The sequence below is a fragment of the Taudactylus pleione genome, unplaced genomic scaffold (genome assembly GCF_031769625.1).
Source record: "Taudactylus pleione unplaced genomic scaffold, aTauple2 ptg000230l, whole genome shotgun sequence".
NCBI lineage: Eukaryota > Metazoa > Chordata > Amphibia > Anura > Myobatrachidae > Taudactylus > Taudactylus pleione.
In genome coordinates, this window is record NW_028284632.1 from 7,436,253 (window position 1) to 7,580,431 (window position 144,179).

The 144,179-nt window shown below is 46.4% G+C and overlaps 1 protein-coding gene across 1 annotated transcript; it reads right to left on the bottom strand.

The window, feature by feature from the left end:
• Window positions 1–22,729: 22,729 nt before the first annotated feature.
• Window positions 22,730–78,013, bottom strand: LOC148516952 (cytochrome P450 4B1-like). Its single transcript, XM_088479354.1, has 12 exons — window positions 76,055–78,013; window positions 75,807–75,951; window positions 64,860–64,904; window positions 58,502–58,629; window positions 57,309–57,433; window positions 50,107–50,261; window positions 45,281–45,387; window positions 41,392–41,582; window positions 38,688–38,821; window positions 36,748–36,812; window positions 33,574–33,656; window positions 22,730–24,621 (listed from the first exon to the last, which is right to left on the bottom strand). The coding sequence occupies exons 1-12, from the start codon at window positions 76,250–76,252 to the stop codon at window positions 24,447–24,449; spliced, it is 1,551 nt and encodes a 516-aa protein (XP_088335480.1). The 5' UTR covers window positions 76,253–78,013; the 3' UTR covers window positions 22,730–24,446.
• Window positions 78,014–144,179: the final 66,166 nt, after the last annotated feature.

Genomic DNA, 144,179 nt, shown 5'->3' on the forward strand with positions numbered 1-144,179 from the left:
TACTGCTGCTGTGATTGTGTATACAGATACTATGCAAAAATATGCAAATGTTGCAGACGCCAGGGAGATGTATTGAGGGGACCACTCATGACTCTGCAAAGCCAAGCAAACGTGTAGAAAGATGCATAATCGGTCGCAGATCATGTTATCACAGTCCTCAATGAGCCTATGGTCCTGCAGAATGGCTGCGGGAACTGAGGCACCGGAGGCATGTTTCTTACACACAGAATCATGCGATATGCCCCCGAAAAAATTACACGGCACACCTACATTTTTTGGCGCCACTTACCATTACTTCCCCCAAACGCTGACTGTGAGTAAATAGTCACTGCAAGTGACTACAGTAATGACCCTTGACGTATGCGCAGTGCAAGTTGGGTACGGGATGCCGGACAGGGGCAGCTGGATCCAAAAGGATCCCTCTACATGACCCGGGACTCCTTCCCATAAGGAAGAAGCTGAGTGTGCTGCCAGTGTGGGAGCAAACGCCATCTGAAGATGGCGAATGCTCCCACTGTCAAGCTCAGAAAATATTGTATCTTCGGAGCTTGATGAATTCTGTCCCCATAGCGGGCCATGTCAGGAGAGCAAGGTAGATATCTCCTGCTTTACCTTCTTGATGAATGGCCCAGACACTAAATTTTGTAGAAATAAAGTGATGAATAGACGCCTGAGCAACAAAAACTTGACAAGACTGAAGATAATGGTAAAACATGGAGTTAGGGGTCCCAAACTCTAATCTCAGATGTTCAAAACTCCATATCACATGCTCCTTCTACAGTAACACAACACCATAACACTGCGAAGACTCCCTGTCATCTAACACGAGTTCCCTAAAGTTCATTTTATTCAACAGGGGATAGCCATGGTCACACACATGAGTAGCAGGTAATGCTTGTGAGGTAGCCCATACCCTCCTAGCCTGTACCAAAGTCAGCCAGAGACCAACATAAATTACAAGGGGCTCACCAGAGCGACATGTCTCCTGAAGTGTCCCATGTCAAGTAGAGAAACTTACTCCTTTAGATGAGCTAATTGAGCCATTAAATAATAAAGCCTCAAATCAGGTAAAGCCATAACTCTCTATCCCCTAGTCCAACACAGGGGTGTAGCTATAATTAGTGCAGGGTGTGCGGTTTATATTGTAATCGCGGGGAGAGCTGATGGGTCGCCGGGGGCCGGGAGGCTTGCCTGCCTTTCTGACTACTTACCATACAGACATGCCAGTCAGAGAATGTGCTACTGACTTACCATCTGGGGGGCCGGGAGTGGCACCCGATTTTATGGAGGCTCCCGGCCTAATCGGGACGGTAGGCAAGTATGAGTTAATGAGAAGTTCAGGAACTGAGTTCCCGTTTGTTCCTGCTGAAAATTAGCACTAGATAAAGTAGATATACATCTATTCATTTTAGTGGAAAGACAGGGTGACAAATAAACTAGGAACTGCTGAACCCAGTAAATTGGGCTGTATGACCAATTTACTGGGTTCTGACAATGCCAATTTATGCCACGCAGGTGACTGTGCCCTAAATGAAAAACAGACTGGGGTTGTACATTTAATGTCACATAATCCATGGAGTTGCACAAAATTTGGAATTCTTAGAAGTGGAATTGTATGGTTCATTTGAATGAAATAGTGAAAAAGGGATTGTTCATTTGTACCCTGTGCCTGCTGTCATAGACCCCCTGGGTGCAGTTCCACAAGAAGTCACAGAGTATAGTAATATATTCAGGATGATATTTATTCAGGGCAGAAACAGTGGCAGGAGAAAACAGGTGCACATGGAGATGCAGGTATACTTAGAAAAGCATGCACTTTGCACACTTTGGAAATGCAAACAGGTAATGAGCAGGTAATATGATGAAGCCGTCCATAAACAGAGGAACACGAACTGTAAACAATCCACAGATGTAAATGTGAGGTAAATGAAAAAACTGTTATACAGACATGAGGAAAACAATGAGGGGGCGATTCAATTGTTTTTTACGACGTGATAATTAATGAGCGCCCAGTGTCAATTGTTCTGGGCGCTCATTAATTATCACCCTCTTCGCCCACTATGAGACCGGGTTTATCCATGTAAAAATGGCTAAACCCGTCTAAAGTTCTGGTTAGGGCGCGCTAACTGCGGTTAGCGCTGCCTAACCAGGGGGTTTCTCACACATTTCTGCACACTTCTCGGACCTCTGTCAAAGCAGCAGGCATCTCTCAGACCTCTGTCGAAGCAGCAGGCATCTCTCAGACCTCTGTCAAAGTAGCAGGCATCTCTCAGACCTCTATCAAAGCAGCAGGCACCTCTCAGACCTCTGGCAAGGCAGCAGGCACATCTCAGACCTCTGGCAAGGCGGTTGGCACTTCTCTGATCTCTGGCAAGGTGGCAGGCACATCTCGGACTTCTGGCAAGGTGGCTGACACTTCTCTGATCTTTGGCAAGATGATGAACATCCTTGGTCCTCTGGCAAGGTGGTGGTGACACATCAGACCTCTGCCAAGGTAGCGGGCACCCCTTGGATCTCTGGGAAGGTGGCACCCAGATTAGCAGGCTGCACTCGCTTGGCAGCCGGCTGGGCGGCACTCAGCTTGGTGGTCAGTTGGATGTCACACAGCATGTCGGTCGGCTGAGCGGCACTCTGCTCATCCGGTGGCACTCAGCTTGGCGGCCAGCTGGAAGGATGGCACCCTCTCAGGAACTGACAGGCTAGGGGTCACTCTAACTAGCAGACAGGGGTCCCTCACTGGGACTGGCAGACAGGAGTCCCCCACTGGAACTGGCAGACAGGGGTCCACCACTGGGACTGGCAGACAGGAATCCCTTCTTGGGCTGTGGCACTAGAGACCCCTCCTGGGGCTGTGGCACTAGAGGCCCCTGGCGCTTTGACACTAGAGGCCCCTCCTGGGATGAAAAAGCTGGGTTGAGACAAAGCCCTAGGTGACCTTGGCTGTAATGACACTGGAATGGAGCTCATTGGATTGGAGCTGCAAATTGCTTCAGATGCAAGTTATTTATTTTACAGGTGACAACTTCAACCTGGCATTGCTCTATATCAAAGTTGTGTCTGCGGAGTGGGCAGGAGAGCAAAAAGTGATAAGGACTGGCATAGTATAGACACAACTGATTATGAGGTCTATGTACTAAGCCTTGAATGGAGATAAAGTGGACAGAGATAAAGTACCAACCAATCAGCTCCTAACTATCATTTTTCAAACAGCCTGTAAAATGACAGCCAGGTGCTACACGATAATGTCACAGTGCAGAACCCGGCTCCCTATCATTGCAGAGGAGCCAGCATTTTGTTGTCACCCTCTGAATGGGTGACACCCGGGCGCGGTGGACCCCCCTCCGCTTCCCCCCAAACACACATACACACACACCTTGTGACACCTCTGATACATCTCTCTCTAGTTTGCATCCCCAACAATAAAACAATTTACTGTATTCACAAAAATAGTTATCAAGTTTACACTTATGGTGGTCATGCTTAAGGCTGGGATGTATTAAAGGAAAAATGCAGTAAACACAGTTTTCGGGGTTTTTACCGCATTTTCATATGTACTAAGGGCCTGATTCAGAGCCAGACACTATTTGCGGACGGTCGTTCCAAAAAAGGGGCCGGCTATTTAAATTGAGCGCTTGCTCTTTGCGGTTTGTTGACGCCTCTATGTCTGAGCGAGCGAACGAAAAATGCGCTCGCTATTTTGTAAAGATGCCCCTTTGCCGTTCGCAACACACATCATCTCCGGTATTTATTAGATTAATCAGGTACATCGAAAGGCATCTGAACTGCTCGCAGTGCTTGTGGTAGGTTTTTCTTACCGCAATCACTGCAAGCAGTTCAGGCTAAAAGACAACCACGTGACGTGGTCGATGATGCTCCTTTACTAATTATGCACTCCCATTAAACGCCCTTTTGACCGTTAGGCACACCTGCGTTCGGATCTCCACTCCCCCGTTTTCAAGCACCTTCCCCTGTTACCACCCACAAACGGTACATTCTGTCAATCAAATTAGCAGCCCCTCGCTGTTTTGCGAGCGCACGATTTCCGACCGCAATGACTGGTTTGTGCATGCGCGTTACGACCCATACGCATGCGCAGTTGTGCGAACATTGCTCAGAGCGAACGAGCGGCCGCTTACGAGCGGCTCTGAATCAGGCCCTAAGCCCCGGCCGCCCAATTTTTGATGCAGAGGGTAACGCCAGGTTTTTCTGCTGTTACCCTATAGTGGCCTATGGGCTTCTTACCGTATGCCGCTCCCCGCAGTCGCCCAGCACCTCTCACTACCTCAGCCTCCTACGTGCTCCTCCTGTATCCCCCACCTCCTACTCCTCTTCTTCTAATTCCGGGTGCAGGGAAGAGGAGGAGCCCGGGACTTCCTGCAGAGGTCACCATCAGGAAGCTCACGGGGCTAGGAGGGGGAGGAGACCCGGCGGCGGCTGCTTCGCAAAGGGCAGCTCTTATCGCAAGAGCTGTCCTTTGCGATACTAATCGCATATGTTAGTACATATGCGACTAGTATCTGGGCGGTGACTGGCGGGACGTACACTGCATGTTTAGTACATCCTGCCCTAAGACATAAGTGACACAATGCTGACGATAATTTCCCTGTATATGGATGCTAGGATTATAAAAATGTGGAGTTAGCCAGTTGAAGTCTATGTAAGGTATAGACAAATTGATCAGCTACTTAGGGGCCTATTCATGATGTTAATTATCGAGGTCCGATAATTAACACATGACTCGCCGTGGACGCCGGAGCAATGATGAGACAGCTGATCCGAAAATCAGCTGTCCCAGCGAGCGGCTTCACTACTCCTTTCCGAGCAGTGAATTTTTACAGGTCACACATGCGCACAAGAGCCCTGACATCCGGCGGAAGGAGCCGGACAGGGGCAGAGTGATCTCAGAGGATCCCTCTTCGTGATTTGGGACTCCTTCCCATAATTGTAGCAGTAGCAAACGATGGCGAATGCTACCGCAATCGAGCTCCGAAAGAATAATATTTTCGGAGCTTGATGAATTCCGTCCCCATACTAGAGTATGGAGACAGTGGGCCATTCCGCAAGAGGAAGGTAAGCAGGAGAGATCTGTGATATCTCCTGCTTTACCTTCTTGATGAATGGCCCCGGACACTTAATTTTTACAATTGCAGGTGAAAATGTTCATTTACACCTGCACTTGCAAAAATTAAGTGATGGTGAATAGGCCCCTTATTGATATTGCATCACCAGCAAGAAGTGACATCTGACTGAGACAGATTGTGCGAGATAACAGCAGCAGCTCTGTCATGTATGGACATTTATTCCAAGACGAGACGTAAATAGCATTCTCCATTTATATAGATAGCAAAATAGGTTTTGTTGTGGAATTATGCGTTTCAGCATCCAGTAAGCAGACAGCAACTTATGCTCTGGAACACCAAGTGCGCTGACGCAGCCACAGCCCGGCAATGAAATCCTGCTGCTAGGAGGAGCCAGCAATATCATAAATACATTTATCATGGGTTCTATTGTTCAGGATCCCGAACAGGACAGCATCCCTGGAGCTGCCGTTATCTGCTTATTACACCTGCTACAGTTGAAATATCAGCATGAATTTTTTTCTGTAGAATACTGGGTTTTGGGACTGTTAATTATTCTCGGAGGGTTAGTGGGGCCCTAATCTATAACTGGCAAGCAGCATCCCTAACTGTCTGCAACCTCCTCCTGTATCTGCTGATAATACGCCATCTGCATGAATGAACTCAATTATCAGACCCAGTGCAGTGGCGATGACATGACTGGAGGAGCAGATAATAAATGTGGACTGTGTAGTAATGACACGCCGCTCATGATTATCTCTCTGATATATATCCGTTTACTTCAATTGTTTGGCTATCTAGAAATGACTCGTGATAAACGTGGGTAGCAGCAAGCACTGTGATAAAATGCCAGCTCATCACAGTGCCCCCTCTACCCAGCTGAAATCATTTAACCCCTAAATCTATGGATTGATGTTTATTTTTGTTTTGTACGAGACAGAAGGCATCGGTATTGAAGGTGGCGGTGAAGACTTTACCAAAGGTTTAATATCTCTGCAACCAGAAATTACTAATGACCATTGCAGGCCCCAACATTTGGATGGACTCTCTGCCATCACTGAGACGGTTCGTATATTATCGACCCATAAACGAATGCTTATAATAAATAACCTTGGTGATTGGATGTGCAGCTGCAACACAAAGGCCGGGAAGTACTAAAGAATAAATGTGGTAAAAACCCTGTTTTCGGGGGTTTTTACCGCATTTTCATATGTACTAAGCTCCGGCCGCCTGATGTGGAGGGTAACGCCAGGTTTTTCTGCCGTTACCCTATAGAAGCCTTATGGGCTTCTTACCGCATCCTGCTCCTGATGCTTCGCCACCACCTCACCGCCCTGCAGTCGCCCAGCACTGCCCCCCCTCACTTCAGCCTCCTGCCTGCCGGTAGGGATTGCCATTGATGGAATAGCCATTGATGGTCCCATGATCTCACACGCACACATCACACTCGTGCATACACAGTCAATGGATGCAGTACCACCCCCACGGCCGATGTTCACTATTAGTGAACATATATCAATGGTAAAAGTACAGTAATTACCATCGGTGACCATTGATGATTACTAGCCACCGATGGTCGATGGAAATCCTTACTTACAGGCATGAGACTCCAGCATGGGATGTAGTCAGCATCCCGGCGTGCAGGATGCCGACGGTCGAAATGCCGATGCGGAAATCCCAACATGTCAGGATCCCGGCAAGAGAATCCCGTCAAACAGTATTCAGAGTTAGGGGAGGGTTAGGTTTAGGGGTAGGGTTAGATTTAGGCACTAGAGGGGGTGGTTAGGTCTCGGCAATGGGGAGTGAGGGTTAGGGTAGGGGTTAGAGTTAGTGCTACTATACTTATGTATTGGGTGTCAGGATTCTGACTGACGGGATGCCACTGTCGGTATTCTGACCAGCGGCATCCGACCACCCAGATCTCATACCCAACCAGGGGCGTCTTAAGAGAGGAGGGGGCCCGTCTGCACTCCCCGTGTGGGGCCCCCTCCTCTCTCCCAGGTGGCCGGCAAGCCACCGGAGCATTAGTAATCTCCGGGCACTAGAGTGTGCCTGGAGTCTACTGCACATGCACAGAACGCCATAAAAATGGCCACGGCGGCCATTGTCCGGAGTTCTGCGCATGCACAAAAGACTCCGGGCACACTCTAGTGCCCGGAGTCAACTGCCCATGCACAGAACACCGGAAAAATGGCCACGGCGGCCATTTTCCGGTGTTCTGAGCATCGCTGACACCCGACGCGGGACCAAGAACAGGTAAATTTAAAACAATATGGTGTGCGGTGCAGGGCCCCCCTGGACCTGGGGGCCAGTGTGCCTCGCACACACTGCACCTATTATAGATACGCCACTGTGCCCAGCTGCTCCAGCAGAGATGTAGGAGAAATCACTCTTAGCAGGAAATTCAATTAGATTAAAATTTTGTGCTGTAACCTCACACATTATGTTCAGCTCTTAATCTTAACCTCTCTGGCAACTCAACTTGAAAGCTCACCTGCCTTTTGCAAGATGTGTGATGTACATGGGTTGGAGTAATTTGAGGTGCAAAATGACCCCCCCCCCACCCACCCAAACAAATGTTTATTTGCTTTAATAGTAAGATGTCCTCTGAAACCTAGAGCAGCATGTCAGAGAACTGCCTTGGTGCCTGTGGCTTGTCTTGACACCTGGGGCTTTATTTACGAAGCAGCAGCTTTTGTAAGTCAAAGCTTCCCGGCAGGTTGTAGGTAAAAATTTACCCACAGTCAGTGTAAAGCACGCCGGGCTTTACACAGACTGCAGGTGCCGTTTTTAAATGGTTGGGGACACATGAAGATGGGTCTAAGTGCTGGGAGCCTGTCTCACCCCCTACTCACTGTAATTCTCCCCTCACTACACTAAGCTTCAGTGTCCATTTACTCTCCTACCTGCATCACTGTGTCTTCTCTTGCTTCTGCTGAGCTCCAATCTCTAAACACTGCAGGGCACTTCCTGGTCACATGACACATCCAAGGTGTCTATCAGTGCTCAAGGCATGCCACCATACTCAGAGGCATGCCTCTATTAGCTCTCTTTCTGTGCAGATTACTGCCTGTGGTGTGGCTCCGCCCCAGCTTTGTAAGCAGTGTCTGACAATACAGAAGCGAGGCTGAGCTGTTGCTGCCTCATCTCTCGTCTCCCTGCAGTCTCAGGGAGCTCCACAAAGCTGGTGAGTGCTAACTATAAAAAATGATTACAATAAAAAAAGATGTTTATGTTATAAATATCTTCTTTGTATTATTCTAATAATTTTTATATCAATTTTCAGGAGTATGACAGAGGAGGCTCTGCCTCCCCTGCCTACCATGACTCCACGTCCTTGGTGTGCAGTCCTGCCCCAGATACTGTTGTATGTAGTTTATACGGGAATAATTTAAAAAACCCTCCAAATCATAGCAGCCAGTGCAGTGGGTGTTTGAGCACCCCAGCTATTTGTGCTGCTGCTGTGCATGGGATGTTGGGGGAGTTCGGTACTTGTGCACCGAAATCACTTGCAAAAATTTACTCCTATGCTTCAAGTTTACTCCTATGCTTCAAACTTCTAAAAACTTATGCAAACATCCAAAACACCATCCAAATCACTACAGTAATAAAAAAGCCACAACAAAATGAATTGTGCTGTATTTTGAAAAATGCTCTTTCCCTAACTGTACCTAGCACAGGCCAGACGTCACTAGTTGAGTCTGCTGCTCTCTGCCATGGTCTGGGAAAATAGGAGGAGTTTCCCATTCTTGGTTGCTCTGCAAAGCGCACTAGCCACTTATGTTCATGGTAATGATTGAGTATTTGAACTTTGAAGGGGTATGGGGATGGGGTTAAAAAGCACTTAGCACTTCAATATTGCTGGGCACAGCCAGGGGGTGTGGCCACATCCCCTGTCCCGAAACAAAGGAGCCGCGAAGTTGGAAGGTATGCACATGTAGGGAGCTAATGGTCTCATTGGTACTGCTTGGTTTTAGACGCCATCCATGTTTTTACCATATGAAGTATAAAACTTTAGACTAAGATGAAAAAACGCTGACAAGACCCATAATATTAAATAAATAATATTACTTTCTTAAAAAAATAAAAAAATAATTGCCCCCCCCCCCAATCTATACTAATATAATAAGAATGCTGTGTCTGTATGATTGTTCCTAGTTGGTGCAAAACCTACTGAACCGATTTTCATGAAAACTGCATCATTGTGTAGTGGAAACTCCCAGAAATAACCTGAACATTGTATCATCTCCACCTGTAAAGTTAAAGCTGAGCAATAACAAAAACAAAATGTAGTGACCTCATCCATGCAAGAGATATATGTGTGGTACCAGGGCCGTAGCTAGGGTAGTGCGGCCAGTGCCATTGCACAGGGCACCACAGGTCAGGGGGCGCTGTTTGGGCCTGTCAAATTTCTGTTTATTATTATTCTTGCTTGTAGCTTCCTCTTATTTCATCCCCAGCATCTCCTGTCCTCTCCTATCTCTTCCCTGGCCCTTCCCCATGAAGCCATGGCCCTTTTTTGGGTGCATTATGTCCCTTTAGAAAAATGAGGGGGGCGCCAATGCTCTTTCTGGCACAGGGCACCAAAAAGTCTAGTTACGGCTCTGTGTGGTACCATGCGTGCTGCCGGTAAGGGGTGGTGGGAGAGGCCCTTTGAGCCCGTGTTCACTTTGGATAGGATCAGCTACATAGCAGTCTGAGCACAGGGCACACAGTGACATTGGTATGAGTGGTGGGTGAATATGATCAGCTACATAGCAGTCTGAGCACAGGGCACACAGTGACATTGGTATGAGTGGTGGGTGAATATGATCAGCTACATAGCAGTCTGAGCACAGGGCACACAGTGACATTGGTATGAGTGGTGGGTGAATATGATCAGCTACATAGCAGTCTGTGCACAGGGCACACAGTGACATTGGTGTGAGTGGTGGGTGAATAGGATAGGCTACATAGCAGTCTGTGCACAGGGCACACAGTGACATTGGTATGAGTGGTGGGTGAATAGGCTACATAGCAGTCTGTGCACAGGGCACACAGTGACATTGGTGTGAGTGGTGGGTGAATAGGATAGGCTACATGGCAGTCTGTGCACAGGGCACATAGTGACATTGGTGTGAGTGGTGGGTGAATAGGATAGGCTACATGGCAGACTGTGCACAGGGCACACAGTGACATTGGTGTGAGTGGTGGCTGAATAGGATAGGTTACATAGCAGTCTGTGCACAGGGCACACAGTGACATTGGTGTGAGTGGTGGGTGAATAGGATAGGCTACATAGCAGTCTGTGCACAGGGCACACAGTGACAATGGTGTGAGTGGTGGGTGAATAGAATAGGCTACATAGCAGTCTGTGCACAGGGCACACAGTGACATTGGTGTGAGTGGTGGGTGAATAGGATAGGTTACATAGCAGTCTGTGCACAGGGCACACAGTGACATTGGTATGAGTGGTGGGTGAATATGATAGGCTACATAGCAGTCTGTGCACAGGGCACACAGTGACATTGGTGTGAGTGGTGGGTGAATAGAATAGGCTACATAGCAGTCTGTGCACAGGGCACACAGTGACATTGGTGTGAGTGGTGGGTGAATATGATCAGCTACATAGCAATCTGAGCACAGGGCACACACTGACATTGGTGTGATTGGTGGGTGAATATGATCAGCTACATAGCAGTCTGAGCACAGGGCACACAGTGACATTGGTGTGAGTGGTGGGTGAATATGATCAGCTACATAGCAGGCTGTGCACAGGGCACACAGTGACATTGGTGTGAGTGGTGGGTGAATATGATCAGCTACATAGCAGTCTGAGCACAGGGCACACAGTGACATTGGTGTGAGTGGTGGGTGAAGGCTCTGCTGCCACCAGTCTGTATAGCGCTGCTGGTCAAGTGGGCCACTCCCATGACAGGGCCTCTATGCAAAGCAATACAACTAGAAAAACCTCAAATAAGAAAAAATGTTGGCAGAAGTGATTTTAACGTGAGTGAAGCCACATAAGAGAATTATCACTGTTATCTGCCATTCAATACATAATGATTGCCCTCATTATAAGCATATAGTGATTCCTCTTCTTCTGATTGGCCAGATAGATGTGGCGGTTTTATGGCAGTTTTGGTCAAAATTTAATTAAAAAAACACCACAAAACCTCTGTCGAATTCATGGACATTGACAATGGTTCACAAAATCTTATCAAAACTGCTGAATACTAAATTCAGTGGCTTGGAGCAGCAATGTGCAAGGTTTCAAAACGACAACAAAACTGCCACTTAGTAAATTTACCCCTGTGTTTGAATTTGGCTGCGTTTTAGACATGACGTCGGGAATTGGGCGCCGGTGTTCTGTCCCAGTTCGGGATTTCATAAGCCGGCTTCCCATATGTAGGCATTATAACTACATCCCTGGTAGCCCAACTGGCTGCGTGTGTACTTGTGATAGGGAATATACAGTAGAATGTAAGCTCCACGGACGGATGTTATATTTAGCAACTGTTCGAAATAAAAATATAGAAGTGGCAGAATGGAAATTGTAAATTGATGTATATTTGTAACATTGCAATTGTAACAGTAGGAGTTGTGGTGTTATGGCATACCGCCGAGTACGGGCCCATTTTCCAATGAGTATAACAATACACTAGCCATTAGTAGCTGTGAATATTTTTGGATTAGTTGCACAGTGTTTAGCATTGCTGACTAGCAGCGCTGTGGCTTTGGGTTTTGATTCTGACCAGGGGGGTTTATTGGATGGATTTTGCACTTCCCAAATTCATGTGGAATTCCTACATGTGTGAGTTTCCTCCCATTCCCTACAGACATTTAGCATATTGGCTGGTGTGTTTGTGTGTGTGTGTTTGTGACTGTAGGAGGTGAAGTATACACTGGCCTTGATCAGCACTGCGGAATGCACACATCAGCTAGAACATTAATACCACTTGACAGGTAAAGTTTGATTTTTTTCGCTACAGTGGCACCTGTCAAGGGGTGGGATATACTAGGCAACAAGTGAACTCTCAGTTCTTGAAGTTAATTTAAAATGGGCGAGTGTAAATATCTGAGCGACTTTCACAAGGGCAACATTGTGATGACTAGACAGTTGGTTCAGAACATCTCCAAACTGGCAGATCTGGTGGGGGTGTTCCCGGTATGCATTGGTTAGTCCCTACCAAAAGTGGTCCAAGGAAGGACAACTGATGAACCAGTGACAGGGTCATGGGCGCCCAAGGGGACTTACACAATATTAGGCAGGTGGTTTTAATGTTATGACTGATCAGTGTATGGGGCATATCCAATTGGGTGCAAGGTTTAGTGAGATAGAAAACATTGCGCCCAATTTTGGATCACCATGCGTATGCACGCTCCCGATACCTGCAGTATCCAATAAAAAAAAGTGGCTGCGACGCGTGAACATTTAAAAAAAAAATATTATACTTACATGTTCAGGGGTCTCCGATGGTCTCTGCAGCTCCCAGTGGTCTCCCCTCCATCTTGTCACTGGAGAGGGGCCTGCTGGGAGGCTCCGTGTCACGACCAGAGGTGTTGTAACGGGCGGTTCGCGGTCTCTGCCTGTGCGGGTGCTTTGGCGCGGTCCTACTGGTGGGGGTGCTGGTGTCTGGCACGAAGTGTGCGTGGTTGTTCCAAGGGTACATGCCATCTGGTGACTGGTGAGACTGGCAGTGCTGCCGCGCTGGGGACTGCTGGGCGCCGCCATCTTGGTTTTGGGTATGTGACCTGAATAGGCCAATCAGGTTGGAGATTCTGGCATGTGACTCTCAGCAGCCTATCATGCACTTTCCCATGGTATTTAAGGGTGTTCAGCACAAGCTCTAGGTGCCAGTGCAATGTGTACACAGCGCAAGCTGTGTGAGAGTTCTCTGTGCTCTTCAGCTCAGTGTGATTATTGCAGTGCTCCATTTCCTGCTCTGTCTCCATCTCAGGCTGACCCCGGATACCCGCATCTACCCTGCTATACCCTATTACTCACCCCACGGTTTGTGATCCCTTCAGTTTTCCGGACTCAGAGCCCACTCCAGCACTTCAGACCTCTGTTCCTCAGTCACATCTCCATTGGACTTTGTTTTCTCTGCCTAAACTCTTGTTTGCAGCTTCATTAATTGGACTTTGTTTTCCTGCCAGTCACTTGTAATTCAACCACACATTTGTCTTCTGCCAGTTATGTATTTATCACCGTTTCACAGGCTTGCCTACCCTCCCGATTTTTGGGTGCCACTCCCGGCCCCCCGGAAAGGCAGGCAAGCCTCCCGACATTCCCCAACCCTCCCAACCTCCCCCCAGAATACACTGGAAATCCCCACAGCGGGGGGGGGGGCGGTAACGCGATTCACGCTGAATCGCGTCATCGTGGCCCTGCCCCCTGCTTCACAGCGCCAAAAATAACGGAATTGTGAAGAGGGGACGGGGCCACAATGATGCGATTGTGCGGCCCCACCCCTGACTCCACCCCCAGCGTGTCACAGATATTTGGGCACGCCCTCCGCTGTTAGCTGACAATCAGCCCCCTCCAGGAAGGAGGGAGCTGATTGTCGGCAAGTATGGAGTTTCATGAATCATAATACTCCTATTAAACCTGCTGCATTTCAATACTGCAAACCCGTTCCACTTTTCTCTCCTGCACCGACCCCAGGTTCAAAAAATAATCCAAACCTGACACTCCGGGGGTGCTGGGAGATATAGTTCTACCAGCGCCGGCTACAGGGGGAGTATACACTTACAGGGGGGGTCACTCATGCCCACACACACTCACTTATACACACTTACTCACCGCTGCTGCAGAAGAGCCAGCTCCCAATGCTGGATGCAGAAGACCCTGCTTCGGAAGGTGAGTAATTAAGGACTAATTAAGCTAATTGGAAACTTCCAATTGCTTAATTAGTTTCAGGGGGGTGCAAGACCCAGAGCCAGTCCCGCTGATTTTTTCTAAAATCTGAAAAACCCTGCACCTAATTAAATGGCAAAAATTCAGCACCTGCAGGAAAAACCCAGCAGGTGCGGGATTTCTGCTGTTCTCACACCTACTTGAATATGCCCCTATGTGTCCTCTATATAAACAAAGGATGATAACAATAAATGTAAAATTAATTTGCAATTTTAGGGTGATTAGAAACCCAATAAAACAATTATCCTAAAACTCCCCCGATCAGTCACTCAAATAGGGTCTATGTGAAACAAATGGGGAAAAAAATCCTGGTGGTTGATTTTAAAAGGGAAAACAATTTGTTATAAAGGCAGAGGTCTCTGAGAGACCACAAACACATTACAACAAGACCCAACAATGTTATTGGCCATGGGCCTTTATCAGGCCTAGGAGAGTTCAGTTGTATGCTGACTAGTTCCACCCTTGATGCGACCATTTTGTACCAACAATTAAACTTGCTCTATAGAGTGAATAGGGTCAAATGGTTAATTTGAATCTCTTTGAAATGTATGTATTCCAATCATGCTGCAAAAGTCTGACAATGTTATAATGTGTGAAATAACAGCTATTAATCAGATTATTTTCATAAAGTGCAATCTCAACAGGTGCGCCATAATTGATAATATATATAAAGCTAAGGCACACCTTTGCGATCACTCTTTCGATGTGATGGTTCGATCGAGTTCTCTCCCATTCAGAAGTCCCGACCACATTACCGATATGCGCGTACACACCTATATAAACATACTACCAGGTTCAATCCCGACTGCCAAGCTATCGAAAGAAAATTATTGTACCACCCGTAGAGTTGGCGCTGCTGCTGGTGTAGAATCGCAAGACTGGTGGAAGGTGTGTACACACTGCACTTTTTGGTACGATTTTACCCGGTCATATAGGATGAATATTAAACTGCACGTAAGATGTGATCCTTTGATTCGACCAGTTTTCTTATGACCAAACAAGATCGAAGGTGTGTAAACACTCTTGCGATATAGCATGAATGGGTGAAAAAAATCAAACATATGGTCAGACGATTGTAAAGGTGTGTACCCAGCTTAATTCTCTACAGCAGTGGTTCTCAAACTCGGTCCTTGGGACCCTGCACAGGTCATGTTTTCGAGGACACCTAGCAGGTGCACAGGTGTAGTCATTACTCACTGACACATTTAATTCTTCACTTGCAATTCTGTGAAGACCTGGAAAACATGCACTGTTTGGGGTCCTGAGGACTGAGTTTGAGAACATGACAAGTTGCATTTATGGCGGCCATACAGAAATAGACTTCTGTTGTAGTGTAAAGTATTTGCTGCCACCTACAGGTGGAATTCAGTAACAGCTTCTTTACATAGAGCCTTTTTGCAGAGATGCGCACAATAGTGGTCTCTGGGCCTGATTCACTACCGTACGCAACTTCGATTACGCACACAATCGGCCAATTGTTTTGTACTGCGCATGCTGACTGCACATGTGTGGAGGGCATTGCCGGGGGGATGCTTCGCCGCCTTATTATGTGGTGTGTAGGCCATAGGTTACAGCGGCTAACGCCATCTTCAGATGGCGTTAGCTGCAGGGCCAATATTGGTACCAACATCGCTTTCCCAATAAAAATCTGGCAACATTGCATCCCCCATAGAAACCTATAGAGGATGCGGCTGCCTGCAGGAATGGAGGGATCGCAGCAGGTATTGGGGACATAGCCTCAAATATAGGATGATAACTGGGCCCCATTGTATGTGTGGAAGTTAGCAATTTCTGAGTAAGGTCAGGGCTTGTGCCAGTGTGCGTGAGGCTGCGATGGTACTCGATTGTACCAATAGTTTTGCAGTCTTGCTAAACATTACGGATGTGTGCTAAGTAAAGTGGGCGTCCTTGTGTAATGCTGCGACGGGATAGCGATCGCAATGGATTAGCATACTATCGCAGTTGAACTGCGTGCATAATCGCAATTGCATAAGCAGTTGCGATCCATTGTGAATCAGGTTCACGGAGCAGAGTGATTTTTTTGCTACTGAGCATGAGTGTAAAGGCCCGATTCCAAGATGTACGCTAATGCAATTGCAACTGCAACTTCTTACAGATCGCAATTGCTAAAATATGCTAATGTCTTCCATAGCTTCCCGGAACATAGGAACGCCCATGCCTTCTAATATCCGTCCGACAACGTGCAACTGCATAAACATCGGGAACATCAACACAGATCGGACAGCCATGCAGCTTCTGAGCCTGGAATCTTACCTGTGTCAAACACCGCGTGTCTCCTCATATGTAAAGCGATCTCATCCTCTCATCCTGCGAATGAGCAGTGGCTAATTTATGCATGTCCATGAAACGGCATTTAAATGATCCCGATACCCCTGAATTTGCCTAGCCCCCCCCACCCCTCCGTTAACTCCTTCACATGCTGTCAACCTCTCACTCAGTTTGCAAATTAATCCCCTGTGCAAGTGTAATCGCAAGTCGATCGCTGCCCTGCACAGTGCGGCTTTCACACAAGCATAATGGATAAAAATTACTCCATCTGCATAAATATAGAAAATGCGTAAATCTCTAAAAAAGGGCCTAAGCCGTACAGCTCACATGTCATACGGTGTGTATGTACAAAGGCGCAGTTGCGATCGAGATGCATGGTATCATATATGTATGGGAAATGTGCTGAGCGTTCCTGGGTGGCAGGTTCAAATTGACCCAGCGGGGGAACCGGGGATATACATAGTGGGCCCCACTGCTTCAGAGCTCCCCCCTCTATCATGGGGGGTGGGCGGGGCCCAGATGATCCACAAACCCCGATGGGCTCCTGGCAGGGTGACAGCTTACAGTGCATGACCGCTGACTGATTACAGACTCTGCGAAACTTAGGACTCCGCATGCGCAAGTCCGATGACAGTCATGATGGATGTGCGCGCATGATTGGTGTTCAGTCATGTAAGCTGGTCATCGGGCAGCATGTTGAGGGGACTCTGGCCCTGATTCAAAGCCGGACGTTCTGACAGAGCGCTCGCTCTGAATCAGGGCCGTCCTTCTTGATTCGTATAGCTGTGGGTGACCACCCACAGTTATAGCTAGCGGCCAGGAAGATGGTCGCGATGGTCAAGACCATCGGGCTTGCGACGAGACCCTTGTGGTAGGGTCTCGTTGCCGCAAGCCCTGGAGTGCTTTTGGCTCAAACAGAGCCGAAAGCACTCCCACTGACTTCACTTGTGATGTCAGTGGGGACGGCCCCAGACAGTAGGCGTTCCCATGGGAACACCTCCGTCTGGGCAGCCACGCCCCTGGCACGCCCACCAAAGGGGGCGTGCTGTCACTCAACATCGACAGCACGCCCCCTTTGGTACGAGACCCGGAGCGACGGTTTGCCCATCGCTATCCGGGTCTCGCGCATGCGCACGATGGAGCCGGCTCCGTCGTGCACATGCGCACTGGGCCACCATCGACCCGCTTGCGAGCGGGTCTAAATCAGGCCCTCTGCTCCTTTACTATCCCACAAGTAAGTTCAAGCCTGTCTCCACATCATGCAGACCACAGGTACACCTAAGTGTTTCTAACACTTGTTTGTAGAGCTAATTGCAATTGTCTGCTGTGTAATGATGTAAATCTTACTTCAAATTTTGCAGTGTTGTAACAAAACACAGGAAAAAAAAAGGATTCCCTTCAGCACACTGCAGCAATATCAACAAAAAATACTTAAATCCTACATGATAATAGAGATTCAGAGGTATTAGTTACATACAATTGCAAATATATGAATAAGCGAGAGGCCATCGGCAAGGCTCCTCTATACTGGCGTCCCTAACATTAAGGGGTTCACGTCCGAGAAGCAAGGTATCCCAAAAAATTTCAGCCAAGGACCATCCCCAGGGCATCACATGAAAAGGGGAAAAAAGGTGATAGTGAAGTGTAGGGGAGCCAGCATTGGGGGGATGTGCTGGTCCTTATAGTGCCATGTGGAGGTTCTTGGGGTACCTCCAAGGTGAATCAGCTCTAAGCTTATACATGTGCTGTTATTATGCAGTACACTAATTTGTAATTATATAACCCAGAGTGGGTGCTACTGTTATGTAGTAAATAATTATTTTGGGGTGAGCATTTGGGAGATGGGCCCCTGGAGCTGTTCTGGCTGGACCTTTTTCAGGGAATCACCACTTAATTCACATAGATATTTTTATCACTTTTCTAATTGTTTGTTTATTATTTATGTCATTTTAATTCTTTCACATTTCATTAACACTTATTGATTTATCTTTACACTTCACTATCACTTTTTTTCCCCTTTTCGTGTGATGCCCTGGGGATGGTCCTTGGCTGGAATTTTTTGGGGTACCTTGCTTCTCGGACGTGAACCCCATAATGTTAGGGACGCCAGTATAGAGGAGCCTTGATGATGGCCTAGCGCTTATTCATATATTTGCAAATGTATGTAACTAATACCTCTGAATCTCTATTATCATGTAGGATTTAAGTATTTTTGTTGATATTGCTGCAGTGAACCAAAGGGAATCCTCTATTTCTGTGGTTCAGTGTAAGCCCCGCCCTTTACAAGCACCTGTGCAAAGTCATTAAGCTGATATGAGCGACCACCATACTTTTTGTTTGTAACAAAACAGTTTGCACATGTGATTGATGCAATTACCCCTCGTATTTACTGCATTCCATTTAGGTACGGCTGCGTCTGGTTTATTGTGATTTTTACTTTTTTTATTTCGAAAACACACATGGCTTTTTTTTTAGCCACAAGATGTATAATTATACTATGTGGACTGACCTATTACCTGCTGTATGGTAAAGTAATGTGAAAGTGAAGAGTATTCATGACTGACGTATGCATGTCAGTGGTATGATGAGGTGAACCCTAGCTGCATCTTTCAAGATACAGTAGTGGGACAGATGGTATCATATTAGCTGCCATGCCACTCCCTGCCCTGCATTTTCCAAGTATCTGCATCTTCTATATACTTCCATATCCTGTGTCTGCCTGTCCTGTCTGTGTTCCATATCCTGTGTCTGCCTGTCCTGTCTGTGTTCCATATCCTGTGTCTGCCTGTCCTGTCTTGTGTTCCATATCCTGTGTCTGCCTGTCCTGTCTGTGGGCCTGATTCAGAGCCGGACGCTCTGACCAGAGCGCTCGCTCTGAATCAGGGCCCTCCTCCATTAAAATGGAGCGTCCTCCTGGATGCTCGTATAGCTGTGGGTGACCACCCACAGCATATACGAGCGTCCAAAAAGATGGTCGCGATGGTCTTGACCATCGCGACCATCGGACTTGCGACGGAAACCCTGCGGTAGGGTTTCCCAGCCACAAGCCCTGGAGTGATTTTGGCTCTATCAGAGCCAAAATCACTCCCACTGACATCACTAGTGATGTCAGTGGGGCCGGCTTCAGACGGTAGGCGTTCCCATGGAAACGCCTCCATCTAGCAGGCACGCCCCCGGCACGCCCACCAAAGGGGGCATGCTGTCAGTCACCATCAACAGCACGCCCCCTTTGGTGCGAGACCCGGAGCGACAGCTTGGCTGTCGCAGTCCGGGTCTCGCGCATGCACACGACGGAGCTCCCTCCGTCGTGCGCATGCGCAGTGGGGAACATCGACCCACTTGCGAGCGTACTGCCGCTTGCGAGTGGGTCTGAATGACCCCCTGTGTTCCATATTCTGTGTCTGCCTGTCCTGTCTGTGTTCCATATCCTGTGTCTGCCTGTCCTGTCTGTGTTCCATATCCTGTGTCTGCCTGTCCTGTCTGTGTTCCATATCCTGTGTCTGCCTGTCCTGTCTGTGTTCCATATCCTGTGTCTGCCTGTCCTGTCTGTGTTCCATATCCTGTGTCTGCCTGTCCTGTCTGTGTTCCATATCCTGTGTCTGCCTGTCCTGTCTGTTTTCCATATCCTGTGTCTGCCTGTCCTGTCTGTGTTCCATATCCTGTGTCTGCCTGTCCTGTCTGTGTTCCATATCCTGTGTCTGCCTGTCCTGTCTGTTTTCCATATCCTGTGTCTGCCTGTCCTGTCTGTTCCATATTCTGTGTCTGCCTGTCCTGTCTGAGTTCCATATCCTATGTGTCTGTCTGTCCTATCTGTGTTCCATATCCTGTGTCTGCCTGTCCTGTCTGTGTTCCATATCCTGTGTCTGCCTGTCCTGTCTGTGTTCCATATCCTGTGTCTGCCTGTCCTGTCTGTGTTCCATATCCTGTGTCTGCCTGTTCTGTCTGTGTTCCATATCCTAAGTGTCTGCCTGTCCTGTCTGTGTTCCATATCCTATGTGCCTGCCTGTCCTTGTTCCATATTCTAGATGTCTGCTGTTCCTGTCTATGGCCCTCATTCAGAGCCGTACGCTCTGAGCAGAGCGCACGCTCTGAATGAGGGCCGGGCTCCATTTTCATGGAGCGTCCTCCTGGACGCTCGTATAGCTGTGGGTCACCACCCACAGGCTATACGAGCGTGCTTTTTGATGGCCGCGATGGTCGAGACCATCGCAACCATCGAAATTGCGAGCCGGAGCCTGCGGTTGAGGTTTTCAACCGCAAGCTCCGGAGTGATTTTGGCTCTATCAGAGCCAAAATCACTCCCACTGACATCACTAGTGATGTCAGTGGGCCGGCTTCTGACGGGAGGCGTTCCCGTGGGAACGCCCCCGTCAGGGAGGCACGCCCCCGGCACGCCCACCAAAGGGGGCGTGCTGTCAATCAACATTGACAGCACGCCCCCTTTGATCGGACACAACGAGCGAAGGAAAGTCCTTCGCTCGTCGTGTCTGGCGCATGCGCAAGACGGAGCTCCCTCCGTCGTGCGCATGCTCAGTGCAGACCATCGACCCACTTGCGAGCGGACAGCCGCTCGCGAGTGGGTCTGAATCAGGCCCTATGTTCCATATCCTAAGTGTATGCCTGTTCTGCCTGTGTTTCACATCCTATGTGCCTGTCTATGTTCCATATCCTGTGTCTGCCTGTCCTGTCTGTGTTCCATATCCTATCTCTGCCTGTCCTGTCTGTGTTCCATATCCTGTGTCTGCCTGTCCTGTCTGTGTTCCATATCCTACGTGTCTGCCTGTCCTGTCTGTGTTCCATATCCTATGTCTGCCTGTCCTGTCTGTGTTCCATGTCTTGTGTCTGCCTGTCCTGTCTGTGTTCCATATCCTATCTCTGCCTGTCCTGTCTGTGTTCCATGTCTTGTGTCTGCCTGTCCTGTCTATGTTCCATATCCTATGTGAACAGACAGAGGTTACAGGAGAGGCGTTGGGTATATTTATTAAGAATCGCGTCTGTCTGTAATCATTCCTGCCTACTTTTGAAAAAGCATATCAGGGAGATTGTGAAAGCATCACCTATGAGCGCGATAGTAAAGTGGACGTGTACTGCTACATCTTAGAAGTGTGTCATAAAACTCAAAGTACTTTTCATAGGCAGGAATACAACACAGGGATTTACAAAGAATCAGGTTTTCAAACACGGTCGAACATAGAGCAAACTCAAGGGAAAATAGAAGTAATAAATAAACCAGTCCTCAGTGGTGTGTTCTGCAGAAGTACTGCACAGATCTGTGTCATGTTTGCAGTGCATCTGGGCTGTAGGTATAATAAAAGGTTAACCATTAAAAAACATGCCCCCCCCCAAAAAAAAAAAAAAAAAAAAGCATAACCGGCTTGGAACATCTGAGCCTGTTATGGTACAGGAACGCCCCAGTTTCCGGGAAAGCTGTCCGGCCCCGCACCACCACTTAAATGCCTCTGCCTGTCAGCGAGAAAGAAGCATACAAGGGTCTGCGTGCGATCACGCAGGACCCGTTCTGCACATTCGCATAAAGGGTCCTGAGCACGTGCCAATTCCCAATAATCGTGTATCAGCATTGCGTGCAATGCTGAATTAGCCCCTGAGTTCCAATGTCAGTGCAATGGCTTATTTCTCTGTGAAAAAGGTATCCTTCAGTAATTTTTGATGTTGTTTCAAATTTGGTGGTGGACATGCCCCTTTTGGCAGCAATAGATATGTCCCATGGGAGGAGATAGACACTGCCACTGGACAGAGCACGCAGTTTATCAGCGGGCCCCTACCATTGCATTCCCTTGGTGGGCCCTTCATGACCCAGTCTGACACTGCTGAGCAGTGCCTGGGAGGTGGCTATTTAGACAAACGACAATCGGGGCTTGTTATGGGAGTATTACAGGCGTGTCACTGAAGTGGTTGCCAATTCAGGTGCATAATCAATCACACTGGAAGCCATACAGAGTATCTGCCCTAGCATGGGGCTGGTGAAAATTTCAATGCTGCAACTGATGGTTGCATCTACAGATGGAGCAAGCGGTATCTCAGTGTTTAAAGACACTCACAGTGGGTGTCTCAGTCCTTGCACATGCAGGCGCATGGATGTACACCAGGGAAGGGCTGGTAGCAGTATTTGCATAAAATCGCAATGGCAAAATTAGCAAAGATGTGGACATTTCAGCGTCCCACTGGGGTAGATGTATGAAGCAGTGAAAACAGTGGAGAAGTTGCCTATAGCAACCTATCAGCTTTGGCCTATAATGTTATAGAATGTACTTGATAAATGCAACCTCGAAGCTGATTAGTTGCTATGGGCAACTTCTCCACTGGTCCACTTCTCCTCTTTTTTCACTGCTTCATACATTTACCCTAGAATCTGGCCCATAGAATTAAGCAAACATTAAAACAGAACACCACATCATAAAGTTACATTGTTTATTGCACTAACAGGTAGTAACAAACACTCACCTCCATCATATTTGCAGTTTAAAATGTTATAATGATGCATTTTATTACATTTTTTTCATCTCAACTGAATTGGGGCTATGAGGCCCATTACATAGACTGTGGCATCGAAGAGCATTGGAGTTGTGGCTTTCTACGTAGTCAGTGGTAGCTGGGAATCACCTTGGATCATATTTTCCAAAATGTTAATTGTTTAAAAAAAAAGATTCTCCACTCAAGAAAATATTTTATTTTACTGTAAAAAGTTCAAACGAATTGACAACTGTTGACTGGCTGAATCCTGCCGTTCGGAAGCTGAGAAGCACTATCATTATCCAATTTGGGCACTCAGGTAAGTGGACAATCTGAGCAATTTTGACCATTTATGGGCAGTAACTTCCAGCTTGGCTCGGGTTCTCTATGGGGTTGGAAGAATATTGCACACCCGGGCCGAAAGTGGTCATCTTAAGTCATCTAACTACTGTACATTTACCAACATGCCTAAATGATTTGATTAAATTAAAATAAATCAGAAGGGATTGAATATGACCCGATGTAGGTGTTCTCTTATGCCAGTTCCCTAAGGTCATCTGCAATTCGATTCTAAGGGATGGCTGTGAAAGGCCTGCTAGAACGCTAAGGGTGAAGGCACTTTGCAACCAGTAACAACGCATTTTTTCTCCATACAGTAGGTGTGAACTGGAAATCTACCGTATCCTACCATGATGTGTGCAGGCAAACATTGCGGTGGTACATTGTGGAGAATTAAATCTCCCTCATGAATTGTTCCATATTGCTTAAATTGGGGCATGGGGAAGATAGTTTGTATAAAATGTCTGCTAGGTCCATAAAAAGTAATCTGGATACCATGGGGTATATTTACTAAGCGTCGGATTTGCTGTCTAATTGAAACCAACAGACATTGAGAGCGGATTGCAGTCTAAATAAAAACAGTACTTCCTATGCATCAGTTTTGTCTGTCATTTGTCATCCACTGCCATTACCCATCAGATTTCAATCCCTTTTGCACAGCAAATCCAACGTTAGTCGGCCATCAATCTGCGGCAGTTTTAAAGCAGAGCACAGATCACTATGATCTGTGCAGGCTTCCTTTTATTATTTTAAAAGTGTTCAAGCCACCCAAATCATAAATCAGCCTAGTGCTGGTTATTGAAAAATAAAGGGGACCCCACAGCGTTTTCCCACCTGTTTTCCAATACCAGCCTAGGCTCAGAGGCTCGGTGATGAAGGGGGGCACACGTTTTGTTTTTTAATTATTATTGTTTTACACCTTCTAACAATATTAAAAAAGGAAGCTTGCACAGATCATAGTGATCTGTGCAGTGCTTCACATACACTCGCCTGCCAGAGGCAGGTCTATTATTTGGATGGGTTTGCCACCGACTTTGCGGCGGGTTCTAAACCTGACGCATAATAAATCCGGGGTTTCTATTCTTGCAAAAAAACATTGATAGTGAGCGATGTGATCTATTGTGTCCTGAAGTCGGTCATTTGGATAGTTTCTCATCGGTTGGCCTTAAGTAAATGAGCGGATAGCAAAACGGACGGACACCTAAAAAAGCAATACCGACCTTTAGTAAATATACCCCCATGATTTTAGAAGGTATGGTATATCAGAGAACTGCTACATTTCCATTCTCTTTCCTTGTTTCGTTTAGTAATTGTATGAGGACCGTCATCTTTACAATGTACTCTAAGCTGTAAATGCCTCATTCATGCATTCACAGTTCCCCACGCTTCTTCAGGTTCACATAAATCCCATTCTGGGAGCTGAGAACTATTTGAGAAATTTTTTGTGGTACATGTTCAGGGGCCGGAAGTATCTGAAATCTCTGTAATGTCTGAGCCACAGCAACTTTCAACTCATTCATGGCAAAGTTCTGCCCAATGCAATTTCTGCAAAACAAAATATAAGTTGATAGGGAATGGCGGCAGTTCAGTCTCAAATCTCACATTTTCTATTAAAAATCATCAATATAACATGTTTTGCAAATGTAATTACATATTAAATATTAGGGCATTTCAGGCTTCTGATTAATTGGTCCAAGTCCTGTATTTTGACCCTTCACAGCTCCCTTCCTGACCACCCGCTTCCCTCCAGTCTCCTGCAGTGGACTATGAAGTTTGGATATTTGGGGATTTGGATAACTTCCTCTTATTCGGACTACGTACCCCTGAACGTTGTCCCTGTTACCTCTCACTGTAAGAAGCATGGAAGAAGCTCCCTTTGACTTGTATTAATCTGTTTGGCCATCCAACCCAAATACTTGTACGTATTTCAGCATTCCCCAAGTTTTTTCTGCTATAGATAGTATTATTTCATTGTTTATTTGGCACGAGGGACATGCTAGAATGGACCTACGGACACTATGTCGATCCAAGTCTGCTGGGGGTCTGGCCTTGCCCTACCTCCATCTATATTATATGCCCTCCCAGCTGGTTCACTTGGTGGGTTGGGTGAGGGCAGGAGAAATCTCCACACTTGACGGTTTCCTAACTGAACAGACTGAGTCCCCACTAACGGGTGTTGCTTTCCGAGCATCATTTCAACAGGGTTGCTCCTCTACTGCGCCAGGCACGTTGAGTGTGGAGCTTTGTGCATGATTTGTTTGACTGGTCAGACACTAACCCTGATACCCTGATACGGTTTAATGACTCCTTCCCTGAGCTGGGCATGCTTAGCTTGGATAACATTTGGCCAGAATGGAGTCTCTGCCTTGGGACGGATTTTCCATGATGGCTGCCTTAAGTTGTTTGAGCACTTACGAGTGGAATTTACTCTCCCTTGTATGTTATTTTATAGATATTTACAGTTCCACCACATAGTGCATTACCACTTCGGTTCGAGTGCTCTTCCTATAGCCACTTCATGATTAAATTCATGTTGCTCCAGTTGGGACCTAGGAAACTAATTTCAAGCCTTTATAGTGATCTCCAATGCCATTTCATGCCAGAATCACTTCTTCCTCTGAAATTTAAATGGGGGTCTGACCTGGGTGAGATGACACCGAGGAATAGAGGCAAGTTGTACAGTAGGCTGTATTATATACATTTCACCTTGTGTTAGATACCAACAAGTGTGTTGGGTATGGGGTCCTCTTCTGGAACAGGGATTCTGGCTGCTGTCGGGATTCCAGCACCGGTATTCTAGGTGCCAGCACCCTGCCAGGATGGTAACTACATCTCCAACAAGTCCATTTTTACGTGTTAAATAGTTTATCAAACTCCTGTTTGTCTTCTTAAGATGGGCCTCTGCACTACGGCTGACTGCCCTAAAGGTGGAGCTGCTAATAGTCTTTTTGGAGCTTGTTATGGGCCTGTCCTAGTGTATATGCTTTTTGGTTGCGAGTCTGGGATGGCATTAGGTTCACTGCCCCTATGCTTCCTCCCTTGGGGCCCAAGACATGTCTATTCGTCCTTGAGGAAAAAGTCAATAAAATTATTTGCAAATATGTTTTCTGTTTGAGTGCCCTAACTAAGGTTGGTATCGCTAGGGCCTAGTTTGCTACTGAACCGCCTGACATCCATAAATATCCAGCACTGGTGAATGACACTGCAGACCAGGAATGTTTTCTATATGCTGGAAGGAAAACTACCCCTAAAATATCATAATATATGGGACCACTGGTGTCTCTTCCGGTATATTATATTTATATTGAATTGTATACATATTAGCTTTATAACCTTGATTCGGTATAATTTTATTACCAAATCTGCGTATTTGTTAAAGAAAATATAATGAATCAGGTTTAAATAACTATTATTTCCATAATTTGATTTAAAAAAAAAAAAAAAAACTAAAATTTTGGGGACATTTTTGGAAAAAAATATTAACCAGGTAAATAGTTAAAGATTGTACTGAACCATTGTGACATGTCAAAGTTCCCAAGATTATTTTTTTTTATCAGTTTACACACTTATCCAATCATCAACACCTATAATATAAACCTGTGTTTCCCAAACGTGGTCCTCAAGGCCCTACCAGTCCAGGTTTTAAGGATATTCATGCTTGAGCACGGATAGTTAAATAAACATGACTGAGGTACTAATTAAGTCACCTGTGCTCATGCATAGATAGCTATCCTTAAAATCATGACTGTTAGGGGAATTTTCATGCTGTCTAATTCAAATATGCTGAATCGCCATGTTGGCGCCCTGGTGGGAGTAGGCGCTATACCTTTATATTCCAGACAGTGGCAACACCCTGGGATAGATAGAATTTAGGACCTGATTCAGACTTGGGTGCTAAAAAGCGTTCGCTCGTAGCAGGCCAATGTTCGCAATCTGCGCATGGATCGCATTGCGTGTGCACGAACCAGTGCAAAAGATTAATAAGTATTCGCTCGTTGCGCATAGACTTCCCAGCAGAGTGAGTGGCAGGAGAAGCTGTTTGTGGGTGGTAACAGGGGCAGGCCACTAGAAACGGGGGAGTGGAGGTGCGAATGCAGGCGTGCCTGAGCGTCCCATTGCCGTTTTCAGAGGCGAGCTTAATTAAAAGGAAGCGTCATAGTACACGTCACCTGGCTGTTTTTTACACTCATGTGATCGCAGTGCTTGAGGTAGGGTATCGTCAACCTCAAGCGCTGCGTTCGCTTTCGATGGTACCCGATGTACCGATGGTTGCATACACTTCCTGGAGATGCTGTGCGATATTGGGCGTCTTAATACAGGCTGGTGGAGGTCTGTATACACTAAGCGATCGCATGCCAAGACATAGTGGGCGTGCTTATGCCTTGCTGTGCGATCGCCTGCCGTGCCGTCACTTAGCCAGATTAGCATACGCTGGGTGCGAAAGAACGCATCTAGCGAGCGGGTCTGAATGAGCTCCTTAGTTTTTGGCTCATTCAGCAATTTTACTGTACTAAATAGTATATGTACTATACATGATGGTAAATAGGTAGAGATAGAGAAATTGCATTTAGAAGCGAATACATTGCATTTAAAAGCAGAGCAAGAAATGCGACTAAAAAGAGAGAAATCAGATTTAGAAGCAGATATATCACATCTATAGGTATTAAAAGATATGGAGTTAGCCTGCTTAAATACAATTATGGAGAAGCTCGCTGCAGAGAAGGAAGCTGCAGAGCCGTAGCTAGGGTAGTGCGGCCGATGCCATCGCACAGGGCACCACAGGGCAGGGGGCGCTGTTTGGGCCTGTCAAATTTCTGTTTATTATCATTCTCACTTGTAGCTTCCTCTTATTTCATCCCCAGCATCTCCTGGCCTCTCCTATCTCTTCCTTGGCCCTTCCCCATGAAGCCATGGCCCTTTTTTGGGTGCATTATGTCCCTTTGAAAAATGAGGGGGGCGCCAACGCTCTTTCTGGCACAGGGTACTAAAAAGTCTAGTTACGGCTCTGGGAAGCTGCAGCTGCTATAGCTGAAGCAGAGTACTTGGAGGCTGCAGAATACCCTGATATTAAAGGAACCATCAATGAACTTGACTCAGAGCTTGGATCCCAGGATTCACTGCAACGCACATCAGAATATGTCTATCAAGGCTCCAAAACAAGCTTCAACCCTCCACCAGTGCAAGATAGGTAACCAGACTTCATCAGTAACACAAGTCAAACATGCTGTGCAGTGCAACCACAAGTCAGCAGCAAACTACACACTTACAGGAGAACACTACATAAGGTGAACCCACCCCTCAACAGGTGTTTCAGTCTGCAAACTACAACAAAATCAGCTTCTTGCCCACAGCAGTGGTATGATACAAGCCGGTTTGAACCAGACCATTCTATCAGGTATAACCATACACCACTTATCATGTAAATACCCCTTCAACATATCCTAGAGTCAACCAAGGCACATTAGACTTTGCGAAGTTCAGGAATAGGTGCTAACTTACCAGATCTAAGTCTCCCTAGTCCCTAAAGACACTTTGGCCCTCATTCAGAGCCGTACGCTCTGAGCAGAGCGCACGCTCTGAATGAGGGCCGGCCTCCATGAAATGGAGTGTCCTCCTGGACGCTCGTATAGCTGTGGGTCACCACCCACAGGCTATACGAGCGTGCAGTTTGATGGCCGCGATGGTCGTGACCATCGCGACCATCGAAACTGCGAGCCGGAGCCTGCGGTTGAGGTTTTCAACCGCAAGCTCCGGAGTGATTTTGGCTCTATCAGAGCCAAAATCACTCCCACTGACATCACTAGTGATGTCAGTGGGCCGGCTTCTGACGGGAGGCGTTCCCGTGGGAACGCCCCCGTCAGGGAGGCACGCCTACCAAAGGGGGCATGCTGTCAATCAACATCGACAGCACGCCCCCTTTGATCAGACACAACGAGCGAAGGACTTTCCTTCGCTCGTCGCGTCTGGCGCATGCGCACGACGGAGCTCCCTCCGTCGTGCGCATGCTCAGTCCAGAACATCGACCCACTTGCGAGCGGACAGCCGCTCGCGAGTAGGTCTGAATCAGGCCCTTTATTTTCAGAGAGCCTATTGACACATTTGAACTACACGGTGAGTCTCCCATATCCAAATATTCCGAAATACGGAATATTTTTAGCATGACTGAGAAAGTGAAACCTTTGCTTTCTGATGGTTCAATGTACACAAACTGTGTTTAAAACACAAAATTATTAAAATACAGTAAAAAATAACCTTCAGGCTGTGTGCATAAGGTGTATATGAAACATAAATGAATTTCATGTATGTGCACAAACTTTTTTTGATGCACAAAATTATGAAAAAATATTGTATAAAATGACCTGCAGACTGTGTGTATAAGGTGTATATAGAACATAAATGCATTGTGTTAGATACCAACGAGTGTGTTTAGAGCAGAAATTGCTAGTGTCTATCAGCAATCAGGATGTTGAGACAGTTGGGTCTTTTAAATTTTTGGGTATCCAGGTTGCGTCAAATTTGACATGGTCTTTAAACACACTGGGCTTAATTCAGAGGCGGCCGTATGCTCTACGACCGCACGGCCGCCTCGATGTTTGTCAAGTGCGCATGCCGGCTCCCTCGTGCGTATGCGTGAGACCCGCTACGACCGACAGCGCCGGTCGTAGCGGGTCTCTTTCCAAAGGGGGCGAGCTGTCGATGTTGATTGACAGCTCGCCCCGTTTGGAAGGCGGGCCGGGGGGGGGGTGGCAGCCCAAACGGAGGCGTTCCCATGGGAACGCCTACCGTTTGGGGGAGGCCCCACTGACATCACTAGTGATGTCAGTGGAGAGCTTCCGGCTCTGACAGAGCCAGAAGCTCTCCGGGGCTTACGACAAGTGAGACCCTACCCTAAGGTCTCGTCGTAAGCCCCGATGGTCGCGATGGTCTCTGACCATCGCGACCATCACCCTAGCGGTCATTAGAGCTGTGGGTGTAAACCCACAGCCTAACGACCGAAACAGAGGCGGCCGGTCAGGATGCAAGCGGCCGCCCAGTTTCTGTGCGACCGCTTGCATCCTCCGACCGCCTCTGAATGAGGCCCTCTGACCCTAATTAGAAAAGCGCAACAGCTAAACTTTTACAGATGCTCAATTGAGAGCATTTTGACATTTGGTATTATTGTCTGGTTTGGCAACTGCACAGCAAGTGAAAGGAGTGCACTGGAACGGGTTGCTAGGACCGCTAGTAAAATTATTGGCGTGCAGTTGCAACTATTCATGATGTTTATGGGCTTAGGGTTCTAAAGAGAACCAAGAGTATCATATTGGATCCAAGCCATCCATTTTATGAATCTTTTGATAAGCTTCCGTCTTTAAAGCGGTTCAGAGTACTACGGGCACGTACGAGTAGCTTGAGGGTTAGTTTTCTTCCATCTGCTGTGCGCATGCTGAATGCTATGAATGTATCTCTTTAGTTAAATCATTATCATTATTTTATGTAACTGTCTATAACAACCTCTACCATGGATTGCTATTTCACTGTTTTTTAGCGTGTTTTGTGTAACGTAATTTTGTCTGTCAAACTTGTTTTGCTGATGATAACAAATAAATAAATTCAATTCAATTCATTGTGTTTAGATTTGGGTCCCATTCCCAAGACATTTCATTGTGGTATGCATATATTCCAAAATATGGAATATTCCGATATCCAAAATACATCTGGTCCCAAGCTTTTTGGATATGGGAGACTCAACCTGTAATAGATTCAGACTTAGATGCTGAAATCCATCCACAAGCGTCTACATTCCAAACCACAATCTCAGCTGTCAATTCCACACCCTTGACTTCAGTTTCTAATGACCCAGAAGATCCACCTCTACTTACATCTGCCACTCTTCTTACTCAGAAGGCACAAAAAAATTATTCCAACATAAATGGAGACAAGTACAAAGCCTTGCAAACACCTGCTGGGACAGGTGGAAAATACAGAATATCTCTAGTTTACAAAGAAACAAATGGCAAGTTACCACACCCAACTTAAAACCTGGTGACATTGTGCTTTTCAGAGATTGCCAAACACAATGCAATGAGTAGCTTTTAAGTTGGGTCATCAAAACGTTCCCAAGCAGTGATGGTGAAGGTACCTAAGGTTGAGGTCAAGATCCGCAAGCAGTGAGAGACTAGATTGTTTCTTAGACCAATATCTGAACTGATCTTGTTGTTACCTTCTTAAAATTTAAATTGTGGTCTCAGTTGATACCAGATGGGGAGTGTTATACTGTGCATCCGGAAAGTATTCACAGCGCGTCACTTTTTCCACATTTTGTTATGTTACAGCCTTATTCCAAAATGGAATAAATTAATTTTTCTCCTCAAAATTCTACACACAATACCCCATAATGACAACGTGTAAAAAGTTTTTTTGAGATTTTTACAATTTTAATAATAAAAAAAAACTAAGAAATCACATGTACATTAGTATTCACAGCCTTTGCTCAATACTTTGTTGACACACCTTTGACAGCAATTACAGCCTCAAGTATTTTTGAATATGATGCCACAAGCTTGGCACACCTATCTTTGGGCAGTTTCGCCCATTCCTCTTTGCAGCACCTTTCAAGCTCCATCAGGTTGGATGGGAAGCGTCTGTGCACAGCCATGTTCAATCGGATTCAAGTCTGGGCTCTGGTTGGGCCACTCAAGGACATTCACAGAGTTGTCCCGAAGCCACTCCTTTGATATCTCGGGTGTGTGCTTAGGGTGGTTGTCCTGCTGAAAGATTAGCCATCGCCCCAGTCTGAGGTCAGGAGCGCTTTGGAGCAGGTTTTCATCCAGGATGTCTCTGTACATTGCTGCATTCATCTTTCCCTCTATCCTGGCTAGTCTCCCAGTTCCAGCTGCTGAAAAACATACCCACAGCATGATGCTGCAACCACCATGCTTCATTGGCCTGGTGATGAGCGGTGCCTGGTTTCCTCCAAACAGAACGCCTGGCATTCACGCCAAAGAGTGAATGTCATGGTCTGAGAGTCCTTCAGGTGCATTTTGGCAAACTCCAGGCGGGCTGCCATGTGCTTTTTACTAAGGAGTGGCTTCTGTCTGGCCATTCTACAATATAGGCCTGATTGGTGGATTGCTGCAGAGATGGTTGTCCATCTGGAAGGTTCTCGTCTCTCCACAGAGGAATGCTGTAGCTCTGACAGAGTGACCATCGGGTTCTTGGTCACCTCCCTGACTAGGGCCCTTCTCCCCCGATCGCTCAGTTTAGACGGATGGCCAACTCTAGGAAGAGTCCTGGTGGTTCCGAACTTCTTCCATTTTCGGATGATGGAGGCCACTGTGTTCATTGGGACCTTCAAAGCAGCAGATATTTTTCTGTACCCTTCCCCAGATTTGTGCCTTGAGACAATCCTGTCTCGGAGGTCTACAGACAATTCCTTGGACTTCATGCTTGGTCTGTGCTCTGACATGCACTGTCAAGTGTGGGACCTTATTTAGACAGGTGTATGCCTTTCAAAATCATGTCCAATCAACTGAATTTACCACAGGTGGACTCCAAGTAAGCTGTAGGAACATCTCAAGGATGATCAGGATGCACCTGAGCTCAATTTTGAGCAAAGGCCGTGAATACTTATGTACATGTGATTTCTTAGTGTTTTTTTTTTAATAAAATTTGCAAAACTCTCAAAAAAACTTTTTACACGTTGTCATTATGGGGTATTGGGTGTAGAATTTTGAGGACAAAACTGAATTTATTCCATTTTGAGATAAGGCTGTAACATAACAGTATTGTTTTCTTCATATGCATTTATTTCTCTGTAAGCTCCACCTAATGGCCAGAATAATATCAGCTAATTCTGAACTTTTCAGGCTTCCTTAGTAAGCTTCCGATGCACCCTGGGGAGGGTATAGTGGAGGACTCCATCTTAGTTTTTACATGGTCAGCAGAGGTGCATGTATTAATCCTCTTAGCACAGCATTGATGATGAGATCTACTGACAGGTTATGGTTTCATGTTATTTGCATTACATCAGTTCATATAGTAATTACATTTATTTTGTTTTCTTACACTTTTACCATAAAAATCATTATTTGGAGCCACGTAGAACATCACCGGAGCATCGATCACTGCTGGTAAGTGTAATTAAGGGAGGGGGGGTCAGCGGGGCTTAGCGACGGGGGTGGGGCTCAGCGACGATCGGTCGGCACATGCGCCAGCACTTATCACTGTATTTTTTGCGAAAATACCGTGCTAAGTGTGCGGAGGGGATTCACAGGGACAGAGCTTTATTGCAAGGGATTTTTAGTAAATCCCTGTGATATTGCCTCAGTAATATCACACTACAATCTGCATTCAACATGTGGATTGTAGTAAATAGAGCCAATAGTGAGGACAGAACATTAAGATATATTGTACCACTGTGTGGAATAAAAGCCTATACACCTAGCTTGTTTATAAAGTACTATAAAGCATTGATTTTAAGAATATATTGTGATTGCTGTACTGTTATAGTCCTACCTGGGCCCGGCTGAGAAAGGAATAAAGGCGTGAGGGTGTCTATTAGCTGCATTGTCCACGGAAAACCGAGCTGGGTCAAACACCTAAAATAATATATAAAGAACAATTAGAGAGTGAGAGTACCTTTACTGGTCACCCCCCCCACAATACCACGTTTACCAGATGATTACACCCACCCAGCGTTCACCATAAAAATGTACACTTGGACTAGGGTGAAGTCTCAGTGGCCCTAATGATCCCCGTAATGTACAACATTACATAATATGTCATCACTTTATTAATAAAGAGTATTTGATAATTAAAATGAGTAAATATTTCTGTTTGCCCAGTCAAGGTAAATTATTTATTGCTCTCTTTTCAATTACATATTATACATATAACTATGTAACTTATTATGACAAGCTAATAAGTTTAAAAAGAGCACACCATAGATTCCAATGCAAAATTGCCCCATTTACCAAATTATTATGGAAAATTGCAGGGTACTTATTTGGAAGTACAATCCTTTTAAAACTGCCAATTCTCAGATAAATAAACCCTTAGGCCTCATTTACGGGCATACAGTATTTATCAATATTATTTTTACTAAAATAATGTGAAAACGGGGGTTTTCACAGCCTTTTCACATTATTTTAGTATCACTTCAATGCATTAAAGGGCTTTTGGAGCAGCTTTCATAAAAACTACTCCAAGCCCTTAAATACACATTATTTTAGTAGCAGATCGCATTCCCTATACTTGTTATGGGAAATGTGATCGGTCTCAGATTTTCTCAAGTAAAATTGTGAAAAAATAACGGGGGAAGCCTTGTGATAATAACACCACCTGGAGATGACATTATTAGGGATTTTCCCCATTACACCGAACCTCCTCTGCTCTGACAGGCAGAGCAGAGCTGGGAGCCGACACCTGTGATCAGCCTTGTGTGTCTAAATAGACCACAAGCCGATTACAGTAAAAAAACAAACAAAAAGTGTAAGAAAAAAAAAACAACAGCACCCAGGGGACCGGTAATAGGTGATCTGGTGAGCTCTTCTGTGATCCGGACAGCTGTTCGCCGGGCTCCTGCTCTTTCTATTAACCAGAATCTCAGTTTACAACACAAGTCATATGCCAGGGTCACAGAGCAGACGTTCGGCGATCAGCTGACCAGAGTCACAGAGGAGCTGATCGTAATCGCATCACCGTACAGGGACGTGTCAGCTTATTGGAAGGTGTGGGTTGGAATAGTTGGGGAGTCGCGCGGGAGAGGGGGTTAGCAGGCAGCACATGCACGGTCACACTCTCAGGGTATTTTTTGTGAAGTATACCCTGAGAAGTGCAGGGGAGAGGATTCACGGGGAGAGGACATAGGTTTCTCAGCAGCTCTGTCCCTGCATGTGATATATCCCTGAAATGTGGGCCTGATTCAGATATGTAGGCCGTAAACCCGATGGCTTACGTACATATCCGATGGTGAAGCATCTGCACATGTGCAGAACGGGTCCTGCGATCACAGTGCCTCCTGAGACGCAGGTTGATTGACAGGTTGCGGCCGTTTGGGGGTGGGGAGGGGATGGCGCCGGGCTACGTTCCTGGAAACGGAATGCCCTTGTTTTCTGGAAATGTAGAGGCCAGGGTCTGCGTCATAGGATGCAGATATCCTGGCCTCGCAAGCTTTAGCTTAAGCAGCCTGGCCAAAGCAGCAAACATCATGACCAATGGTCGTGATGGTGATCTCAGGCAGCGTTTACAGATGCAGCACTCGGATCGCAGATGCATGCAGGAGGTGTCTATTTCCTACAGACGCCTCCTGCTGCATTAGCGTATTAGTTGTACGCTTCCTTGTAGCTGTGCAATACCATCAACATCTGCATATCTCCCAACTTTTGAGCACGGTGGAGAGGGACACTTTGCACGCAGCAGGCGCGCAAGCCTGCAAAGGGGGTGGGGGCGGGCCTCATGAAAATGGGGTGGGGCTGTGCGGCAACTCCCGTTTATGTCACTATAGGGGGCGTGCCCAGCACTCTCCGAGAGAGAGAGATTGGCATGATGGTATATTAGTAACTATAACGACTGATCGACGCAAGGAGCAAAGGGCCCTGATTCAGAGCCGGACGCTCTGACAGAGCGCTCACTCTGAATCAGGGCGTCTTTTTTTTTTTTTTTTATGGAATGGCCTCCTGGCCGCTCGCATTGCTGTGGGTTGCCACCCACAGCCAATGTGAGCGGCCAGGATGATGGTCGCGATGGTCAAGACCATCGCGACCATCGGGCTTGCGACGAGACCGTTGTGGTAGGGTCTCTTGGCCGCAAGCCCCAGAGAGCTTTCGCCTTAAACAGAGCCGAAAGCTCTCCCACTGACATCACTTGTGATGTCAGTGGGGCCGCCCCCAAATGGTAGGCATTCCCATGGGAACGCCTCCGTCTGGGCAGCCACCCCCCCGACCCGCCCCCCAAAGGGTGCGTGCTGTCACTCAACATCGACAGCACGCCCCCTTTGGTGCGAGACCCGGAGTGACGGATTGCCCGTCGCTATCTGGGTCTCGCGCATGCGCACGACGGAGCCGGCTCCGTCGTGCCCATGCACTCTGGGCCACCAACGACCTGGTTGCGAGTGCTCAGAACTTGCGACCGGGTCTGAATCAGGCCCAAAGATCTGTGCTGGTGATAGGGCTTGTCATCACGGACCTTTGTGGTGTTCAAATAAATACCAAAATGATTAAATAAATTATTCTTTTTAAAAGCATCGCTCCTATCTAACTGGGAGCGTGATAGTTTTAGGTAATTTTTTTCTGCTTTTGTTTATGACTTTGTGGTTTTACTTGGGACCATGTATTGCATTTATGGGAATGGTAGGAGTCTGGTCAGGCTTAAGCTGTCCCATTTAGCAGCTAATTTCTGAATACATCTAACCAAACAAGGGCAACACTTAAACTGCATCGGCCTCTGGGCTAATGCCATCCATGCTCTGCCCATAGACCGGCGCTGAAACACCTTACATAAATCTGAGAAGAAATGAGATTTGTGTGGCTATTGGAAATGCTATAATCATGCACCCCTGCTCTATCCCTCCTGCCTCTCTCCAGCTTACAAAGCCTTTGTGCAATTGTAGTCCCATGATCACCCTTGACCAGGTCCCCATGTATGGTCAGGATCGGTGCCCTACACAATGATTATTGCACAGTACATCACCTCTGGATCTTCCCAGAAAATGGGGCTTCTGTTTACACAGTAGAGGCTCAGGATAACCAAGGAACCTGCCGGAAATAAGCAGACAATTCAAGTTTTCTTCATAACAAATAAAGATAAAAAAAACAATAAAACAGTGGTTTCACTTTTAACAAGTTATTGCTGTCTAGCTGCTGATCCATACACTGTTCCTTTTAGGCCTTAGGGCATCAATCCTAGTTTTCTGGAGTGTTCGGAAGACTCCTGTATTTGGGGAAATTGTTCCTGGGGATTCATATAAGAACGGACAACAGTACTAGTCTAACCCACTCCTCCAGTAAAGTGAGTGAGGTGGGGCCTTGATGACGCGGATCTCTGTCAGTCATGTCATCATAGCCTTGCTCCGCATGGTGCAATGCTGAAGACCACCGTGCGGGGGCAGTGCGCAACCATGCAATTAATGGAGCCACATTTTGCATGCGATGCATCCCGCCACTCTTCGCATGCATGCCGGTGTTAATTAAGCCGTTTTGCATGAAGAGAAATGCAAAGGACAGCTCTCTCAGTAAGAGCTATCCTTTGCGAATGAGGGACTACTGGGTCTATGACCCAGAAGCTCCTCTGGCATCCTTCTGCGCATGCACAGAAGGAGGTGTTCGCTGCGGGGGTGCTGAGAGGGATCTGAGCGGCGAATTGAAGCCCATAGGCTTCTATTGGCTTCTATTGGGCAATACCATCTAAAGATAGTACTGCCCACTGCATCCAAGTTGCGGAAAGTGTCGTATTCTGGAGCATGGTGCATATGAGAACTGTGGTCAAACCGTATTTCTGACATTGCTGCATCCCGTGCTAGAACTAACACCTGCAGAGAAGGTAACACAAAATTTACTGGGGAGATGCATCAAACCTTCTGAAGAGGACATGTGGACACGTTGATTATAGCAACCAATCAGATTTTACCTATCATTTTAAAGAACGTACTTGATAAATGATAATTAAAAGCCGATTGGTTGCTATGGGTAATTTCTGAACTTTAGAAAGTTTGATATAGCTCTCCCTGAGCACAATGGCGGCCAGGCTGTATATCGTCCACATCATCCAGTGTGTACGGACTATTGAGCGCTCCCCTGCATCGTTAATCGCATCTTCAGATCTGCCTGCAGATCTGGTGGCTGACACCATGCTTCTGGATACGGCGAGGGAACAATCAGGGGTGTTTCTAGAGAGGAGGGGGCCCGTGTGCAGTCTCCGACACGAGCCCCCTCCTCTCCACCCGGCCCCCTCCTCCGACACGGGCCCCCTCCTCTCTGGCCGCGCACTGAGCTGTGCGCGGCCAGCGCCGGGGTTATAGACTCTGGGCACTAGAGTGTGCCCAGAGTCTATAGTGTATGCACAGGTCACCGGGAAAATAGCCATTTTCCCTGTACTGCGCATGTGCAAACGACGGGAAAATGGACGCCACGGCCATTTTCCAGTCGTTTTACAGCGCCGGACCCGCGCGCCGACGTGGGACTCCAGAGAGGTAAGTAATATTATGGGTGCAGGGTGTGCGGTGCGGGGACCCCCTGGACCCAGGGGCCCGTGTTCCCCGCACACCCTGCACCCATTATAGATACGCCCCTGGGAACAATATATCAGGCAGTCGTACAACAGATCGTGCAGTGTGTACGGACCACCGAATTTATTTTGCCGTGGTAAGGTACACACATTGTCTGGTGTAATAAAACTTACAGGTACCATATGTGATTGGGCAATGTGTTTGGTCTGAAATATTTAATATAAGTCATCTGTTCAAAGTGGACATCTCCTCTAATTCTTGAATATCTGCATTTTTTAAGGCAACAATGTTCCTGCCCTTCACCACCACAGGAACAATATACAAACACATCTTTACACTTGCAATAGTGTGCTTGTACCAAGTGCTTCTACTAGCACGGCTTAGAAGAAATTACATGTGCGCTAACCTGCAGGAAGACTCCGCCCATCACAGAAAGTGATTGGTTTGCTGAGCTTTCTGGAAACTCCAGGAACCGGAGGATAAAGCCGCAAGGTCTCTTTTATGAACATTGCAGTGTATGACATTTTTCCAAGGTCATCCCTAGTAACATATATAGAGCAAATTATTTATGAGACTTGTTACTAATGCAAAATAATCACCTACTTAGAACTGCTAAACGTGTTGAGTTTCACAATATAATATTACAATGAACAGGGGGGGGGAATTTATGGGAACTTATGCATTTAAAAATACTATGTAACCCATAGCACCCCATAGTAATCATTCCAGCCCAGTTTGAAGGCAGATGCATTGTGGGTATCTGTTTTCAGCCTTATGTACAGTGGGCCTGATTCAGAGATGGACAAAATGGCGGTGATTGTGCAGTTGAGCAACTATCAGTAGTCTGCGCATGTGTCTGAGTTGCACTGTGCATCGGCCAATTTCCATTACCGTCATCTGTGAGGATTTATTTGGAAACCATTTGTTAGGTGGGAATGGGGAAAAGGGGGGACGGGCCGCAACTGTTTTTGGGGCTTTTCAGACTGACTGTGATGTGATCCCATTTGCAGTGAAAACGGCGTCTCAGCCCAGTCGGCCATTCTGTACGACCATAGGGTTACTCAGCAGTCTGACAATCAACGATCTGCGTCTGAGCTGCGGCTTTGAACGCCGTCGTTTGGATTTGCGAAGCCGCCGGTGGGTGTCTCAATACAAATCCCGGCAGCTGCAGCATTTGTATATTTCCACACAGCTGCTGCGTACAAATTCGCGGCTGCGGCGGCGACATTAGCAGGCACCTCTGAATCAGCCCTGTGTACTATTTTTCATAAATACCTAACTAATTCTACATTCTAAATGAATTGCATATAGTCTAATTAAAAGAACCGGCCAGTAATCTATGATACATAACAAATAGGTGATCCTGATTCCTGTATGTCACAACACTAGAACATACAGTACTTACTTGTGCTGTGTTGGGGTATTGTGTAAGCAGGTGGAGGGGGGTTTGTGGGGGGGGAGGGGGTGGTGCAGGTGGTGGCAGGGCTGGTTTAAAAGGGGGGGGCAACACAGGTGGTTGCCCCGGGGTCCCGACGCACAGGAGGACCCCCACATACAGGCCCAGCGACGGGAGGGACTAGGGGCACAGGCCTGTCGCTGTCTGCGCTGCTGCATGATCAGCAGGGCGCAGGCAGGTACCGGTACGGGGACAGTCCGGGGAGCCGATGTAACTTTATTGCCCCAGCGGTGGGAGTTGCAATAAAGTTTCTTTTGTTTAATTGGCACAGAGGCCCTGATTCAGAGCCGGACGCTCTGACAGAGCGTCCGGCTCTGAATCAGGGCTGTCCTTCTTAATTTTTAGAGCGGCCTCCTGTGAGACCACCCACAGCTATAGCGAGCGGCCAGGAAGATGGTCGCGATGGTCAAGACCATCGCGACCATCGGGCTTGCGACGAGACCCTTGTGGTAGGGTCTCGTTGCCACAAGCCCTGGAGGCACTCCCACTGACATCACTTGTGATGTCAGTGGGGCCGGCCCCTGACGGTAGGCGTTCCCATGGGAACGCCTCCGTCTGGGCAGCCACGCCCCCAGCACGCCCACCAAAGGGGGCGTGCTGTCACTCAACATCGACAGCACGCCCCCTTTGTAGCGAGGCCCGGAGCAAAGGCTTGGCCGTCGCTCTCCAGGTCTCGCACATGCGCACGACAGAGTCGCCTCCGTCGTGCACATGCGCACTGGGCCAGCACTCGCGAGCGGGTCTGAATCAGGCCCAGAGTCCTTGACTTTATGATGTCACGCAGCTCTGCACCTATTGTAAGATAGACAGAGAAGGCAGCAGAGAAGAAAAGGCGGGCAAAAAGTAAATGTGGGGGCTGGGCACTGGGGAGACACTGTGGTTGGGGAACACTGGGCTGGAGAGACATTAGGGGTCTCTGATGGGGCCTCCAAGGGGGGCACTGTGGCCATGTTTGAGGGGGACAAGGTAAGGGACCAATTTATTGGTAGGGACCCCACAACTTAGTTGCCCAAGGACCCCCACAAGTTGAATAGAGCCCTTGGAATATATATGCCATGCCTGTATATACTCTGCACATTATTACTTGCATTGTGTGAACTGAGGGCCTGATTCATAGATGGATGCTAAGGCAATTTTCACGCAGATCGAGCGATAGTTCGCCATTGCGCATGTATCGCAGTGCGCATGCGCGAAGGTAGCTCTGTGATCATTCTGCGATTATGCAGGCCACGGAGACCCAGCGCAGAGTGAATGACAGGAAGTGAGCGTTTGGGGTTGTTGACAGGGGGTGGTCGGCAAAACACAGGCGTGCCTGTCCGTTTAAACGCCATTACATAGGCGTGCATAAATTAGCCACTGCTATTGCATACGCAGCTCTGCGTGCCAGAAAAGCCCCCAACGCTGCGTCTGGTCAGAACTGCCACAAGGGAAAGATGGCAGTCAAAGTGCTTTGATGTTACCGATATTTACGCAGGTATGTGTCGTCGCACGCAGGTAAAACGGCAGCAGGGGGCGTCTTTATGCTCAGGTGATCTTTTCTAACATTACCATATTTTGGCTGCTGCGTTCCGTATGAAATCGCAGCTGCAATCGCATTAGCGCCCATGTCTGAATCAGACCCAGAATAAAGATATCTGTTAGAGCTCATTCCTACCATTCCACTTTGTCCCGATCTCCCAGGACCTCCCTGATCTCCTCGTAACACTTCTCCTGGAACTCAGGGTACTTGGCCATGCAGTATAGTATCCAGGAGGTTCCAGAGGCCGTTGTATGGTGTCCCGCAAACATGAATGAGTCCACCTCTGAACGCAAGACTTCATGACTCAGAGCCTGGCCGTTTTCATCCTAACGAGACATATTATACATCATATATATACTTAGAGTTTTCTGACTCCCGCTTGTGAGACCATAAACATCGGAGGACTTGTTACTCCAGCAGAGGTGGTGAACCATGTGGTCCCTACTGTATGCATAGGACTCCCTCAGCTACAGTAGCTATTTGGGAGAGATGAGTTTAACTTTATTTTAAGCAGAAGTGGGTAGAATTCTTCATTAACACCATCAGAACATAAGGTGTGGCTGCTCAGAAATCTCTGGAGCGTAAAATGCAATGTGATATTCATAATGTGGTCCATATAAAGGTATTTAAAAAAAAAAATATATATATATATATATATATATATATACACACGCCAACAGTGCAACAACTCGGCACTCCTCAGATAGGGACACACGATGCTTGCTAAGGTGCCATTCCAAACTGGTTCAGTCTCTCCATATCAAGCATACACAGGATGGCACTCAGTAGACTCCTTTATGTCATATTAAAACGGTCCTTTATTGGTCAACGTTTCGTGGTCTCCCCCTTCGTCAGGGACAACCTGTTGGCCAATAAAGAACCATTTTGATATGACATAAAGGAGTCTACTGATATGGTGCGAGGTAAAGTCCGACTGCGGGGACTCCCGCATGAGGAATTCCCGCTAATGGAATAGGTCCAGCGCGGCAATTAGCCGCGGGGAAAATCCCCCGGCTAAATGAATCTGCCCCATAAACTCCAAAATGGTTGCACTCCTGGGGTGGGATGTAATAGAGTTCAAGTTTTTAGATTGTGCAAATTTCCCGGAAAACTCGCACATTCTGTAATCTCGACCAATGTAATAGCGTGCGCGATCCTGCAAACTCGCATTTTTCAAAATACACATTTTTCAAACTCGCATCCAGATGTTTCCCCAGGTTGAACATACAACTCGTGCAATGTAATAGGGTGCGAGTTCGAAACTCGCACATAAAACATTAACATAATCTCGCCAAAAAATAGACCAAAGTGACAATGGAGAGTTGCATGTTAAAAAAAAAAAGATTTTTTTAAAAAAGGTTACAAACGAATCTTTCAATCCATAAACATATATAAATATGCATATAAGTGTAAAATCACCTTTTTAAGGTGGTAAATACTCATAATTCTTAATTCTTTAAAAAGTGTCTAAATCGAACCCATATTCGATTAGGAGCCAAAATTCCTGGCTTTTTTTCAAACCCTATTGTGTGCTGACAAATGATCCACGTTTTTTTGCATAGAAAGTCTAAAGGTGCATACACACACAACGATTTTTTGAACGATTATCGTTAAACGATAATCGTTTGTAAAAATCGTTCACTTTCTGAGTCAAACGATGAACGATTTTCGTTCATGCACGTTCACGTCTGTAGTTTGTAGTTTAGTCAGACTTGTCAACTCAACGATTTTCAGTAAGGGAATATGCAAAAATCGTTTGTAGTTCTAAAAAAATCGTTCATTACATTTAAATGAACATAGTAAATGAACAACTTTAGTAAACGATTTTAGTTCATTTTTTCAAGGTAGAAAATCGTTTACTAAAATCGTTCATTAACTAAATCGTTGTGTGTGTATGCACCTTTAGGGATAAGTTTGCTCCCCGGGGAAAAGTCTTAGGGATAAGTTTGCTCCCCGGTGAAAAGTCTTGGGGATAAGTTTGCTCCCCGGTGAAAAGTTTTGGGGATAAGTTTTCGCCACGGCAAAAAGTCACAATCAGTGTTTTTTTTCCCCGGAATCCAATTTTTTGCGCCTAATTAAATACAAACATCTGTTCCATCTAAATATAGTTCAAAATAAACGAAACAATCTAAGTTCAAATTATAAAGAAAAAGACAGACACAAATTTGATTCAACTTACTTTACTAAACTACTAAGGAATCAGGAAAAAACCCACAAATTATAAAAAAAAACAAAATTACTGTGAGGCAGATGAGCCTCTATCCCTCCTGACCCTGTAGTTGCACCAACGTCCCCCCACGCCCCACGCCCGTGTACGAGCACCTCGCCTTGGGGGACTCATTGGTGAGGCCGTTTGGGGTCTGGTGGCTTGTGAGCTGGGTCTAGATGCTGATGGCACTTCCCTAAGGGCCCTTTGTGCCACCAGCCCCCTTTGTAATGCCACAAAGGCCTGTGTTTGCTCCCGTATGGCAGCATTTTGGTCTCTGGCGGCCTGTGTTTGCTCCCGTATGGCAGCATTTTGGTCTCTGGCGGCCTGTGTTTGCTCCCGTATGGCAGCATTTTGGTCTCTGGCGGCCTGTGTTTGCTCCCGTATTGCAGCATTTTGGTCTCTGGCGGCCTGTGTTAGCTCCACCAGATGCCTACTGAAGTCACTAGCCATCACTATAAGCCGTATTCAATTTGATTCGCACCCGCGATACTTTTCCACCAGCAAAACAGGCGAAAAAGGCGGAAAGTCCGGGAGGCGGAAAAGTTCCTGCGCCTCCTGACTTTCTGCCTACTTCACCTGTTTTGCTGGCGGAAAAGTATCGCGGGGACGCGCGATACTTTTTCGCCTCCCGGACTTTCCGCCTACTTCGCCTGTTTGGCAGGTGGAAAAGTATCGCAGGGACCTAGAGTGAACACTATGTGCACTTGTATGTTCTAATATTAATTATAGTTGTAATGGCATAAGCTAAGTGGGAGGAGTCAGGAGTAGTAAGGGGAGGAGTCTGTCAGGAGCCAGATGCTGACGTGAGGTGGGCCTGTGTGATTTAAATGCCAGGGCCTAGTTTTAGTCCTAGTCCGGCCCTGTGTATGTTTGTGTGTGTGTGATAGGGAATATAGATTGTAAGCTGCACTCGGGGCAGGGACTGATGTGAATGGCCAAATATTCTCTGTAAAGCGCTGCGGAATATGTGTGCGCTATATAAATAAATAAACACTACCCTCAGCCTCAGATTCCAGCTCTTGCGCTTCTTGCTCCACTCTCTCCTGCTCCACACTCCCCTGCTTCTCCACCTCCTCACTGCTCACCTCCTCACCAATATCAGGGTGCAGTACAACCTCCTCTTCCACCATCCTGGCCACCCTCCTTGCTTTTCTGGAAGCCATGCTGCAGCACAATAACAAACAATTGTCGGCTTTTTTTTTACTCTCTCTCACCATTCCTTCACAAAACTCCTCACTACCTTTCAAAGGACAAAATGGAGGATAGGGGTTTATATAGGGTGTGTGAGGTAGGCATCAGGAGACTTTGGAGGGCCAATGAGTGACTTTGTTTAAACTCGACAGAACAGTAAATGAAACTCGCATTCCGGTAGGTCCCAAAAAAATGCATACTTCCGGATCTGTATTCTCGTGAAAACACGCACGCGAAATCGCAATTTGGCGAAAAACTGCACCCCATTACATCGCACGAGTTGTATGGGAATCACGATCAAAACAAATGTGCGAGAATGTGCCAGTTTAGAAATGACTAAAAACTCGAACTCTATTACATCCCGCCCCTGGTCTCAGAACACTGTGTACTGGTTGTAAGGGGTCATGAGGTAAGATCTGAATATAAATTGTCAGTCACTTTGAGGATGGTGCCCCTTTCATTGTGTGTTTCTTTTTTTATTACATTATATAATTAATCTAAAGCAAGTTACTGGCCATGAAGTAAGGAGACCAGAATCAGACATTGGCACATGTCGGAATACACAAGTTTACAGGAAACAGCGGTATACAATGTAGTAGCTTAAAAAAAGCACATGCCTCGTACCTTTGCACATAACAGAATGTCAAGAAAATCCAAATGTCTCTTTTGACTGATTTTGTCCAACTCTCTCTCATTTTTCAGTGATTCTTTTCTTAGTCGTATTACTCTGTCTAGGTCAGCAAAGAAAACACAAATGTTGTGTTAATTTTTGGGCTGAACCAGTATTCATAATAATGCAGGAAGTTAGGGCCTGATTCAGAGCCGCTCGTAAGCGGCCGCTCGTTCGCTCTGAGCGATGTTCGCACAACGGCGCATGCGTATGGGTCGTAATGCGCATGCGCAAACCAGTTATTGTGGTCGGAAATCGTGCGCTCGCAAAACAGCGAGGGGCTGCTAATTTGATTGACAGAATGTACCGTTTGTGGGTGGTAACAGGGGAAGGTGCTTGAAAACGGGGAGTGGAGATCAGAACGCAGGCGTGCCAAATGGTCAAAAGGGCGTTTAATGGGAGTGCATAATTAGTAAAGGAGCGTTATCGACCACGTCACTTGGTTGTCTTTTAGCCTGAACTGCTCGCAGTGATTGCGGTAAGAAAAAGCTACCACAAGCACTGCGAGCAGTTCAGATGCCTTTCGATGTACCCGATTAATCTAATAAACACAGGAGATGACGTGTGATGCGAACGGCAAAGGGGCGTCTTTACAAAATAGCGAGCGCATTTTTCGTTCGCTCGCTCAGACATAGAGGCGTCAACAAACCGCAAAGAGCGAGCGCTCAATTTAAATAGCTGGCCCCTTTTTTGGAACGACCGTCCGCAAATAGCGTCCGGGTCTGAATCAGGCCCTTAGTCCACAGATTAATTAATTATTTAATATGTAGTATACAGTCTTTCAATTCACTTGAGCTGCCTCACTTATGGACGTTTATTCAGGCATACACCTTAACTGTGTCGGTTTCAGTAGGAAAACCCCAATTTGTTCACTTTGAAAAGGGCGCGGCCCATAGCTATGGTGAGTACAGGGGATAACATTACTATGAAGCCCAGAGGCTTAGGGGACCAGAATATTGTGTGGTGCTCCTGGTCACCTGGAAGAGTAAGCAAGTCTCCGGGCCAGACTCCACCCCCCTTACCGGCTTCCACTTTCTCCACAGCCACCCACTTATACAATACAACGCTGAATCAAGTCATCGTGGCCCCGCCCACTGCTACACAATGCCGGTAATCTTTGCATTGTGTCGTAAGGGAGCAGCTATGATGACGCAATCGCGCATTCACGCCCCCTGCTGCACCCCCAACCGTGCATCACGCCCCCCGGCAACCTGATTGCCTTTCTTTCGGTGGGGGCAGCTAATCTGTCGGCAGCTATGGCCCCAGACCTAAGTCATATAATTGTCTATCAAATTCCTGGAATTGCTTGTTAAGCAATTGTTTCTGGCCCATTGCCCAATCCAAAAAAGGAGGATTCTATGGTGTGGCACAATATGAGTTGGGGGCACTATAATGTGGAATGGGGGGATTGTAATGTGACACAATATGAACTGGGGGGCACTGTAATGTGACATAATATGTATTTGGGGCACTGTAATGTAGCACAGTATGAACTGAAGGCAATACAGTGTGATAGTATGAACTTGGGGTACTACAGTACAATGTGGCATAATATGAACTGGGGGCACTAAAAGCGTGGCATAATATGAGCTGGCAGCACTACAATGTGCTGAGGGGCTGATTCAGAGATTTACGCAATGCTGATATTTACGCAGACCGAGAGATTCTTAGCCATTGTGTGCATTGCTGAGTAAGGCACAGAGGCCCTGATTCAGAGCCAGATGCTCTGACAGAGCGCTCGCTCTGAATCAGGGCCGGGCTTTTTTCTTTTTAGAAGGGCCTCCTGGCCACTCGCATAGCTGTGGGTGACCACCCACAGCTATAACGAGCGGCCAGGAAGATGGTCGCGATGGTCAAGACCATCGCGACCATCAGGCTTGCGATGACACCCTTGTGGTAGGGTCTCGTTGCCGTAAGCCCCAGAGAGATTTTGGCTGTAACAGAGCCGAAATCTCTCCCACTGACATCACTTGTGATGTCAGTGGGGCCGCCTCCAAACGGAGGCGTTCACATGGGAACGCCTCCGTTTGGGCAGCCACCCCCCCAGCCCGTCCACCAAAGGGGGCGTGCTGTCACTCAACATCCACAGCACGCTGCCTTTGGTACGAGACCCGGAGCGACGGATTGCCAGTCGCTATCCGGGTCTCGCGCATGCGTACGACGGAGCCGGCTCCGTCGTGTGCATGCGCTCTGGGCCACCATCGACCCGGTTGCGAGCGCTCAGCGCTTGCGACCGGGTCTGAATCAGGCCCAGAGATCACAGTTGCGATTGAATTAGCGTAAATCTCTGAACTAGGGGAACAACCGCTGCAGGGAGAGTTGTCTCTCTAGTAGCAGTGGGGTCGAGGCCCCTTAAATATGTTGCTATGGGGCCCATAAAGTTCTGGCTGCACCCGTGGCGGGGCCACAATATCTGGGAGACTCCTAAATTTCAGGGAGTTACACTGTACTTCTGGGAAAAAAAGGGCAACCCTCCATGAAGAAGTGATTTGCTACAAAATGCATCACTATCATACATTCCAAACATCCCAATTATGACAACAGTCCCAATTTCTGTGGACCCCCCCCCCCCCCCCCACAAACTGGATTTCTCTCATGATTTATGGGAGGAGGGAGGTAGGAATTTGTGGCTGGGAGACCACACGTCCTATAATGCGTTCATGGTCCCCGCATTAAGCAGTCAAGTGCCTCAGCCCAATTTGCACTTGGGTAATGGTTGGAGGTATAATCATTATGGCCCGTCTCCCCTTCCCAATCCTACCAATCATGCCGTCCTGCCGGGGAGGTAAAAATATTGGCAAGTATGAGCGAGACTTCTACTAAAGTGGGAAGGGCTTCTCTAATAGAGGTGTAACTGGGTAGAAAAGTGGGGATATCTGGGTGGATCTGGAGCAGGGTTTGGGTAGTTGTGGCGGGTTTACACAATGGCGTCACTGGGGTTGGGGAGACACAGTGTGCTGTACTCACCCTTCTATGGTTCTCTGCATGTGCCAAAGGCGATCACACAGACACAAAGGGGTGTGGCCACTGCCAATGAAACCACGGCCACTTATGCATGCCAGTTTGGCAGCTTGATCATAAGTCAAGCCCCTGTTTTGTCATGCTAGGAGCTTGCCCAGAGCTCTGGGAGCCACTGGGCAGCCCCCCCCAGCCTCTCTCCCAGCACAGTGGATGATGCGCTGCTTGCCGCTTGGTTGACACTTCTGCAATTTTAGTGTCAGCCCCTGGATCAGTCAAGTGCCACAGCCCAATTTACATTTGGGTGCTGGTGGGAGATATAATCATTATGGCCCGTCAGATGGCCCGTCAAATAGGGTCACCCCGCAGATGGAGCAGCCCACTTCCACCCCTCCCCCCTCCTCCCCTGACCCTAGTGACACCACTGGGTTTACAATTTGCATCAGAAATGTTGTGTGGTATGCACAAAGGCACATAAAACAGCACTATCAAAAAATATGACATTTTCCAATCTGAAGTTAAGTGATCCGCAAACAGGAATCATGAAGTGGCAAAAACAACTTATAGAAGCTTCTACTTTAAAAGGTTAATTTAATCTTTAACTCTCAACTGTCCCTTTGTAGCACGCCCGAAATGTTTGTCCCAACTCATGGGATGAGTTCTCCAACACCATTGTGGGGCAGGTCCCCCCAGAGAGTACAGCAATTCAAGGGTGCTCTTGGGGGAGGGCAAGCAGTTCGGAGGCATACTAGAATTTTGGAATTGTTATGTAGATCAGGGGTGTAAATACAGGAGACAATGGAAGGTGGTCGCCTCTGGGCACCAGCCCTGAAGGGGGCACACTGACCTCCTCCATTGTTCCAGGTTCTGCTTTATGTGCCCAAAGCAGGAATAAGCAAGTAACCCAGGGGGCATGCCAGGGGGCAGGGTCGGTGCTAGGTTTTTCGGCACCCAGAGCTAGATCAGGGCAGCAATGCGTCCTGTGCTGCACTGATGCCACTGCCCTCCTCCTCCACCCCTTCCCTCCCCCACTCCCTCCCCCTGAGCTCATACCAATAACAGGTGGGTGAAGAGCAGGCAGGTAGCTGCGACCGGTGAACCTGATGGATGGCACCCTGCCAGCCAGTGTCGCTGCAGCAGCACCACCTATAGCGTTCTTTGGACCCTACAGAGAAAGGTACCCCTCATTATTACAGCTGCCCAGAGCATCTTCAAGACACTCCCAGGCACCCCTGCTGCAGTTACAGGTGCCGACAGCCCGGTCCCCTATGCACAACATCATGACATCATGCACAAAGGGGCAGGGCTAGCACAGGGTGGTCAGGGCCTTTGTTACGACTCTACCCACGGCACTGCATGTGGCGTGCAGGGTGCCTAAAATGGCGCCCTGTGCAGCCGGCCTAAGTGTCTGACAATCTGAGCAGTGCTTTACTTCCTAGTGCTGATGCTGCCCCCCCATGGTGTGATGTCATCACATCACGGGTTCCGAGGGTGGGACCAGCAAAGCCCTGCCACAGCCTGGCACCCAACTGTCCAGATTTCTGTAAGACTGCCCAAATTTGAGGGCACTGTAATGCCTCCCATTCGTTTCTGCATTGTCCTGATCAGTTTGGCAGTTGGGAGGTGTGAACCACTCTAGCGGTAGGTGCACGTGACAGTGAATATGCGGTTGGAGGTGAGCGGAGGGAAATAAGGTGTAATTTAGTACTGTAGCAATGGCCACGCCCCCTCCTTTATGTGGACACACCCTCTATCCTGATAAGCTGGCATGTTGAGAGCTGTGTTGGTGGGTTTATGACACATAGATTGGCACATAGATTACCTGTATGATCATGTGCTATTTTCATTGCTCTCTTGAAACGGTATCCATGTGGGCTCAGGTTATTGTAAATAGTGTCATTATGATAGATAAAATGACGAAACCTGTGGTCTATCAGGTAAGTGATATCATATACAGCTTTAACATAGGCATTTTCACTGCAATACAAAAAAAGACAAAATGGAAGGTGAAACAGCTAATAGATGCAAACATATAAATATATATTATAACTATATGCACTGTACAGGGACGGACTGGGGCTGCTGATCAGCCTTGGCAGTCTCCCCCTGCGTGCGCTGGGCCATGCCACGAGTTACGGGGGTCTGGCTTTGCGGCGCGCACCCGACTCTCAGTACCCCAGGCGAGCAGAGCGTCGGGTGACGGAGCTGCTTGGCCAGGGTTTAACACCGGACTGGCCCATCTGGTCATCGCCCCCCCTGGTATTCGTCAGAAGTCCCAGATGGGCAGCCCGGCCCTGGCAATGTATATATGAGACTATGGGGTCTATTTATTAAAGTGTGTGATGGATAAGGACCACTTTGTATCACAGTTTATCATGGCGATAGAAAATCACCTATCACAGCAAACTATCATTAAAATTTCGGTAATGGCTAATTTACTGCTTCAACAGGCCTGTCATGGGGTCAGGGAATACGTGCAGGTGTCACCCAGCTAGCCGGTTCTCCCATGCACAGTGGTACTAAAAGCCCAGACTTTTCGATCCACTAAAAAATAGATACAAATATAAAAAATGAAATAAAAAATAGTGGGTGAGATGCAGCAAGGTGAGAAAAATGCAGGTTTGACCGCATTTCTCATATGCACCAAGCCCCGGAATGCGACGCACTCCTGGGCTTGGTTGCAGTGGGTAACGCCACCTTGCTGATGTCATTATCCATAGAAGCCTATGGGCTTCATTCCGCAGAGTGCTGTGAGAAGGATCCAAATGGATACCTCGCAGCACCCCCGCGGAGTGCATCATTCTGCGCATGCGCAAAAGGATGCCAGAGGGGCTTCTGGGTCTTAGACCCGGAGATCCCTCCATCGCAAATGGCCGCTCTGACTGAAAAAGGGGTCCTTTGCGGTGATCGTCATACATACTGGAGTTACCAACATGAATGTGAAGACCGGCGGAATGCATCGCATCCCAAGTGCGACGCGTCACGCATCCCGCCCACTATTCCTTATTGAATGAATACTTTATTCAAATAATAAAGCATTTTTCATTTATTGTTTTTATATTATCACCATCTTGGGATCTCTGTTAAATAGGCTTCCGCATGCTTTTCGAAGAACATGGAAAAACTTTGCTGGTGAAAATCACTGTGATCACTGGCATTACCTGCTTAATATTGGAAAAAATTATTTATGTTATGTCACAGAGACCTTATATTTAGGCGTACATATTCGTTGATGGCTTTGACTAAGAGATTTAAAACGCCAAGCAAGTCTTATTTACCATTTATTTCTATCATTCATATCTACTGATGATCATTGGCTTTGATAACCAGCTGGTTAGTAAAAATAATAAATATACCCCCTAGTCTTAGAAATAAAATGATCATACGTATCTTTAAATGTATAGCATATATTAGTTTGCAACATATACAATTTACTGATATGTAGATAGAAATAGTAATAAAGTTTCATTCAATCAAAATCATACGAGTCCTAAATGGATCATTTTTCTTTTTTTTTTCACAAGCCAATGACTTGAAGGGCTCTGCTGAAGAAAAAAAGTATAATTGTATATACACGGGACAAAATAATATGGAATGCAGAAAGACAAGGTGGTATACTGTAAGTTCAACGAAGCAGGACATGAACATTCGTGTAGATGGTGACACTAAAACTAGTGATGGTCATTGTGAATATCTGAGGTATTGATACATTGCAAATTTGTTGAGATTAGAGATGAGCGGGTTCGGATTCCAGAGTTCTGAACCCACCCGAATATAGCATAACCAAGTCAGATCCAAGCAGGCTCGGAGTTTCCCGCCTTACTCGGATCTCGAAACAGAGGCAAAACGATAGAGTCTGAAGTCTCGCGGTTCGCGAGCTTTCGTCTCTATGATCAATGTAGTATATAAGGGACCACGCGACTGACGCCATTTCACTTCGGCTGTGGAGACTGAACAGGGAGGGTGGGTAGTGTAGGGCTGGGAGAGGTGCTGGTGCTATCTGCTGTGTCCTGGGCTGGTGCTGATCCATTCTGGTCACGGTGATGTCACTGTCACTGTGCTGTCTGCTGATTCATTCTGGTCTCTGGTCACGGTGCTGTCACTATCACTGTGCTGTCTGCTGATCCATTCTGGTCTCTGGTCACGGTGCTGTCTGCTGATCCATCTGGGCTGTCTGCTGTGTCCTGGGCTTGTGCTGTGTCCTGGGCTTGTGCTGTGTCCATGTCTGGGCCCAAGTTCTGGACTCCCAAAAAAAAAAAAGTCAACAAAAAAATAATCAAAGTGTCTTTTATATTTTTCTGTGTGTGCTCGTGGGTGTTAGGCTTAACCGCAGTAGCGCACAAGAGCCAGCCAGCAACGCACGTTGCAACAACCTTGTGCTGCCCGACTACAGTCGTGCTCCAAGAAAAAAACAAAAGTGTCTAATATTTTTTCTTCTGTGTGTGCTCGTGGGTGTTAGGCTTAACCGCATTAGCGCACAAGATCCAGTCCAACTCCAGTCGTGCTAAAAACAAAAAAACAATTAAAGTGTCATATTTTTGTCTTGTTTGTGTGGGTGGGTTTTCGGCTTAACCGTAGTAGTGGACAAGATCCAGAAAGTAATGCAAATTGCAACCTTGTGCTGACAGACTCCAATTGTTCTTAAAAAACAAATACAATTAAAGTGTCATATTTTTTTCTTGTTTGTGTGGGTGGGTTTTCGGCTTAACCCCATTAGTGGACAAGATCCAGCCAGCAACGCAAGTTGCAACCTTGTGCTGCCAGACTCCAGTCGTGATCAATCGTTACTCTGGGGCCAAGTTCTTCTGGAGCTGACAAAAAATATAAATCATCATTTGTCGTTTTTTCTAATATTTTTGAGTGTGCGCACGACTGCACGTGTGTTAATTTTGTAACCGCACCTTGGCTACACTATTGGTGATTGTGACACTGCTTCTAGACTGCAGAAAAAATATGGAGGGCTGTCACATGACAGGAGAGCAAGAACCACATGTTGTAGCTGCCGGCAGCAGTGCAAGGCCGTCAACTTCCTCGACCTCTAGGAAGGCCCATGCCCCAGGGCTTAAGTCACGCCATCGATATGGTAGTAATAGTAAAGCAGGTTTTACTGAAATTAAGAAAAAAAAATTGAAAGGATATTTGACTTTAGATAAACAAAAAATTGGCAATATGCCATTCACTACACGAAGTGACAAGGAAAAGATAAGGCCTTGGCCTTCTTACTTTATGAAGAAGACTGCTGATTCTGATAGCCCTTCTGCTTGTAGTAGTAGCGGTGGTGGTGGTCCAATTAAAAATGTGAAAATTGTTAAGACAGCTCCGGAAAAACCAACTGTGTGCCCTGAGAAATCGAAATCACAAATCCCCGAGGAGAGTGCAAGTGTGTCCGCGGTTGCCATGTGTGAGCCCGACCTAAATACTAGTGTACAGGAGGATCCTCCAAGTTCCAACATTTGTGTGCCCCCTGTAAATGTGGGGAAGGGCGTCAACATCTTGCACACGTAGTCACTGAGGATGCTTCTGTGGAATTGCACATGGAGGAGGAGGATATTTTGGTAGTTGAAGGTGCTAAGGATGATGAGGATATTGATGATGAGGATGTTGATGCCGAGGATGTCCTTTGTGTAACTAAGGCAACAGCTGTTGCCCATGGTTTGAAAAAGCCAAAGCCCATTGTTGTCATGCCGGGACAAAAAAACAAAAAAATCTACATCTCACGTGTGGAATTATTTCCATCCCGATCCGGACAACAGTTGTCAAGCCATATGTGCCAGTTGCCATGCAAGAGTGAGTAGAGGGAGGGACCTAAACCACCTAGGAACCTCCTCCTTGTTACGTCACTTGGAGCGCATTCAAATATCAAAGTGTACGTCGCCAAGTTCCAAAACTCAAAACGTAACAAGTCCAGTGTCACCTACCTGCTACCTCTCTGTGAGATCCAAGCACCTTCGATCTCCAACACCAACACCTGCATCATCATCACGGTACATCCTCATTCATGATCGGAAGTATTTTAAAAAAATAATTGACTATTAAACAGTCCTTTGATAGAGGAAGTAAGAATAACAGCTGTCACCCAGTTTCAAAGCGGATCACTGACGCCATGACGGCTGTGCTAGTATTAGATGGTGAAATAGTAATAAATGAGTATGATAGTGTGGAGGAAGTGCAAAAGGAGGATGAGGGGGAAATTTGTGTCCTATCTGACACTAATGTGGATGTTGATGATAAGGATGTGGTTTGCGTAAATCAGCCGTGGCAGCAGTTCTTGCTAATGAATAAGAGAAAGCCAGAAAAGCAATGTCTTGGGTGTGGAATTATTTTAATCTAAATTCAGCTGTGAAGGCATCTGTTCCATTTGTAAAGCCAAAGTTAGCAGAGGAAGGGACGTTAACCATCTAGGCACCTCCTCCCTGTTACGTCATTTGCAGCAAGTTCATGCAATTTGTTTAACAAAATTATATTTTGTAAATTAATAACAAGCAGTCCAGTATCAGCTACCAGCAGTTTGGACCATAACATGCAATCTCCACCACCAACACCCTCATCATCAACCTCCTCCTTAATAATTGAAGGTAGTCCTTCCAAAAAATGTTTTGTGGGGCCCAAACAAACCAAGGAGTTCAGCCACGATAGTGTCAGTCCTAGTGGCTAAAGTGCTTGGTTTGTTAAACTGTCCTTTTTAATATCCCATGTAAGAGTGGGTGGGAGGGACAATTCCATCTTGCACCTCTTTACTTTACATTTGGCACAATTTGGGGCATTGCCGACTGACATTATTATAGTTTATTAAACTGCCATCCTGTCTGCCACTGCTGTGTGGCAATGTTTCATAGATGTCTGATATTTTTTTAAACTGTCGTGCGTTTGTGCCGCTGCTCTGTTGCTTACTTTAGCCAGCCAGCCTTTGGCCTATATTGGTGAAAAATAGTGAAATCAATATTGTGAGCTGTGAGGTGGTTAAACATGCCTAGAAATGCCTGAAAATCACTGTTATTAAGGTTAATAATACTGTAGGAATAAAAACAGGTCCAAATTATGTGGCTTTAGCTGTTTTTATGATTTTTTAAGAAAAAATCCAGATCCAAAAACATGAAAACAAAACACGGAGGAAAAAAATCCAAAACCAGATTCAGATCCAAAACCAGGGGAGATCCAGATCCAAAACCAAAACACGGGGGTCAGCGCACATCTCTATTTGAGACATTGCTTCTTTTTCAGGTGGAACCATGGGTCGTACATGACTGAGTGGCAAAAGAGAGTCATTGTTTTTGGCCGAGAGCATGGCCATAGCCTAGAGGAGGTGGCTGCGTTTGTTGGTGGGCCCTCTAAGACAGTGAGCAGTATCCATCTACAGTGGAAGAAGCATGGACACCAAGAATCTCAGCGGTGGAACAGTGGCCAAAAGTCAATCATAACAAATCGGGAACGCAGGCAATTAGGGTGCTTAGGAACCACCAATCGGTTCCAAACGCGTCAGGAACTGCTCCAAAAGCACAATGCCAGACCCAGCCAAACAGTATCAGGTCGAACACTTCAGCGCGAACTGCATGGGTTACAAATTTTTAGTCATATAGCCCGGGTGCGTCCCAGGTTGACAACCATCCAAAAGAAACAGTGTCTAACATGGGCCTAACAGCATCGTCACTGAACCATTGAACAGTGGAGGCGCATCATATGGTCTGATGAATCCAAATTTTCTTATATTCCAATGAAGGCCGCTCTAGAGTAATGAGGAGGGCTTGGGAAGCATTCCAACCAGACTGTATCCAACGAGCTGTGCGAAAGGATGTGGAAGTGTCATATTTTGGGGGTGTAATTCAAGTGCTGGAGCCGGACCCTTGGTCGAGGTGTCCAATATCATGAGCAGTGGACTATGTAACATTGTTGGATCATGTAGTTTTGCCATTTGTCCAGTCTCTGAAAGAGGAAGACCATCTCGTGGATACACTGTTTCAGGACGATAACTGTACTGTCCATTGCGCTAGGATTGGTTTTCAGAGCACCAGACTGACGTTCCACATCTCACGTGGCCCTCCAATTCGCCAGATCTCAATGTTATTGAGAAAATTTGGGACATGTTGGAACACGCTGTGAAGAAGAAACACAAACACTCGCCGAATTTGGCTGCACTGAAGGACCAATGCGATATAAATGTGATCCAGAGTCATATTGATAGTATGCCTTGGAAAATCCGAGCTGTCATTAAAGCAGATGGTAATGTAACTCCATATTAACGTCTAATGTGAGCATTCTATATTATTTTGTCTGCGTGCACATGTGTCTGTTTAGTGAGTGTACAGTCCCATCAATCCTGTTAATCACAATGCACTGAGAGTGCTATATAACACATTGAAAAATACCTGGGGACTGTAATAAAGTAAAAAGTACAAGTGTGTAAAATATTTTTCTGTCAAATTGGCACTTTAAATCTTGCTGCAAAATGTATTAAAAATATGCACTTTGACAGACTGGTAACCCTATTACGTACGGACTATGGGCCGATGGTTGGCGCACATCTCCAATGTTTTGGGTCTGCGCATGTGCAGAACGGATCCTGCAATCTCGTTCGCTGCAGTGTTTGGGAGGTGTAGCAGAGGCATGACTGGCCACTGTTCCTGGAAACAGGGGCATGTCACCCCGTTTTCTGGGAGGGACGAGGCCAGGGTATGCGTCGGTGGATGCAGATTTCCTGGCCTCGCAAGTGACCAGGACCCGGTCAGGCTGCTGCAGCTTCCGCAGCCTGGCCAAAGGAGCAACCACCTTGAATGATGGTCACGATGGTTGCAATGGTGATCCCAGGCCGTGACAACGGTCGCAGAGCTGGGATTGCAGATGCAGCAAGGTCCTGTCTCTGTTTCCTACACACACACACCTTCTGCTGCATTAGCAGATTAGATAGACAGAATTGCACATGCGCTTGTATGAGGTTCTGCAATTCTGTCCACCTCTGAATCAGGCCCTACAGTGTGTCAGGAAATCCAGGACACATTGGAAATGCTGCCTATACCTATCACAGTTTACCTGTTCATCTGGCAGTCGCTATAGTAACTAAAGGCACATTTCATGATGTTGTCCAGGGTCATGAGGCTGGCATCATTGGAAATCTCCACCGGCTTCTGATCTTGGAGGCGCCGTTCCCATTTGTCCTGAAACAGGATATTCATTAAAGGGGTAATCCAATTTTGGACAAACCTCCTAGTTAGCTTCAGGAACCCCATGTTTGTGGAGAGGATAAACTCGCTGACACACCCAAAATTAACCAGTAAAGAGATGCATGTGCAACTGTGCTAACAGTATGGGTAACGGTATCAGTGTGTGCAGACTGAACCTATCCTGGCTGTTCCTAACTATTTCGTGCCCAGATGCAGAAAAACTTCAGTTTTGCTTTTATGTTCCCTGGGTCATTCCATGTCAAGTGGTCTCCACACCTGACCACCTCCAGTTTTTATGACATTTTAGATCAAGGTCGGCATATATGTCACACTGACTTTGGGAAAATGTTAGTTCGCAATGTAATAGTAACAAAACTATGGCCCTCAAAGTGGGGGTGGGTGCAACTGTCACCAACTCCACAGTACACAATCAGGAGGTGGGGATCTTCTTCAAAATTGGTCCACTTGACATGGAATGATACCCCCCCCTCCCTCTTTGAGCAGAAAGTGCAGAACGCCCAGTGGTAGGGTTAACCATCGACGGCTCCACGATAGTTGATTTTGAACCCTCGGGTAGAAATCATCAATTGATTAGCCCAGAGGTTCCCAAACTCCACCATTACAGACCAGGTATTAGCCATTGATGATTTGTTCATGCACAGTCAGTGCCTGTGCATACTGTGGAAGGGATTCGCCATTGGGTTCAGCCATTCATATTTTACCATCGGTGGCTGGCCTTCAGTGGTTGCTAAACCATCGATGGTAGATGGCCAACCCTACCCAGTGGAGCATAAGCAATGGGGGCTGGCCAAGCAAGTTATGTGAGAGCAGGGAATGGTGTCTCTCTCTAAATATGTTGTGGTCCCTTTCAAAAATATTCTCTGTTGCTCCTAAAATTCTATTTAAGCCTCTGTCTGTCAATCTGTGACAAGTACAGTACTTATAATGTGGATAAGAATCTTTATCAGGTGGAGAGTTATGGAACAAATCATTGTGACTTATAATATATAATTCATTTGCAAACAGTACTATTGGCTAACAATTATAGAAACAAGTCTTTACCAGCATGACTTTAGTGCCGTCGGCCATCAATGATACATACGGCTTCAGAACATCATAGTGAAAGGCAGGAGTCAGCAGTTTCCGGAGTTGAAACCACTTTTCCCCCGAGGAAATCAATAGTCCGTCACCTAATGTAATTTACATACATATTACTATTAAGACAAGAAAGTTAGTAAGAAAGTTAAACCAGTCTTCATATTGATATCTGTGATTACGAATGCATTACATTTCTCCAGTGAAAAATGCACCCTTCCCTAATGTTCAAGTTTGTCTCAAATGAACGGTGATAATAAAAGGGACAGTGACACTAGGCAGGTCATTAAAGGATGTAAAAAATCAGTTTTGAAGTGCTAATGTGGGCTTGGATCCTCCATGCGCCCTAATTTGAGACTTGGAGGTATATTTACCAAAGGTCGATTTAAATCGATTTTGATCGATGTAAGATTGATCAACATTGATGTTGTATTTCTGAGGCTAAATCATACATTTTTAAGTATTAGTAAATCTGTGATTTAACCCTAGAAACACATTGATGTTGAAAGATTTTCATCGATTTTAAATATTTTAAATTCAACCTTTAGTAAATACACCCACTGGGTCTGATTTTGAGTCAGATGCAAAGCTGCCCAAGTGTGGAAGTCTGAGGTAGCCAGATTTACAACCTGATGATAATGCATGTGTCTATTTTTTTTCGTATGGTTGCACCCCCACTATGTTTCCATCCTGCCATCATTAGTTTCAACACTTACAGCCCCACCCCATGCTCGGTCTGAAACATACTTCCCTACTTAATGTTGCTCCTCTCCGTGTATCTAAACGCTTATGGGGGGAGAGGCTCTCACGCCATTAGGCCAATTGCATCATTAGACCCATCGCGTCATTAGACCCATCCCGTCATTGGACCCATCCCGTCATTGGGCCCATCCCGTCATTGGGCCCATCCCGTCATTGGGCCCATCCCGTCATTAGGCCCATCCCGTCATTGGGCCCATCCCGTCATTAGGCCCATCCCGTCATTAGGCCCATTGCCGCAAAATGACACAAATGGCAAACCTATGATGAAGGGGCGGGGATAAAATGACATGATTCACTTCATTTTAGCACCTCTTCCTCCTCACGGACCTGCGGTTCCTCGTATTATCTTCCCATCCTGTCCACTTCACAAGGAAGTGAGCGGGATGCGGGTGATCCACCCACTCTTCCGGGGGTGCTGGGGACTACCCATAAAACAGGGATTCTCCTAAACCTTCCAGGAGAGTAGGCAAGTATGGTCTGAAACAGGCATCCCATCTCCGTCTGCACACCCCAAGCACGCATAAAAGATGAGGAACATACCCAGGATACTCTGACACTCCCCAAGATTAAATAGGTGATTACTGTGTGTCTGCACCTGGCAGCTGCCCAAAAATTGCCCATTTCACGGACGGAGAGACACACAGAGTGGGCTGTCTGCTCTCGTATCCTCCATCACAGTAAGAATGGCACGGTGCATGTGCAGTGTGTGATTGCTTTCTTAGTCGCATGCACGGTCTGCTGTTAATTATGAGATTCGTCTGCTTTTTTACTTACATTTGACCATACTTACTGACTTTTGTAATCTGCTCGCCAGTCGCCAGGATATGCCCAGAGAGCAGACACAGCTGGCCACTTTGGGGGGCGGGGCTGGGTTACCTTTGTCATTAGGCCCCGCCCCATCACAGCAAACTGCTGCAAATCGCAGGAGCATGAGGAGAAGGCGGGGCTAAATTGTTCGGATATGCAAAACATTTAGCTCTGACCCTCCATACGGAGCCATGACGCACAGCATTTATGCCGCGAATCTCTGCAATTTTCTCCCCATCCTGCCCCAAGTAAGTATGCATTTCACTCAGAATCAGGCCCTTGGTGCACAGGCTGCATAGATGAAGGATTGGTCAGAAAAATGGAGTCCTTCATTAAGTACAGAGCAGAGCTCATTTTGTGCAGAAACAAGATGACATGTTTGGTGTATAGGACACATTGGCAGGGACGTGCCTATACATGGTTATTCCCACTCCACAAAAGGACGTGAATTCCAGAAACAACTCAGTGCTGGGGAAAGATAATGAATAAATGATTCCACTGACTGGCCAGGCACAAGCATTTTCCTACACTTCTGATTGGCTGGCTCGTGATGGGAAGGGGCAGATTCCTTGATGTGTGCTGGGTGGACTATCCAAGTGCACTGCTACAAAACCAACGAATGGTGGGTCTGATTTCAGAGATGGCAGCAAATGCCGTCGCTGCTGCAATCCCGTACACAGCGTTGTGCTAAAATGTGCAAATGTTGCAGCCGCTGGAATTTGTACTGAGACGCCCACCGGTAGCATCGCAAATCCGCCGCTTGCTCAGAAGGGCACAACCATTGGACACACATCAGTCGGTCATCGGACTTCTGAGTAACCCTATGGTCTCGCAGAATGGCCGACGGAACTAAGATGGCGCAGCCTTAACAACATACGGGATTGCAGATGTAGGCGGTGACACGCCCCCGAAATGGTAGTGACACGCCTGTGTTTCCGTCGCCACTGCTCTTTATTTCCACCAAAGGTTCCCTGCCTGTCAATCACTTTGCAAATAAATCCTCACTGCGACCGCCATCGCAGGACCATCGCGGCACATGTCATAGCTGCCAATATCCTGGCTGCCCCTTCCGGGAGGGAGCAACCAGGTTGGCTTAGTAGGTGGGCGGGGAAGACAAAAGGGGGCATGGCCAGGACATTACGTGCCATTTAGGGGCGGTGCAAGGGGCGGAGCCACGTACTCAAAACCAAATAAATGCTTTCACTCAATATTAGTGTCTGCCTCCCCGTATAACTTGTGGATGATGGCGGCAGTGCGTCTCCGCTGTATGGCTCTCCTCCTGAGTCTGGGGAACCACAGTGTCTCTACAGTGGCTGGTGTGGTATCCCAGCACTGATCGCATCGGGTCCTCCCCGTGGGGATCACTTGCCTCTGGTTACAGCCGGTAATAGCCACTTGATACTGGATGCACACTGATGGACCTTGGTAAAAATAAAGTCCTCCAATAGTACAGGTCCACACAATGTGACAGAGCAGGTATGTCTGGATTGCCTGGATGCAGTTTGTGGATGGAGCCACGTACTCGCATCATTTTGGTACCGCCCCCGCAACACAATGCCGAGATTTACAGCATTGTAGAACAGGGGACTGGGTCATAATGACGCGATTCAGCGAGATTCGCGTCATCAGTCCCCCCGCTGCGAGTGTAGGTATTTCGGGGGGGACTGGAGGGGCCGGGAGGCATGCCTACTTTTCCGGGGGGGGCGGAAAAAAGTGGCAACAATTCCTGTAGCTGTATACACTTTACACACTAGAAACAAGCAGATACAAAACGTTGCTTACACTAAAGCTGGGTACACACTGGGCGATATATCGACCATTCAATCAAATGGGCAATATACTGCGAGCGCGTCATCGGGTGTGTACCCTCGATATGTATGTGACCAACGTCCTTCACAGACATATCGCATCTTCTCTGCAGCACTGCAGATGGGCGATATATTTGCAGATACATCGGTGCATCTGCTGGTGTGTATGGGCTGTCAGCCGATCGCCCGTACACATGCTGCAGGGACCCGGCGGTAAGTGACAGCTGGGCATTTGAATTGCCCACCAAGTTGTGATGTCAGGGAACCTACATTGAGCGGCCAATCGGTAAGTCTCAGTGTTCACTCTAGCTCCGGTGGGCTAGAGAGGGCAATTATGTGTGCCCGAAAAGGCGTGGCCATGAAAAGGGGGCGTGTCTATAAGAAGCGTCCCCTTTTCGTCATACTTGGGGGCGTACCCGGCACTACGGACACGCCGGGCAGCCCCCAAGCGCTGCAGACAGGGAGAATAGATACCGGGCGCATGCGCCCGGCATCTATTCTCCGGCGGTGACCGGGTCACCGCACATTTCTACACCCGCGGGACACTGCGTCCCGCGGGTGAAAACGGCACCTGCAAGCTGTGAGGGCAGGGCGCTTTTTGCCCTCCAGAAGGAGGGCAGGGCGCCGCGCCCCGCTAAAACAGCCTAGCGGAAACGCTAAGTCTGTATATTGCCTAAAGCCTGTATATTGCCTAAAGTCACATGCGATAAAAATGCGAAAAATGCAGGAAGAATAATCGCAAAAGCTATAATTTATCGCATTTTCATTTACGTCACCTCAACATTGATACATATGGCCAAAAAAAATCTAATTCTGAAACTCAAACACAGGCATTAAAAGCCTGAAAATCACAGGTCTCTATTGCGAATAATGATACATATGCCCCTGAATGTGAGGAAGGAAGGAGAGGTCAGAGTCATGACCCCCAGAACGTGCTCCTAATGATATTTTGGCCTCTTAGTGAGTACGAGTCAGAGTCTATCCTAATCCTGTCATATGGCGCCAAGTCAGAAAGCACAGATCCCAGTTAAAGGAAAACTACAACATAACCGATGAACCAATAAACAAAGGAAACACTATCTCCCCGTTTGTGTGATTGTATCAGCAGATGATACAGCGTACAAAGTCCAACCCTGAGACAAGAGTAACTATAGGGCACTCTGATGTGGTGTGGCAGAGCTTATTCCTAGAGCAATATACTGTCTGACATGTGTCTGATTAACTATGTAAACATTAGGGCTAGCTTTGGGACATCATTTCTCAAATGGCAGAATCGCAGTGGATATTATCATTTGTGAAAGTCAATCATTATTATTTTTGAGAGCCAAATAAGTGGGATGGCTGTATGATCCCGTTTCATCTCGTCATGTTTCACATTTTGATTTTTTATTCAAAAATGCTGCGTAAATCCTGATGCTTTTACAAAGAATCAGAGAATATTTAATCATTCTCATCATTCCCTGACCCAGTGGATCTTAGAGGGTCATTCAGACCCGCTCGTGAGCGGCAGGACGCTCGCAAGCGGGTCGATGTTCCCCCACTGCGCATGCGCACGACGGAGGGAGCTCCGTCGTGCGCATGCGCGAGACCCGACAGCGACAGGCTCTCCATCGCTCCGGGTCTCGCACCAAAGGGGGCGTGCTGTCGATGTTGATTGACAGCATGCCCCCTTTGGTGGGCATGCCTGCCAGACGGAGGCGTTCCCATGGGAACGCCTACCGTCTGAAGCCGGCACCACTGACATCACTAGTGATGTCAGTGGGAGTGATTTGGGCTCTGATAGAGCCAAAATCACTCCAGGGCTTGCGGCAGCGAGACCCTACCGCAGGGTCTCCATCGCAAGCCCGATGGTCGCGATGGTCAAGACCATCACGACCATCATCATGGACGCTCGCATATGCTGTGGGTGGTCAACCACAGCTATGCGAGCGGCCAGGAGGCCGCTCCATTTTCAGGGAGGAGGGCCCTGATTCAGAGCGAGCGCTCTGGTCAGAGCGTTCAGCTCTGAATCAGGCCCTTAAATACAAAATGTAATTCATACTGCAGGATGAAACTCATAATTGGCCACTAGAGGGCAATGCTACAATACAATATATAGGGGCAGATTTAAACCAAAGTAATGGTGCGGATCCGCTTATAAGCAGAGAAACGAGAGCACGATTACAACATTGTAATCGTACTATCATTTCACAGTCTGTGATATGCCTACACTGAACGTTCAGTCGTTCAGTGTAGGCAAATCCATCATCCCCGTACATGCTGAACCTGACGTTATCGTCAGGTTGACCAACATGTACGGGCGATGATAAATGTAAAAAACGACCAGCGGGCACGTGCATCGCTGATCGGTTTTGACATTTAATGCCCGATTTGCATCCGATTACTGAGCGATTGCACGATTACGATATCGTAATCGTGCAATCGCTCAGTAAGGTCGTGTAGTGGATACGCACCTTTAGTTGCAGCTGCTGTTGCGCATTTTTCTGCCTATTACAGTATGCTGATTCTGCTCGCACCTCTATAGGCTATGAGAAAAATCAGCCTTCTATAAGTCACTGGTACAGGTCATGGAGGCTTGAATCTGCCCCATAAAGTAGAGGGTGAAAGATAATATGTACAAAATCAGCAGCAATCAGCATCCTCTATCTGTATCAACTGCAGTTTGTTACTGTAAAATGTGATGTCACAAAGTCACACTTGTCTGATGATGACAAATGATGTTGGAAAATGTACCAGTATAATATTACAAGTTTAAGTTCAATGTATAAGCTCCCTTTAAACAAACAAGGTTATAATAAATAGTGGGCAACATATTCAGAGAAGAACATGGAAGACCCCGACCACAGACATACAATGCATTTGGTAGATTTGTACGTGTACAGTATATTACCCACTTAGTTTTAAGCCTAATTAAAAGTACAAAAAATTTAAATGAATTTATTACATACCAATCCAAGGGAGTATAAACCTATAGGCCACATCGTCCTTGGGATCTGAAAAGATGAAGGAGAAGATAAACTACTGCAATGTTACAGGTAATTTTTTATAAATACAATTCGTGTTAGGTAACGCAACTTGTACAGCAAAAGTGGATGGCAGATGTGAATTTACACATTTTTGCATATGTCTGGCCTATTCTCAAATGCCGGGTACACACTACGCGATGTGTGCACCCAGCGAAGGGACGACACAATGGAGCAATACTGTCCGTACACACTGCACGATCAGGGTCGGAATAAGGGGGGGGGGGCGACAGGGACGGTTGTCCCTGGGCCCCCACACACGGAGAGGCCCCCACTACATACATGCCGACTATCTGGCTGCCCCTTCTGGGAGGGAGCAGCCAGATCGGCGTTACTGGGGGGGCGTGGCCAGCAGACGGGGGCGGGGCCGACAAGATGAGATGTTTTGTGGGCGGGACGTGGGCGGAGCCACGCAAACGTGTCATTTTGGCCCCGCCCCCGCTGCACACTGCCGATATTACAGGCAGTGTGAAGCGGGGGGCGGTGCCAAAATTACGCGAATCGCGTCACCGCCCACCTTCACTGCCGGGAGACTGCGGTGGGACAGGAAGGGTCAGCGGCAGGCGGGAGACTTGCCTGCCATCCCGGGAGGTCGGGAGCGGCACCCGATTTTCGGGAGGCTCCCGACCAAATCGTGAGGGTAGGCAAGTATGCCCCACTAGCAGCGGTGCAGCCTGCACCCGCCGCTAGTGTCCCCGCCGCCAGTGTAGTGTAGACCGCAGTGAGCGTGGCCACACTACACAGTGACATACACACAGCCGCCGGCGGCAGCTGTGTGTTTGTTAGAGCAGCCGATGAGAGTCAGACAGACTCTCATTGGCTGCTGTGTCAACGGAGGGAGCCTGCTGGAGCTCACTCATGAGCTCTGCCTTCCGGCTCCCCCTGCAGCGAGTGATGATGGAAGAGCCGGGACTCGGAGCAGGCAGCGATGGTCGTGTCAGGGGCGGGGATTCAGGTAAGTTGTGATTTTTTTGTGTGTGTGTGTGTGTGTGTGTGTGTGTGTGTGTGTGTGTGTGTAAAGGGCACTGCATAGGGGGGGCCGCTACAGGGGGCACTGCATAGGGGGTCTGTTACAGAGGGCACAGCATAGGGGGGCCGCTACAGGGGGCACTGCATAGGAGGGGTCACTGCATAGGGGGGCCGCTTCATGGGGGCACTGGGGGTTGCTACTAGGGTCAATGCATAGGGAGGACAACTACTGGCCCCACTGTATAGGGGGGGGGGAACTACTACTGGGGGCAATGCATAGGGGTGGGACTACTACTGGGGGTACTATAAAAGGGGCACTGCATAGGGGGGGACCACTACTGGGTTTGGGGGGCACTATATAAGGGTCACTACTGGGGGCACTGTATAGGGGGACCACTACTGGAGGCATTATATAAGCACTGCATAGGCGGGACCAGTACTGGGGGCACTGCTACTGGGGACATTGCATAAAGGGCCCCCACAAGTTTGTTGCCCAGGGGCCCCCACAGACCTTAATCCGGCCCTGTGCGCGATATGGTGGAGTTCAGCACCATGTGTCATTCCATGCTGCATTTAGCAACATGGTGTCATTGGGATGCGGTCGCCGGTCACAATCCCAACAGCGGAATGCCGGCTAGGGAGTTATGATAGGCGTGGAAATACCGACGCCTATCATAATCCCGATGCCAGAACGGCAAGGACGACATCCCAAATGAATGTAAGTCCGGGGCGCCCTTAGCGTTAGCCACGGGGGGGGGGAGTGGGTCAGGATTAGGGAGTCTAGTGGGGTTAGGGTTAGGTTTTGGGGGGAGAGATTAGAGTTAGGCACCCCTAGGGGGCAGGGTTAGGGTTAGACATCCCCAGGGAGAGGTTAAGGTTAGGCACCCCCCAGGGGCGTTTCTAGAGAGGAGGGGGCCTGTGTGCACTCCCCGCGTGAGGCCCCCTCCTCTCTCCCCGGTGGCCGGCAGCCGACTGACGTGGCTAGCCAGTCACTGGAGCCTTAGTAGACTCTGTGCACTAGAGTGTGCCTAGAGTCTACTGCGCATGTGCAGAACACCAGAAAAATTGCCGCGGCAGCCATTTTCCGGTGTCCTGAGCAGTGCTGACACCTGACGTGGGACCACGGACAGGCAATTCTAAAATAATATGGGTGTGCGGTGCGGGGCCCCCCTGGACCCGGGGGCCCGTGTGCCCCACACACACTGCACCCATTATAGGTACGCCACTGGCACCCCCCAGGAGGGTTAGGATTAGGGAGTCTAGTGGGTTTAGGGTTAGGGGGGGACAGATTAGGCACCCCTATGGGGCAGGGTTAGGCACCCCCAGGGAGAGGTTAGGGTTAGGCACCCCCTCTGGAGCGGGTTTAGGGTTAGACACTATGGGGGAGGTTAGGGTTAGGCACCACTAAAAGGGGGTTAGGGTTAGGGGTGAAACAGGGGACGTTAGGGTACTTACCTGCTTCTGTCAGGATCTTGATCCTGTCGGGCAGCCACTGCCTGGATTTGAACCGGTGGCTAAATAGCCGCTGGCATTCCAATCCCATTCTGATGTCATTCAATACATCGTCCCATCTGCTGTGCAGCACAGCACATGGAACAATGCGACGTACGACCTGCAGGCATGCGCAATCGGGTTACAAACTATGCGATCAGCACGATATATCGTTCCTATCTGTGTCAGAACAAAATATTATGCAAAGGATCGCATAGTGTGTACCCAGCTTAAGTTGTACGGAACTTGGACGGATCTGTCTGTCCATGATATTGTGTGTTTTAGGGTATAACCAATGTGAGCGCACGGAACTGCCCTGACTAGCGAGTATCACGGGATTGTTGTGGGTGTGTATCAGAAGCTCTGTGCCATTCTCAGCCCTGCGTGCGGGGAAGAGAAGCCTGTGTCTGACGGATCTCCTGCACCTAGTATGGGGCTGCTGCAACTGCCGATACTGATAATGGTTACGTGGTTGGAGGACAATCAATACTTGCCATGGGTTTTCCTCTTGCAGAAGCTTGGTGGTGTGGTATAAAAGGTCGACAGTAAAAAGGTTGACATTCAGAAGGTCGACACAAGGTCAACTGGTTCTGAATGTCGACGGTGAAACTGTCGACATGTTCATTCCGTTGACCGTCATTTTTTTTTGTTTTAAGCCTAAACATAACCCTAAATCTAACCCTAAACCTAACCTTAACCCTAACCCTTAGCCTAAAAATCATGAAAAAACAATGTGAGGTCATTTTAGTGTTGACGTGTTAAAGGTTCACTTGTGTTGACCATTTAACCCTGTCGACTTCAATACATGTCTACAGCATGATGGTTGACCTAATGACCATGTCAGCCTTTTGACTGTCAATATTAACAATGTGTCAACCTCCTGAATGGCAACCTTTTTATTGTCGCCCAATCGACCAGTATCCGATGCTTGGAGCCGCGCATTAGCTGTACAGAATCTCCCATCAGCATCAGACTTCCGCCACTACAGGTACTGTGCATCCAACTCAGAATCAGCCACTACTGTATTGCCAGTTACACAATAGACGATGTGCAGGGGCGTATCTATAATGGGTGCAGGGTGTGTGGATCACACGAGCCCCCCTGGTCCAGGGGGCCCACAACGCACACCCTGCACCCATTGTCTTATACTTAACTCTCCTAGTAGTGCTGCTCTGCAGCGCCAAGTCATCGCTACAAAGCAGCAAAAATCACTGGGAAAATGGCGGCGCCCATCATCCCAGAGACTCACACATGCGCAGTAGACTCTGGCACTAAGCCAGAATCTACTGCACCACGAGACCAACGGAGACAGACAAAACAAGTGTGAAAACGACGGTCAACGACTGGTCCATGCTCTTCAGAGATTACAATAGATTAAGCTGATTTTATGTTAATTTAATTATATTTTTCCTTTCAAAACCTCCTGAAATTTGCAGTATTTACTAATTTTGCCTAGTTTTCCCAAAATGTAATTCTAACAGAGAGGAGAAAGAGAGGAGACAGAGGGTCTATTTATCAAGCTGTGAAAAGCGTGGAGAAGTGAACCAGTGGAGAAGTTGCCCATAGCAACCAATCAGCTCCTACCTATTATTTTATAGACTGTACTTGATAAATGCTACTTCAAAGCTGATTGGTTGCTATGGGCAACTTCTACACTTTTCCACTTCTCCACACTTTTCACTGCTTGATAAATAGACCCTTTAAGGGTAACTTTACTAAAGTGAGGGTTTTTAGAATTAGAGGTGTTGCCCGTAGCAACCAATCAGATTCTAGCTATCATATTTTAGAAGTTGCTAATTAAATATTAAGTGGTTGCTATGGGCAACATCTCCATTTCTAAAAACTCCCACTTTAGTAAATATACCCCTTATTCAAGTGTTGCACAAAAATAAGGTGTTTGCCAAATAATGAGCTGACTGTGAACCTGAGCTGTATGCTATCACATTTACAGCTGGGATTTCTCATGCAGCCAATGTGTGAAAATATTAATTTGTCTGCATACAGACTTCCTGCCTGAGCTAGCGGACACCGTGACCTGTGATACCCCATAGAAAGGACATGTGTAAATATGACTATGGTGGTCAGAACCACTGTGGAAGAAACACATGTACTCCTATCTCCTATGTTGGTATGAGGGAAGGTTTTGGTTGGCCACATGCCGGCTGTGCGGTGTCTCACGGCCTTGGCGGCAAGGATAGAGGCTCGCAGTGCTGGAGCTGGGCTGAACTGAGGTAGCCTTCTGAAGGGAGAGGAAGGCTGTGTGCAGGCAGTGACTGTGTATTGTAAACCCCATGGTGTGACAGGATCCTGCAGTCGAGTGACTGAGACCTGGAGGTGGAACGAGGCGGAGCTGCAATACAAGTGCTGGAGGCAGGGCCGCCAAGAGCCGTGACGTGCCCGGGTGAGAGGGGGCGTGGCCTAATCGTGGGAGGCGTGTCCACGTCCCCTTATGAAAGAAAAACAATAAAAAAGAAAAACATTTTAGCAGCGCCGCGCTGGGAGGGGGCGCCGTGAGCTCCTCAGTCTGGTGCACAGCCAATGGGGGGCGCGAACAGCATGATCGCTCCCCCCCATAGGCATAGGAGACTGCTCCAGCTACTGCTTAGCAGCTGCGTGTAGTCTCCCACTGCAGCCCAGCACACAGCAGCATGTGCTTGGCTGCTGTGATGTAGGAGGGAGGGGGGGCGGAGCTGAACCCGGGCCCCCTACGCGCCTTTCCAGCAAGCCCGGGTAATTTGTACCAGCCCCCCCCCCCTCTCGGTGCCCCTGGCTGGAGGTGGTCAGGAGGCTGAAGCTGCCGGCAGAAGATGCTGTCTGAACCAAGCCAATACTGACAGGCAGCAGCAATGCTGTGGCACCGCTGAGAGACTGAGGGCCTGATTCAGAGCCGGACGCTATTTGCGCTCGCTCGTTCAGAAAAAGGAGCCGGCTCTTTGCGGTCTGTTGACGCCTCTATGTCTGAGCGAGCGAACGAAACATGCGCTCGCTATTTTGTAAAGACGCCCCCTGGCCGCTCGCATCATACGTCATCTCCGCTATTTATTAGATTAAACGAGTACATCGAAAAGGCGTCTGCACTGCTCGCAGTGCTTGTGGTAGGATTTTCCTACCGCAATCATGCGAACAGTTCAGGCTAAGAGACAACCAAGTGACGTGGTCGTTGACGCTGCTTTGTTAATTATGCACACCCTTAAAATGCCCGTTTTTGACCGTTTGGCACGCCTGTGTTCGGATCTCCACTCCCCGTTTTCAAGCACCTTCCCCTGTTACCACCCACAAACGCCTCATCCTGTCACTCAAATTAGCAGGCACTCGCTATTTTGCGAACACACGATTTCCGACCGCACTGACTGGTTGGCGCATGCGCATTACGACCCATACGCATGCGCAGATGTGCGAACATCACTCTGAGCGAACGAGTGGCCGCTTACGAGCGACTCTGAATCAGGCCCTGAGGCTGGTAATCGCAGGTGCGGGTTGGAGCCAGCTATACTGCAGTGAATCGGATCTCTGGCTCTGAGACCCACCTCAGGAGCAGTGCAGGAGTGGTGAGCACAACTTTGTATCCTGAACCCGGCTAGTCTATGTTATAGGTAGACTTTACGTTGCCACCCTATACTCCTCTCAGCAGATATAGCCTTATCAGCATAGGAGGTGGAAGGATAGAGCGAGGGTTATCAATCTCATAGATAGGAGATAAAGCTATAATATAAAGGTGCATTCACACGGTCAGATTTGTCAGATGTGTCAGATGAACGATTTGAACGATTGAACGATTTGATGAACAATTTGACCAACGATCTGAACGATTTTGAACTATGAACGATGTTTGACTGCATTAAAATGAATCATATCGTCCAAATCTGACTGCAAACACATCAGATATCAGATATCGTTATCTGACCAGCGGGAACGCGCATTGTTCATATGACAAACAGATTTTCCTTCAGATATGAACAATTGAATGATTTTTAAAATCGTTATTATCGTTCAAATCTGAAGAAAAATATGACCGTGTGTATGCACCTTAAGCACCTGTATCTTCACCAGACGCTCCCTTACCATAAAGGACAAATTGAACTTTACACTGAGCTGATTTCTGCTAAATATACACAGATTTATTAACTTTGAAGTTAAAGTGTAACTTGCCAAGCACTTAGCAATAGTTGCAGCTGTTTAAGGGGCAGCTGTTTCCATGAGGGGCAGGGTTATTTCCCTTGTATCGCCGGCAGGGTGGCTCCTACCTATCATTTTTGGGAAGTCTGCTCTGCCAGTCTGAATTGCTTGGCTTGTGCGCATACACAGGATCTCCAAACCCACACATGCGCACACATTTACAAGCAGCTGAGGCTTCTAAGGACTGCATCAGTTGCAGCCCTCCTGAAGCCAGATAATCCTGTCATTATAGCAGGGGTGTGGTTTTGCATTGGAAGGGCTCTCTTTGATAATTGCTCTCTGGACTGGCAGTCCCAGGGGAAGAAAACACCTCCACCTAGGGCTGGCTGGGATTAGCAGGGAGCGCTTCCAATGGGAAGCCATTGCCAGGCAGCCTGCCACTGGACCTTGGTTAGTAGTACCTAGACCCATATGTATTACTCCAGCATTCTATATATATCAATATTATTATTATTATGCATGATGTGCCAACATCTCCTATTTACTAAAGTGTGGGTTTTTAGAAGTGGAGGTGTTGTCCAAAGCAACCATAGTCTTGCACAGAGGACATTATAACAATTACATGATCTTTACCATTGGACAATAGGAATAAGAGCCTAATAAAACAGTTTACAATCTAAAAGCTATATAGATAATAGTGGCTAAGGAAAGTCAATAACATCAGTATATATAAAGTTCAAGGCTACAAAGAGGCATTTTACTGGATCTTTTTTAAAATGCCATAGACTTATTTTTCATGCTATTTCTAAAGTATATATTATATATAATAGAGATGAGCGATTCGGTTCTACTCGGTTAAGTTCATATCTGAAAACAGCATCTTATTGGCTATCCGGCCCTCACATGTTTTGGATAGCCACTAAGAGAAATTCGAACTTGCGCTAATTTGGCGAAAAGAACCATGTAGAACCGAAGTGCTCATCTGTAATATAATATGTAGTCATATTTTCAACATTCACAATGTCGACACTGTAATGTCAAATCATTCTGAATGTCAACAACATTGTTCATAATTTCAACACTCAACATGTCTACATTATGAACATATCAGCGTTAGGGTTAGGCGGCGGTTAGGGTTAGGGCAGTGGCGTCACTAGGGGGGTGCGGATGGAGTCACCGAGTGGCTAGAAGCGGTGATGGCGCATCATCCATTACACATCCCCCTGTGTCCTGAGAGGCTGGGCGCTTCCCAGCAGCTCCCGGAGCGCTGTGCAAGCCACCAGCATCATGACAACAGGGGCGTGACACGCAGTCATGCCCCCTGAAACTGGACAACTCAGAGGGGGCGTGGCCTCAGAGACACAAGGTCACACCCCCTTTCACGCATGTCAACATTATGTCAGTGACTACATGTCAAATGTCGACTATTACACTCTGCTGACATTCACAATGTCAACATTCCGATCATGTCAACATTCCCATGTCGATATGATTATCCAATGTAGGATGTAGTCAAAATGTTGACAATTAAAATAGAGACAATCATAAGGTCGACATCAAAATGTCAGCAGTTAAAATGTAGACACAGGGACTGATTCAGGGATTGATGCAGCAGCTCAGTAGCTGTGTCTTACCTACTGTGCTAAATATGCTTATGCCTGCAGGAGACGTCTGAATGTAAAAGATGCCTCCAGCCGGCATCGATGATCCAAGTGTTGCATCCGAAGAAGCGGCATCGAATCAACATCGCAACCATCGACCCTGACCTTAGCACTCCCAGAAAATGGGGGCGACATGCGGGAACGCAGGCCAGCAACATCCCCTCCCTGCCTCCTATCGGCTGCAGCATGTCAATCATGTTTACGCACATCTCTGAATCAGGTCCACAGTCAAAATGTCGACAACCAAAAGGTCAACATGTGCATGAAGTCGCCGTGGTCATTTGGTCTACAGTTAAAATATAGGCACAGTCAAAATGTCGACAGTCATAAATAATAATTAATTTTACAAATGGCATAAGTCCGATACTAATTACCGATTATTACATATTAGTCGCAAAGTAATAATGGATATATTTTATCACGACCAAAAAAAACATAAGGCCTGATCCAGAGGTGGAGGCTATTGCTACGGCTTTTTGCGTTGTTGCAGCGGCGACAATATAAAAATGCTAGTTTCAGCCTTTCCCTTGTGTCTTAGGGCCTGATTCAGACCCACTCGCGAGCGGCTGTCCGCTCGCAAGTGGGTCGATGTTATGCACTGAGCATGCGCACGACGGAGGGAGCTCCGTCGTGCGCATGCGCCAGACGCGACGAGCGAAGGAAAGTCCTTCGCTCGTTGTGTCCGATCAAAGGGGGCGTGCTGTCAATGTTGATTGACAGCACGCCCCCTTTGGTGGGCGTGCCGGGGGCGTGCCTCCCTGACGGGGGCGTTCCCACCTGTTTAAGTTTCGCCGGGACGCGTTTTTGCGTCCTTTGCAATTGAATAGGGCGAATCACGGTGACAAGCGCAATACTTTTCCAGAGCATAAACTCTCAATGACGGCGAAAAGTCCGGGACTTTTCGCCGGCAATTGAATACAGGCCCATGTCAATATTTTGGTTGTCTTCATTTTGACCATATCCATCCTTTGATTGTTTACATTATGACCCTGTTGACAGTTTAACCTATTTATCAATTGCCTACATTATGGGCCTCATTCAGAGGCGGTCGTAGGATGCAAGCGGTCGTTCAGAAACAGGGCGGCCGCTTGCATCCTGAACGGCCGCCTCCATGACGGTCGTTAGGCTGTGGGTTAACAACCACAGCTCTAACGACCGACAAGGGTGATGGTCGCGATGGTCAAGACCATCGCGACCATCGGAGCTTACGACGAGACCCTAAGGTAGGGTCTCGTCAACCTTAAGCCCAAGGGAGCTTCCTGCTCTGATCGAGCAGGAAGCTCCCCACTGACATCACTGATGATGTCAGTGGGGCCGCCCCAAACAGCAAGTGTTCCTACTGGAACGCCTCCGTTTGGCCAGGCACGCCCCCGGCCCGCCCAGAAAACGGGGCGAGCTGTCACTCAACATCGACAGCTCCCCCGTCTACGACGAGACCCCTAACGACGGATCACCCGTCGTTAGCCGGGTCTCGCGCATGCGCATGACGGAGCCAGCTCTGTCGTGCGCATGCGCTGTGGGGCAACATCGAGTCGGTCGTGAGCGCTCAGCGCTCACGACCGACTCTGAATGAGCTCCTATGTCCCTCTTGACATTTTGACTGTCTACATATTGATTGTTGACATGCAGTACATGTTGACATTTTGGTTGTCTACATAATATACCTGTTGACATTATGATTTCTATATTATGATTGCCTAGACATTAAATGTCGTCAACATACCGCACCCATCTAACTGGTATACCACATAGTGTTTCTAGCAATGCAGAAAATCCCCATATTATAGAAATGTATGAGTTTTTTTTATGCAAACAGAGAAATACTGCATATTAGGAGTTTATTATGAGCGTATAACCCATGCAAGTCTGGCATAATTACACCAGCATTGAATGCACGTAGGTAAAGGATTGCATTCACCCACTTGCAGAGTGTATCTCTGCTGCCGGACCATCCCTATCTGTACGTTTATACCCGTCATCATGGTCAGTGCCCACTTCCAGCAGCCGTACCCTTGGTGCAAAATATCCATCTGAAAACAGTCTTAACGCGTACGTACAATGCCGCACAGTCCGCCATTCTGTCAGCATGCTCCTAGTGAAGTTTGTCCCTCTACCACCCGGTTGCGCCGCGCCCCATGAGCCACAAGTGGAGATGCGTCCGAGATGTGTATGATTGAGTTGCATTGTACATACCTGTGTACGCTTGGCTTGTGTTCAATTTGTTATCAGCCTTAAGGGGGGTATCCACTAGACGATAAAGTTGAACGATTTAACGATAACGATAAAATTGTTCGATAATCATTCGATAATCGTTTGAACATTGTTTGAAACTTGTTTGAAAATTTGGTCTTTTAGACATCTATCATCGTTCAAACATGCTGGTCAACCTGACGATATCGTCAGGTTCAGCATGTTTGCAGATGATTGATTGTGCCTGCACTGAACGATATATCATTCAGTGTGGGCACCCTGCAGTGTAGTGAACACCTGAACGATAACGATATCGTTATCGTTCAGTCTTTTCAGTGTCGGGTAGTGGATACCCACCTTTCGAATGAGCATAACTTAAACATCAAAACAATTCAAACTCAAAATAAATAAACATTTGCACATGTGGTGCAACAGAATCTCTTACCCTGCCTGGCAAACACAGTCTTTGCATAATCAGGGTGCGTGATTACAAGTGCTGCAAAAAACTTCCCAAGCCACAAGGGAAATCCATACGTATACGTCTTAGCCCAGTTTACAATAAGCTCCAAATTCTTTGTATTATGCAGGAACTACAATCAAAAGAAGAATACAGCAACATTGCCCAGGATTAGTGGTGAGGTACATTATGTAATACTATAGGATAGAAGAGTAATAGACTGAAGTGAACCTTACCTCATGAGCATTGCCATATAGCCAGTGACGAGTAGGACCTGGGAAATATTTGAATGTTGTCTCCAGCTTTCTCCATTTCAGACACAACTGGAAGGTTATATACAGGAAACCAAAGAGAGAGAGCCAGGCAGACCAGTGAGAGAGCGAATAGACACTGAGGGAGAAGGCAGGTAAAGGCAATAGATCTAACAAAGCCATTGTGAGGATAATACCCACTGGCTGTGAACAGACACACAGATAGGACTAATGCAAGACGAGTGGTCAGAGAGCACTGGGAAGGAAAGAGGGATAGGAATAGCCAATGCTATGTGTGCTAAATAGAGGAGGAACTGTGGGAGGGAGGGTGGGAGGGTAGAAGGGAGGGAGGGAAGGGGGTAGGAGAACTGGAGAAAGGGAATATGTTTGCTGTCTATTATAAGCAAAATTAGGCTTCAAATGTGTCATATTTTTTGCCCAGTCATATCGTTGGGCTTTTATTTTTTTTAATCATTGCTATAATTTTCTTGTTTGTTTATTAGAGTTGAGTGGGTTTGGTTCCTGGAAAAAAAACGCGCCGGAACTTACCTTATATAAGGAGATCCGAGAGGCTTTTTGGATCTCCGCGCCATTTTCGGATTCGAAATCAAGGCGCAATGTCATCATCCCAGCATCGGATCTCTCGTGTTTTGGATCCGATATAAGTCCCTCCCACGGTGATTTGGTGTCATTTGTCATAGAACCGCGGGAGGGGAAGGAGGGTAGGCTAGTTAGGTTAGGTGACAGTTAGTGAGACAGTGAGAGCCAGGAGTAGGACAGGTTTAGTGACACTGTCTTTGATGGGCAGTGCCACCCACAGTGACAGTCTCCTACATAACACTGGCCAAGCTAGTTTTTTTCAATAGGCAGTCAGCAAATCATTGTTTGTTTGTTTTTATGGTGCAGGAACATCATTTATACCACTTTTACACTGACATAAAAATCCCAGATTTATGCACATGAAAGCGCATCAACCCAGGATGTTTGTCAGTGTAAATGGATCCACCCAGGTTCAGGGACCCGGGGATCCAACTCGGGGAACTTGCAGGGTTTAGCACTGGTTGTTCCCGTATCACCCTGTAGTGTAAACGGAGCGATCCGGGTCACGATGACCCTGGTTGTGCCGCATGCCGCCGGATTGGCCAGCTTCAGTGGCGCTTGGTGATGACATCATCTCCACTGCAACCAAAGCAAGCCTGACCAGAATGGAGCAGCGCACTCCACCCACTCTCCCTGCCTCCGGACCTCTGCGGCGTGAGGTAAGAGGGTCGCGGAGGGGAAGAAGCACTGCTCACCTGCGCCGGAGAGCCGGGTAAGTGCTGGACAGTGCCAACCCAGGCATGGCCCGGGTAAGCGCTGCGGTGTAAAAGGGGGCCTGTCCCAGGTATGATCCGGGTGGGAAATATGTTCCAAATCGCAGGTCAGACCCGGGACTTTGGTGTAAAAGGGGTATTAATAATTAATATTACTTGTGTGTGAATAAAAAAAAAAAGTATTTTTTTGGTGCTAAAAACTTCAGGCTGTGATACTGTGTATGTGATATATAACAGTCAGTAGATGAAGGGCCATTATGCTGTGTGTTGCAGTCGGTGGGTACAATTTTTTTTGTAAAAAAAGAAATATATTTTTTTGTACTAAAAACTTCAGGCCATGGTACTGTGTCTGTGATATATAACAGTCGGTAATGGTCAGTAGGTCAAGGATCAGTGCTTATACTATCTGCGCAGTGTGTCGCAGTCAGTGGGGATTTTTTTTGTTAAAAAAATATTTGTGCTAAAAACCTCAGAGGTACTGTGCCTGTGGCTGTGATACTGCATCTGGGATTTATAACAGTCAGTAGGTCAAGGACCACCTCATATACATTCTGCGCAGTGTGTTGCAGTAGGTGGATAAGTTTTGTTTTGTTAAAAAAATATATATATTTTTTGAGATAAGAAATTCAGATGTCAATATGGAACAGGACGTTCAATCAATAGAACAGCAGGAGCAGCAACCAAGCACTAGCGTTGCAGCCGCTGCCACCACCAGTCATAATGACGAAACCGCATCTAAAATAAAATAAAAACAACATATTTTACTACATTGCTAAAGAAAAAACATCTTTAATAAAGGGAAAGTTTCAGGTAGAAAAACATAAAATTGTCAACTTGCCATACACCACATGAAGTGGCAAGGAAAGGCTCAGGCTTTGGCCTTTATTTCTGAGTGGTGGTTCTGCAAGTGCTGTCAATCAAGCATCTGCTTCTGCCTCACATGATGATGCAAGAACGTCTCACTATAGAAGAGGTATCAAAAAAATGAAAACCGAAATATCAGTGGTAGAAAATAACCACTAAGGTAGTAGAACAAACTGTGTGTTATTTAGAAATGTCACAAATCTCTGAGGAGAGTCTAAATGTGTCCATGAGTGCTATTTGTGAACCTTACCTTTTTTTATTCGTAGAGAAGCCTCCTTCCTCCATTTCTGCACCCTTTGCCAATGAGGGCAGGAGCAGCACAAGTCAAGAAGTTGCTGACCTAGACACTGAGAATTCTATGGTAGAAGTGCAACAGAATGAGGGGGCTATTTGTGTAGCTATTGCAGGCATTAATGAGGATGTTTATGATAAGGATGTTGTTTGTGTAAGTGAGGCACCAGTGGAAGTTCTTTCCCGTGATAAGAATAATGTTATTGTCATGCCTGGGCATAAGATGAAAAAATCCATCTCTTAAGTGTGGAATTATTTTTACCCAAATCCTGACAATTGTCTTGTCATCTGTAGCATTTGTAAATCCACAATAAGTAGAGGTAGGGATTTTAATCATCTACGAACCTTCTCCCCATTACTTCATTTGCAGCACGTACATGAAAAGTTTTTGGCAAAATCAGAAACTTATGCTAAAAAAGTAACAACAAGCAGTCCAGCGTCAGCTAGCTCCCTTATATCTGTTAGATCCAAGCACCTGCAATCTCCACCAACAACACTTTCATATCAATATCCCCAATCCGGATTGGAAGTAGTCCTGCATCCAATTTGATAAGGCTGAGTTCTCCCCTATCCAGGATTCCTCAGTAGAATCCTTGAGCGCTAGGCCTTCTGTTGCGGCTGGTGCTGGGGGTGGATCTTCATCGCAGAAGGGGACCAAGAAGACTACTACTAGTAATAGTTTTAAAAAATACAGTTGACTGTTAAACAGTCCTTTGATAGAGGAAGCAAGTAGAACAGCTGCCACGGATCACTGATGCCATGACAGCTATGCTAGTATTAGATCTGCGTTCAATATCCACCATGAATGCAATGGGTTTTAGACAGTTAATTGAGGTTCTGTGTCCCCGCTACCAAATATCATCTTGATTCCACTTCACTTGAAAAGCAATTCCCCACCTGTACATGGACAGTGAAAAAAATGAAATTAGTGGCCTCCAAAATACCATTGTACCCATTGTCCACTTAACCACAGATACAGTATATGGATAAGTGGAACAGGGAAAACTAAAGATTACATGACTGTGACAGTCCACTGGGTGGGTGTATTGTCTTCAGCAGCACGAACAGCAGCAGCATCTAACACACACCAGCTCATTCAGAGGCATGCTACTCTCTGTATAACTGGCTTCAGTAAGAGGCATACCAGTGTCAAAATTCAGGGAAGTCATTGTAAAATTGTTCACCTTGCTTGGACTTTCTGACAACACCACAAATATTGTGAGAGCATTACAGCTTGGTGATTTTGAACACGTCCCATGTTTTGCTCACACAATCCAGTTGGTGATGCAGAATTTTTTTAAAAATGACAGGGCCGTGCAGGAGATGCTCTCTGTGGCGGGACATTTGTGGCATTCAGCAGCTGCATTAGAAGATTGCAGTGCCTGCAAGAGCAGTTTAATGTGCACTGCCACCAGCTGAACCAAGAGGTAGTAGCAAGGAGGAATTCCACTCTTTATATGCTTTAGCGGATGGAGGAATAGCAAAAAGCCATCCAAAGCTACATCAGGAACCATGACATAGGGAGAATGTACCTTACACCCTTTTAAAGTTGTCACCTGTGAAGTGAATTCAGACACTGCTAACTTGAGTCAGGTGATTCCCCTAATTCAATTTTTGAAAAAGCAGCTTGAGAAACTGAAGGAGGAGCTGAAACAAAACAATTCCGCTAAGTATGTTGGAATTATAGATCAAGTCCTTTATTCACTTCACTAGGTTCTAAGGTTTGACAGCATCTTAAAATCGTATCAAGCATTTTGGAGATCGTGCTTGATCCTAGGTTTAAGTCATATGTCATGTCTTTCTTTCCAGATCTGAAGAGATGCAAAGAGCTGTTGGTGAGCAAAAGCAACATGTGACACTGCAAAGTCTCCTCCTTCGGTTTCTCCAGTAACTGCAGCTGCCAGGACAAAACTGAGCTTACCCAAGAGACCCACTGGTGATGCGGATGAGTCAACAAAAAACTTTGATATCTTGTCAGGTCTTAAAGAATTGCCCAAAATTAGTGACACCTCTACTTTAACGCAATCTTATATGGTCAGTGTACAAATAGACATGTCAGACAGTCCTTTTGGCTACTAGGAGGAAAAGGCAATTTGGAGGCCCTTGTTCAAACTCGCTTTGCTTTACTTAAGCTGCCCACCCTCCAGTGTGTACTCTGAAAGAGTTTTCAGCACAGCCGGGAACTTCATCAGTGATCGGCATAGGAGGCTACTTCCTCAAAATGTGGAAAAGATTATGTTCATTAAAATTAACTAAAAATTCCACAAGGAAGACCTTGCCAATTACATAAAAGTGCAGGCATTTTTGTAATGGTGAATTCCAAAGGGGATTAGTTAATATTGTGTGAAGATGATGTTAACACTGATGAGGGTGAGGAGGAGGATGACAATGTTGACATCTTGCCACTATAGAGAAGAGATCATTAACAGCACTGTTACCTGCCTTAAGCCAATCATTAACAACATTGTTAGTTTAGTTGCAATAAGCCCATTAGTAGCTTGTTTTGTGGGGGCCCAAACAAGCCAATGACTTCAGCCAACATAGTGGCAGTCCCTGACGCAAAAGTGATTGGTTTGTTAAAATGTGTGTGCCCTGATTAATATACAACATAAGGGTGGGTGGGAGGTATCAATGACAATTCCATCTTGCACCTCCTTTCTTTGTATTATGCACTGTTTGGGGCATTGCTTACTGTCTTTTTGCATAGACTATAACGATTATAGTATAGCCAGCCAGTTCGCTGCAGCCTTTGGCCTATATTGGTTAAAACAATATTGTGAGGTGGTCAAAGGTGACTGGAAAATAATATTACTGTGATTAATAATACAGGCCCAAATTATGTACTTTTAGCTGCTTAAAACCAAAACATGGCTGTCAGCACACATCTCTAGACCTGTGAGAGACAGCACTATAAAGACAGACCGTGTTACCTTTGCAGACTACCTGCAGGAGCATTCAGCTTCCCGTTATGTCTGAAGGAGTGAAGTACACCCAAAGGGTTACAGTTCCAGATAATAAAGCTGTGTCTAAAATTGATGCAATGGAGCTGACAAATACAAATGATGGTCGCTTTTCCCTTGAGGCAAAGGTACGAGATATACAAAAGTCTACAGAGATATTGATGGCTCCCAAGGATGAGACTGTGGTGTTGCCATGTGATAAGAGTGATGTGAATGTGACCAGGTCACACAATTTTGCAGTAGAAAGCAAAGCCTTAAAGAAAGTTAATATTGACAGTCAAGTGAAGAGTAATACTCCTGTATGTGAAACAGTGTCTTTATGCAATGAGGATGGAACTTGCAATGCAGCTGAATTTGTCCGTGAGGAAGTAAAGTTGACTCACACTACACAGCGTGAAGCAAGTAAACCAGCTAAACAGAAATGGAGATTAAAGACCTCTGTATAGGGTGAATCTGAATCTGTGCAGATCAAACATGTTGAAATTGTTCATCATATTTTGAAATGCCCAACAAATGGATGCCCAAGAAGATCCAAGAGATATGAATATTATTGAAGTGGCTGATAGCCACCAAATCTATGAGATGAAGTTTATGGATCAATGGAAACATTTCAGTATGTTACATGGACAAGAAAGTCCAGAACCTGAGAGTGGCAGTGCCAGTACATCCACTGATGATATAAAACCAAGGTCTGAAAATCATGATGCTAGTGGTTCTCAGGATGATGCTGACTCCTTGAAAGAGAATGAGTTACCAGTGAAACAAGCTAGTAGCCAATACAGTGCATCAAGGCTGAAAGTTAGAGAGATTTCAAGCAGAAGTGGTCCAATTGGTGTGCCAGTGAGTAGTTTAAGCAAGAAAAACCTTTATTCTGTTAAAAAAAAGAAACCAAGCTTAAGCCAGAGTCTAAGACAGTGGTTCCCAAACTTTTTTGAACCACGGCACCCTAGATTTTTCATGGCAACCCTAAGCCAAAAGTTTGTTATTGAGAAATTTAGATTTTTTAAAAAAAAAACGTATTAAAGTGAAGTCAATTGGGCTTATCTGTCATCCTTAGGCTCAGTTATGTGGTAGTGGACAGGTTTGCGCTTCTGTTTGTCCTTATATTTACATTACATTGAACAAAAATAATTTTATTTGGTGCTGGACCACCAATCTAAGGCTCCCCTGCAAGTGTCCTGAGGCACCCCAGGGTGCAACGGTGCACAGTTTGGGAACGACTGGTCTAAGAAAAGGTCTGTCTTTGACAACAGTGTCCTGGTCAACACTGTACCACTGTGGAGCCATTCAAAGCTTGTTGAATCTATAACTGAATTAACTTGCACTATTGATCATTGTGGTGAAAATAAAGTGAAATTGAGAAAATTTGACCTCCTTGGCGTCTCTGACGCTGCTTTTTTGATTCCTGACATTGCAGAAAGTGTGCAATATGAAGGTCCTGGCCTCCTGTTATCTGATGTGAGCAAAATTTGTGACACTCCTAAATACAGCAAAAAGAGATGAATATGGCTATAGAGAATGTTAGGCTAGAGCAGTGGTTCTCAAACTCGGTCCTCAGGAACCCACACAGTTAATTTTTTCCAGGTCATCCAGCAGGTGCACAGGTGTATTCATTACTCACTGACACATTTTAAAAGATCCACAAGTGCAGCTAACTATTTCACTAGTAATTATGTGAGGAGACCTGCAAAACATGCACTGTTTGGGGTCCTGAGGACCGAGTTTTAAAACCTGTGGGCTAGAGGTTCAAAGACAAGTATTGAAAGATTTTAAAATGGAGGAATTTGTTGCGAAAGTCAAAAGTATTATCAAGTAACTGCTGAGCGATTTACCGAAACCTATAAAGTGTCAGAAAGTCAGAAAAAAAGGAAGAGATGCAGGAACTTGGAAGATGAGCCCACCAGATGACAGAAAAGTCTGGATGATATTCGTGGATGTGGTGAAAAGTGGGTCCTGATATGAAAGTGAAAAGGTACTTCACCATAAGAATGACTTGTCCCAAATCGCTCAACCAAGAGACTGTGAGCTGGGGAGGGGTACTTGTGGCAATATCAAACTAGGTGGTGATAATGAACCATGTATTCTGTTTCAGGCTGGAGGGATCTGCACACAAAGGGAACAAAAAGGAGGGGTGACCACACCTAAGGGCTGCCTTGTGTACAAAGCCCAGATGGGGCTGATGAGGCAGACCAGTCTAAGGAGGACTGAGGCAGCCAAAGAGCCCAGTGTGCCAAGTCAGTGGGAGGCCATGTCCAGACTGTCAAGGCAGGAAGGACCACAAGTCTCTGACTGTTTGTGTGACTTTGTGGCAGACATGCCAGGCGGCCAGTTTCTCAACTTGTGAGAGACAGGACTATAAAGACTGAAACTGTGTTACCTTTGCAGACTAGCTGTCCTGTTAGTCAGGGTTCAAGCAGTGAGGTAGTGAGGCTGCATGGGGGCTAGGCTGTTTATTATTTTGTTCCTGAAATGCTGATAGTAGAGCTCCATTTATTTTCATTTTAACCTTCAAAGCTGTGTGTGGACCCTTATTATGCATCTAGACACTGCACCACTTACTGAACTAATTACCCCAGCTATGTCACAGTGTGTATATATATATATATATATATATATATAAATATATATATAGTCAAATGGCTGGCACTCCACATAAATGCAAAATAAATTACTTGCCTTGGTGCCTTCCTGGAAGTTCAATTGAACACCCACTTACATACGTAGAAAGGGAAAGGCGGCACTCACAGGTCTGATGAAATGAAAGAATCAAACTTGACAACTGTGTCTGCCTTGTTCAACGTTTCAGTCTCACATGACTTTTATCAAGACACAGTTGTCAAGTTTGATTCCTTCATTTCATCAGACCTGTGAGTGCCGCCTTTCCCTTTCTACATTATATATATATATATATATATAAAGTTCTGCCCAGCGTGCACCAATGGGAGTTCTGACCTGGACCTCATCCCCCTAGTATGTCTTCTGGGTTCCAATGTTACTACTCTGTGAAGCATTCGACCAAATTATGTGTTGTTGTCCTAATCCATCCAGTGGAATGCCCAGAACAGACTCCCTGTGTCAAAGTTCTGTCCAGCGCACTATGCCGTGAAGTCCGACTGGGACCTCAACCACTCCATTAGGAATCCCAGTCCAATTGCCACTCATCTGTGAAGTTTTCATCAAAATCCATTCAGTGGAAGGCCCAGAACAGGCTCTCCAGGTCAAAGTTCTGCCCAGCATCCCTGGGTCAAAGTTCTGCCCAGCGTACACCAACAGGAGGTCCAACCGGGACCTCAACCCCCTAGTATGTCTTCTGGGATCCAATTTTACCACTCTGAAGCTTTCTGTGAAGTTTTCATCAAAATCCATTCAGTGGAAGGCCCAGAACAGGCTCCCCAGGTCAAAGTTCTGCCCAGCGTACACCAACAGGAGGTCCAACCGGGACCTCAACCCCCTAGTATGTCTTCTGGGATCCAATTTTACCACTCTGAAGCTTTCTTCCAAATTCATCCAGTGGAAAGCTCAGAACAGGCTTCCCGGGTCAAAGTTCTGCCCAGCGTACACTATCGGTAGTGAAATACGCGTCAGCATTTATGCTTGTGCCTGATGGTCTCTAAACTATGTAAATGTATGTCCTGTCATGAAGCGGAGATCTTATAAATAGTGAAATAAATAGTGTTTGTGATGTCAGACCGCTAAATGTATGAGTGGTATCTCTGACAGAACACACATCCGCCTGTAACATCTGGAAAGCACTCTCTACCAATGTGGGATCAAAATCTTTAGCTAGAAATTGGTCCCTCATGTTACTCCCTTGTTCCTTACAGACGAGTGGCACCGCTATGGGGACCAAATTCGGTCCAAGCTATGCATATCTATTCATAAGTATTTGGGAGGACAATACCATCTGGTCCCAGCGCAGGATTGACGTGAATTTGGTCCTACATTGATGATGTGATCTTCATCTGGAAAGGGGACAAACGATCACTACAGGAGTTTATAGCCTACATAAATTCAAATAACCTTAATCTGATTTTTATGGCAGAATACAGCCGCAGTCAAGTTAACTTTCTGGACATTACCATCTTTATCCAAAATAATGTCTTACAAACAAAAAGTTATCAAAAGTTAGTTGATGTAAATAGCTATATCCTATCATGTAGTGGGCATCACCCCAATTGGATAGTTAACATTCCATTAGGTCAATTCACCAGGGTCAGACGCAACTGTATCCATGAATCTGACTATAAGGAACAAGGGAGTAACATGAGGGACCAATTTCTAGCTAAAGATTATGATCCCACATTGGTAGAGAACGCTTTCCAGCAGGCACTTACATTAAATAGAGAACCTTTATTAGCTTTAATAGAAACTAAACACAAAGGAAGGGTGGATATCAACTATAAAACGTGTATGGTCACCCAATTTAGTAGAGGGGCCAATCCATTGAGAAAAATACTGCAGAAACATGTCCTTCAACAGGACGCACAACTTAAAAATCTCCTTCCAAATAAACCTAACCTTGTATTTCGGAAGGCTCCTGACCTTAAACGCATTTCTCTCTACAAGAATCATATTCCACCGAGAGTACAGATACAAAAAACATTAACTAACCAGAGACCTCAAGGAGTTTTTTTTCACTGTGGACGTTGCAAAATCTGCAGAATGAGTTCCATAACCACCAAGCGTATAATCTCTTTTACTTCAGCAAGAACCAATAAACAATTCAGTATTGGGGAATATATCACATGTTACACAAGTATGGTCATTTACTTAGAGGAATGTCCATGTGGTCTCCAGTATGTAGGGAGGACCACTAGGATATTACGCAAAAGGAGTGCTGAACATATCAGGAATATCCAGAATGGTTTAATCACACACAATTTGTCAAACCACTTTAGGGTGGCGCACAACAGTAACCCCACGGGTTTAAGACTAATAGGCATAAAAACCCTTACACCAAACTGGAGGGAGGGAGGGGGTGATCTGGAAATGAGATTAAACAAATAAGAGCTAAAATGGATTTTTACTCTTAAAACACAGAGCCCATCAGGCCTTAACATTGATAATGAGGTAAAATCCATTATAACAGCTTAAGGTTGCATACCATTACTAGTGGTCAGGTTAACAGAACATCCAATATGAATTGGTTAATTACCTTAGAGTGACATTATTATAGGTAATGCTCAAACTGCAAACCTTGATTTAAGACACATTATTTATTTATGATAAGTTATTTGAGCATGTACTAGACTCCTTAGAAGGCTGTACAAGATACACAAAATTGGGTCAGGTTTTGTTATTGCATATAGCATTTATGCCGCAGTAAACATGTATCCATCATTACCCTGGACTACAGGTCATGCATATGGGATACAGGACATACTTGATTTCATTACACCTGTTGCACATATACGCCCATGTGCCAGCACGTCATCGTGGATGACGCTACATTAAGTACCTCCTATCAGATACCCACACACTTACCTGAAGAAGGCCATTACGGCCACTACGCGTTGGACACAGGCTTACACTGGATTACGTTTCCCAGCAGACCCCGCGTCTCTTGCATGAGACGCCGCACTTTCAGTCACACGGGGCGTAACTAGGCACGCACCCAGACTGCATCGCCGTGGACTAGTCTCCGCCTGAAGGGAGTCGAGCAACCTGTGAGGAGGTGGAGGACGGCGGAGGATCACGTGACTTTGCGTGATCGTGAGACTCAGGCCGCCCCGCTGCTACAGGTGACATCAGGTATCCTCAGCGTCCCCATCATCCATCGCGCAGGAGCAACGGAGAGGTGAACAGAGATCTTAGGAGACAGGGGTAAGTTGTCGGACAGGAGAGCACAGGACGCCGCCCCTCCAGAGTGCAACACCCCAGACTTCATACAGTATTTTATAGACAATTTTTTCCATTTAATTTTTTATTAATTTTTTCTTGTGTGTTAATTGTGCAAATCCCTGGACAGCCTATCACCTTCCGGATAGGAGGGTGAACTTGACAGTTATCCCATTACATCGTCCCCTCCAGCACCCTTCCCCCCCCCCCCCCCTCTTTTTTCATTCAACCCTCCCTTTTTTTGTTTCCCCCATTCACATTCTTATGCGGTTTTGTAGTTGGTATGGGAGCAGGATAGCATTGTGACTACGTACAGATCCCATTTCCATCTGCTATTATATTTATCCGTATAATAAATTATTATTTCTCAACATTCCATTGCACCATACTTTCAAGCGCAGGTATATTATATATTACTATTTTGATCTATTTGGGGAATCGGGATAGATCGCAGCTTTCATTACAAGTGCGCGCAGGTTTTCATCACCATCTAATAAAAATCCTGCATTTGCCCCTGGGGGCTAAGGGCCTGATTCAGCTGTACACGCTAGTGCTGCTGCTGAATGCAGATCCCTGATGTTTGGGAATCGGCGCAGGACCCATTCTGCGAGTATGCAGAATGGGTCCTGCTAACTCACTCACAGAATGGCAGCAGGCTGGCAGTGATTGGCAGTCTGCTGCTGTTTGTGGGTGAGGAGGGGGTGGCGATGCCCTTTGTTTCCCGAATCGGAGGCGTGTCGTCGCCATTGCAGGGGAGGTAAGAAGCCAGGATCTCCATCGGCTGACTGAGATCTCCTGATCTTCCTCAAAACTGCGGGGGCCAGCTGCAGGAACCCATGGGTCACCGCAGCCGGCCGTTGTCACGCAGATTATCCAATGCTGCGCTGGACAATGCAGCTCGGATAAATAATGCACAGGAGGCGTGATGCATCCTGCATTACCATATCTGCGAGGGTTGCAATTGCAAAGCAGCCTGCATGCAAACATCATATCTATACTATAGCCTGCATGCATATATCATATATCTATAGCCTGCGTGCATACATCATATCTATACTATAGCCTGCATGCATATATCATATTTCTACTTCAGGGTCCATAGGGTATCCACAGGATACCTTGGGGTATAGGTGTGACGTCAGTCGCTGGGCACCATAGAGTTAAGCTTTTCAGCCTCCCAGGATGCACTAGGGTCCCCCTCCTATACCCCGCCCCCGAGCCAAGGCACTTCAGTTTAGTTTGGTGCCCGGCCGGCGTCGGGTGCACCTGTCGGAGTGGGGGCTAGAAGAGCCCCTGAACCTTTCTTCAGTGCAGCTGTGGCTGCACATCTGGATGTACAGCATGGACAGTCAGTCCTGACGTCCATGCTGTCTTCCCTACACCCCCGCCGGTACCAGAACGCCGGTACCGATCCGGGGATGCTGGTGAGCATCTGGGGTCACAGCTAGCGGTGACCCCAGATGTTCCGGACCATGGCCGGATCCAAGGGGGACAAAGGTAAGCAGCGGGGTCCCGCGGTGGGTCCCCACTGGTCACATGGTCCTAAGTCCCCAGGCAGGGGGCTCCCTGGGGACTGGCTGCAGCGTGGAGCCAGGCGACCAACCTGCGCTTTCCACTACCCCCTGGGACAGCGGACCGCAGCAGAGCGGTAGCGCTGCGGCGTCCCAGGGGTTAAATACATGCCAGGGGAGCGCGCCTTCCCTGTCTCACAGCCGGCGCCTCCCCCGCTGCACACAGCCCTCTGCATGCTGCCGACTGGTCCTGTGGCAGCGCTCCTCCCCCAGGCCAGCCTCCTCTCTGCTCCTCGGCGGCCATCTTCTCCAGAACGCATGGTGAACGCTGCTGGAAGCGCTGGACGGAAGCATCGTGGTCTGGGTCCCCCCGCATACCTCTCCTCCGCTGTGGCTCAGGTCTGTGTATGCAGCGCTGTGTCCTACCAGGCCCTGTGTCTGTGTAGTTGAGTGATCAGCGCTGTTAGTGCAGGAATTGTTATTTCTCTGCATTGTATGTGACTGTGCTAGCGCTGCCTGTAACTTTTCTTCTCTAAACTGTCAGCTTTATTACTGTCCCTGTTCTTTCTGCTAAAGCCCTTGCGGTGCGGTGCTGCAGGGTGGTCTCTCGCCTATTTAATACTTAATTGGTGAGAGAGGTCACATACGTGGTGCCATCATGTCTGAAAGTGATTTTCCCCTCCGGCTACAGTGTACCACGTGCAAAGTACCGTTAGCGGAGGGGGAGGGTAGCGCGGAGGGCCTTTGCCGGCAGTGTTTGTCCATGGCGCGGCCTATTACGGTTACAGCACCGGTACAGGAGCCGCCCTGGGCTTGTTTCGCTCAGGCGTTAACAGCTTTAGTGGGCCAGTTAGCTCCGCAGCCCGCGTTTACTCCGATGGGTTTGTCCCAGCAGTCTGTGGTGTCGTCACCCATGCAGGGGTTCCCACGACAATTGGTGGTACCCCACAGTCTCCCTATTTCCCCGCTCCCGGGTTCTCAGGAGCCAGCGTGGGTTAACTCCCTGACGAGTTCTGTACAGCACTTGTCGGATGTGTTGCAAGGGGAGTCTGTGATGCGGCCTCATAAAAGGCCGGTGGCGTCTCTGTCCGCTCCTTATGAGGATGACGAAGGGACGTCTGATGATGGGGAGATTCTGGATCCTTACGATCAGGAACCTCTCCATACTAAGGACGCTGATGCTAAGTCCAAAGTATATATTCCTGGACTTATTTGGGCGGTCTGCACAGCCTTGGTGATTGAGGACGAAGTTCCCCCAGCGGCTAAATCTAAGTATGCCTTTTTCAAAGATGTGAAGGGCGATGCCACAGTCTTTCCTCTTTCGGGTCAGTTGGTGGACCATTTAGAGGAGGCGTGGAAACAGCCTGGCAAGCGATACCAGCCGCAGAGACGCCTGGCGGTGGCTTATCCGTTCGCGGATAATTATTTTGCTAAGTGGGAATCCCCTCCACAGGTGGATTCTCACGTGACCCGTCTTGTCCGTAGTGCCACATTGCCGATGCCATCCATGTCCTCCCTTAAGGATGCTACGGACCGCAAGGTAGAAATCTGCCTGAAGTCCGCTTATTCCCTTGCAGGGGGGGCAGCACGGCCGGCTATGGCCATTTGCTGGGTTGCCAGAGCAATGGAGTGCTGGGCGGATTCATTAGAGGCTTCTTTTGAATCCGACTGTCCGGCCGAACAGGCAGAGTTGATTGGCAATCTCCGTGATTCGGCCACCTACATCAACGAGGCGGCTCTAGACATTAGTACTCTGGTGTCTAGAATTTCTTCAGCAGCGGTAGCTGCTCGTCGCACCTTGTGGCTGCGATCCTGGAAGGCGGACGCAGATTCCAAGAAAGGTCTGGAAGCGTTGCCATTTACCGGAGAAGTTCTCTTCGGTCCGGATCTGGATAAGATTGTGGCCACGCTGGCGGCAGCCAAATCTGCTTGTCTCCCGTCGGCCGCTGCTCCTTCTGGTTCTGGACCATCGTCCTTTCGGTCATCTAGGGCCCAGGGCAGGCCCAAACCACAGTCGTTTCCTCGACAGGCTGGCCCTAAGAAATCGGTCAAGCCCCGGAAGCAGGCATGGAGTACCAGACGTCCGGCCCCCAAGCCAGATGACAAGCCTGCGGCCTGACGGTCCGGGCCTCCCTTTGGGGGATCCCAGGGTGGGAGGCCGCCTGCTACAGTTCGCCCAGTGTTGGTCGACCACTACGACAGACACTTGGGTTCTGGAGGTGGTTTCCCACGGATACGCCCTCTCCTTCCGGCACAGACCCCCGGCTCGCTTCTTCACCACGGGTCTACCATCAGACCGGAACAAGGCTACGGAGCTGCGGAAGGTATTGCACACTATGCTCCAGGCTGGAGTTATAGTGCCTGTTCCATTCTCCCAGAGGGGCCAGGGTTTCTATTCAAATCTATTTTTGGTACAGAAACCCAATGGGTCATATCGTCCGATTCTCAACCTCAAAGCGCTCAACAAGTCTTTGCGGGTCCCGAAGTTTCGGATGGAGACCCTACGGTCCATCATTCTGGCGCTGGAACCTGGGGACTACATGGTGTCATTGGACATACAGGACGCTTACCTGCATGTCCCTATTCTTTTGCGCCATCAACAGTTCCTCAGGTTTGCAATCCGCAGCGACCACTTCCAGTTTCGGGCGTTACCTTTTGGCCTGGCAACAGCACCACGTGTTTTCACCAAGGTGATGGCGGTCATGGCGGCTTCTCTGCGGCTGCAGGGAGTCCGCATGTTGCCGTATTTGGACGACCTGTTATTGGTGGCAGGATCTCCAGAGCTCCTGTTACGCCACTTGGACCTGACCATTGCACTGCTGCAATGGCACGGCTGGCTAATCAACTGGCAGAAGTCCACTCTAATCCCGTCTCGGAGGATTCTGCATCTTGGAGCCTTATTGGACTCGGGACAGCAAAGGATCTTCGTGACGGAGGACAAGATCTCTGCTTTACAGTCAAGGGTGCGCAGTTGCCTGCACAGCCGCCGGGTGTCCTTACACTCGGCGATGAGGTTACTGGGCTCCATGGTGTTGGTGTTCGACATGGTGGAATACGCCCAGTTTCACTCCAGACCTCTGCAGCACCTGATCCTGTCCAAGTGGAACGGGCTGCCTCAGTCTCTGAAGTCCCAGACGATTGTGCTCACCCCGGAGGTTCGCCTGTCCCTTGCGTGGTGGTTACAGACGATCCACCTCAACAAGGGACGTCCGTTCTGGGTTCCAAATTGGGTCCTGTTGACAACGGACGCCAGTCTTCGGGGCTGGGGAGCAGTTTCGGGTCCACACTTGTTCCAGGGCAGGTGGACGCCGACAGAAGCGGAGCTTCCAATAAATATCTTGGAACTCCGTGCGGTCTTCAATGCTCTCCAGCAGGCACAGCGGTTTCTCCAGGGTCGCCCGGTGCAGGTCCAGTCGGACAACGCTACCACCATGGCCTACATAAACAGGCAAGGAGGAACTCGCAGTCGGGCGGCTCTCGTAGAGGTCTCTCGGATCCTGGTTTGGGCGGAGCGCAATCTTCCGGCCATATCAGCGGTCTTCATCCCGGGAGTGCTCAATTGGGAGGCGGACTTTCTAAGTCGCCAAGACGTTGATCCGGGGGAATGGTCCCTGCACCCGGACGTTTTTCAACTACTGGTGGACAGGTGGGGTCTTCCAGAAATCGACCTCATGGCGTCCCGGCACAGCAACAAGTTGCCGGTGTACGGGTCTCGCACAAGAGACGAAGGGGCGTCTCTGGTGGATGCTCTGTCCGTCCGGTGGACGTTCCGGTTCGCATACCTGTTCCCTCCGGTCTCCCTTCTTCCACGGGTAATCCGGAAATTCAAACAGGAAGGAGGGACGCTCCTGTTGATAGCTCCCGCGTGGCCCAGACGGCTCTGGTTCTCAGACCTTCTGGGTCTGTCCGTGGACAGTCCTCTGCGGTTGCCGCTACGACCGGACCTTCTGTCTCAGGGTCCTTGCCTTCACCCGGACCTGACTCGGCTGTCTTTGACGGCGTGGCTGTTGAGACGGCCATGCTGAGGTCCCGGGGGTTTTCCAGCTCTGTGGTGCGTACCATGTTACGAGCTCGGAAACCGTCTTCCGCGAGGATATACCATCGCGTGTGGCATACGTTCTTCCAGTGGTGTCGACCGAGAGGTTATGCACCGCGGGAGTTTCGTCTGTCTCGGATTCTCGCCTTCCTGCAAGCGGGACTAGATCATGGGCTTCGCCTTGCTTCTTTGAAGGTACAGGTTTCGGCCCTATCTGTCTGGTTTCACCGTAGGATTGCTACAATCCCGGATGTGCGCACCTTTATGCAGGGTGTTCTCCGCATTCAGCCGCCCTTTGTTCCACCTGTGGCGCCTTGGGATTTGGCTGTGGTCCTGAGGGCTCTCCAAGGACCGCCGTTTGAACCACTGGGCTCAGTGGATCTTAAATGGCTAACAGCTAAGACTGTTTTCCTTCTGGCCATTGCTTCGGCCAGACGTGTTTCTGAGTTAGGGGCTCTTTCTTGTAGACCCCCTTTCTTGGTTTTTCATGGGAACAGGGCAGTGCTCCGCACTCGGCCCGAGTTTCTTCCCAAAGTTGTTTCCCAGTTTCATGTTAACGAGGAAATAGTTGTTCCGGCCTTTAACTCACCGGGTCTTTCCGTGGGTGAGGCCTCTTTGGATGTTGTGCGGGCCTTAAGGACTTATGTTGACCGCACTTCTTCGTTTAGGAAGTCGGACGCTTTGTTTGTCCTCTATGGCTTCCGTAAAAAGGGTTGGCCTGCTTCAAAGCAAACTTTGGCAGCCTGGATCCGTATGGCTATTTCTGAAGCTTATCTTCATGAAGGCCTACCGGTCCCACCTTCTCTGAAGGCTCATTCCACTAGGTCTGTGGGTCCTTCGTGGGCAGCTCGACGTGGTGCCTCGGCAGTTCAGATCTGCAAGGCTGCTACGTGGTCCTCTGTCCATACCTTTGTGAGGTATTACAGGTTTGACACCTTCGCCTCTCAGGATGCTTCCTTCGGGCGGTGGATTCTCCTTTCTGCACAGGAGCGTCCCCACCCTTAAAGGATACTGCTTTGGGACATCCCCAAGGTATCCTGTGGATACCCTATGGACCCTGAAGTAGAAAATATGAGATATGGTAAGAACTTACCCTTGTTATCTATATATCTACGAAGTCCATAGGGTTCCACAGGACTCCCGCCCTGTCGCAACTGTGCTGCAGATGGGCTTTGCTCTGGTCACCGGTTTTACGTCTCCCTCTAGTGAGAATGTGATTCTTGTATGTGTCCAGATCTTTTTTGCTCTCTCTTCCTTCTCCTCCTCCGGCCTATGGCTTGATAACTAACTTAGGTGCCTTGGCTCGGGGGCGGGGTATAGGAGGGGGACCCTAGTGCATCCTGGGAGGCTGAAAAGCTTAACTCTATGGTGCCCAGCGACTGACGTCACACCTATACCCCAAGGTATCCTGTGGAACCCTATGGACTTCGTAGAAATAGAGATAACAAGGGTAAGTTCTTACCATATCTCATATTATCTATAGCCTGCATGCATACATCATATCTATACTATAGCCTGTGTTCAGCTTTGCAATTACAATCCTTGCAGAATCAGGCCCTAAGTTCTGGGTGATCTATCATAGAAGCCTAACATTATTAAGTCCCACACATTTGTATATTGGACCTCATTCAGAGCCGCTCGCTGCTGGCGGGCGCTCACTCTGAATGCGGGCGTATTTATTTATTTTTTCTCCAACCACCCACAGCTTGTGCGAGCGGCCAGTAGACCGTTGTGATAATCATGACCATCAGGCTTGCGACGAGACCCTGGGGAAGGGTCTAGCTGCCGCAAGCCTGAGTGAACTTCCTGCTCTAATAGAGCAGGAAGTCCACTACTGACATCACTAGTGATGTCAGTAACCCCTCCCAACAAACGCCTTCGTTTGTCTGGCCACCCCCCTACCCATCCATCAAATGGACGAGCTGTCAATCAACATCGACAGCCACCCCGTCTTGTTGCGAGCCCCGTAGCGACTGAACCTCAGTCACTCAGCGAGGCTCGCGCATGCGCCCGCCGGACGCGGTGCATGCGTAGGGCATTAACACTGAGCCGAGCTTGCGAGCGGCTCTGAGTCGGGCCCTAAGTCCTATGCGGTTTAGATAGGATCTTAAACTATTTAGTTTTACACACGCTCTGGTAATCACAATCAAATAAAGATAACGATTAAGCATTAGTCATTAACTGACAGATTGTTCTCAATTTAGAAGCCCAACGGATAAATAATATCTATATCAATGTGAGCTATATATATTATTATATATGATAGCAGAAGTACACTACATGTATACAGTGGCGGAGCAGTGAATAGACAGAATGTGTACATAGTATGTGCAACTAACAGACAGCCGTCAGGGTAATATAGTGTATTAGAAGTCGGTGTGAAACTGATACATTCGTTATAACAACAGTACAAGTTGCAACATTTATTAGGAGTACTGGAATTCTTCCACACAGTCCATGCACTGAAGTGAATGTAATAAGAACTTATATGTTTATAATTACTATGAGAGTGCATGGCTGATTATTAAGATATTGTGGAATGAACACAAACTAGAGTACACTCAAATCCTAAGAGGAGCTAATTAAGGACATATTACCAGTACCATTCAACCTATTACATTAGAGGACGTATAGTGTGCCTTTATGTGAATTTAATGCACATCATTATCAGGGCCGGCCCTAGCCCAAATTTTTTGGTAAGCGAGTAGGTTTTTTGGCGCCCCCCCTATGCAGTGCCCGCGGTAGTGGTCCCCCCAGTGCAGTGCCCCTTGTGCCCCCATTAGTAAGCTTATACTAATGGGTGCCCCCAGTAGTAGTCCCCCCTCTTGTAGTCCCCCCTTGTAGTAGTCCCCCCATTGTTGTGCCCCCAGTGGAGGTTTCCCCCCCCATGTAGTGCCCCCAGTAGTAGTCCCCCCCAGTAGTAATCCTCCCTTCAAGTGCCCCCAGTAGTAGTGCCCCCAATAGTAATCCCCCCTTCAAGTACCCCCAGTAGTAATCCCCCCTTCAAGTGCCCCAGTAGTAATCTCCCTTCCTGTGCCCCCAGTAGTAATCTCCCTTCCTGTGCCCCCAGTAGTAATCCCCCCCCTTCAAGTGCCCCCAGTAGTAATCCCCCTTCATGTGCCCCCAGTAGTAATCCCCCTTCATGTGCCCCCAGTAGTAATCCCCCCTTCATGTGCCCCCAGTAGTAATCCCCCCTTCATGTGCCCCCAGTAGTAATCCCCCCTTCATGTGCCCCCAGTAGTAATCCCCCCTTCCTGTGCCCCCAGTAGTAATCCCCCCCTTCCTGTGCCCCCAGTAGTAATCCCCCCTTCCTGTGCCCCCAGTAGTAATCCCCCCCCTTCCTGTGCCCCCAGTAGTAATCCCCAACCTTCAAGTGCCCCCAGTAGTAATCCCCCCCCTTCCTGTGCCCCCAGTAGTAATCCCCCCTTCCTGTGCCCCCAGTAGTAATCCCCCCCTTCCTGTGCCCCCAGTAGTAATCCCCCCCTTCCTGTGCCCCCAGTAGTAATCCGCCCCTTCCTGTGCCCCCAGTAGTAATCCCCCCCTTCATGTGCCCCCAGTAGAAATCCCCCCTTCAAGTGCCCCCACTAGTAATCCCCCCTTGTAGCCCCCCCAGTAGAGACACACGTTATAAAAAACAAAACAAAAAAAAACCACCTGAACCCCCCGCTCCTGCTCCCGCCGCCGATATCCGCTACTCCCGACCATTCTCCAGGGCCGCTTTGCATTATGGGAGAGACGTCGTCATGACGACGTCTCTCCCATTACCCACTGCGGGAGCCGGAAGATGGCTCCCGCAGTGGGAGCTACAGCAGCCGATGAGAGTCTGACAGACTCTCATCAGCTGCTGAAGCAAACACACAGTTGCCGGCTCCGGCAACTGTGTGTTTGGCACTGTGTAGCGCTGACCGAACTCCGTCCGGTCAGCGCTACACGCGCGGTGCAGCTGTGTCACAGAGACACAGTCTGCACCGCGGTAATTCTGCATGGTCGCTATGCCTTACGCGGCCGCGTACCATGCGTAACCATAGAACCGGCCCTGATCATTATCACCAGTACATATTGACTGGTATATACACTCACACAGCTTATGGAGCAATACTGTGACTAATATAGAACTCAGAGGGTGCATAACTATAAAGAACTGTAACACACTTAGGACTATATACTCAAAGGAAATAGTTTTATTAATACGTCCAAATCAATATAACACGAGTAATGGTGCGTACACACGTAGCGATCTGCCAACGATACAATATCGCTGGCACATGGTTGTGCACCCTCCCTGGTGTGCTGAGTCACTCTTTGAGGAAGCCCCCATTTCAAAGGGGTGAAACGCGTCAGTGGACCCCCTGATTTACAAGCTCCCTTTCTATGCGACAAGCCCATTTGGATGAACATTTCTCACTGCTACAAGCGGATATTTCTTTGTATAGCAGCATCCAGCAGAGGTGATCGTACTGAGGCTCCAGCCCAGCAATTACAGCACGCCGAGCATGGGAGACAGATTGATTGATGGTGCAACGTCAACCCAGCTCCGGCGGCCGCTCACGCTATACGGGAAGCCTTATTTGCCAAGCACCTTATCATTGTACAAGCTGCAGCTGCTAGCAGTCATTCGCAGGTACTTTGTATCCATTCACAGCGCTCATTCGGCTTGTCCATTATCATTGTCACTTTTGGATATGGTTATGGAACTTTAACGGGACCAGTTATTATGTTATGGGAGCCAAATATCTATTCAATTCATTAGTTCAAACCAAGCAATGTGTGTACACACAAGAGACTTTTAATTAGTGTTCTTACTATGCATTATTGTTGTATTATTTTTTAAATATTTTTTTCATGTATAGTGTGAGAGATATACACAAATATTTGATTCATGATTAAAATTCATATACTTTTTATATTTAACGGAGCCTTGACTGCTATATATATTTGTGTGTGTTCTGCCATCTCATAGTAAGGAGTTCAATATTAGCGCAGTCCGAAGTTTAATATTTTTTCCTTATAAAGGGGTTTAGGTTTACTCTGCCGGAGCAGGTGCCTATAATGTTCATGATTAATGTCTCACAGAATTATATATATATATATATATATATATATATATATACGAAATGGAATGGGCACTCACCAATCGATAAGAAGATGTTTTTAATAACTCACAAGTCACATAATCATGGTCGACGTTTTGGTCATATTCAGACCTTTGTCAGGACAGGAAATCCACCAATGACATTTGCATATTACCACCAAGAAAAGTGTGGATCCTTCCAGAATGATATATCCAGGTACCTATGATTTAGCAGCCAGAGCAACCAGCGAAGTGATCAAACAACATTGGTCGATCATCACCACGGACCCATTGCTTAGGCATTAGTAAACAACCACCTATGATGGCATATCGACGTGGTCCAAATCTGCGCCAATTGAGGATGTGGCCTACAAATTATTCCAGAGAGACCCAGACACATTGGCTCTCAAACCGCCGACCTGGTTGTTACAAGTGTGCTGATTGCATGACGTGCCGTTCCATGTTGACAGGCACCCAGTTTTCCCACCCACATAGTGGAAAAAAAATAGCGATCTGCCATCGACTGCACTGCACCTTGGACTATGTTATATATATTCTGACATGTCCATGTGGACTCTATTACGTCGGTATGATGACAAGATCATTTAGAGACCACATGGCAAACCATCGTTCTACAATACGAGCTGCTCTACAATCCAAGAGTTCTGATAAACCTGTAACTAAACATTTCGCATCTCTGGGCCACTAAGCGGCAACATTGAAATGCATGCTGATAGATCATATTCCACAGACGGCCCGAGGTGGTGATCGAGAGCTCCTTCTAAGGAAGTGCGAGGCCAAATGGATTTTTAGACTGGACACTGTGGCCCCAAAAGGCCTCAATGAGTATCACAATTATAAAATCTTTTTGCTGTGAATACTCGCTGCATACATTTTGGCGGTGATTTCTAGCATATACAAAAAAAAAATATTAAATACAACTATTTTTGATGACTGGGTTCCATATTTTTATATTTTTGTTTTTTACTTGGCGCTAAATAGCGCAGTGTTGGCACACCTGATTGTTATTTTTTCTAATATCAGTGTTGGGTATATTTTTAATCTTTTGTCTGTTTATATGCATTAATAATATTGTGATTATTTTGGGTTCAGCGGACTATTTATTAGTCATGCTTTACATATGTCCGTTGAATTTGCCTGTTCATGTTTTATGTCACTGTTATTTATACACAATGGGTGTATCCTCCTGCTCCTGAACCGCTCTGTCTAGCCACAAGTATTTATCCCTTGTGACTGCATAGGCTGTTTTGAGTTTAGCGTTGCTTAGCAATGACCCAAGTGACCTCCTGATCGGGTCCACCGCGTCACTTCCAGTTACGGTGCATCCCACGCACGGCACTTCTGGTTTGAGGAGCTGTGGTGGTTGTGCTTATTATACATTGGTTATTGGGCTCTTTGATGCTAGCTGAGCCAGTGTGCCATTTACTGATGGCACACTCGTGCTAAGTACCCAGGATTGACAGTTCTGGTACTTTATTTGATATGCCATTTGGTCTATTTTCCCTACTTCTGGGTTAATCTAGTGGGTGTGGCCTAGTTTATTGATGTGGTTATATAGTTGGTGAGATGAGTAGATGGGGTATGGGTCTCTCTGGTGGCAGCTTTGTGGTGGATTTCCTGTCCTGACAAAGGTCTGAATATGACCGAAACGTTGACCATGATTATGTGACTTGTGAGTTATTAAAAACATCTTCTTATCGATTGGTGAGTGCCCAATCCATTTTGTGTATCATTGGACTTGGTTGTCTCTAATGGAGCACCCTGAATACCCTGCTTGGAAAATGTGAGTGCAGTTTGCTGGATTGATTGATATATATATATATATATATATATATATATATATATTAACCCCTCATAAAAATCATGCAGTTGCCCCTTGACTTTAGAGGCAATTTCATCACCATGAAGAGCATTATAGGGTTTATTCCATTCTATTTACAGCAAGGATCAATATGAATAATACATAATCTAATGGAGTTACATGGAACTCATGCTGGTTCATTGTTCTTCCAGACTGAAGTTACAGTCATTTGCACCTTTGTACTTTGTATTTTTCAGACACAAGTTGTGATAAACGTAATCTGAATTGTGGTGCTAAGATTTGCAAATTATTAGGACCTGACGATCAAAATATCTTCTCAGACAACAATCAAACAAAGAGCAAAGGTTACAGAGGTAGATGTATCAAGCCTTGGAGAGAGATTAAGCACCAACCAATCAGCTTCTAACTGTCTCTCTCTGAGACTTGATACATCTCCCTCACAAAGTTTATGGTGAGACACACTGAGCTCTAGCTTTGTGAAAACACGGAGATCACTATTTGAGAGCTACAAGCAAAGTAATGTTATATGTAAGTAATGTCCGTCCTAGATTTGTAGAAAGATGACAATTTTGGCTATGTTGTTGGCATTCGATTAGACCTGTTAACGAGTGTAAAGTGATCGCCGCCTCATATTCATTTAGCCCTGCCTATCCAAGATTTCTTCTTGGGTCTCCTGAGACCCGAAAAGAAATCTCAGATAACTGTGCACTTAATGGGTGTAAATATACAGTGAACATATAGGTATGTGGATTTATCATTGAATCTATGAGTTAAGGGCCATTAACTGCACTGAATACCCCTTTTTAATGGTGTGACAGGATCACCGAAGATGGCGCTGATGAAATATCCCCCACACACAGAGTAGAAAGGGAGTGTGGGAGCTCATCTAATGGCTTGCTTTGCACAAACCCCAGGGAGGGCTGAAGGAGTCACACAGTCCAGGCGGGTCTACAATTGGAGACTAGTGTGCTGGGAAGGGACTGGGGCTTGGAAGCCGGGGTTCAGACCTACAGGAGGTAGGGAGAACCCTAAGCCCTCTATAAGACTGTGAAAAGACTGTAACTGTGAGGCTGTGGCAGCCAGCCAGCTTACTAAAGACAAGGCTGGAACCTCTGTTAACCTGTTAGAGGAAGCAGGACACCTGACAATTGAGAAGCCAGAGGCCAAGCCAGGCCAGGCTAACTATCCCAGTGTTACTCTGCAGGAGGCAGAGAGAGACTTTATTTGCAGACTAGATGCCCAAGGTTAATCAGGGGCGAAGAAGTGAGTCAGTGCCCTGAATGGGGGCTAGACGTTTGTTATTTTCCTTTATATGCTGACAGTAAAGCACTTTTATTTTATTTATACCTTGAAAAGCTATGTGTGGACCCTGATTAATGCACCTAACACTGCACCACTGACACTTTACCAAGCTAATTACCCCAAGTCATCACAATGGCCATTGCAAAGGGGTTCGGGTGAAAACGGGTGGCTAATTGAATAGCCTCTGGTGATAAAGTCTGAGGCTACCTCCCTTTCTCACCCCCTTTAAGTTAAAGGCCCTAATAGAATTCTCACTAAGTGTGATAGGCTGTCTCTTTAGTGTACTGCCCACTTTTGGATGAGCCCACTTTGTTATGATATACCCCTCCCCCCATTAGATATGACTAAATGCAAAGTCATGTACATGAAGAAGTGGCTTGAAGAAGTAGAATAACTCCCATTATTGTCCAAAATTCCTGGTTGTGGCATGGACTTTAAAAGGTGGTACTCTCTGTTAACACTACAGGTGCACACCCTGAAATGAATAAGGACCCGTACAGGTGCCATGGATAAAATATACTTCCCACAGCCTGATGAATAGGAAAATGTGAGCAGTAAACACAAACTCATCCTCTTTACAAAAGATGAGGTAACAGCCTATATTGGTGGAAGTCTTTGAAATAACTATGATGATAAAGAAAATAATGAATAATAATGAGTCTTTTACTTCTGGCAACTACATAGCATAGAGGACATGACTTAGTGATGCCACAAAGCTTTCACAGGGAAGACGCAGCTGTCTGGTAAGATCTGTAGAGGAGAGGAAGAGAAGAAATATGGGTGGTTGGAGAACTTATAAAGTTATTAGGATTTTTTTTATTCCACTTCTTTTCATTATAGTTCTGTATAAATATCAAGAACAGAATTTAATCCCATCCTCTAGCCACATCCTTTTATCCGGGGATGGCTTTTGGGGGTGTCACTGTCCCCCTACACACCGCTTTATTACTCTAGCCACAGGTTTATGACCATAACTTCACCATCAAGCGCAATATAGGATAGACACCCCAAACGTGTGCTCTTATACTGCACTGCCTTGACAATTAGCAGATACTATAGTGGAGGATGTGCACTTAGGTTTTCCCATTCTTCAGACTCTCTTCCCCCCACACTTTGTTCAAATAACCATTAGTCAGAGATTCGCATACCATGCCATGTGGAGAAGTGGCAGCATAGGAAAGAGCCAGGGATATAGGCTGCCCATGGACAGTCTGATGCCACCAGAAAAAGGGATGTGAGCTCATGGGATGCCATCAGAAATGTCTGACTGCCATGTTAGTGGTGATGGGTTTGAGTCTCGGGTATGATAGTATTTTGAAATGTGTGTGTTAAATAAAATAGGATGTGACTGAAGGTGCTTGGGTAGGTGGCCAGATGGAGGGGGAGTCAGCCAGGGAGAGAATAAGAGTGGCCAGGTGATGCCGGGGATAAAAGAAAAGGAAACTACAAATGGAATGATTATAAACAGAAAATTGACAGGCCCGAGCAGCGCCCCCTGCCCTGCAGTGTGCCCTGTGTCGTGGCACATGTCGCACCACCCTAGTTATGGCTAGAACCATTACTAGACTTTTTGGTGCCCTTGGCCAGAAAGAGCATTGCCCCCCCACACCCTATTTGTCAAATAGGGACATAAGATGTGCGTTTGAAAAAGGGGTGTGGGCTTATGGGGAAGAGGCATGACAAATTTGATTTGTCCCATAAGATGATGAACGGGTACAACTGTTATCCAGGTGTCACTGCCAATTACAGTGTGAGTCCAATGGCTGCATTAATGATACACAATAATTATGTAGTATAACTCACCAGCTCTATATGTAGAAGAGCGCTGGTGAAGCTGCACATGCAGCAGGAATTGTCCATCAGAACAGCCGTGCACAAGCCTGGAGCTGGCAGTGTATGTCACCGACTGAAGGTATAGAAAGAGCGCTGCTTGTAGTGTATATGCAATAAATATCACTGGCGGTGAGATCTGTGTATGGTACCCTCACCGGCAAAAGTGCTCTAGGTGTGCTGGTAACACCTGGGCTGAGAATAGGTGGCTGTGTTCAGGGCTGCCATCAGAAATCATGGGGCAGAAAACTATGTGTAAGGTGTCTGACTGCTATGCGAGAGGTGATAGGTTCTAGTCCCGGGTATTACAGTATTTTGAAATGTGTATGTTAAATAAAGGAGGATGTGACTGAAGGTTCTTGGGGAGGTGGCCATATGGAGGGGGAGTCAGCCAGGGAGAAGATATGGGAGGCTAGGAGATGCTGGGGAAAAAAGTAAAGGAAGCTACAAGTGAGAATGTTAATAAACAGAAAATTGACAGGTCAGAGCAGCGCCCCCTGCCACGTGGTGCCATGTGCCATGGCACGTCGCACCACCCTAGTTACGGCCCTGCTCATGGGGGTAACATAGAAAAAGTTATGAAATGTGAGCTTGGTGACTGGGAACATAACGAGACTCTACTGAGGTAATCCACCGGTGAGAGGGAGGTGGAAAGGGGGTGGCATGGAGGCTGCTCACATACTCTCCTTTCTCTTGATCTGACCCTGCTTCAGCAGCTAACACCAGGAAAAATGGGGCTGATAAATAGGCCCATTAATGTTATTCAGCATTGTGCTAATACCCTCTAGACAAAGGGGAGAGGATCGAGCCAGATGCTGAATGACCTGGGCTATTTAGTTCATGCAAGTGAAGAAGTACTTATTTGAACTGAATCGTTTTGACTTTCAAAAGACTAGTGAGCCTGGCAGGATGCCCCCTGCTGGCCTGTGTAGCTCAGAGCAGTCCAACTCACATTACACACCACACCGGCAAATCACTTAGTAGGACTGTATATTTGTTTGTTTTATAATGCAGTTTGGGTGAAACCATGTGCGGTTTAGGGGTCTTCAAACTGTCACACTTCAGATGTAGCAAGATTTATTTTAAGGAGTATAGTACAACAGTACAAGACATAACATATAATACAGATAAAACCATAACAAGGTGTAACAATGCATCAGGAATGAATGACATGAACACCAATTAACAGTACATCTATTGTGTGACTAATGATTTTATAATAAAATCAGGGTAGGGAAAATGAGGAGGAGGAGGAGCTAAGCATGGGTGGAACTACATCTTCTACATTGACCCAAGAAGATCCAATCCATGGGTTGGTGAGTATGGATTTTTTTTAAAGGTCCTGAATGTCCGGGCATGCTGGCACATGTTGCTGGCATGCTGGCACATGTTGCTGGTATGCCGGGGCAGGCCAGCTGTAGTCCCACTGTATTGAACAATATTATTTTCTATATTTAACACAATTACCCTCCCTCATCCAATGCCACCAGGGGTGTGGGAAAGAGCCCTGACCTCTCAGCCCGGGGCTAGTTGAACCTTGGGAGGGAGGACCCCATTTTATTTTTGGGGTCCAGACGTAATGATGAATTCCAGAGCTGGGCTGACCAGTTTGGGGCTGTTTTTTTTCATTATGGCAGTAAGACACACTGTGTGTCTCCCTGCTATAGTGTAATCCCCGACTGGTTCACCCCGGTGCTGGTCCAGGCTGGTTATGCTTTTGGGGGGTATCGCACGCAATTTTTTTTTTATTTTAGATTAGCCCTTTCTTTACACTTTAACACAACAATACCTGCATAGATCATACAGATCTGTGCAGTGCTTTGAATCCACTGCCGGCTGACAGCGGATTCATAATTCGATTTTGCAGCGGAGTCTATTGTAAAGGGGGCAATTCGACTGAAATTGCACATGGAAGAGACCGAAGACTGTCTCCATTGGATCTAAATAGACAGTCAAATATGCTGCTGTCTCCGACTGGACAGCAGCATATTTGGATTGGAATTGCCGAGTCAGGGATTTCTAATATGTTGGATTTTGATGATCATCAGGGAATCGGAGATCGGGGATCGTGGATGGGAGGGAATCGGCCATTTGATGTAGGGGTCCCTAAATCCTATAAATTTGGGAGCCCAGCGGGCATCTGTGCATTGTCTGCGCTATACCGCCTCTGTCACTGTGAATGGAGAGGACTCGGCAGTATTACCTGTGTTGGATCGGCTGACAGAGAGAGCAAGTGCCGTTGACCAGTGCTGGCTTTGATCGGACACCCGGCAGCAAACCTCAACAAAGGGGGACATGGGGAGACACAGATCCCCTACAGATGTCTGGATGGGGAGGAGCTTGATGCATTTCTCAGCTTATCTGTGGCTGTTTCCTCGGAAGTCCATCCCTCAGTCCTAAACTTCCTTTTATTCGGCCGGTCTCCAGTGGGAGACATTTAGTAATAAAGCTTCTAATTATGTATATCATTTCAGGTGTGAGTTTAATTCCTCCCCTTAGAGGCAAATAGTACTCAATCCCTATAAAGTTTATTTGTGTCAAACAATTTTTCTTTAATAATAAAAAATAATAAAATTAACATAATATTGATAGTAAAACACATATTTAATAAAATGTAATTATTATTATTAATATGATATAATATATAATCTATATTCTACACACAACTGGTAATACTATTATAGGGCCTGATTCAGAGATGTACGCGATGCCGATGTTTTCGCGGTTGAGTGATTATCGGTAGTCACTCACAGAGACTATGTATTCGCAGTGTGACTGACTGCCAGGGAGCATTTGGGGGTGGTAACGGGGAGTGTCGACTAAAACGCAGACGTGTTGTGACAGTTTCGGGGGCATGTGACATCCTGCATCTGCGAGTAAACCTTGGCTCCGGCATCTCAGTTCCCGCAGACATTCTGCACGACCATAGACTCACTCAGGACTGGTAACATGGAATGATCTGCAACGGATGCTGCACCTTTGTACATAGATGCCTGGATTTGCAAAGCCGCAGGTGGGCGTTTCAATACATCTCCCTGCGACTGCGACATTTCCATATTTTCGGCATACAGCAACTTCGTTCAGGATCGCAGCTGCGGTGGAATTAGCGTACAACTCTGAAACACTGTAAATGGGCCTATATGTACTGCTAGATATAACATTCTCCCTCGGATAACGTGGGGATCCTTTATCACTAATTGCTGGCCAGTTACAGTTAGTTACTCATTGGTGAAGCGTAGATTATATTTATTATATCACTACTACTCGTCAGTATCTGCTCCGAGCACTATCTCATTACTTAGATGTAAGATAAAATGTTGTCCCTCTAGTAGTACTGGAGGTCATTTATAATATAATGCATGTAAGTCTGTTTCTTTGTAGCATTCAGACAATGCATAGGTACGGTACTCTCAGTAATTGTAGGAACTGGCTTCATTAATTTCACTCCAGTATATATATTATTCTATTTTATTTTTATCCACTTAAAATAAATTATTCTCCAACGTGGGTATGGATAATCAATGTCTTCTTGATATTAAAGTTGTTTAATAGATTATTTGGTATCCACTGAAGCCAGTAGGTTTTATATTTTCTCCTATTAAAGTTATTACAGCAGACAGCAGGTAATCAGTTGTTAGTTTGTTTAGATGACTCAATTGTTTATCGCTCTGTAGATCCTGTCTGAAGTGACCGGGAGCTATTCAAAAGTTTGCGGTACCAGCCCCGCGCCGGTCGCGATGGCTGTATTCTTGTGGCCTAATGCACAGAATTAGCCGCTATAAGTGACTTCTCGTGTGCTAAGTACCCTGATGCGCTGCAGTTAAGGTGCGCCCGCCACTCGCTACCAGCTCCAACTTTAGGTTCACAAGGTGGCTGTTTAAAATATATGGTACTCTAATCTACAGTCATAATAAACTATAGTGATGTATCTAAATCTGTACCTCCAGGTGCTTACCTGCTACAGTATTTAAAACTATGCTATGGTACTCAGGCTGTTGAAATATACTTATTTGCACAAGGGTATGGATAGTACAGGTTTGCTAACACCTAAATCTAAGTATTGAGGGGGTGATTCAATTGTTTTTAAGACGGCTATTTGTTTTCGGTGCCCGATGGAGCAATTCAATTGTTGCTCTGTTCGGGCGGCATTTCTGCTCGCAACCTCAGTTTGGGCACCCTAACCAATACTTTAGACTAATTGTGAGTGATCCCACTCCCTTGGCTGAGAAACAACCCCACACATGAATGGTCTCAGGATGCTTTACTGTTGGCAAGGGAGTGGGATCACTCACAATTTTGCCTAAGAACACAGCCATGAATAAAGTATGGTACCAAAACATCATCCAAGAGCAACTTCTCCCAACCATCCAAGAACAGTTTGGTGACGAACAATGCCTTTTCCATCATGATGGAGCACCTTGCCGTAAGGCAAAGTGATAACTAAGTGACTTGGGGAACAAAACATCGAAATTTTGAGTCCATGGACAGGAAACTCCCCAGACCTTAATCCCATTGAGAACTTGTGGTCAATCCTCAAGAGGACTCAAACTCCAAGCATTGATTAGGCAAGAATGGGCGGCCATCAGTCAGTACGTGGCCCAGAAGTAGATTGACAGCATGCCGGGGCAAATTGCAGAGGTCTTGACAAAGAAGGGTCAAAACTGCAAATATTGACTCTCTGCATAAACTTAATGTAATTGTCAATAAAGCCTTTGACACTTATGAAATACTTGTAATTTTACTTCAGTATATCTTAGTGACATCTGACAAAATGGTCTAAAAACACTGAAGCAGCAAACTTTGTGAAAACCAATACTTGTGTCATTCTCAAAACTTTTGGCCACGGCTGTACTATACCATAAGGGACATATGCTGAAGTCTGATAGCATAAGTGGCATCTGGACTGCTCTGATAACATAAACGCACACCCTGCACCAGGGGCATATTTATAATGGGTGCAGGGTGTGTGGGGCATACGAGCCCATGGGTCCAGAGCAGGCCCGCACCGCACACCCTGCATCCATATTATACTTACCTCTCCGGAGTCTCATGTCGGCGCCGGTGTCTGCGCTGCAAAAAACGGCTGGAAAATGGCCACCGTGGCCATTTTCCCCTCATTTGTGCATGCGCAGTACAGGGAAAATGGCCGACGCAGCCATTGCCCCAGTGACCTGTGCATGCTCTATAGACTCTGGGCACATTCTAGTGCCCAGAATCTATAAGTACGGCGCTGGCCGCGCACCGCTCAGTGCGCTGCCGACCGCCGGACGGAAAGGAGGGGACCCGTGACGAAGACTGCACACAGGCCCCCTCCTCTCTAGAAACGCCTCTGCCCTGCACCCATCATAGTCTGCTGCTCTTGTGCCAATTATTTTATCACGGTGTCTGCACCTACATCCTTGGGGATTTCTTTTTGCCTTTTTTATTAGTTCTTTGTTGAACTATGGACCTGATTTGTTGGTTAATGACTGGTGCATGCGCAGGATCTGTACTGTGCATGTGGAGATCACTGACTGCAACGGCGGTCACAGTTTCCCCTAAGCCATAGCATGACTGACATGCTGCGGCCATTTGGAGTCGGGGACGGGGGTTGTGGGCGCTGCCTGCATTCCCAGAAAACGTGAGCACGCGTCTGCGCCTAGCAACACAAATGGCAGATGCTGTGATGGTCGCAATATTGATCCAATCCTGTGTCTTCAGACGCAGTCATCGGATCTGAAATGCCTGCAGGTGTCTTTTCCCTTCAGTCGCCTCCTGATGCATTAGCATATATGCACACTGCAGCTGCGACCAAAGACACACATAAGCGAACAATCCTGAATCAGGCCCTATGTCCCTGCTCATTCACCTCCTATAATATGTCAATCCACTAAGCCCCATCACTGACTCTTCCTTAAATTTCTCTTGTACTTCAATTATGTACAGATGTGTCATGCTACACCTTTCCCGATTGCGCTACAAACGTGTGCACGCACCGCGCCATGCGGTTACCCACAGCAGCATACGATACGCTATGGTGCACACTGCGATCGCACCATGCATTCCTATGGCGGCGCATGTGCAAACACAAATGTTCTTAAATCCTCAGAGTGAAAAAGCAGGACTGTCTCGTCTATAAACCCGAATAGCACTTTATACACTGTATTTTCTTTTTTCTTCAATTCTAGCATAATTCATCCTCCATATTAGGATTCGTATACACTGATATTTTTGTGTGTTGTTTTTGTTCTGAAATTTATTTTAATGTTGATTAATAAACGTTACATTTTGATCTTTATGTAGTACTTTGCCCTCTTTGGCACTTTTTTATATGTCAGTTGATAAGCACATTATGGTTTTTTACTTAATTCTATTTTGCCGATTTATTTAGCAGTGTTGACCCTTTTCTCTGACTTTTTCTTTCCACCACTAGTTAACCTGATCTTCAGCTATTTGCACATAGTGTTGTATTTAAATGTGGGCCAACTGCTGGTATGCTCCATATACTCTGTGGGCTGGACACCCACTTTGGTAGATGGTCATGCTCACTCCGTGGGCACCTACCATTACGTTTCCCTTCATGCTCCAGTCCCACACTGGCTATTTCCTCGACCTACTGTACCAAGTGGTAACAGATTCCCCAGTGGCATTACCTCCACCGTGATTTATTTGTAGTTTTGGAAACTACTATACCCGGCACTTACTATTAATAATTATTATTATTTAATTACACATAATTAAAATATTATTATTTATATACACATAAATCCCACCTGCTGGCTAGTAACAATCTTGGTTTAGTTAGGACCAAGTGGATAAATGTAAACAGCAAAACAAAACATGTAGTTACTGCGCAAGGTGGGAATACATACCATTAGAATATAGAACAAAGATAGTATTATTCGCTCTCTGATGAAATGTACAGGAGGCCTATTGAAATATAAAAAATCTTGGTTTAATATACATTAAGACACATTGTTATTTATAAACAAGTAAATATAGACACATTCAATTGAAAATTCTAATGATACAATTGGCTGTGACTATATAATAGGTGATTAACGAAAATGTTAAAAACAAACATATAGTAGCTTGACTGAATCTACAAATATATAACTGAGCAAGTAAATAGGAATGGATAATTGCTGGCGTCCCAGCACTGGATCATAAGAATATTATTCTCAAAAGTATATCTTCATCTTTATATAACCAGTTTATGTAAATGCAGAAAGCGTGGCCACGCTACTGGTATAACATACATACGATCCTGTAGTCTACAAAGTGCAAAGTACAAGGTTCTAATAACTAGAAGGACAAACATTGTGATAAGTACAATCTGAATTGTGGTGCATAGGTTTGGATGTGAGGTTTGAAATATTTTCTCAGATAACGATCAAACAAAGGTCACAGAGTTTATGGTGAGGGTCATTAAACTCCAGCTTTCTAATATCACCATTTAAGAGCTACAAAGAAAGCCATGTAATATAGAATGAATGTCAGATTTGTGGACCATGTTGGTGGCATTAGGCTGTCTCTTCAGGATACAGCCCACTTTCAGATGATCCCACTTTATTATGGCATGCCACCCCCCACCCCCTTTGCATCATATAGGATAAGTATCAAATAAAGAATTGCACTAGCCTACTGGGAAATACCCAGAGTTCCCCATGCACGAGGGAACAAGCCCCCACTGCAGTTGCTATATTTGTTTAGTTGAAACTAAATTTAAGTGAATTATGGACCAGTGTGGCTTTGCCGAGCTCAGCGCTGGTGCCATATATCTGACACTTCATCTGGCTAAACCTCTACCCCTTCTGCTCAGGACTACAGAAAAAGCTCCTCTCTCTCTTTTGACAAGGACTCCTGTTATACCAGGGAACTACAGCCGGCCAATCCTTTTACATCGTAAAATTTGTAAGCTTGCTGGTACAAAAAAGCTACATGATTATACATGAAACTAACGGTTGAGTCTATTATTGTTGATAATGTCTTTTACCTATCGTTCCATGCTGACCATCTGATGATTGAAGTTCTAAGGTTTTTTTGAGGATTATTTATGCAGTTTTGCCATAACCAACATTGGTCTATATGGTACCACTGTACACTTAAATTAATAATAGTTTTACATCTTAAACACTCTTATTTTTGCTTAATTACAGTTTTCTAGCTAATTCTTCACTATATTACACCAGTTAATTACTTACATTCACATAAAGTTACACATGCTGGTTTGTGCCAATCTCTGCTCCCCATTATTGGCCATTCCTCAGGAATGTCTAGGGCTGGAGGAAGGTCCACATTAAGGAAATTGATTAGCTGTGGTCCTTTACATGATTCAAAGTTTCCCATCAACCTTAAATTACCCAGGCAATGCTGGTTATCAAGGTCACTGACCTAGAGTTTGCATAGTTCTACCGCGAGAAATCAACATTGTTCTACCGCGAGCATTTAACTGATTACCTAGATTCTAGTTCTAGGCTCCAATGACGAGATGTGGGAAGCGTGTGAATTTATTCTAGGAAGAGCTGCATCTGTTAGTGTTTGTATATTGTCCGGCCGCTTATCAGTTTGGGGTAGAAGGATGTCATAATAATGAAGGTCTTCCAGAAAGGAAAGTGCAGCAAATTCACACAGTCAGATGTGGACTTTCCCATTCTGCTAGTAGTAGAGGTGCCAGAGTTTTTGATGTCATAGATTTGTCGAGGAATTTGTCCATATCCCAGTGGGCAATTATAAGTGACAAAAAGTCACCATACATTGAAAATCGCATATCCTGAAGAAAACATAGGTTTATTTCTTTTTTTTTTTTTTTTTGTAAACTCTTTTTATTGAGCAAATCACAGAAAAAACAGTACATTCCAATATTCAAAAATAAGGATTAACACATAACATACTTTTATAATGGGAACTGTACCATTTCAGAATAATAATATGATATAGTAGAAAATTTTCTCATTATAAAAAAGAGAAGGAATACAGGAGCAAGAGAAAAATCTTGCAGCAACGGTGTGGCAATCCATTTAAGAAATAGAGAGAAAAAAAAAATAAAGAGGAAAAAGGAAAAGAAAGACTTTAGGAAAGACAAAGGAGAATAAGAGGAGAAGAGGGTGGGCGGACTCCATATAGGATCACTTTCTTTCAGATTAAACATGTTAGAGAAAATATATAAAAGGAAAAAATTAATTGTTAAATGGAGAGGAAACATTTTGGTATGTCAGCCAAGGAGACCATATTTTATCAAAGGTTTTGGATGTATTACGTAATAAAGCTGTCATATATTCCATCTTGTATATATACCAGATGCGTGATAATATTGCCTGCATCGGAGAGGGATGAGGGTTTTTCCAATCCGCTGCAATTTGGCAGGTCATAGCAGACACTATATGTCGGAATAACCTATTCTGACACCGGGACAGAGAAGGCAGACCCAAGGGAAGTAGAAAATGCCGAGGATCAGAGGGAATCATAATATCAAAGAGGTGCGAGAGGAGAGCAAGAACCTCCTGCCATATTCTAGATAGTTTGGGACAAGTCCACCAGATATGCAAAAAACTGCCCTCTCCACCGCAACCCCTCCAACATCTATCCGAAGCATCGGGAAACATTGCTTGTAGCCGCGATGGTACATAATACCATCGGTATAGCAATTTCTAAACATTTTCTTTAATTTTGACGCAAATAGAGCTGGTGGCAGCATTGTCCCATATCTCCGTCCAATCCTCAGCATCTATAGGGTGTCCCAAATCTCGTTCCCACGCTAACTCATGAGGGTCTCGATTAGAGCTCACTTCTTCCCCTAGTAAGGAATAAATAGTAGAAATAAGACCCCTAGTGGAGGGTCTTCTCCAACATAAGGACTCAAAAGAAGTCAAAGGTCTGCTAATCAGAATCGAGCTAATTTTGGAGTGGAAATGTCTAATTTGTAGGAACCGAAAAAAATCTTTGGATGGAACCGCTGCTCTATCCCGGAAGTCAGAAAATTGTGGGAAATTAGTATCTATAGTAATATCATTTACATAATAGATATTGCTCGATGACCAGGCAGTAAAAGATGACTTGCATAAACCAGGAGGAAAAGATGGATTATGAAGTAGAGGTATCAAAGGGGACGGGGCCGGAGCTAACTTAAAACATCTATTGGTTAAATCCCAAATTGCTAAAGAACGGGAAATTACAGGATGAGAAGAAACTGTCCGGGGACGATGAATCTTAGGGATCCACAAGAGGGGGGATACAGTAGCCAGTCCCAGCTCCTCGGCCTCGATAGCAACCCAGACCTTCCCCGCACCGAAGTTACACCACTGAGCACAAAGAGAGCTGCGCAGCATAATAATATTTTTTAAAATCAGGAATTCCCAAACCCCCACCCCTGGAAGGCCGCTGAAGCAACTTTAGTCTGATCCGCGGGCGTTTCCGGTTCCATATGAAATATGAGGTTTGGTACTGAAGGAATTTGAACACGTATGGAGGGATGTAGATCGGAAGGGTCTGAAATAGATACAAGAGCCGAGGGAGAACGCTCATCTTAACTGAATGTATTCTACCTATCCAAGAAATAAAATAATTGGACCAGTCACACAAATCAGACTTAATACAATCTAGAAGGCGGGGAAAGTTAGCCTGAAACAGCTGATGAAGATGATGAGTTAGGAAAACACCAAGATATTTAATCTTTTTTTTATGCCAGGTACAAGGGAGCATGGCCTCCAGTGTTTGCTTTAGGGTAGCAGGGATATAGAAATCAAGAACTTCAGTCTTGGTGACATTAATTTTATAACCCGAGTGTTGGGAATATGAATTTATTTCCTCTAGAAGTGAATTTAGGGATCGAGCTGGGTCAGTGAGAGAGACTAAAATATCGTCGGCATATAATGCGATTTTATATTCCGAAGGGCCAGTGGATACTCCCGAGATAGCTCTATTACAACGGATCTTTGCCGCTAGGGGTTCCATAATAAGAGCAAATATTAAGGGAGAGAGGGGACAACCCTGCCGAGTACCGTTAGTTATTCCAAAACTAGAGGAATAGACACCATTAACCGAAACTCGTGCTGAGGGGGAACGGTAAAGTGCTGCAACGCCATCTAAAAATTTGCCTGAAAATCCCATTTTGTCTAAGACAGCGAATATGAAGGGCCAGGAGATGCGATCGAAGGCCTTCTCCGCGTCAAGAGCTAAAATCAGAGAAGGAAGTTTCCTTTTATGAATAGAATGTATCAGATCAATGGCCCGTCTGGTGTTGTCCGATGCCTGACGTCCAGGTATAAACCCGACCTGATCCGGATGTATCAAATAAGAAAGCAAAGGAGCTAACCGAGTCGCTAGGATTTTAGCATAAATTTTCAGGTCGACGTTTAATAATGAAATCGGTCTATAGTTAATACAATGAGTAGGATCACGATCAGGTTTAGGGATCACTACAATGTCGGCCCGAGTTGTATCAGGAGCAAAAGAAGCGCCCTCCAAAATATCATTAAATAGAGATGTAAGATGTGGGGCAAGTTCCTTTGCAAACAGTTTATAATATTGGGCTGTAAATCCATCAGGGCCTGGGGCGGCAGAGGAACGCATTGATCTAATAGCAGCTATTGTCTCTTCATCTGAAATACGGTCATTGAGAGTAGATAATTGGGATTCTGAGAGCCTCGGAAGGAAAGTAGAGGACAAATATGAGTGCACCCCCTCGGCTCCAGCAGAAGTGGGATAAGAAGAATCTGATAAGTTATAAAGGGAACTATAAAAGGTTCGAAACTCCTCAGCCATAACCTCAGGATCATAAGTTAGAGAACCAGAAGACGGAGAGTGTAGTTTGTCTATCGCACCTAATGCTTGTCTGCGACGCAGTTTATTGGCTAACAAAGAATCAATTTTGTCAGATTTATCATAAAAGCGTTGACGAAGTTTTTGCAAGATAAGCGCAGCGCGACGAGACAGAAGGGCATTAAGCTGACCTCGTAGTTTCTCAATTTGGGTTAGCACGGAGGCGCTAGGGGATGTTTTATGCTGAATCAATAGTACTGAAATTTGTGACTCAAGGGAAGTAATTTCTTGTGCAGCCGCTTTCCTAACCGCTGAGGTTTTAGAAATAAGAAAACCCCGTATAGTAGCCTTATGGGCTTCCCAGAGGATACTAGAGGAAATATCAGGGGAGGTATTCTCCTCAAAATAGCGGGTCATCGCCAATTTTATTTCTAGCAGAGCGGGGGGATGTTGTAAAAGGGAGTCATCAAGACGCCAGTTACGCTTCCTACGAGGAGAGCGATGTACATCTAAAAGAATATTGACACCTGCATGGTCTGTCCATGTAAAGGGGGAAATACCGGCTTCCGTAACCAGAGAGGTAATAGTGGAGGAAATGTGGATCATATCTATCCTGGAATAATGTTGGTGTGGGGCTGAAAAATTAGTATAGTCTTTGCTGTGAGGATGTTTAAGACGCCAGGTATCACTAAGGCCATAATGTTTAAGGGAGGCCAGGAGAGTACGAGAAGCTCTAGGAAGAGACATCCCCGAGGAGTTTGAAGGCGGGTTCGATCTGTCTAACAGGGGGTCAATAATGGTATTAAAATCCCCACATAAAATAATATGGCCCTGCGCAACTCTGCTAATACGCCTGAACAAAGAATCAAAGAATTGGGGCTGGTCTTGATTAGGAGCGTACCCTGGCACCAGAGTGAAAATCTCAGTACGGAGAGTACCGATCACTATAAGAAATCGACCCTCTGGGTCTGTCACAGTTTTAATGTGGACAAAAGGGATATTACGCCTAATTAAAATGGCTACCCCACATTTTTTACAATTCGCTGAAGCAAAGAAGGTCTGGGCAAACCACCTACCTCGGAGCTGAGAATGCGGGCCCGTAAGATGCGTCTCTTGTAGAAATGCAACATCGGCTTTCTCCCTCCTACAAGCCCCCAAGAGAACAGTACGTTTCTTAGGAGAATTAAGACCGTTTACATTAACTGATAGCAATTTAAGAGACATGGAAAAATATATAAAGAGGTGCTACTGACATAACACACAGATATAATAAGTCAAAAATTTGGCCCAAGTAGAGCCACCCTTAGGGACAGAAAGAAAAAAAAAAGTGGAAAAAGAAACAGAAGAGAGCCACAGAGAAAGAAAGGCACACAAAAAAAGGAAAGAAACAGAGAACCCATTCGGGTAACAACCCTGGTAAATTGGGTCCCAATCAAGGACCGCAATAATATCAATCAACATAACATTAATCAAAAATATCAAAGAGAGCATGGGGGGTAGTGAAAGGACCGTCCAATAGAATCAGGACTGCCTGGACCCTTAAATATAAGATCGGCTAAAACCAAATCAAACAAAAATCCCTGTAAAACAGGGATCATAAACCTGTGTCAGTATATAGAAACAAAACAAAAAAAAAAAAAGGAGGGAGGGAGAAGGAAAATGGGAAAGACAAGGGGAAAAGAGAAAAATTATCTAAACATCGGGATATTCATACAAATAATAACTTTATGTCGCAGAGAACCACGAGGGGAGGACTGTTCCTCCTAGCAAAATTCAAAAAGAACATTGTAGGGAGCTTAAACCCTATTATAAAGAGAGTATACACCAGGGAGTGACCGAACAGTTCAAGTGGGGTCACAGTCCTTAGCATGGTGACGGGAAACCCTGGTCCAGTCCGGTGAAGGAGGATGGGAGCGTTGAGGTTTGGGAGAGGCTGCATCAGTCACCGGATCAGAAGTCGGTGTCGGAAGAAGATTAAGCTTGGCTAATAAATCTTGACCTTGAGTGAGAGTCTTGACACTATGTACAGTGTTGTTTGCTGAAACCTGAAGCATAAAGGGGAATCCCCAGCGATATCGGATTTGATGCTGCCGTAGAATCTTAGTGACTGGCTGAAGATCCCGCCGTTTCTGAATAGTAGAGGGAGCCAGGTCCTGGAAGATTTGTAACTGCATATCTTGGAAAGGAATCACTGGAGAGTCTCGAGTATCTAACAAGATCCGTTCCTTTGTACGAAAATAGTGCAGGCGAACTATGACGTCTCTAGGAGGTTGAGTAGGAGAGGGCTTCGATCGGAGTGCTCTATGGGCTCTATCACATAAACAATCTTCATTTGTAAGGGCTCGAACTAAGTGTTGAAAAAAGTCTTTTAGAAATGACGGTAAGGAGGGACCAGGGATTGATTCTGCTATATTACGGATACGTAAGTTGTTGCGACGGGAACGATTCTCTTGGTCCTCTTGTCTTTCTTTGAGTGTCTCCACCTCATCATGAAGTCTAGAGAGTTCTTTATCAAGACGATTTTGGGAGCGGCATAAGTCGTCCGATTTAGATTCCAGCGCGTCCGTTCTGTTGCCAAGAGATGTCAATTCTGATTTAAATTCTGTTATAGCCTTTGACAGTTCTTGCTTGAATGCGGATTGAACTCCCTCCAACAAACCAGTCATAACCGCTTGAATTTGAGGATCAATACCAGCTTCGGATGAGCAAGGGGAGGAGGGGGATTCTGGGGGTAATGACGAACTCTGTGAACCCTTGGATTTAGATCCGAAGAAATTTGCAGAGGATGGTGGAGGTTTCTTACCTCTCTGCGACATAGTGAAATAATACAAAAAAAACAAAAAATACGGTATAAAAGGTGAGACACAGGGCTCTACAATAATAGTCCAGGCAAGTTTGGTGATAATATTAAGCGAACATCTTTAACTCCAGAGAGGCACCATCCAGGAGAACTTCAGCCTCAGAAAAAAGAGTGTGAAAGGCTGGCAGAAAATATAATAGCACATGGAGGTTCGCTAATTGTGGCTGCAAATAGTACTTGAGGTAATTATCACAGAAGACCACAAGAGGGAGCCAGCGTAGAGTAAATGGCAAATATCCACCAGCACAAAAATAAAAAATGTCAGGGAAAGAGCAAGCTAAGTAGCTGATATGGTTTGAACCTGTTAGGCTAGTGAAAAATAAACTGGATATGTATAGGTGGTCATATAGGAGCTCCAGACATAGAGAGAAGGGCCAACAGGTCACGTGACAATGGAGCAGGTGGAGCAGTGGGATATAGAAATACAATATAATATAATCTCCCCTCAGGGACTCACCACCCTCTCCTTACTCCAGGGAGTCACAGGCAGCAGATAATCCTGTCAGCAAGCGGGGTTGCACTGCCAGTATCCCGGCAGCAATAACCAGCAGCAGCATCAGCGTGGGAGAGAATCAAAGATGGCCGCCGGAGGCTTCAGAACGCTGGGGCTTCCTCCCAAAGATGTCTCCCGGGAGTCCCCAGAAGCAGGGACACCAGCCCTGATACAGCAGCAGGGCAGCCGAGGCTAGAGGGCCGGAGAGGGGTCACGCGATGTGCGGCAGAGAGGACTCCGTCGGGCGCACACCACAGAGATGACGCCGCCGCCGGAAGTCCACAGCCGCCAGTCCGCGCGCTCCAGTCCCCGGCTCAAAGGGCAGCAGGCCAGCTGCAACCCGCGGAAGCGCCTATTGCGCCTCCCGATTCCGCAGCTGCAACCCGCTGGGCCAGTGACAAACCAGGGGAAGGTAAGCAAGGGTCTGGAGGTGTCCGCTGACCGGGATGGGGCTATAGAGGCTAGATTTCCTCTGCACTGGCCCGGAGCTCTAACAAGATGCGGCTTCCTCCATTAACGGTCAGGCCACGCCCCCCAACATAGGTTTATTTCAATAGAATTCCAGTGTCTTCAAAAATGAGAAGAGACTGCAATGTAATATTAACAATAAATGTAAGAAAAAAAAAAAACATCAGCTCTCTTAAGTATGGTCACTTCTAGTAATAGATAAGTAAACTGTAATTATACTATACCAAAAATCCAAAATGCAGGTATTATATATTATATTTCACCATCAAGGCCAGCATGGACCCAGCTGCACACTGGCCTCCGCGCAACCCTGGCCTGGGCACCTCTGTGCATCATTCAGTACCTTACTAGCCTTTATTTCAACTGGGTCTCAGTGTCAGTACTCTACCGCCAGCATGGACCCAGCTGCACACTGGCCTCCACACAACCCTGGCCTGCGCACCTCTGTGCATCAGTACCTTACTAGCCTTTATTTCAACTGGGTCTCAGTGTCAGTACTCTACCTCAGCTACCCAGATCTCCTCACCACCATCCCGTCATCCTCTTACTATGGCCTCAAACCACAGACATACATTCTCTGCGACACAGCTTTCAATGGACCTTCTTAGAACTCCTGATCCATATCTTCAGCCACGCTACTATTGACATTCGTTTTACTTATGTGTATTACCATGTTTATTAATCTGAGTGTACCACAAGGTTTATCGTGTTTCCACATGTGGCTGATCCTCTTGCAATGCCTCAAGCTCTCCCCTGCACTGTATGGATGCTGTGCGCATGCCATCTGTTCACTGACTGGTGGAACACTGAAATATCCTTCCACTCCCGACACGGGACACTGCAACTCATGGTCGGGATGTTAGGTCAGTGCCCTAAAAGCGGGACTGTCCAACCAAAAGTGGGATGGTTGGGGGGGGGGGGGGTATGCTGTATGTCTCAAGTTGAATTAGATCTGCCTGTCCTCCATGTCTTAGCATGAATTCTTCTGTCTGTCGTTCATTCACTTTTGTTCTGCCTACTTTTTTCTACAAAATTTCATTTATGTAATTTTGCAGTTTTGTACGCCCGTCTCTCTCACCTACCGTGCAATGTCACTGTATTTGGGATCGGTATCAAATCCCGACGCCAAAAGTACGACAGTGAAGATCTCGACAGGTAAGTATTTAAACTATTATTAACCTAACCCCCTCCCCCCCTAACCCTCCCTTAGAGGTTCCTAACCCTAACCTCCCCCCCAACGGCCTAACCTTAACTCCCCCTGTAAGTGCCTAAACCTAACATCCCCTTCCCCGAAGCCTAAACCTAAGCCTCCCCGGGGGTGCCTAAACCTAACCCCCCCTTACCCCGGCCTAACCCTCCCAGGGGGGTGCCTAACCCTAAGTCCCCCCTGGGAACCCCTAACCTAACCCTCCCTCCCATGCAGGGTCGGTTCTATGATTACGCATGGTACGCGGGCGCGTAGAGCGCCACACAGTGAAGGATGCCGCGGCCACGACCATGCTGAAATATTAATTTACTTACTTAGCGCGGGCAGATTGTGTCACTTTGACACAGCTGCATCACTGTTCTAATGGACGGCCGCCTGATGGTTAGTATGCAGCAAAGTGATGTCATGACGTCACGCCGCAAGGTCGCAGGCACATCGCGCTAGGGCGGGAGCGGGGTGCTGAAAGCTGGGATGGCCGGAGAGAGGTGGTGAAGGCTCCGAGTCGGACGGGAGCGTAGTGCTGAAGGCTGCCTCGGGAGAGTGGCGGTGAAGGCTAGTGCGGGAGCGCAGTGCTGAAGGCTGGGACAGGAGTGCAGCGGTAAAGGCTGGGAGTGACGGGAGCGTAGTGCTGAAGGCTGCCTCGGGAGAGTGGCGGTGAAGGCTAGTGCGGGAGCGCAGTGCTGAAGGCTGGGACAGGAGTGCAGCGGTAAAGGCTGGGAGTGACGGGAGCGCGGTGCTGCAGTCTGAGACAGGAGCGCGGTGCTGAAGGCTGGGATGGGAGTCGCAGCCCGCACGTGGTTAGGAGTCAGGGCTCTGACGGAGTAGTTATATTGGCGCCGCAGCGCCAGCCCAGCGCCCATCTTTCTGCAATCATTGTTCTGTGGGCCGAAGCGGCAGAACCGCCTGCCTGGGCCTCCAGACGCCGTCACCGGGATTCGGGGAGGTTATCTAACTACATCCCTCCTGGCTGCCTAGCTGGTAAGTTGGTATAAAACTGATATGGTATCACAATTTGTGTATGAAGGGGGAGGGTATGCTGTCACTCATTGTGTGTGTGTGTGTGTGTGTGTGTGTGTAAGTTGTGTATCTGTTGCAGTGTGTATGTGTAAGGGGATAAGTGTATTGGGTGAGGATGCTATCACATTCTGTGTGTGTAGGAAAGGGGTGCTGTCACAATTTATGACTGTAAATGGGCAATGCTGACACATTTTGTAAGGGGGTGGGCATGCTGTCACAGTGCACATTGTGTGCACCCAGCTGCTATCTACACTTGCCCCCTCCCTACCCCCAGTGCTGGCCAGCTGCTATCCTGCCCCCTCTCCCTACCCCCATCGCTGCCCTTAACACCCTCCTTGCCCCCACCTGTCCATAAAATTATTACTATTGGTCCTTTTGAAAAGAGGGGCTACATATTAAACAGCTGTAATTCCTTAACCCAGTGAATCCCAAACTGGGTGCCGTGGTACCCTGGGGTGCCTCAGGGTACTTGCAGGGGTGCCTCGGGTTGGTGGTTAAGTACCAAACAAAATTATTTGTATCAGTGTGATAGGCAAAACCAGTGCTAATGGCTGCCAATCAAACAATATGTGGACAAAATGAAGCACAGCCCTGTCAGCCATCACACAACTGACCCCAAGGGTGACCACCACACAACTGACCCTAAGGGTGACCACCACATAACTGACCCTAAGGATGACATATAAGCACAATTTACTTCATTTAATCTTTGCTGAATTTCTCAAAAAGAAACTTTTGGCCCAGGGGTGTCATGTTAAAATGCTGATACTCTAGGGCTCCATGGTTCCAAAAAGTTTGGGAACAACTGCCTTAACCCTTCCAAAATTTTGGATTTGAATACCCTCAATTTAAAGCGCATAGTATGCACTGTAGAACCATATTCATTTTAGAATTGTCACTTGAATTTATTTTGGAAAACAGCTAAAATAACAAAATTAGTCAATGTGTAAATATATATGGACCTTACTGTATTTAAGCATTTAGAGCAATCTGCCTGCTCACAGAGTTTAAAGTCATTAAATATTTTTATTTGAAGTATTGTATTTTTGGTTGAGTACTTCATAAGTGCCACAGTGTTTACTCTATATCTTTCACTGAAAAATGTAATCAGAATAAATTTGGGAAGTTTGTGATACCTCTGGTGCCTGGCTAGGAATACAACAGTTCTTCAGAATTGCTAGGAATGTTTAGTTTGTTTTGTTCTGTGATCTAATGCTGGTTGACTTGATATCCACTACAGCAGTTATAAGAATACCTTCTGTTTTTAGATGTCTTTTAATGCATTTCTTGTATTTGACAGGGGCTATTTCGATCTTAATTTATGTAACTTTAAACATAATTTGCCCAATTCCATATTGTTATGAGTGTTCATGACATGTTTTTTGTATATAAAACTGGTCTTTTGATCTAAAGATTCACCTTGTGTGTTGTCACATTATTATCCTGTACCTGGGGCATAACTGGGGCACCTTTATCCACTACTCACATCTTTTGTAGCTATGTGTTACAGAGCTGAATGTAGTGCCAGACCCTACATCATTTATCCTCACCTCTTGGGAAATTTACATGAAGTATCATTTTCAAATTTTCTCAGCTTTACCTGTTTGCCACCCATAATGGCTCAGGCTACATCTGGCCTTATTGGAAATCTTCTGAAAACGATACATCTATTTCTATTCCATATAGAACTAGATTATTACAAACTATACAATTATTAATATCAGGTGTGCCTGGAGTACGGGACCAATATTTAAATTGCACAATTATCATACATGTAAGGAGCGCCAAAATCTATATTCGCTTACCAGAAAAATGTAGGCTTGAGCCGGCCCTGCCCCCATGGCTATCTGCGCCCGGCTTACCTTTGATTGGTATGCCGGGGTCGGGCTCCCGGCGTAGGTAAAATGACAGGCGTCGGGATTAGACAGTCGGCATTTCGACTGTCGACTTCCTGACTGCATCCCCTGTAAATTTGCTATGGATAACTTTAGTGTATTGTACTTATGCTCTGTAATTATGTTGTGAATGATATTGTGGAAACTTTGTAGCGCCTTATAAATAAAAGATAATCATAATAATAATAAGAGCTAATGTTAGTGCAGAGGCAATAATTTAAATGTCCAAATGGTGGCAGCAAGAGTACATCTACAATTGAGCTATACCAGTCAATACTATAGGAAAGAGGGACAGTGGCTGGAACAGATAAAAAATACAGGGGCTGATTCAGACCCGCTCGTGAGCGCTATGCGCTCGCAAGCGGGTCCATGTTTGCCCCCTGCGCATGCGCCGCCTCTAGCGTGTCCATTTGCTCACAAGCACTGGAAAATAGCCAAAAATGTTTGTTTTCAGACAGATTGGTTAAAACACACAAATTGAACCAATTTGAGCATTTTTTTTTCCTTTTTTTCAGTGTTTAAAACCATATGATCGACTGTCATATACCCCTATTGACATCTTTGCAAGTTACTACAGTAGTTGTACTGTAAATCGGACAAAAATTTTTGGTAATTTCTTTTCTGCTTCTGGGTCTGAACTAGATTATTATGATCATTCATTCCTTTGACTATTGTGTTCTTTGTTATGTATTATCCTGTAAAAAACAAATAAACATATATTTCAAAAAAGGCATTGCTGCATGGCATAATGTGTTATAAGGGGCACGTGAATAAAGAGCATTACTTTGTGACATAACGTGAATAAGGGACATTATACAGTGTAAAGCTAAAAACAGCCGCTCCCACCCGTTGGCCACAGTGACCGGCATCTATTCACAGTGCAGAGAGAGCTTTGGAGCAGCCCACCATATTCGTGAGTGCTGGGCACGCCCCCTACAGTGATGAAAAGCAGGCACATCTCAAGGACACAGCCCGTTTTTTGAGTGACCACACCCCTTTATCGGACGCACACCTTTGGCGCACGGTGAAGTGGCCCTTTCTGTAAGGCACCCTGCCTGCCCTAACATGAAGACTAGGAACTTGCAGCAAATATCTGAAATATCTGCTGTGGTCCCCTACACATGCATTCAGGTAGTTCTTAATATTTACATACCACCTATGAAAACGGTTGTTTTCTGGGATATACCACACATATATTGATAAATATGCATCTTATTACTTAATGCCTTATTCACTGTAGTTTTTGTGTACAGACAATTCACATCGCCTGTAGTATCAAGGAGGCCTTAAACATGCATCTAAGGGGCATTCTAAAGATATGTGGGGATGTGTGCTGGCATCTGGGGAGGTCTGCGGGGCATATGGGGAGTTCTAAAGCATAAATTATGATGGGATAATAGGTCAATGGAATCACATCACTGCAAGACGGACACAACCCATCCTTACCATTAGACCCAGAGGCGTAACTAGACTTTTTGGTACCCTGTGCCAGAAAGAGTATTGGTGCCCCCCTCATTTTTCAGAGGGACATAATGCACTCAAAAAAGGGCCATGGCTTCATGGGGAAGGGCCAGGGAAGAGATAGGGGAGGTCAGGAGATGCTGGAGATGAAATAAGAGGAAGCTACAAGCTAGAATGATAATAAACAGAAATTTGACAGGCCCAAATAGCACCCCCTGACCTGTGGTGCCCTGTGTGATGGCACCGGCCGCACTACCCTAGCTACAGCCCTGATTAGACCTCTGCTGAGGCATAAAAGAAACAATCCCAGTCTATCTGTAGCATAATAAAAAAAAAAGTAGTTATGAGACTGGTGGACGCACAGTCTCAATCCCCACAAGGGAATTAAAATAGGCGACTGCATCTTTTGCCATTCACATTCACACATAAATACGCACAACTGCGCTGTTAACTAGTCGCATATTAGCGAATGCATAAGATCCTGTATGAAAACGCTGTTTATTAGCTTCATGTGCACGCATCTGCCCCAAGTTAACTAGCGTTTTTATATCAAACCCCATATACCTACACATTACATACTCACATAAAAGGTTCCATAAGCTTTAAAGTATGAGTCAAGTTTGTTCATGTATTATAATTGCTGTGAAGTAAAAGTTATTTGGTAGCTAAGGTTTAATACATGATAAGGAAGCCATGTTTGGTATTATACTGATCTGCACTCTTTCAACAGCATTCCGGTATCATCGGTGTGAAGATCGCAACATGCATTCTCAACTTATGGACCGCAGAGACTTAAAGCACCGAAATGTACATTGTATGACCAACTGTTTGCATGAGGCAGGAAACCAGAGACAACCAGTTGTTAGAGGCTGGACTGTGTCTATTTGAATCAACCTGTTAAATGCTCTGCAACAGATGCATCCTCCTTGGGAACCAATGGCATCAGCGACAAGCCTCTCTATTGTGTTGTCTGTTTCTGTGAGAGTATAAATGTGTGTGTTGTGACCACAGTCTAGAGTCTTCTTGCTGAATGCTGATTGACGGAGGTTTTCTTTCTGAAAGCCATGATCTGGTCCAGAGCGCTTGCGTATGCATAACTGTACTTGGGTCTGTATAAATTTCTTTGCGCTGAATTGTACAGAGATCATAGCGTGTAACTGACTGTACTTTTAGTTGAATAATACTTTGTGCTTTGGAAACACGTTTCAGGTCTAAGGTTTTTATTTACTGTATGACTGCGTACGCAAATAAGCGTCAATCTTAGAGGTTTCTAGGCAGGCTTTAGAAGGTATAGGTAGGAGTGGCCACATGCAGGGTTTACCTGCAACCGCTCGGTGCTGAGAGATCGCTACCCGTTATTGTGTGAGCAAGGGACGCTGACTAGAATCCAGGGTCAAGAGAGGAAAAAGTGTGTTTTCCTTTGTTGACAGAACCTTACGTTAAAAGGGGTGCCGCAGTATTGCGCACGCGGCTGAGTCGCATTTTTGCGCGCGTAATAAAGACGCACTTTTGTGTACGCAGGTAAAGGTTAAGTCTTATGGTTGTGTGGTAGTCGCATTATTGTGTATGCGACTAGTCGCACAATAGCGTATACGTACTTCCGGTTGTGCTGCCACGTGTTTTAACAAAGCCGTTGAGGTTTACATTCTTTTCAGTCATTTCCAATATCTGGGTTAACGTGTATTTTTCTGCGCAGGAAAAAAGTGTGTAACTGTGAGTACTTGTTTGGGGCGTAACTCGGGACCTAAATGTTAAGGGTATCGTAGGACCCTTAAGTGCTAGGCGCAGGAGTTGACCTAGTGACTCGGTAGAAGCTTACCGTTTACTTTACACAGAGCAGGTGTGTGGTTTGTTATTTTTGTTAGGGTTCGGCCTCCAGCGTGATTATAGTGTTCAGTAATCAATGTGTGTGGTCTGTTAGGCTTATTTGAACGTTATAATTGAACCGCATAGTCTTGGTTAGATTGTGATTGTGAGCTGGTGAGAGGGTGGACGAAATCAACTGGAACAAAAAGGGTACTTTGCTGCCCCCTAGCAGTTGAAACATAGTCAAAAAGGGATTTTCTGTGTGGGAGCAGCTTACCTCTCATAGGTGAGTGAAGGCGCCTAGACGTCCTTCATAAGGTTTTGTGGATACACCTTTTTTCAAAGATGTCCACAGGTAAGTGAAAGTTTCTTGAGTGTTTTTCACCAGTTTAAATTTTTATTGAAAAACATAGGAGTTGTCTCAAGATGGGAGCCACGCAAACAGTAGAGATGTTAGACAATGATGTGCTGCTAATGGAAGCGCCGCTTGGATCGACCCGTCGTATTATGCATACTAAGTACGGTACTTATGCAATAAGGTATTGTGATGTATGGTTTAAAATTACGATGAAGAGTGTTAGACCGTTTCCCAGAATTGGTAGTTTTGATAAAGATGTATTGGATAATGTCCAGGATCACATCAGTCTGATGCGCTTCCGAGAGAAAAAGGTAAAATATTACGAATGTTTAAAATTGTGGCAGCATGAGGGGGTTTGCGTGGCTTAAAAATGTGCAAGCGACGCAAACTAGCGTTGTGAGCACATTGCCAGAGAATACACCCATGGCGCTAAATTGCAATGCATGCGAGCCGCAAAATGGCACGCACGTGCGGCAAGGTAGCATTGCGGAAGGTATTGCCAGCAGTTCTCGCACACCACCTCCACCTTATGTGGATGGGAGTGCAAGTACAGTTATCAAAAATACCCATAAAAATGTAACAAGCAATTTGTACCCTCTCTTAAGCAACCATAAAGAAAATGTTCATGATGTGGATGATGAGCCTATTGTAATGTCTGCCATTTCCCATGCTGTACAAATCATAGATGCTACACCACGACAATCACAAGTGGTGCCGCCATCTTCATTGGTAACAGCAAGGGAAGTGCTAACACCCTCTGCACCCGTGGAGGAAGTTGTTAATACCATACGTAGCAGCAACAGATTAAACCCCCAGCCAGGTAACAAGGTCAAAGGTAGCAGCGCTGCCGGTCTGCATCCCATTCGGACAATAACCGTTCCGAATGGAAATGCAGATGTGAACGGTGTAGTGCCCACGAGGGAAGTGGTAATGCATTGTCCTTGGACAAGAGCAGAACTAAATTCCATCATAAATGATTTCCCTGATCCCAAAAAGGAACTAGCCAAATGTCAAAGATTTTTGAGGAATTTGGGTAGTTCTCATGGACCAACTAATAAAGATTGGCGAGTGGTGTTATGGGCCTGTCTACCATGCAATACCGACGTGACAAAATTTATCACGGATTGTGTATTGGATGGTGACGTTCCCTTAACAGACCAAGTGAACCAAGGTAACATTTCCCGCATTGTAACTCAATTGGGTATATATTTTCCAGTAGTAGTTAGCTGGAACAAAATTTTCACCATAAAGCAAAAGGAGAGTGAATCTGCAGAAGATTATTGCGACCGGGCTCTGTAGGCTATCACGCAGTACACTGGGTTAGAAGATATTAAAGATAGCACTCACCACAGGAGAATGTTAGTCACTATACTCATGGATGGTCTTAAAGAAAATCTAAAGACCAGTGTTCAAACCTCACAGCCTGGCTGGAGGGGAGTCACAATAGATACCCTCATAGAATCTGCCATAGAACATGATAAAAACATCTCAAAGAAGAGAGAGACCCACAGTGCAAAATTAATGGCTGTCAGTATCCAAGCTCTGGAAGGAATGACGGAGACACACTTGCACACACACTCACACCTGAACAGATACGCCCTCACTAATCCCACACCACAACAAACAGCCTTATCCCACTTACTCTATACAACCACAGGCCCCATACTACCCACAAACTTCATACCTCCCACAATATCCTTTCCCTCAATATCCCTACCCATATCCACCACCTTTCCCCCCTGCTCAAACCTCACAACAACCCGGGTCATCATCCGATCCACGAGCATTAAATAGAAACTGTCCGGTAAAAAGGGTAGGACCCCCAAACCAGAGAGTACCTGGATATCCCCATAACGGATATGCATAGAGACCAGCAAATGTCCAACAGGCACCAGCTCCAATTGTAGCCATTAATGCTTTATTGGAGAAGTCAACGCTAGGGGTCAGGTCATACCTGTAATCTACAGATAGTCAGGTTAAGAGAAGTACTAGGGAAGAACCGGTCATGATGTTTGATGTAGCTGGTACTAAATATCCTTTTCTTGTAGACACAGGGGCCACCAGGTCGGTGATAAAATCTCCCGTTAATTTACAGGTGACCAACGAGACAGTACCAGCAATGGGCGTAACAAGTAAAGTGCAACATTATCCTTTAACAAAATCTACAGAGGTTACTATCGGGCCGCTGCATACCAGGCATTCTTTCCTTCTGGCTGCTGCGGCTCCTACTAACCTGCTGGGTAGAGATTTGTTATGTAAGATGGGATGTGTCCTATATTGCACCCCTGATGGTGTATTTCTAGATATTCCAGGGAGAGTTGCGCACGAGGTGCTGGATATGTTGGACACTCCCTAAAGGATAATTTATCACTCTACAAGTTTAAATGAAAGTCCATCTCAGGTAGATCAAATGTTGTCCCAAATTCCAGATTCACTTTGGACTAAGGATGGACAGGACACTGGATTAATGGCAAACGTAAGCCCCGTAATGGTAAATTTAAAAGGCGGTAGGCAAGCTCCAAAAATTCCCCAGTACCCACTAAAACAGGAGGTAGAATTAGGGGTTTTTCCAATAATTGAGCGATTATTGCAACAGGGAATTTTAGTTCGTACAGCTAGTGTAGCCAACAGTCCCATCTTTCTGGTGAAAAAGAGTGGTGGGAAGGGTTATAGGCTGGTACAAGACCTTAGAGGTGTTAATAAGGTAGTAGAGAGCCAATTCCCCGTAGTGCCAAATCCAGTTGTCATTCTTAATAAGGTAGTAGAGAGCCAATTCCCCGTAGTGCCAAATCCAGTTGTCATTCTTATGCAGGTCCCTCCAAACGCAACCCATTTCACTGTCATTGACCTCTGTTCTGCTTTTTTCTCTGTGCCTCTCCACCCTGACTGTCAGTATTTATTCGCATTCACATACAGAGGTGTACAATACACATGGACACGGTTGCCCCAAGGTTTCATAGACAGCCCCAGTATCTTCTCCCAGGCTTTGCACGACTGTTTACAATCTTTCCAACCTGCCAATGGGTCTGTTCTAATTCAATATGTGGATGATTTATTGCTATGTTCTGATTCGTTTATGTCATATTTCAATGATACTAAACTTTTGTTGCTTCATCTCGCATACAGGACACAATGTTGCTAAGGACAAACAGCCGTGCCAATCCGGAGTAAAATATTTGGGACACTGCCTAACTCAGGGGTTACGACATCTCACAAATGACAGAATCCAGGCCATACAGAACATGACACTGCCGCAGAACCAGCAGCAAATTCGTACCTTCTTGGGAATGTGTGGATACTGTAGAATGTGGATCCCAGGTTTTTCTATTTTGGCCTTGCCTTTACAGGACTTAGTCTCTTCCTGAAAGCCAGATCATGTCATACACACAGAGGAATCAGAGCAGGCTTTCCTTAATCTTAAGGATAGTCTGACAAAAGCACCTGCATTGGGACTACCCGATTATGAAAAACCTTTTGATTTGTATTGTACGGAAGCCGATGGTTGTGCTGCAGGTGTCCTCACACAAAAACATGGTGATGCCAGTAGGCCCGTAGCATTCTACAGTGCCCAATTGGACACTGTGGCAAGATCACTCCCCACCTGTTTGAGAAGTGTAGCAGCTACTGCTCTATTGGTGAGTAAAAGTGAGGACGTAGTATTGGGTCATGATATGATTGTCTACACTCCTCATGCTGTATCTGCTCTGCTGAACTCTGCCCAAACCCGACATGTTTCTTCAGCTAGGTTTACCAAATGGGAAGTAGCTCTAATTGCACCTGCAAACATCACTGTTAAACGTTGCAGCATGCTGAATCCAGCAATGTACTTACCACATATGTACAACATGATATACAAAGGGTGGAAGGAGACAAGTAGCTGGCGGGAGGTGAGTTCAGCGGACATAATGATGCACACGGAATATCTGAATCAGACCTTTACTGCTAGACCTGACATACGTGACACACCTTTAGAGAATGTGGATGTGACATTTTATACGAATGGGAGTTGTCATAGACAAACAGACACAGGTGAATTATGTACAGGTTATGCTGTTGTAAATGACACAGACATCATAGAAACTGAACCTCTTGGTCCTCCTCACTCAGCCCAGATGGCAGAGTTAGTAGCACTAACAAGAGCGTGTAAACTGGCAGCAGGCAAATCTGCTAACATTTACACTGATTCGAGGTACGCGTTCGGGGTGGTGCACGATTTTGGGGCTCTATGGTGTCTGAGAAATTTTATGACAGCAGCAGGCACACCAGTTGCACATTCCCGACACATAAAACATCTTTTAGAAGCAATCCAACTGCCCAAAACGGTGGCAGTAATTAAGTGTAAAGCCCATACATGTGAGGATGATCCGGTGTCACTGGGCAACAACAGAGCCGATGAAGCTGCAAAATGGGCAGCAGGGTTAAAATGTTTTCTCCAACTGAACAAATTATGTCTTTCCAAACAATTGATATGCTGAAATTAATTGAGATGCAAAATTTGTGTTCAATCCAGGAAAAGTCCATCTGGAAGTCCAAGGGATGTGGGCAAGAGTCCTCCGGGCTCTGGAAGGACGAACAAGGTAAACCAGTAGCCCCCAAGGTATATTACCCCAGCCTCGCTGAGGCAGCACACGGTCTGACTCATTTGGGAAAGCAAGGTATGTGCAAATTGGTAAGAGCATACTGGTGTGCACCAGGTTTTTCTTCACAAGTAGAAAAGAGAGCAATGTCCTGTCTGACCTGCTTGAGGAAGAACATAGGGAAAGCAATACCTACCAAACAGTCCCACATTCCACCGACTGATGGACCTTTCTAGGTGATACAAATTGATTTAATCCAATTACCACCCTGCAGGAATCTCAAGTATGTATTGGTGTGCACTGACGTATTTTCTAATTGGGTTGAGGCCTACCCAGCGGCCACTAATACTGCTGTGTTTACTGCCAAGAAAATAGTTCAGGAATTTGTATGCAGATACGGTATCCCTAAAATCATCAAGAGTGACAGGGGTACTCATTTCACAGGTGATGTTTTTCAAAATATGTGTAAGCTGATGGGTATTAATAGCCGACTTCACACCCCCTACCGACCGCAAGCCAGTGTCAAGGTAGAGAGGATGAACGGGACTATTAAAAATAAGTTAAGTAAAATCATGGCAGAGACTGGACTAGGATGGCCAGAAGCATTACCGTTTGTCCTGCATAGTATAAGGACCACTCCTAGTTCACCTCTAAATCTGTCTCCATTTGAAATACTGTTCGGTAGACAACCTCATTTGATTATAAGTCCACAGGAAGACTTGAAAGGTAACAACAAGGTAACTGTAAGGTATCTTATATCAATGAGTAAGCTATTAAAACAGCAACCGCAGAAACTGAAATTGTTGTCCCATGATATGCCTGAAACTAACTGTCATGATGTTGAACCAGGAGAATATGTTATGATCAGAAATTTCTTGCGTTCAGGTTGTTTGACTGATCGGTGGGAAGGTCCATACCAGGTGCTGCTGACAAGTACTACATCTTTGAAGGTGGCTGAGAGAGATACCTGGGTCCATTCCACTCACTGCAAAAAGGTCAATCAACCAGTGGAGAAACAAGTCGGAGACAAGGCTGATAGCGTGGACCTGTCGATCGCGAGCTTGTTCCGGAAGGATTGAAAAGGTCGTAGTGAGATACCTGAACTAAAAGAAATTTGCAGGTCTTATTGTGGCAATGGATGGGCCTGCTGTGTTCATTTTCATATTCTCTTTTAGAGTGTTCACCATCCTGGTCGGTTCTGGGATATCCAGTTTCTGTGACGGGGGACCCATTGAGGAGATGGGAGCTGATGGCAGTGCTGATGGAGTGGAGTCAGGAGGAGTGCTATGCCAATCAGGGGAGTGTCTGACCAATCTTAGTACTGTTATTGTTAAGAGAGCTGTTATTCCGGATACTCGGGGACGGTGTGGAAGTTTATCGTCTGAAGATTCCTGTATTTGTGAGCTTTGTGGGTCCCTAGTTGATGAGAACTGTATCCAAAGGTGCCAGCCTAAATATAACCTGTACTGGGGTGGGCATCCTTTAGAGGATTATCATAGCATGCTAGGCAAAGTATTAAATCAAACTGATTGCTGGGTGTGTTCACATGTGCCACAGGGACAGCATAATGTAGGGTTGGTGCCATTTCTGCTGAATATCACGGAAATTTTAGAATTGCAAAAAGGGAAAACATTGGATGGAAAATTCCTCTCATCCAAACCACCTCATTTTAAACTCTATCAATTCCAAGTAGATAAATCACTTTTGTGTTTGAACATAACCAACCCCAATAAACCCGGGAGTTGGGAAGTGATGGGGAATAATCAGACAATGACCTTTTCACAGAGAGCTGATAATGAGTCCGTAAATCATGATCTGTTTCGTTCAATTAAATCTATTGGGAAACATTTTAGGTACCGGTATGCATTGAGTTCCACCAAAGAAAGTATTGGTAAGGTACCAGATGGTTATTGTGCTAAAATAATACAACCAGAAACTTGCATATACCAGATGGAAGAGCCTGATATAGGATTGTTTGCAAGGGAAATTATTTGTTTAATGATAATGATGCATACCATTCCTTATGTTCTCCTCGATAATGTGTATTTTATATGTGGAAGAAAGGCGTATAAGTGGCTCTCCCCGAGTTCCGAAGGTTTGTGTTACCTGGGAAGAGTAGTCCCAGAAGTTATGACCCTCACACATGTTGAAATGCTTGGTATCCATAAAAACACACCATCACCATACCTTCACACGCAATATGAACACAGAGGCAAACGAAATATGATACCTGGTAACGTGCATAAAGCCACTCAGTTAATTAGTGAGACAACCGGCTTCCAAGTTTTAGTCGCACTGGATCCCACCAGGATCGCTCGGGGTACATTAAATTTTAGATATATTCAGGAACTTGCTAAATTGATAGATAATATCACCGAGATGTATGATGACACATTCAGGTATACAGGGAGAGAATTGCAAGCGTACAAGAAAGAACTGGTGCAACACAGGCTAGTGTTAAATTATTTAACTGCTGTTACTGGAGGGTACTGCGTAACTTTGGCCACCCAATTTGGAGTAAAATGTTGCACCTATGTCACCAATGATACCAGCGACCCCAAGGAGGTGATAGACCGGAAGATGGATGAAATTCTGCAGCTAAAATGGGAGTTTCGTAAGAACCATAATGCTTCAGTGGCTGAAGTAGGGGAGAAGATAGAAGGATGGGTCTCATGGTTGAACCCAGTGAAATGGTTCTCAGGTCTAGGGGAATGGGTCCAGGAAGTGATCGCCAGCATAGGTAAGTTCTTGATCCTTATACTGATTGTCATCATAATAATTGGCATATGTGTCCAGAGTATTCCTATTGTGTTGAAGTGTGGAAAATGTAAAAATAGAGTAAAACGAAAGAATGAAATTATGATGGTGGTCAGTAATGACAATATGAATACCAAGGTAAACATAGAACTGCATTACAACCCTGAACTAGGAAATACCATCATTTAATGTATTATATTTAGATGTGCATAGAATGTATTATTGAAATGTTACTTTTAAAACACCTCAGATAATGTAAAGTCTCAATTCCCCTTCAAGACTGCCTTTATATGACTGGTGCATCCCCACACCTTTCACATGATCTTCCAAGATCCGCGGTGTGCGAATAATAGTAGTTTTATGTCCCCACTCAGAGACACATTATTGATGGATTAAGAACCACCTTGTGCCATCCCATAATAACACTAAATAATATATAAATGTAAGCCTAACTTAAATTTTAAAATCAGATTGTTATACTATGTTGTTCGCTATCAAATGGTGGACTGTCGAAGCTGGATAATTGGCTGAGACAAGATCAGCTTAAAATTAGATCGTAACGACCCCATCTTGCGACTGGCCACAAGATGCCATTTTAGAAAATGAGATTGCAAGACTACATTTTGCGAATGGCCTCCCAAGCACCATTTTAGATAAACTCACCCTTAAGTACATATGGCGATGTTACTATTAGCATCATGCGACTGCATCTTTTGCTATTTCACATTCACACATAAATACGCACAATTGCGCTGTTAACTAGTCGCATATTAGCGAATGCATAAGATCCTGTATGAAAACGCTGTTTATTAGCTTCATGCGCACGCATCTGCCCCAAGTTAACTAGCGTCTTTATATCAAACCCCAAATACCTACACATTACATACTCACATAAAAGGTTCCATAAGCTTTAAAGTAGGGGTGAGCGGGTTCGGATTTCTGAAATCCGAACCCCCCCGAGCCCCCCCGATCCGAGTCCGATCCGAGTCAGGCTCGACTTTTCCCGCCTGACTCGGATCTGACATCGAGGCAAAACGTCATCATCCCGCCTTCCGAGTCTCGCGGGTTTTGGATCCTATATAAGGTACCCGCGTCGGCGCCATTTTCTCACTCGGCTGTGGACAGTGAAGAGGGAGGGTGGGAGTTAGTGCTGTGTAGTGTAGTGTAGTGTAGTGCTGCTGTTGTCCACTACTTCAAAGTCCATAGGGGCTGGCTGTGTTGTGCTGTGCTGCTGTTGTTAATAGGGGCTGTGTCCACTACTTCAAAGTCCATAGGGGCTGGCTGGACTGTGTTGTGCAGTCAGTTCCAAAGTCCTGTGCAGTGTCCCAGTCCTAAAGGGGTGCTGTAGTGTTGTCCAGGGGGTGCTCTGTCCATCAGGGGTGCTCCCCCCAAGTGCTAAAAAAATAATATATTTTCTGTGTTTGTGAATTGTGTGCGCAGTAGCCGCACGTGCATCAACAAAGTAGTGCCAAGCGTGCGCCTGTGTCATAAGTAAAGGGCCGGCTGGCTTGACCGTTAAAGGGTGCTGTAACCCCCGAAAGTACACTCCAGTCCAAACCAAAAAAAAATTATTTTCTGTGTTTGTGAATTGTGTGCGCAGTAGCCGCATGTGCATCAACAAAGTAGTGCCAAGCGTGCGCCTGTGTCATAAGTAAAGGGCCGGCTGGCTTGACCGTTAAAGGGTGCTGTAACCCCCAAAGTACACTCAAGTCCAAACCAAAAAAAAAATTATTTTCTGTGTTTGTGAATTGTGTGCGCAGTAGCCGCACGTGCATCAACAAAGTAGTGCCAAGCGTGCGCCTGTGTCATAAGTAAAGGGCCGGCTGGCTTGACCGTTAAAGGGTGCTGTAACCCCCGAAAGTACACTCCAGTCCAAACCAAAAAAAAATTATTTTCTGTGTTTGTGAATTGTGTGCGCAGTAGCCGCACGTGCATCAACAAAGTAGTGCCAAGCGTGCGCCTGTGTCATAAGTAAAGGGCCGGCTGGCTTGACCGTTAAAGGGTGCTGTAACCCCCAAAGTACACTCCAGTCCAAACCAAAAAAAAAATTATTTTCTGTGTTTGTGAATTGTGTGCGCAGTAGCCGCACGTGCATCAACAAAGTAGTGCCAAGCGTGCGCCTGTGTCATAAGTAAAGGGCCGGCTGGCTTGACCGTTAAAGGGTGCTGTAACCCCCAAAGTACACTCCAGTCCAAACCAAAAAAAAAATTATTTTCTGTGTTTGTGAATTGTGTGCGCAGTAGCCGCACGTGCATCAACAAAGTAGTGCCAAGCGTGCGCCTGTGTCATAAGTAAAGGGCCGGCTGGCTTGACCGTTAAAGGGTGCTGTAACCCCCGAATGTACACTCCAGTCCAAACCCCAAAAAAATTATTTTCTGTGTTTGTGAATTGTGTGCGCAGTAGCCGCACGTGCATCAACAAAGTAGTGCCAAGCGTGCGCCTGTGTCATAAGTAAAGGGCCGGCTGGCTTGACCGTTAAAGGGTGCTGTAACCCCCGAAAGTACACTCCAGTCCAAACCAAAAAAAAATTATTTTCTGTGTTTGTGAATTGTGTGCGCAGTAGCCGCACGTGCATCAACAAAGTAGTGCCAAGCGTGCGCCTGTGTCATAAGTAAAGGGCCGGCTGGCTTGACCGTTAAAGGGTGCTGTAACCCACAAACTACACTCCTGTCCAATCCAAAAAAAAAATTATTTTCTGTGTTTAGCCGCACGTATATATCAAATCGATATAACATAAATGGAGGACCAAACTTTCTACGATAAAAATAAAATAGAGAAAGATCAAGAACCACTTCCTCCTAGTGCTGAAGCTGCTGCCACTAGTCATGACATAGACGATAACATGCCATCAACGTCGTCTGCCAAGGCCGATGCCCAATGTCATAGTAGAGGGCACATACAATCCCAAATGGCAAAGTTCAGGAAAATGACCTTGAAAAAGACATTTAAATCAGCTGAAGAGAAACGTAAACTTGCCAATATGCCATTTACGACACGGAGTGGCAAGGAACGGCTAAGGTCGATCCCTAGTATGTTCATGACTAGTGGTTCAGCTTCACATGATGATGGAAGCCCTCCTCCCACTAAAAAAATCAAAAGAGTTAAGCTGGCAAAAGCACAGCGAAGAACTGTGCTTTCTAAGAAGATATCACAAATCCCCAAGGAGAGTCCAAGTGTGGTGGTGGTTGCGATGCCTGACCTTCCCAGCACTGGACGGGAAGAGGTGGCTCTTTCCACCATTTGCACGCCCCCTGCAAGTGCTGAAAGGAGCACCCACAGTCCACTTGCTGATATGCAAATTGAACATGTCACTGTTGAAGTACAACAGGATGAGGATACTGGTGTAGCTGGCGCTGAGGAGGAAGTTGGCGAGGAGGATTCTGATGGTGATGTGGTTTGTTTAAATCAGGCTCCGGGGGAGACAGTTGTTGTCCGTGGGATGAAAAAGCCCATCACGGTCATGCCTGGGCAGAAGACCAAACATTCCACCTCTTTGGTCTGGCAATACTTCTATCCAAATCCGGACAACAACTGTCTTGCCATATGTACCATATGTAAAGGTGAAATAAGTAGGGGTAGGGACGTCAACCACCTAGGAACATCCTCCCTTATACGGCACCTGCAGCGCGTTCATAAAAAGTTACTGTCAAGTTCAGAAACTTTGGCTAAGACCGTAAGCAGTCCAGGGACACCTAAATCCCGTTGTCCTGTTGTATCCAAGCGCCTGCAAACCACACCGTCAACTCCCTCCTCGTCAATTTCCTCCTTAGTCAGGATCGGAAGTAGTCCTGCAGGCCATGTCACTGGCATGACTGACTCTCCTATCCGGGATTCCTCTGGAGGATCCTGCATTGCTATGCCTACTGCTGCCGCTGCTGCTGTTGCTGCTGCTGGGAGTCGTTCATCATCCCAGAGAGGAAGTAGGAACACCACTACTTTTACTAAACAATTGACCCTCCAACAGTCCTTAGCGAGGAGGATGAAGTACGACAGCAGTCATCCTGAAGCAAAACGTATAACTGAGGCCTTGACTGCTATGTTGGTGTTAGACGTGCGTCCGGTATCCGCCATTAGTGCAGTGGGATTTAGACAATTGATGGAGGTAGTGTGTCCCCGGTTCCAAATCCCATCTAGATTCCACTTCACTAGGCAGGCGATACCGAGACTGTACTGAAACGTCAGAAAAAGTGTACTCAGTGTCCTGAAAAATGCCGTTGTACACAATGTCCACTTAACCACGGACATGTGGACAAGTGGAACAGGGCAGACTAAGGACTATATGACTGTGACAGCCCACTGGGTAGATGTATCACCTTACGCAGCAACAGCAGCAGCGTCACCAGTAGAAGCATCTCAGAAACGCCAGCTCGTTACAAGGCAGGCTACGCTGTGTATCACCGGTTTCAGTAAGAGGCACACCGCCGACAACCTTTTAGAGAAACTGAGGGAAATCATCGCCCAGTGGCTTACCCCACTTAGACTCTCCTGGGGATTTGTGATATCTGACAACGCCACCAATATTGTGCGGGCATTACATCCGGGCAAATTCCAGCACGTCCCATGTTTTGCTCACACAATAAACTTGGTGGTGCAGAATTTTCTGAAAAGCGACAGGGGCGTGCAGGAGACGCTTTGGGTGGGCCGAAAAATTTCTGGCCACTTTCGCCATTCAGCGACTGCGTGCCGAAGACTGGAGCGCCAGCAAACACTCTTGAACCTGCCCCGCCATTACCTGAAGCAAGAGGTTGTGACGTGGTGGAACTCAACCCTCTATATGCTTCAGAGGATGGAGGAGCAGCAAAAGGCCATACAAGCCTATACATCCACCTATGACATAGGCAAAGGAGGGGGTATGCACCTGACTCAAGCGCAGTGGAGAATGATTTCCGTGTTGTGCAAGGTTCTCCAGCCCTTCGAACTTGCCACACGTGAAGTCAGTTCAGACACAGCCAGCTTGAGTCAGGTCATTCCCCTCATCAGGCTTTTGCAGAAGCAGCTGGAGAAAGTGAAGGAGGAGCTAAGACGGAGCGATTCCGCTCGGCATGTGGGACTTGTGGATGAAGCCCTTCATTCGCTTTGCCAGGATTCCAGGGTGGTCAATCTGTTGAAATCAGACCACTACATTTTGGCCACCGTGCTTGATCCTAGGTTTAAAGCCTATGTGGTGTCTCTCTTTCCGGCCGACACAAGCCTGCAGAGGTGCAAAGACCTGCTGGTGAACACACTGTCAGCTGAAGCGGAACGTGACACGTCAACGGCTCCTTCATTTTCTCCCGCAACTGGGGCTGCCAGGAAAAAACTTAGGTATCCTAAGCAACCCGCTGGCGGTGATGCAGGGCAGGCAGGACCAAGTTTGGACATCTGGTCCGGACTGAAGGACCTGGCAACAATTTCTGACATGTCTACTGTCACTGCATATGATACTGTCACCATTGACAGAATTGTGGAGGATTACATCGGTGACAGCATCCAAGTAGGCATGTCAGACAGTCCATACCTGTACTGGCAGGAAAAAGAGGCAATTTGGAGGCCCCTGTACAAGCTGGCTCTATTTTACCTGAGTTGCCCCCCCTCCAGTGTGTACTCCGAAAGAGTGTTTAGTGCAGCCGGGAACCTTGTCAGCGAAAGGCGTAGGAGGTTGCTTCCACAGAATGTGGAGAAGATGATGTTCATCAAAATGAATTATCAGCTCTTCCAGGGAGACCAGCCTCCAGAAGGTACAGAGGGACCTGTGGTGGTGGATTCAAGTGGGGACGAGTTAATACTTTGTGAGGATGAGGATGTACACACTGAAGAGGGTGAGGAATCGGTGGATGAGGAGGATGAGGATGACATCTTGCCTCCGTAGAGCCAGTTTGTGCAGGGACACATTAATTGCCAGCTTGTTTTGTGGCGGCCCAAACGAACCAATCATTTCAGCCACAGTTGTGTGGCAGACCCTGGCGCTGAAATGATTGATTTGTTAAAGTGTGCATGTCCTGTTTATACAACATAAGGGTGGGTGGGAGGGCCCAAGGACAATTCCATCTTGCACTTCTTTTTTTTCTTTGCATTATGTACAGTTTGGGGCCTAGTTTTTCTAACTGCCATCCTGTCTGCCACTGCAGTGTCACTCCTAGATGGGTCACGTGTTTGTGCCGCCCACTCGTGTCGCTTAGCATAGTCATCCAGCTACCTCGGTGCAACCTTTTGGACATGAAAACACTATTGTGAGGTGTTCAGAATAGACTGGAAATGAGTGGAAATTAAGGTTATTGAGGTTAATAATAGCATAGGAGCAGAGAAACCAACAAATTCTGTGATTTTAGCTGTTTTTATGCTTTTTAAAAAAAAAATACAGATCCAAAACACAAAACCCAGAACCCAAAACACGGAAGGGTGGTTTTGGCAAAACCAATCCAGATCCAAAACACGAAGAAAGATCCAGATCCAAAACCAAAACACAAAACACGAAAAGTGGCCGGTGCACACCCCTACTTTAAAGTATAAGATTCAAGTTTGTTCATTTATTATAATTGTTGTGAAATAAAGGATATTTGGTAGCTAAGGTTTAATACATGATAAGTAAGCCATGTTTGGTATTATACTGATCTGTACTCTTTCAACAGCATTCCGGTATCATCGGTGTGAAGATCACAACATGCATTCTCAACTTATGGACCGCAGAGACTTAAAGCACCGAAATGTACATTGTATGACCAACTGTTTGCATGAGGCAGGAAACCAGAGACAACCAGTTGTTAGAGGCTGGACTGTGTCTATTTGAATCAACCTGTTAAATGCCCTGCAACAGATGCATCCTTGGGAACCAATGACATCAGCAACAAGCCTTTCTATTGTGTTGTCTGTTTCTGTGAGAGTATAAATGTGTGTGTTGTGACCTCAGTCTAGAGTCTTGCTGAATGCTGATTGATGGAGGTTTTCTTTCTGAAAGCCGTGATCTGGTCCAGAGCACTTGCGTATGCATAACTGTACTAGGGTCTGTATAAATTTCTTAGATCTTCTTAGATCATAGCGTGTAACTGACTGTACTTTTACTTGAATAATACTTTGTGCTTTGGAAACACATGTTCCAGGTCTAAGGTTTTTATTTACTGTATGACTGCGTATGCAAATAAGCGTCAATCTTAGAGGTTTACAGGCAGGCTTTAGAAGGTATAGGTAGGAGCGTATAGAGGTTCAAATTCAGTATCATTAAAGGGAACAGCTGAGCTGCCGAGGACCGCAGCAGTTGTAGTTAGTAGAAGCGCCCGGGGATCAGGGTCCGGAGACAGTGTATGGGGGCCCCCTATGTGTGGGGGCCCCGGGACAACCGCCCCTGTCACCCTGCCCTTAATCCGGCCCTGCTGTCGCCATGTATGGGACAGGGAGATCAGCCTTAGTATAAACCTGGGAGATAATCATACATAACCATTGAACCAGAGTTTGCTTGTTGGCTGGCCAACCGCATTTGTGAAAACCATATAACAAAAAAAGCGTCTGATTTTTTTAACAGAGTTTGTACGTTACACATAGAGTCCAGAGATTCAAATGGGGGAGCTTGTAGCCCCTTGAGAACCAAAGCCAGATCCCACTGTTCTACCGATGGGACAAAGGGTGGTTGAATTTAGAGAACCCCCTTAAAAAAACAATTCTAACATCCGGTAAAGAAGCAATTCTCTTCTTGAACCAGACTTACAGAAACCTGCACCCCCAGGGTGGCTAGACAGAGACCAAAATCCAACCCATCCTCGAGAAACATAAGTACTCTGGAATCCCTAAAACCTTAGGGTCATACTTTCTTGTTGTAACACCCAACAGTAACAAATGCAGGCAGAGGAAGGCTTTCGTGCTGAAAACATCGTTTAAATTGCAGAGCTGGAAAAAAGAATTGGCTCTTAAGATGGAAACCTTAATAGCTGCCCCGTTAAAGAGACTAGGTAAGTCCGGATGCAGGCATGAACCCTGCACTACCAGATCCGGCCATAAATGAATAGAAAATGAAATATCTATGGACAGATTCTGTATGCCAGTGAACCAATGACGTCTAGGCCAAGCAGGAGCCACTAGTATTACTGTTCCGTCTCCCTGCTTGCTTTACCTGAGGATCCTTGGAAGGAGGAAAATTGGAGGAAAGAGATATGCCAGCCTGAAGTCCTATTATAGTGCGTCCATGAAGGCGGCTGTGGGGTCTCTGATCCTGACCCCATACCTGGAGACCCTGTTGTGACGTGATGACATGAGGTCTATGTCTGACATGTCCCATTTGTCCACCAGTTGTAGAAACCCCCAGGAGGAGAAACCACTATCTGACCCGTATATGTCCTGCCTACTTAGGAAGTCCGCTTCCCAACTGAAGACTCCTGGGAAGAATATTGCAGAGATAGCCAGAGGATGATGTTCTGTCCAAATCAGAATGTTTTTCACTTGCCTCATAGCTGTATAACTTTGCATGTCTCCCTTGACATTGGCTATTGTGGTCGTTTGTCAGATTTAATCTGGACCGGCCTGCCCTGGAGCAGGTCCTGTACCATGATAAGTACTTTGTGTACTGCTCGAAAAAATTTTTATGAGCAGATGACTTTCCTAATTTGTCCATCTTCCCTGAAAGGTGTGATGACCTGTCACTGCCCCTCATCGACAAAGACTGATGTCCATGATGAGAAGCACCCAACTTGAAATCCAGAATGGGCGACCTTTGTCAGATGATCCTTTTGTAGACACCACGAGAGAGAAAGACGGACCTCCGGAGTGAGAAGGATCATCTAGGACCATATTAGATGATACTGTCCATTCCATAGGAGAGAAAATCAATTGCTGCAAAGGACTGGAGTGGAACAGAGCATATTCCTGCATGTCGAAGGTGTATACCATCTACCCAAAGACCTGCATCGCTGATAGAATGGATACCTCTTGATTGCAGAACAATCTACAGAGCAATTTGCATACTCGCAATGACAGGGCCACAATATTGTCCTCTGGCAAAAACACCCTTTGTGCCTGAGAATCCAGAAGCGCCCCCAGATGTACCATCCCCTGTATCAAAGACAGTGTCCCCTGTAGGGCCCAGTTCCTAATTGTACCTATAGCACCTGGTATTCCAAGGTGGTCTCCCATCCAGGTAGTAACAAGGCCTAGCACTGCATAGCTTCCAAGAACAGATGAGATTCGGCATGTCTAGTGTGGTGTTGCTGTAGGTAGACTCCAATGGCAGAGAAGTGCATTAAAAACTTCTGAGGAGGATGTCTCCGGAACGTGAAAGCATACCCCATAAAAACCACTTCTCGGATCCAGGCGTCTGTCATTATTTGATGCCAGTAGTCCGCAAAATGAAAAAGTCGGCCTCCCACCCTGGGTTTCCCCAGCATGAGAGTCCCATCATGCAGAGAGTTAATTGTCCGGCTTAAAAGTTGGAAGTCTGGCCGACCATGACCTCTTAACTTGCTTGATGGTCCTGCAAAGACTAATGTGATAGAAGCACTGGAGAAGTTGGGAATGGCGTGTATATGTATCCCAGGTTCCTGTCATATGTATTTTAAACCTCCAGGAAAAGTCTGTTTTACCAAGCAGATTTCAGTGTCGGCTTTTGGTAAAAGCCGGATAATGGGTCCTGGGGGTGTGGGTGTGAGAGAGAAGGGAGGGCTCCATCCCCAGGGCCGCTTCAGGTGTTGGGCTTTTCAGCCTGAGAGCAGGCTATTTAATGATTACACCTGGAAGTGGCTCATAAGAGCTGTGTAGAGTTTTGATGCAGTGTCTCATACACCCTGGGGAGAACAGACATTGAGGCTTTGTTCTGAGACACTGGTATGTACTATGTTTGTGGTAAGGCAGTAGGCCCTGCCACATGTAGAGAGTTAGTTACCTGTCCAGTTAGAGCCCAGACGGGCTAAGGTTTATTTTTATGTTTTGTGTGTAATGATTATTGGTGTCACACAGTAAAAACTGGTGCCGACCAGCTTGCATGAAAATCCACGACTAGTGCTGTTTCCTGGCTGCTGTATGTAAGGAGGTGTCCACCTACCCCAGGAGAGGGACACCTACACCGCTCCTACTACATATGGTGGAGAATGCATACATTGCACACTGGAAATTGCAGCAAGAGGAAAATTCTACATTTAAAATTTAAAGTGACAAACACCAATTTGTTGTGCTGATATCAACTCGTGTTCTGTGAAGTCCATGAAGGTGGCGTCGACAGATGCTTAGAGAAGCCAGGTTTTGCTACAAACCTACACCTAAAGGCAACATGGAGGACATTGTTAAGGCCTTGCTCCAGTCTAACAAAACTCTGCAAGAAGCTATCAAAGCTATGCAGGAAACAAACAGGACTCAGCAAGTCACCATAGAGGAAACCCGCCAGGCCATAAAAGAGGTGGTACAACACCTAGTAGCCCGGTCTGGAGATGCTACCACTGGACTTCCAATCAACACTCGCTCCATATGGACCAGTCACTTTCTGCAAAAGATGACAGAGAGTGATGATGTGGAAGCGTTCCTTACGGCCTTTGAGAGAACCGCAGGGAGTTGGCCCAAGGAACAGTGGGCAAGTCTTGTGGCACCCTTCCTGTCTGGAGAACCATAAAAGGCCTACTATGATTTGTGCCTGGCTGATGCCAAGGACCATGCAAAGCTAA

Bases quoted from the DNA above. Each gene is read 5' to 3' on its own strand.
- LOC148516952 (XM_088479354.1), bottom strand. From the start codon at position 76,252: ATGGCTTTGTTAGATCTATTGCCTTTACCTGCCTTCTCCCTCAGTGTC. The intron at 33,657-36,747 runs GTGATGTACTGT...ATATTATTTTAG, and splicing joins TTTTCTGGGAAGATCCAGAG to GTGTTTGACCCAGCTCGGTT. The intron at 24,622-33,573 runs GTAGGACTATAA...TTTGTTTTGCAG, and splicing joins CCTTTCTCAGCCGGGCCCAG to AAATTGCATTGGGCAGAACT.